The following is a 110,468-nucleotide window of genomic DNA, read 5'->3' on the forward strand; positions in this document are numbered from 1 at the left end:
GCTTTACAAGGGCAATTGCACACAGCTGCAACCGTCTTTGAGTTACACATTGATGTACATTAGCTACCGGCGAGCGGGCAGGGGAGGCGCTGCAACGTGGGATCGTCCACACTCTTTCGCTGTGAGGTGGTGACGATCTTTCAGTGTAGTCAAGGCTCAGCATGCCGGGGTTTTGCAGTGGGCCGGTAACCACTGAGAGGAAATTCACACTTCGAGCCAAGCGCGCTGGTTCGATACGGTTGTGTAAAATTGCCCAAGAGCAAACATTGTGGCTGGGAACGCATCCTATGACCGGTGTGTGTTGGGGGGGGGGAACAAGCACCTCCTGAAGAAAGTCTACTACGGCATTCTCGAGCATAGCACCTCCTCCATTAGTAATGGAAAGGGAGCACAACCCAAAAAGTCGGGCCGGCCTCACCTTCGTGCCTTTCCCTCTGACTGAGTGGGGGATTATTTTGTGTGTGTCGCGGGGTGGGGGGGAGGGGGAGGGATGGCATGCTGACGCTCCACAGCCAAGCCACGCCCCCGATCCCGCCCTGCCTTTTGTAAAGCCCTTCGCTCCCGGGTTTCGCCGGCTCTCTTCTTCGCGGGCGCGCGCGGACCCATTCTCGAGGGAGCCTCGCGTTGACCCTTTGGAGCGCGTGGAGGACCTCGCGGGGCGCGCTGAGGAGGGAAGCGGCTGAGGAGGCTGCGGGAGCGTCAAATCGCTCACTTGGAGCCCCTGGCTTCCGAGTCCGTCGAGGAGGCTGCTGCTGCAGTCCGATAGGCTCGCTCTGTCTGCCCCCCACCCCACCCCTGAGCCCACGGCGGCCCCCCTCGACCATCGGCAAGGCGGCGCTTGCTCCCGAACGAAGCAACTCTGGCTTTGGGAGGACCTGCGCTGTGTGTCCCACACACATATGCGGGCGAGGGCTCGGGTCTCGCAGCCGTAGCCACGGCGGGCATGAAATGTGCGCTTCTCGGGCTGGCCAAATCTCCCAGCAAGAAATGCTCCGGTGAATGGCCGAGGAACGATCGAGAGGACGAGGACGAACCTGTCTCAGGCGTCCGGAGCCCCAGCCGCTGCTTGCACAGTATGCTACGGAAGGTAAGCCTTTCCCCCCCACCTTCCCTGCGCTTAGCGCCTGGAGAGGCGCCGGTAGCCGGGCGGATTTCTCTCGGACCGCGTTATCCCATCGCGTCCCCAACCCCCTCTTACATCCACATTTGGTGGAGGGGGCTGTTCTTCCACCTCGTCCTTCCCAACCAAGGCAAAGAAGCAACCGCGGGAAGGGAAAGCGCGTTTCTTGGACGGCGCCTTTGGAAAAGGCTATATCAGAAGCCCCAAAGAAGGCGCGATCGCCATCCTATCCCCATTTGAAACGGAGCCTTTTCGTCAGTCTCGTAGGATTTTGTTGGATGCATATTGGATGACTGCACAACCAGGTTGCCCCACAACGAAAGCAACAAGCCGCTTTTTTTTCTCGTGGGAGCAGACAACTCTAACCAACAGCGTCATCTTCCACCTATCCCCGGTCTTCTTGCTTTCTTTTCCTATCAGGCATCAAAAATAGCGTTTTCCAGCTGAGGTTGGCATAACCAGGTGCTGCCTGGTCGGCTGGCTATGTTAGTGGGTTTAATTTGTGTTTACCAGAACCTCCTCCTCTCCTACTGGGTCTCCCCTCTTATCACTTCTCCCCTTTGTCACTGGTCACTGCTCTCCTGGAAATTTTGTCCGGACCTGCCTGCCCACCCCCTTTCTAAATGGTCCTCAACTAGGGAACTTCATTTTGTTTGCTTTTTCAAAAGCTAGGAAGTGTTTGTTTTGTTTTAAGGTGTTCACTGATGGAATAGGGAAAAGCGGTGTTTCTTTTCTTTCTTAAGGGGTTCACTAATGGAATGATGAAATTGAAAGTGGCAGGTTTTCCTTTCAAGCCTAGATGTATAGAAGGATAGTAAAACGATTCCTTCCTTCCTTTCCTACCCACCCACCAATGGATGCATCCCACGGGAAGGTGTTGAATATGAGAGAAACAGTGGATGCAACTCATAGAAAACGTCTCAGTTGAAACTACATGTCTTGAAAGACTTGTCCACAGAAAAGAAAGCAGCTGGGACATTCTTTCCTAGGCATTGGTAAAGAAGTAGGGAAATTCAACACAGATAGTGTGCCAGGCCATCACTGGCCAGAACGGAGGAAGAGGCTGAAATCTGAATAATTTTTTTAAAAGTAGACTTCATTTCCAGCTGAAATATACAGAGGAGTCAAGCAGCTTAAGGCTGCAATGCAGAAATACCTTACATCTTATCTAATATGGACTGGTAGATGTTAGAAAGCACAGCACAGATCTGAGTCTCTCTCTTAGCCCCTATTTTTAGTATTTACAACTTGTAAGAAATGGAATTGTCTGGGTTTAGCTGTTAGAATGTACTTCTTTCTAGATAATTGTCCATCTAGGGATTTAGTGGCTGCTTCAGCAATCAGCCTTCAAATGGCTTCTCACTCTGGGCAAAGATTTAATGTCGATATTACAAACTGCTCTGATTTTGTTTTTTTGTTTCTTTTTTTTTAAAGAATATTTGGATATAAATGTAGCTCCTTTCAGTATTTATGGGGAAGGCAAATTACAAGAAGTCATTACTAGCAGTAACTTTCCAGAACAGTTTCTCTCGCTTCAGTTCAGGATAATGCAAGATTTTATTGAGGTGAACAGCACTAATTTTGTATGCCTGCTGTGATCTATGGACTGTGTAGCTACTGTTGTGATTAAAACCCCAGCTTTAGTACATCCAGTCTAAACTCTCCCTGTGTATGTGAGATATCAGTGGCTATTTAAACAGCAGGAGTTATCTTAGGCTGTCTAGGATAGATTCATATGTGGAAATTTTCCAATATTTCCAATAAGTGCTGTAGAGTCAACTTTGAGCATGTGCAACTGCTGTTTAAAAGCCATAGCCTTGTATTTATGTATTTATTCATATGTCTTCAAAGAAAAAAAAAGAAAGTCTAGTTGCCTCTTGAAAAAGAACCTTCGGGATTTATTCACATGAAACACACGCGCACAAACTTTTGTACAATTTTTCAATTGACATTTCCTGATCTCATAGGAAGAATCTGTAATACAATATTACAGGTCAGGATTCCAGTTTTTAGGCTGCTTCCACACCTCTCGCTGTAAATGCCCAACAGCTATCCAGCATTCTGTGGCTAATATATATGGCCTGTTCTTAGTGGATTATTTGGGGATTCACCCTATTATTTCTTAGTAGCAATGTTTTATACAATTTCCTGGGTATTGCCATTTTTTTTGCAAAATGATTGTATTAAAATTGTTTCAGCTATTCAAAGCTGTTTGCATATAAATGAGGCAAAATATGGCTTTGCTGTAATGCTGAGGTCTTCCCTGTGGAGCTGACACATTCAAGAAAAAGAGGCAGACGTTTTTGTTCCGTGATGTTTAGATATCTTGAGATAAAAGCTGTGCTGTTTTTCTATGCAGCTGTATATGCATTTTTAAATAATGAACATGTGAAAGACCCCACAACTGTTTAGGTTTCCAAAATCAGTTTGACAATCTGAATCTATTAATTTCAATGGTGGCTTATATTCTGGTTGTTGCATGGATAAGATATTGAATTTTATTTTTCTTCATCTTGAAACTTGAAGAAAGGTACTCGGGATAATACCAAACAAACATGTTCTTTAAATTATGCTTGAATCTATGTAGGGTTTTTTTGACAGCAATTCAGAAGTTATTTGCAATTCTATGTTTTTCCTCTCTTTTTTCAGTGTAGCCTGTAGCCCTACTATGCCCTGGAAGTTTTCCATCCAAATATTAATAAGGTCCAACACTACTTAGCTTCCAAACCCAGATAATCATAATTACTCCCATAATTGAACATTGTCCCCTGTCCTTGTTCTTTTCTAGCTCTACCATGGTTTAGAGAACCACACAGATTTCATATGCAACAATTCACAAAATTATCAAAAACAACATGTGAATAGGCCTTCTTATTCAGGTTGAAGTCTTGAAAGATTCAACCTTAATGTTCTGAAGTGATAATGTGCAGTATTTTTTCAAAGGAAGAAATGTGGGATGAGACCTATTAATATGCCATAAAAATCATGAAAGTTAGAAATAAATTTTAGCTACAGAGTAGTGCATAAAAAAGCTGATATGTTAGTATTTGTTGAGAAAATTGATATAGAGAAATACTCTCAAACATTTTATAATCATAGCATCAATTGTATGTATGTACTCTATTTATGTTCTATATTGCCGTTTGTTGGAAAAAACAAATCTGTAGAAGTTATTTTTCATAGGCATAGCATCAAGCTATTGTTAAAACAGTCTACAATTCAGTTTAAGGTTACAGCTAAGACATAAAGCCTAATAACATGAAAAGCCTACAACACTTACATCAATAATTATAACCAATATCTAAATAATTCAATTTGCATAAAGAATTTATACTTACACTGGCAAAGGCACATAGAAAAGAAATAGTGCATTTAAATCCCTTTTGAGATGCAATTCTATTTATTTTTAAAGGAATATATAAATAAAGGTTTCAGAGAAACCTACTCTCAAGTAAGTATATACATCAGGGCTGTCAAGCTTGTGGCCCGCGGGCTGGATGCATCATACACTGGCCATGCCCACACCCGATTTAGTGAAGAGGAGAAAAGTTCCAATATGTCATGTGACGCCGCTATGACGACATGAGCTTGACACCCCTGATATACATGGTTCAAGACTTCTAACTATAATTTATAGTTAGTTATAGTTATATAGATCTAGGAACATCTGCTGCAGCAGTTAGAGCTGAATTGGGAATTCATACAATTCATGCACTATCCAAAATTAGAGCATATAACTACTGGATAAAGTCAATGAAATGGAGACTGATAGACTCTCCATGTTATGTCTACTAGAGCAATTAAAATCACAATCACAAATCTCCTGGATCACCAAACTAACAAATTTTGTAAGAAGCTGCAGCCTTCCTGTCTCTTGCATAAATAGGAGAACAATTTAAAAAGCTGCCCAAAGAATTAAGGATATAGAAACACAAAATGACATAGCTATCCTTAATAAGGTGGGTAACTTGAAATAGCTCAGCAAATACAAACATACTTTTCAAATAGACAGTTATTTGAAGTTACAACTGCCAGAACATCTAAGGGAGATATTTATGTGAGCGAGATTCGAATAGCTTGACACAATGGTCAGATATGGGAGATTCCATTCTATACCCTACAATGAACTGTATTTGTGGAGCGGCAGAGGTAGAAGACCTGGTTCACATTCTGTTTGATTGTTGCCTGTACAAGAGAGTGAGAAACAGGTAAAAGTAAAGGTAAAGGTTCCCCTTGCACATGTGTGATAGTTGTTCCCGACTCTCCGGGGCGGTGCTCATCTCCGTTTCAAAGCTGTCAGAAGATGTCTCCGTGGTCATGTGGCTGGCATGACTAAACGCTGAAGGCGCATGGAACGCTGTTACCTTCCCACCAAAGGTGGTCCCTATTTTTCTACTTGCATTTTTACATGCTTTCGAACTGCTAGGTTGGGATAAGAAGCTGGGACAAGTAATGGGAGCTCACTCGGTTACACGGCTAGCAATTCGAACCACTGAACTGCTGACCTTTCTGATCGGCAAGCTCAGCATCTTAGCCACTGAGCCACCACATCCCAGAGAGACAGGTACCTTGGTCTATACACCAAATGAATGACCCATTGGGATCCCCATATCAAAACAAACTACCTTATGTGTGGCCAGAATCTGAAAATAACATTTAACACAGCACAGTACTTAAGCAAAATGGTTCAGTTGAGATCTGCATATGTGGGATTGATTGGGGTAGATTGCAGGGGTGATACCGAAATATAATTTTATCATATTTTATCTATATCTGAAATTATAGACTATATTTTATTCCAATTTAATTTTAAATTGTATTTTATCCAATTCCATTTTAAATTGCTTTTATCAAATTTTAGTAATAATTTGTTTCTGGAACTTTGCACTTTGATATGGCCCAAGGGCTAATCAATAAAGACTCATTGTCATACAAATTTTGTGGCATCTTAAAAGACGAATATTTATTGTTGAAGATTCTTGGGGATTGTAATAACTTTTAATGTGTAGAATTACAGGATAAATGACAACTGTAGCTGCTGCTGATATAAATATATAGATCCTATGTAGGATATGCCTAAAGTCAGGTCCTATAGATTTTTTAAAATAAAATTACATTTAATGTTTGAATTGGTTGCCATTTTCTCTTCAGAACCAGATCTTAAGTTGCCTTTGAGGAATCCACTGTAACTTCTATTTAGATATACCTTGCAATTCTGATGTTATATTAGCACTTCTAGGAAGTGTGGCAGGTATCAATCCTTATTTTCATGCTAAATAATTTAATTCACAAGGAAATACTTGGAATGTGTACTGTATACTGTAAATCAATTGAAAGGATTATTTTATTATTTGTTAAACAATTTTTTAAAATTTAGATATTATTTGCAAAAAAGGCTGCTTGGCATTATGATCAGATAATTATGTTTAATGTGTAGGCATGCGTTAAATAAATGTAAGGGTTATAATTTTAGGATTTCAGGTTAGCTAACAAGAAACCTGTTATCAAAAATGGGGAATGCCAACTACTTGTAATTGGGACAACTGGGTTATTATTAAGACAAAATGGGTTCCTAGAAATAGTCTTGAGGAATTTTAGGGTGCTGTCATTATACAGCAATTTTGCCTGCATCTTTTATTTGTTGAATAGCTATGAATTATTTCACTACTATAATACCAGAGACAGGAAGATATTTTATTTGACTAAATGACTTATTGTTCATTCTAAATAGATGCATTTTGTGGTTTTAAATGGAGGAAAACAAGGCATTTAATTTTTAATTAACAATGTTTACATAGAGTTAAAAAGAGCTGTTATGATAAGTAGTAAAATAGTAGGAAGACTGATATATATTTTTTCACAAAGACATAAACAGAGACTTGACAGAAACATTAGCATAGACATATTCCAACTGGGTTGTTTCATGGTTTTTGAAATTCAGTAGTCTTCTCTTCTCTTAATAGATACTGATGGAGTTTAAGAGCATTGCTCATTTTGCAGTTGTCTTCTCATGTGGGTATTCATTGTATAAATAAAATAACATGATTAAGGGTATTTACACTAATAATCTATTAAAGCATACTTCTAACTTAAACCGTAAATGGGAATTCATTATGGGAATTATATCCATTAATAATCCCTTAATGGACCCCATTTATTTATTAATGAGAATTAAATTGTTAATTTAATTAATAAAATAATTAACCAAAGTTTAATCACTTTATATAATTTGGAATAATTATATTGCTTACTGTTTATTAAATTTTGGAACCAAGAGGATATAATACATAATATTTCATCCCTTTTACCAATGCTGCACAAATGTTAATCTATGCTTGATTTATATATATATGAATGCAGTTAAAATTCTCAAGGAACAGATAATTTGTAGAAAACCCAATTCAACAATACTTTTAAAAAAATATTGTAGCTGTGTGTCTTAAGCTCTGCCATTTCACAGTTTTGATTGCATGATACTAGCTGTCATTTTCACCTTTTTGACTTCCTTCCTTGTGAATGTCACTCGCTGCATTCCTCCTTTTAAAAAGAAGAATGTTCTCGCATTTAAGGTACATTTTTTATAGGATTAAGTGATAACAATTGCACTTGATATTTGGATTCCTATGTTTGCCAGTGTTGAAATTCCTCTTCTAGATACAGCCCCTTTTTGTCAAACTTCTACAATTACAATAAAGATAACTAGAGTAAATATTCCCTTGGTTTAACCTAACAGCACCATTTTTATGTTCTAAGTCCAAGTTATTTATTTGTTGGCCATGCCACAGTATAAACTTGGCTGTAGTGTTTGATAAGAAAATGTTATATTTGGCAAGAATCCGTTGCTGTAATATGTAGGAAACTAGACAAATCATTTTCAGGAAAATGAAATGACAGGTTTGGTTAATGGAAAATATATACTGATATTTTAAATTGCTATAAAAAGCTGGCTTTCCTGAGAAAAACAAAATGGATCCCTACAACACCGATACTAAAAAGCAGAGCATATAAGGCCAGATAAATATAGAAAAAAGTTTAGATTCAAATAAACTTTCTATATTTTTAAAAGTAATAGTTTGAGACAATAACATGTTAATAGAGTCAATAAAGGACCTCAGATTAGAATGATGTCTGAGTAATTTTACCAGAATCTTTAATTAACCGTACAAAAAATACTCAGGTTTTTAAGCATAACATTTAAAGCAAAATCTTTCTAAACTTTCATTGGATCTTGAATGAGGGAGATGTAGAACAATAGATATACATGGTTGAAATTTATATGGTTTAATAATTCTCAATGAATGGGCCAGGACAAGTAATTCTCTTACAGATAACCTATTTTACTGTCACCGAAAGGATACTATGAAATAGCTACCTACATGCTGTCATACTGAAGGTCCTAATTATAAAAATAACAATTTCTGTGAGCAGCGTTATAATCCATCTATATCTTCGCTGGGTCCCTCATTGCATATATGAATGGGTACTCCAATTTGTCTTCCATACATTTTCTTTCAAAAATTCATGTTCCTTTTATTGCTTTACTGACTATATTTTTAGGCTATTTGGAGGCCCAGGTGCTGCATTCTGATATGAATTCTTATGTAGGTCACTGCTAGAGTAGCATGCAAATAGGAAAGAAAACTGGAGTTTATTTATTTATTAGATTTTTATCGCACCTTCATTATTTTTGTATGTAATTTTGTATGTATTAGATATGGCAAACATATCTAATACTCTTTCCTCTTCCTATTTCCCGCACTAAAACCCTGTGAGATGGGTTGGTCTGAGAGAGGGTGATTGACCCAAGGCCCATAAACACTATGAAATTTATTAACAGAGATAAGCAAGGAATTAGTATGTGTGTGTCAAAAATACCATAATAGCAGTTGCAACTTTATAAACTATTTCCCCATTTAAGTGCAATTATATACATTGTGTACGTAATGCCCAGGGGTGGGATTCAAAAATTTTAGCAACCGATTCTCTGCCCGGTTGCTGGGTGGGCATGGCCACCCAGCGGGAGGCAATTTTACCCTTCCCAAGCTCTGGAGGCTTTCCTCGAGCCTCCAGGAGAGCGAAAATGGCCTCCCCCGGGCTCTGGAGACCTTCCGGAGGATGGAAACAAGCCTGTTTCCGGACTTCTGGAACTTCTGGGAGGCCCGTTTTTCACCCTCCCAGAGCCTCTGTGCAGGCACTGCACTTACTGGCATCCAAAATGGGCGACGTGGAGACTCCTGGGAGGGTCATGGTGGGCTGGGCCAGCCAGTCCTTGCAACCACCAGTTCTGCGAACCAGATGTAAAATTAGCATCCAGTTCGCCTGAACCAGTCCGAACTGGCTGAATCCCACCCCGGGTAATGCCCATAAAAAGGGGCAGGACCTTGATTTCATGGGTACAGCCATTTTTGTTTTTGTAAAATCCCCCTGAGGCACTACTGGGATAAAGATTGAATTCCTTGATGTAATCAGATTGTACAGTACAGTTGATTAGACAGGTGCTTACTAAGGGCATCTTGAGAGAGTCAAGACCAAGAGTTCCTATTCCCTCTTGATACTGGTTGGCAGAAAAGAATTTATTTCATTTTTAAGAGACTATAATAAATGTGGATGAATACAAAAGGTATAATTTGAACATGTGCATGTTTAAAAATGGAAAGTAGGGCTAAGAACCTAGCATGCATGGCAGTAATCAGACTTTGCAATGTCAGTGCTATTGTTTTTGGGTTTTTTTAAAAAATGTGGCTTCTTCTATTTTTATGAGGTTGACCTTTTAGTTCACTTATAGATAAATATATGTAGAATGCTGCAGAGTACATTTTGTGGTGTGCTTATGAATAGCTAATGTGCTTTAGAAAACTGCTACCACCATTGTCTCATGCATAAAAGAGCTGCCACAATCTGGAATAACAGAGGAATTGAGATTGAACCCCATAAAAATATTGAAACAATACTTCTCCTTTATCTTTATATAATAAGGGTAGAACAGTGCCTTATAGTTACACAAGAATCTAGTTAACTAACAGTCAATAATAAATTTGCAATAGGTAAGAGTTAACAGGTGCTGGACTTGTACCACTTGTGGGAACGTAATGATTCCAGGCTGTTTCCTTTCTTGACTCCGCACCCAGGTTCTGCGTCTCCTCCTATAGTTGCTAGCCTATAATTTTTATTTTTCATTGTGAAAAAATAGAGCAAAATGTAAATAATAATAATAATAATAATAATAGTAGTAGTAGTAGTAGTAGTAGTAGTAGTAGTAGTAGTAATACACAGATACCTGTGATTAGATACTCTGCAGGAATAATTGACTGGACCCGGATGGAGTTAGACAATTTGGACAGAAAAACAAGGAAGCTTTTGACAATGAATCATGCCTTGCACCCTAAAAGTGATGTTGACCGATTATATTTACCAAGAGCAGAGGGTGGTCGAGGACTCCTACAAGTAAAGCAGACTGTGGAAGAAGAAAAACGCAGCTTGAATGATTACATCCAGAAAAGTGAAGAACCAATGATTAAGGAAGTAAATAAAGGAGGCTTTTTAAAGACAACTAAAACAGAAGCAGAATATAAGAAAGAAGTAATTGAGCAGCGAGCTGAAAATTGGAAAAGCAAAGCTCTGCATGGCCAATACTTGAAAAGTATTGCAGGCAAAGCTGACCAGAAACTAACTTGGAACTGGTTAAGATCAGGTGTACTGAAAAAAGAATCAGAAAGCTTTATTTTGGCAGCTCAAGAACAAGCCCTAGCCACAAACTGCATGAAGGCAAAAATTCAACATGTTACCACCAACAGCAAATGCCGCCTCTGCAATGAGAAAGATGAGACAGTCAACCACCCGATCAGTGGATGCAGCAAAATTTCACAAACTGACTACCTACAACACCATGACCATGTTGCTAAGATCATTCACTGGAAATTGTGCCAGAAGTTTGGATCTGAGTACAGCAAAAACCACTGGGAACATCAGGTTGAGAAAGTTTTAGAGAATGAGAAACTCAAGATCTTGTGGGACTTTAGGATTCAGACTGACAGGCACTTGGTCCACAACACACCTGACATAACAATAGTTGAAAAGAAAAAAGTATGGTTCATTGACATTGCAATACCTGGTGATGCACGGATTGAAGATAAGCAGCAAGAAAAAGCACAAAGTACCGGGACTTGCAAATTGAAGTTGAGCGACTGTGGAAAAAGAAATCATGTGTTCTCCCGATTGTAATTGGAGCCCTTGGAGCAATACCCAAAGGGCTACCCCACTATTTAGAAATTCTAAATTTGCCGGACTTGAACATTTTGACTCTACAAAAAACCACCTTACTCGGAACATCTTACATCCTCCGACGATACCTTTACAGTTCCTAGGTCCTTGGTTAGAACTCGAGCTGCTGAGCTATTAACCAGCCTCAAAGGCTGTGAATCTCACTAAAGATATAATAATAATAATAATAATAATAATAATAATAATAATAATAATATAAATAAATAAATAAAAATAAAAATAAAAAGCGAAAAATCTGGACCAGGGAAGAAAACACCTCTATTATGAAAGCTTACTATCAGTCTGAGCCAGCAAAACATGGATTTCAAAAAAGAATGTATCAGATTTGGAAAATGAACCATACGGACTGTGACACCAGTGAACAAAGGTTAATGGACCAACGACGTGTAATCCTAAACCACAAATATTTCACTACAGAAGAATTAGTAGCAATAGAAGAGAAAGCAATTAATGGTCTGAGTACAACAACAAAGAAGAGTAACATCAAGAATGATTTCCAGACTCAAAAGCAAATTGAGGAAGAAAGGGAAGAAGAGGATACTGAAATGGATGAAGATAAAGAACAAGGAAGCACTAAAGAACAAACACCAACAGATAGTGCTCAATTAGCTGGAAAAATAAAGCACCAAATGGAAGATGATGAAAGAACACGTTTGCCAAAGCTGAACCAAGTGAACCGGAAAGAATTGAGAAATGTACTAAAAAAGGTTAATGAGGCTGTGCAAACTATTCGAACCACTACATTAGCCGAAACTAACCAACTGATGTATGCAGCAGCTGTCATAACCACCAAAGAACTGGGGTTGAAAATACAAAAGAACCAAAGAGGCAAGAAGGGGAAGCCTAAGTGGAAAATTCGGTTAGAATTGAAGATCAAAAAAGTACGTGGAGATTTGAGCAACTTGAAGAACCTAAGGCAAGGTCAGCTAAAGAACAAGCAGGTCAAAAGCAGCCTGGAAGCAAGATACGATTTAAGGAATAAGGAGATTGCAGTAGTAATTGAAGAGCTGAAGCAGAGGGTTGTTGCCATCGCTGAAAAGATTAAAAGGTATGAAAACCGAGTAACTCAGTTCAAGGAAAACTCACAGTTCAGAGCAAATCAGCACCAGTTTTATAAGAATTTAGAAAATGGAAACGGAGTAACAACAAATGAAAAGCCTGATAAAGAGAAAGCTCTGAAATTCTGGAAGAATTTGTGGGAAAACAACAAGAAGCACAACAGAAATGCAAAATGGATCAAACAGGTTGAGGACTCTATTAAAGTGCATAAAATGGAAGACGTGAAAATAACAAAAGCAATGGTGCAGAGACAGTCAAGAAAAGTGAAGAACTGGAGTGCCTGGACCGGATGAGCTGCATGGCTTCTGGTTAAAGGCACTTACAAGTCTGCACAAAAGATTGGCAACCCAGATGAACCAGATCCTAAAAACACCTGAAAATGATGGATGGATAACAACTGGAAGGACATTTTTGATCCAAAAAGATAAAGAAAAAGGAAAGGACCCTGGAAACTATAGGCCAATCACCTGCTTGCCAACAACATACAAGCTTCTTACTGGTATCATTGCAAACCAAATCTATGGATACCTGGAAAGAAATAACTTGCTTCCTGTAGAACAGAAAGGATGCTGCAAAAACTCAAGAGGAACAAAAGATCAATTGCTGATCGACAAGCTAATCCTAAAGAACTCAAAGAAAAGACGAACCAACCTGTTCATGGCTTGGATAGACTATAAGAAAGCATTTGATTCAGTTCCCCATAGCTGGATCAAGAAATGCCTGGAAATCTTAGGCATCAGCAGCAACATACAAAAATTCATGGAATCTTCAATGAACCTCTGGAAAACAAAACTTATGGCTAATGAAGAAGAACTGGGTGAAGTTGAAATTAAACGAGGCATTTTCCAGGGCGATTCCCTTTCACCCCTACTTTTTATACTCTCAATGCTACCACTGACAATCATTTTGAAGAAGATGAACTGTGGATATGAACTTGTAAAGAAAGGACTGAAAATCTCGCACTTGATGTACATGGATGATTTGAAGCTGTTTGGTAAAACAAAAGCTGAACTGAATTTATTAATTGAAAACACAAAAGAATTCAGCCAAGACATTGGTATGCAGTTTGGAATTGACAAATGTGCAACAATAGCAACCAAAGCAGGCAAGATCATAAAAGAGGATGGAATAGAACTAGAGAATGAAGAAATGATAAAGGCAGTAAAAGCAGAAGAAGGCTACAAGTACTTGGGGATTTTAGAAGCCTCTGACTTAATGCATAATAAAGTCAAGGAATTAACTTCAGCCAAGTACATTCGGCGAATTCGTAAGATATTAATGTCCAAATTGAGTGGAGGAAACATCATAAAAGCCATAAATACCTGGGCTATACCTGTGATTAGATACTCTGCAGGAATAATTGACTGGACCCAGATGGAGTTAGACAATTTGGACAGAAAAACAAGGAAGCTTATGACAATGAATCATGCCTTGCACCCTAAAAGTGATGTTGACCGATTATATTTACCAAGAGCAGAGGGTGGTCGAGGACTCCTACAAGTAAAGCAGACTGTGGAAGAAGAAAAATGCAGCTTGAATGATTACATCCAGAAAATTGAAGAACCAATGATTAAGGAAGTAAATAAAGGAGGCCTTTTAAAGACAACTAAAACAAAAGCAGAATATAAGAAAGAAGTAATTGAGCAGCGAGCTGAAAATTGGAAACACAAAGCTCTGCATGGCCAATACTTGAAAAGTATTGCAGGCAAAGCTGACCAGAAACTAACTTGGAACTGGTTAAGATCAGGAGTACTGAAAAAAGAAACTGAAAGCTTTATTTTGGCAGCTCAAGAACAAGCCCTAGCCACAAACTGTATGAAGGCAAAAATTCAACATGTTACCACCAACAGCAAATGCCGCCTCTGCAATGAGAAAGATGAGACAGTCGACCACCTGATCAGTGGGTGCAGCAAAATTTCACAAACTGACTACCTACAACGCCATGACCGTGTTGCTAAAATCATTCAGTGGAAATTGTGTCAGAAGTTTGGATTTGAGTACAGCAAAAACCACTGGGAACATCAGGTTGAGAAAGTTTTAGAGAATGAGAAACTCAAGATCTTGTGGGACTTTAGGATTCAGACTGACAGGCACTTGGTCCACAACACACCTGACATAACAATAGTTGAAAAGAAAAAAGTATGGTTCATTGACATTGCAATACCTGGTGATGCACGAATTGAAGATAAGCAGCAAGAAAAAATCACAAAGTACCGGGACTTACAAATTGAAGTTGAGCGACTGTGGAAAAAGAAATCGTGTGTTGTCCCGATTGTAATTGGAGCCCTCGGAGCAATACCCAAAGGGCTACCCCGCTATTTAGAAATCTGCCGGACTTGAACATTTTGACTCTACAAAAAACCACCTTACTCGGAACAGCTTACATCCTCCGACAATACCTTAACAGTTCCTAGGTCCTTGGTTAGGACTCGAGCTGCTGAGCTATTAACCAGCCTCAAAGGCTGTGAATCTCACTAAAGATTAACCAATAAATAATAATAATAATAATAATAATAATAATAATAATAATAATATCTTATATTGCAGTAACCTTTCAAAAATAAACACTCGATCTCAACAGTAAAAACTCTTTGAAATGTTTACTACTATGATATATTAGTATGATTTCTGAATATTCTTTCATTACTTCTTAATGTATTGCTTTTAAATTACATTCTGACAAACCACCATGCAAACAAGATTAAATAGTAGAGAATTCAATAACATTTTTCATAAATATTCACCTAATTTTCCTTATTCTGACTAATGTAAAATAAAACTGCATATCAAACTGAGGTAATTTCTATGTTTCTGTGTACCATTCATTAAGTATTGTTGAATGTGGTAATCATAGAAAAACTTCGGTATGATGTAGTGTAGCAGTCCACAGCAATGAGAAGCTCTGTTTTTCACAGTTATTCCCACAGAGAAATTTTATTACTTCATAAATACATTTGGGGGCCTAAGGCTGAAAATTGATATGTTGTATTAGACAGGGCTAATCTGGAATCTCAGCAAGCACATGGATTCCGCTGCTCAAAAGAAAATTCAACTTGTTTTCTGCTGATAAATTGTTTGAGTTTGAAATGCAGCATTACTAAATATCCCAGCTGAGAACGTAGCTTAAAATATGACATTGTATTGGAATAAAAATGATGTGCCATAGGGACCATGTTTATAATTTGACATATATGGACTAACTCATTACTTTTATCCATATATGTCAAATTATAAACATGGTCCCTATGGCACATCATTTTTATTCTAATAAAATGTTACATTTTAGGTTACATTCTCATACTTTCCTCCCCAGTAAATATAAACATTATGCTGTCTAATAGTTAAAAATTAGATTTGATGTTATAAACATGATCATAAGATTGGAAAATAAGAAGAAAATAAGAATATGATTTTTCCTTACACTGGTGTTATGCAACTTTGTGCAACTAGATTTTTACACTTAATGGAAAGTTTTCTACCTTTTATCATCCCCTACAGGTTTTGCAGTCTCCCAAATTCTGCTCTATCCTCTGGAACAGATTTGAACTGCCTTCCATCCTATATCATACTCCTGTGATGGAAGGCGATGTGGTGAAATTGACGTCAGCTTTTGTTTTAATCTATAATCTTTAGAGTCACAATCTTGATACACAATCTCGAATAATCTAAAAGAAGTAAACTACAATTGAACAAAGTTTACATTTGATTGTGAAAAGTATAGAACTACAGTTACACTGAAAAGTCAAAAAGGAAAAGACATTCTAAAGTAGGGTGGTGGAAACTACATTATTTATTTCTTTTTTAATAGTAATTTCAATAAATATTATATTTATTGATTGAGAATTCTAGAACTTCCCTAGTTAACTTTCAGGAAGCACTCGCCGAAAATTAGAAATGTGTTGAAAGACATTTAATGTGCATTTGTTAACTTTTGGCTACAAGTAGGCTGCATGCAGTTTGCCAAATTACTGATGAGGTTGAAGAACATTATGATCAACATGAATAATAGAAATAGAACTAATTTAAAATCTGAATTGCATAAAGTAAATGACAAAATTCTTATCTGGATTGGGTTCAGGCTTCAATGGCCAGCAAATGCCAAAGGGAAGCACTTTATGCTATTAATGTCATTAAGTGTAATGCTTTTTTTCATGGCTCCTTTATAATTAAAAAAAGTTCTCTAAACAACTTTCTAATGAGAACAGCTGCTCTTCTTCAAGATTGCTTCTTCAAGATCGCTCCCTGCTATCTTGGATATACAGCATATATAAACATAGCCAAATTGATCATCTGAAAAAAGATGCAATTACTTTAAATATTAAAAAGGAGGGTTTTTGTATCCTCCCCATATATGCCAAAGTATTTCTTTTGAAGGATTTATCACCTTCTAATACATGGAAAGAATTTTTCTTGCATTGCTTTCTTGCATTCTTCAAGGCATGGAATATACTTCCTTAAGTTTAATTTTAATCAAAGTCTTTAATCTTAGGGTTCTATTTTTAATTGTGTACTTAATTAGAAATGTGGGGCATGAAGTGAATTTTCATAGGGAACTAGTTCTATGTAAAACTGAATAAATCACACTGAATTTAAAAAGTCATAACAGATGCAGGAGATTCAGCTATAGTCGGTAGCTAAGGCATTTCAGATCCAAATCAACTTAAATCTGTTTAAATCTGTTATTCTAACACTTGAAAGAGAGGTGTTTCCTGACCATTCCAAAGAACCTCTTTTGAAGAATTTGAGCAGTCTTGCTTGTCAGCAGGATCTTTAACGGGGCCTCTTCTTGAGGTTTTAGAATTTAGCCAAGTTCATAAAAGAATAACTACTCTTCACTCAGGTTAATACCAACAGTTTAAATGGTGCCTTATAAGCAGCTGATAATCGCTGCAGGTGCCTTTCATTACAGAACAGGCATCAACATCCCATCCTTGTTTCTCCTCTGTTGTCATCATCATCATCATCATCATCATCATCATCATCATCATCATCATCATCTAAGTTGTGTTCAGTAACATTGTCCATGATTTGTAAACTTGATTTAGAATTATCCTATACATGTATTTATTTTTAACTCTTTGGCTGAAACAAACTGTTTATTGTAGTGCAAACATTTTCTCCAACAGCTTAGCTTTGTGTGTGTTTTTGTATTTATTGGTTATGATTTAGATATTTTTAGAATTAGATATGATTTAGAAAGTTAGATTTTTGACTTGTGAAAAATATATCAAATGCATAGAACAGGCAGAAGATATTGACATACCTGATAAATATTGTCTCAGCATAGCCTGATAATAATTGTAAACTTATTGCTTGCTCTAAAAGTAAATGTAGATATTATACTTTATTAACCAAATACATAATTTAATACTTATTTTAAGCACATGGTAATTTATTTATCACAACATATTGTGGATGTAAGCCATACCATCAGAGCCAGGCAATGTTAATGAATTATCTTTAACCGTTTTTCATTTCTAAACCGTATGGTTCAATTGCTAGGGCAAAGATAAATTATTATTAGAAGTCAACATATCTGTTATTATTTGTGTTAATGTATAAACATAAGCATGATACCTAAGGATTTCTTGATGACTAAATAAATAGTTTAACATGTTGACATATTATAGTATTTTATCTCTGTATTGTAGTACATTGTTATCCTGGATCACCTGTTTCTTCATCCCGTGTTCTACATTATGAAGGTGAGGCTCAAGTGGAGTTGTAGATCAATATATAGAAATCATTGGTCATATTATATAAATCTTATAAATAAAATAATAAACATATTTTGAATTTGAGGAAGATTGACTGGCATAAATTTTATTTATGCATTGTTAACACATATACAATAAATATTCAGTGAAATATCTTTAATGAAACTTATAATGAATTAATCTAAGAACTGTTTGAGGAAAGAGGTTTAAAAAGGCCCCAAGAAAAAATTGTCATGACAAGATCCAAAGTCATGAGGATCTAAGGATAACTGGCACATATCTCATTAATTTGCAAAATTAATACCCAAATTTGTGTTGAGTTTATTAAATTTTTGAAATCTGTACTCTATGCTCTGTGCCTCTGGTAATTTTTACCACCAGAAAGACATAAAGCAGGATGTTCTTTTCTATTACTTATCCCAGGTATTTTTCATATAGCCCTTGGAGTTATAAACACTATAGGGATCATAACTGATTCAAACATTTATTTTATTTATTCAATTTATTGACTGCTCATCTTACCACAAAGTAACCCTCACAAGCTTATTCACAAGATGATATTCATAACATTCTTATGAATAATGAACATCCTGAAAAAATTTCCATTCATGGAAAAACTGATTGGTAAAACTACAACATTGCTTAAAATAGTTCTAAAAACTGACTGAAGAACATTAATTCCCCTCTGTAACATTCTAATTAAATGTTAAAGATGTACCGTATATTATGGCCTAGGTATAATCTGTTAAATCTTCAGTTGAGTAAACAAAATAATTTATTTTTATTTATTAAATGTTTATGCTTATAATGGTACTATATCCATGTCATGTCAAAGCAGATGGCAGGACTTGGTAAGGAAGAATTGAAAGATGATTATGGCTGAAAATTCTTGGTGCTCTGTGAGCCTGATTGATTGATTGCAGATGTTTCATTATCCAACTAGGTAATATCAGGTAATGAAACATTTGCAAGCAAACCATCAAGTTCAGAGGGCATCAAGAACTCCACAGATGAACCTTGAGCATCTGTAATAAAAAGTAAACTTACCACAACTTTGCAGATGTGAAAGAGATTTTCTAAGGCCGCAAGGTTTAGGTCTCCAGTTTCATTTAAAGCAGCCTACCAAATCTGGTATCTTCCCAATACATTACAATTACATTACGATTACAACTTTCAGTCTCCACTTAACTGGGAGATTCTGGGATATATACAGTACTTCCAGCTCCCTGAGAAATCACCAGGTTTGGAGAGACTGTTTTAGCCTAGCAAGGGCTGCATATTAGAGAAACCAAGCTGCTCTTGTGAATTAGACAATCATTACATTTCATGCATTCTGTCAACACTTTAGATTGTCAAGTGCAAGAAATCCAGTAGTCTCTTTTTTGTTCAATGTTTTAATATATTTCACAATATTCAATATATTTTGTTCATATTATAGAGTGGTTCTCAGTTCCTTGGAAACATCATTTTCTTCCAGCTGCTATTGTAGAAACTGTTTTTTTAGCACTCCCACTTACATATTTTTTTCAGATGCTTGATTTTTTCTTTGCTAAAAACCTGATACCCTTTTTAAACATCCTGTGATGAAAATTTGTTCTTAGGTTCAGAACATCTACCCTGAATTGCCCATAGATGATTTTTATGTATTCTACAAGAGCTCAACTTAAAAAAAACCCTTGCAATTAATTTAGCTTGATGCAGATTACTGAGAATTGAGGAGGATTTTCTTTCTGTGCTGCAAGTCTAGCATTTCTGATTATAAAAAGAGCCCATTTTCTCTTTGCCGTGTACAAAATATATGCCTTTACATATTATATACCTAATCATGCTTGATATTAGGGAAGCTTTGCTTGTGTCTTACCAATATAAGTTACCTTTTCCAACTCAATGATTCTCTGAATCCACACATGTGTTACATTTGGCCTCTGACAGTTTTGATGTAAATTTATATTAAGTGAAACAATTGAAAAATAGCCTCTTCTAATAGCAACTTACATTTAGTTAAATGTTAATGAGCCAGTATGGGCTTACATTTAGGTTTTGGACTAGGACAAGTCCATGAACAAGGAGGCCTGAGGTTCAAATTTGACCTCGGCCATAGAGATATGGTGGGTAATTCTGAGATAGTGTTCTCTCAGCCCAACCTTTGTCAAGGGATTATTGTAATGGAGGAGTGGGGAAATGGGAGAGCAGTGGAATTGGCTGCTCTGAGCTCTGGGAAGAGAAGTGGGTACAGAATTAAATTCAACTTAATTTTTTTTGGCCAATTAGTCTTTTCCATTTCTTACATTATATGTGTCTGCTTTTTCATTATCTAGTTTAAATTTCATAAAGAATGGTTGCCATGGAATAACGTTTGATAGGATTTTTATACTTCAGTTTTTTTAATTTAACCCAGAATACATTATTGCTTTAAGATGGCTAAAATTAAGCTACCATTTATAGAAGGTGGTTTATTTTGAGACAATAATTTGCTGTAGTCTGCTTCAAAGCCTCTGCTGTTGTTTTATTAGGATAAAATGATGAAAGTTCCCTCATAGTCTTTTTATGATATGCAAATAGCACATTTTTTAGAAATAATAACACTCCATAACAGATTAACAGTTTAACTGTGATCAAATACTATTATGAAGTATTCTTATTTATGTCCTGCCTTTTATCCAGAAGATATAAAAGCAGAGTGCATAGTTATTCCTCTCTAGTTTATAATCAAAATAACAAGCCTGGGAGATGATTGTGTGTCTATCAATGGTATCTCATAAATGAAAATATATGTATACATTTTTATCCAAAGATTTCAATAAGGCTGTGTCTCATTATAATCATTCATACTCTATGTTTCTTTGTTAGTAACTTGCAGGTAACATCAGCTCTTGAGTTTGTTAAATAATTGGTGTCATAAATTTTTCTGTGAGATAAAAATCTCCCTCCCCCGCTCAGTAATTTCTTTTTTCTAGCTTAAATAAATAAATCCTTTTTTTAAAAAAAACAGGGAAGTAGATGATTCAAAGCTATTTGTTGATGGTGATTACATTTCAGCATGACATGGTACATTCCATATGGTCCCCAACCTTTGTGGCTTGGTGGCCTGGCTTGTGGGGAGGAAACTGGGCCATGCAAGTGGTGGGCTGGCACACGTGTGCAGCCCAACATGAATGATGAGCTGGGGTGCACATACATAGCTCAACTTGCATGAGTGGTGGGTCAGTGTGCATGTGCATGAGTGCCCACCAGCCCACCACTTGTGTAGGTTGCGTTGAGCGTGCGCCAACCAGCCACTTGTGCAACCCAGTTCTGAATAGGACACGGTCCAGTAGTGGGCCGTGGCCTGAGAGTTGGGGATGCCCAGTCTAACATCCTAGTTTATACTATAACATCATACATTGATGTTAAAATAAATCTGCAAAAATAAGACACTCTAGACAATACTACAATCTAGACACTCAGATCAACTCCTGTAAACGCCTATAAACCCTGGCAAGACTGAATAGCTGTGGGTGCATAGAATTTCAAGATCTAGCACTTTAACTTAGTTTTAGATGGGGTTGCACTACCTCAGATAGACCTGAATGTTTTCCTGCTTAAAGAGCTGGTGGCAGTTGGTGGCAATTGTGGCTAGGAGAGACTTTGCACAACTTTGGTTGGTGCGCCACTTCCTACCTTTCCTGGATCAAAAGTCCCTGTGCTCAGTCATTCAAGCCCTGGTCATCTCATGTAAGGACTACTGCAATGTGCTCTATATGAGGCTATCCTTGGAGAGTATTTGGAAGCTTCAACTGGTGCAGAGTGCAGCGGCCTGTACTTGGGGTCCCTAGAATGACCAATGTTACACCTCTGCTTCATGAGCTGTGCTGACTGCTGGTCTGCTTCTGGGTGCAATTCAAGATTTTGATTATTACCTTTAAAGCCCTGTATGGCATGGGTTCAAGTTACTTGAGGAATTATCTCACTTCACTGGGACTGTCCCGCCCCACTCATGGCAGAGAAGGCATGCTCCAGGCCTGTCGGTCAAGGATTTTCAGCTGGTGGCATCCAGAAGATACACCTTCTCTGCCTTAGCTCCTGCCCTCTGGAACATCTTACCCCCCTCAGAAAAGAGTGGCTCTTACCCTTCTGCCCTTTTACAGGGGCTGAGGATCTGATTCTGCCAGATGGCTTGAGGCTCTAATAGGAAGGCATCACAGTAAAGGAGATTGAAGCAATGCCACCTTCACCCCCACGCATCCTGTTCCCTTCCCATCTTTAACTATAATTATATCTTGAATGGGATTTCCATTTTTATTCTTTTAAAGATATTTATTTGTTAGGATTTTAATATTTTAATGCTGTATGCCGCCCAGAGTCATTTAGTTACAAGATGGATGGCATATAAAATAAAATAATAAAATAAATACTCAAAAACTGTCATAATGCCACCAGCCCAGTGGTGGGTGGGTTCCTCGGTTCGGCCCGATTCTGCTGAGCGGGTAACGGTGACGATATGACGTCACCGAACCAGCTCTGCCACCCCCACCCCCACGTTATTCTTACCTTTTATTTGACCCCACCTCCAATCTATTGCTGCCCCCTGAGTCCCAGCTGATGGCTAGAGGGGAAAAAAAACTGTTTAAACTCTTGCCCTGGGGCTTCAAAGGGCCCCCCTACAGCTGATCAGTGTTAAAAGAAAACAAATGAGTAGACCGGTGCCTGCAAAAATACATGAGTAGATCAGTGCCTGCAAAAATACATAAGTAGATCAGTGCCTGCAAAAATAAATAAGTAGATCAGTGCCTGCAAAAATAAATGGGTAGACCAGTGCCTGCAAAAATAAATGGGTAGATCTGTACAGCCTGGTAGACCAGTACCTCTGCTAAATCCTAAATAATTGTCACATGACCATCAAGCCACGCCCACAAAATAAGCCATGCCCACAAAATAAGCCACACCCAAGAACCGGTAGTAAAAAAATTTAGAACCCACCCCTGCACCAGCCATTAGATTTTATTTATTTAATACATTTATATTGTCACCAATCTCATACAGTACATGTGGTGGATGAGCAGGAAATAAAGATGACTTTTTTAAAATAAACCCAATGCACCTCTACTTTTGTATCATTTTCATTCTTGTATTCAACAAGTTGAAGCAGACTCAAATCTATTTCACCTGCTTATAAGCATGTTGATTTGTAATTCATCAGCTGTATTAACTGATTTAGAAGTAAACAGCTACATTTAATTTCTATGTTTTAGTAAAACATATGAATTCTCTTTATTAGTATTGGTTTATTAATTCTTGTTAAGCCTTTTGAAGGTAAGGAAAATAAAACAAAATATTGTTATTCACATAGATTTTTTGCATCATTTATAAATTATATAAAAAGTATAATTCTTCCATTATTTATTTCCTCAAATTATAAAGTTCTTTTTAGTATATTTCCAACTTCTATCAGCAGTAGACAATTTGGTTTAAATGTTATCTCAATACCTCAAGATTGGCTTTCTGAGGAATTCTAAATTTAAACTTCATGTTGACTAATAGTTTCTTTTATATATAGTTTCCATCTTTTCCAGCAAGCCGGGTTGGCTTAAGAAGAAATTTTTAAATTCTTTTAATCAGTCTGTGATTTCTTAACTTTCGGGCCAAAATTTATATATATTTTTAACTGTTTTTTAATATTTGTATTCTATGTTTTATCTTGGCTGTACACCGCCCTGAGTCCTCAGGGAGAAGGGCGGTATATAAATTGGAAATTAAATTAAATTAAATTAAATTTTACACTGAATTTTACACAGGACATTATTAAATTATACAAATCAATATAGATATTAAGACATGATTTCTAAATTTTTAGAAAAACTTTAAGTCTACATTTATCTGGGAGTAAGCCCTCCTAGTTGGATATACAATCAAACTAACAATATCTTGTTATTTAGTGCTTCAATGCACATTATGTAATTTAAATAGTATATTTTGTGAAGTCTTTTCTATAGTTAAATACAAACTAAATACTTACAAGAACTGATTCAGATTATCTTTCTAAATGCAGTGACCAATATGTTGATTATGACTCTTTAGTTTTTTCAGCTTCAATCCATTGATTTATAAAATTCTGAATGGACTCATTTTGAATGAAAAGCCTATGATTGAAAATATCTTAGTTCCAATTCGATAATTAGAACAATTAGTGATTACTATTTTATTAGTACTTCCATTTTTAGTTGGCAATCAGCCAGCTTTTGTAGTCAGCCAGAGCTTCAAATATAAGACTGCAAAGCTATAAACTGACAGCATTATATATAAAGTTTTCTAGAGACAACTGAATTAAATGAGAAAGTGAGAAAACAATTTTTGTTCACAGTAAAAACATTTTTGAATGTCTCACTGTAGGATCAGACACCACCTGCCTACTACATATGGTGAAAGGCTAGATGAGAAAAGCATACCAGCTGGTGAATCATTCTTAATCTTATCACGTGCAGAGTTGGTGGTTAATAATACTCAGGGATTACTCAAAGAAGAAGTCAGTAGCTATGCAAGGTTTATATATTTATGGCATAGATGGACTTCACTAATTTCTCTTCAGTTTTGTGGGTGGATTATGCCATCTAAAGATCAGTAAACTTACCCTTACCCACCTAACATGTTCTGTCCTGCTTTACTAAACTCAAGTAAAATGATACTTAGCCATTGCAATATATTTCTTTCTGCCACCAATAATATGTATAACAGTTCAAATGTTGACTGACATATGTTAATAATAGCATTTTATATTGGTGCTTTGGCAGTACATTGGCTCTCTGCTGGGTTTCATGTTTAATTCAAACTCTTGGTTTTAATTTACAAAGCCTTTCAAACCTTGGCAATGAAGTAACTGCACGACTGTCTTGTTCAGCCAGATTCAACTGGAACAGTTTGCTTATTCTGAGAGAAAATGATTTAAATTCCCCACTTTTGTGAAATGAGGATGGATGAAGGAAATGTTTCCATGTAGAGGCCCTTACATTATAGAACAGCCTTGCACGGGAAATGAGACATCCCCCCCATCTTTGTCTAAATTTTTAAAAATTAATTTGTTTCATAATGTCTTCAGAAGATGGAATGGTGTAGTTTATTGTTATTATTATATTTAAAATTCTAAATGTTTAATTTTACATTATGGATTCCCATATGTTATTGTATAATGAGTTGCCAAATTGATATTATTAACCCAGAGTCTGTGCATAGTAAGTATCATACACTTAATAAACTTTATATGGTAGAGCATTGTATTACACAATTATAAGTTCCCATACTACATAGTACAGAATACGTTAGCTATTGATGAAAATTTTTCACGAGTATTATATGTGAGGCAGGATGAGGCATCTGCTTTAAACAGAAGATGCTGAGGGAACGCTAAATAATCAGAGTTGGGTGTGTAACATTTGACCAGTTCTTCTCACCATGGGGCAGTTGTCAGTTTAAATAATCCTGGAAAAATTAAACATATATACAGCTTCACAGTGCTTTACAGCCCTCTCTAAGCGGTTTACAGAGTCAGCATATTGCCCCCACCTCGGAAAGGTAGAAGGCTAAGTCAACCATGAGCTGGTGAGAACTGAACTGCCAAACTGCTGGCAGAATTAGCTTGCAATACAGGTAGTCCTCAACTTACAGCAGTTCATTTAGTATCTGTTCAAATTTACAATGGCACTGGAAAAAATGACTTATGACCGTTTTTCACACTTACAACCTTTGCAGCATCCCCATGGTCACATGATCAACATTCAGATGCTTGGCAAGTGGTTTATATTTATGACATATGGAGTGTCCTGGGGTCATGTGATCAGCTTTTGTGATCTTCTGACAAGGAAAGTTAATGAGGAATCCAGATTCACTTAAAAACCATGTTACTAATTTAACAAATGCAATGATTTACTTAACAATTATGGCAAGAAAAGTCATACAATGGGGCAAACTCACTTAACAAATGTTTCACTTAGCAACATAAATTTTGGGCTCAATTGTCATAACATGACTACCTGTACTGCATTCTAACCACTGCACCACCACGGTTCTTCAATGAAAATATAGCTGCTTTAAGGAGTTGCTTATAGGTATTAGGTGAGCCCCACACTTGAGCAAACTCCAAAGTAATTTTTCCCCCATTTGAATTCAACGTGCTTCATAGCAATACTGCCTAGTAATTCTTCAGATTAATATTTTGTTTTAGAATAGGGAAATATAGCTTTAGCTTCAAGACTGCATTGATTGCTGCCATTCTATAACCATCAAATGTAATTTCCAACTTTTGTCAAGAATAATTATTATTAACTGCATTGAAACCTATTAATTCTGGGTTGTTTCCTACCTTTAGAATCCAATCTCTGGCGTGCCACTCAACCCCCAAGGATGACTCTTTATCCAGAAAAAAACATTCTGCACCATCTTTCTTTTTGAGAAAGTGTGTGGAATGGATATTTGAGTACTTCTGCACAGAAATTATTTAAGCAGGTGTTATGTTGCTCAGAGATAATAGGTAAGTTCTTCATAAGAGAGCTATGCATGACATACTTGGATCTCAAGTTGAGATCCAAGTCTCATTTTTATTTCTCTTGGCAAGGAGGTTATACACAAGTCCTCATTATTGTCAGTAAAAATAAGCAATTTGAATAAAGCTGCAATGATGCAGCCTTTAATTCCAAATCTATGTAAATCAAGTTCTTTGACCTTGCGTTTTTTTTTTTAAAATTTTTTTTTTTTTTTTAAATTTGATTTATATGCCGCCCTTCTCCGGAGACTCAGGGCGGCTTACAGTGCGTTAAGCAATAGCCTTCATACTTTGTATATTTATACAAAGTCAGCTTATTGCCCCCACAATCTGGGTCCTCATTTTACCGACCTTAGAAAGGATGGAAGGCTGAGTCAACCTTGAGCCTTGGAGAGATTCGAACCAGCAGTAAATTGCAGGCAGCTGTGTTAATAACAGGGTGCTTTAAACCACTGTAGTACCAAGGCTCTTTAGCGTTCACACTAAAATCTAATTAAATGAACTTTCTGAGATTCTAATCATTATATCTGATATGAAACATGGAACGATACAAAGTTGGTTTGAAAGGGTTGCTTAGGGAGTGCTTATCAACGCTTTTGCTTCAGTTTGAGAAGAAGTATTAAATGGGATGGTAAAAGTATTAGCTCTGGCTCTTCTACTCTTCAATATTTTTATCCATTACTTGAATGAAAAGTGAAGAAATGCTGATCAAGTCTTCATATATTATTCAAAGTGAGTGAGGTACTAAAAATCTCAAAAGGCAAAAATAACACAGTCTTGATAGTTTAGAAAAATGGGCCAAAAATATCAGTATAAACACCCAAAGTTTATTTGTCAAGAAACAAATTCAATGCATTGAAATAAAATATAAGACATAAAGATTGAATATTGTATTTGTGAAACCTGGAGTATTTTGTAGTTGATTGCAAACTGAATATGACTACTAGTGTTATATAGTTGTGTGTGTGTACATGTGCGTGCACGCAGACAAAACAAATGCAGTGTGAGACTGCATGAAGAGAATTATAATTTCTAAATCATGGGAAGTAATTGTTCCAATTGTTGTTGATTATAATTTACCTTAAACAGAATTTTCTGACAGTTGTCTTTCAAAAGAATTCAAAGTGGCATAGATTCAGAAAGGCAACAAGGATAATAATTAGTTTAGCATTGAGATGACTAGAGGAGGATCAGAGCACTCTCCCTAAGCCAGAAATATAAATATTTGAAAAGATGATAAAAGACAATATTAACTGGAGCATACATAAGATTCCATAAATTAAATCATAGAATCAGCCTGAGCCATCAAATGACAAAACTTTGTGGGAAGGGCTTAATGTTCATGTAAGATTTTGTACTGTATCCCTTATCTTGAAAATGACACAAACACGTTTTCTGCAATTCTATTCATATTCATTGCAGTTTGTTATTTGTTATTGCATGTCCTAAGAACAAAGACCCCTTCATGGATTACTGCCTTGTCGTGGTGAAGGGGCTTGAGTAGCTCAATGAAGCTATGAGCTACGCCATGCAGGGCCATCCAAGATGGAGAGGTCATAGCAGCGAGCTCTGACAAAATGTGACCCACTGGAGAAGGAAATGGCAATCCACTCCAGTATCTTTGCCATGAAAACCCCATGGACAGTATCAAAAGGCAAAAAGATATGATGCTGGAAGATGAGCCCGTCAGGTCGGAAGGTGTCCAATATGCCACTGGGGAAGAGCATAGGGCTAGTAGCGCCAGAAAGAGTGAAGTGACTGGGACAAAGCCGAAAGGACGTTCAGCTGTGGATGTATCTGGTGGTGAAAGGAAAGTCCGATGCTGTAAAGATTTATTCTCCATAGGAACCTGGAATGTAAGATCCATGAATCAAGGCAAGCTGGACGTGGTCAAACGAGATGACAAGATCGACATCTTAGGAATCAGCGAACTAAAATGGACAGGAATGGGTGAATTTAATTCAGATGACCATCAGGTATACTACTGCGGGCAAGAATCCCTTAGAAGAAATGGAGTAGCCTTCATAGTCAATAAAAGAGTGGGAAAAGCAATACTGGTATACAATCTCCAAAATGACAACATGATCTTGAAAGAGGCGGTGGTGAGGCCCCTCCTCAAGAAGCCCGCTCTGGATCTGGCTGTTTTGGCTAACTACTGTCCGGTCTCCAACCTTCCCTTCGTGGCGAAGGTTGTTGAGAGTGGTGCCACGACAGCTTCCTGGGTACCTGGATGAAGCTGTCTATCTGGATCCACTCCAGTCCGGCTTCAGACCTGGGCACAGCACGGAAACGGCATTGGTCGCGTTGGTGGATGATCTCTGGAGGGCTCGGGATAGGGGTTGTTCCTCTATCCTGGTCCTGTTAGATCTCTCAGCGGCTTTTGATACCATCGACCATGGTATCATGCTGCGCCAGTTGGAGCAGTTGGGAGTGGGGGGCACCATTCTGTGGTGGTTCTCCTCCTATCTCTCTGACAGGACGCAGTCGGTGTTGGCAGGGGGGCAGAGGTCGATCCCGAGGCGCCTTGTTTGTGGGGTGCTGCAGGGGTCGGTCCTCTCGCCCCTTCTGTTCAACATTTATGTGAAGCCGCTGGGCGAGATCATCCGTGGCTTTGGGGTGGAGTTCCATCAGTACGCTGACGATACTCAGCTGTACATCTCCACCCCAGGCCATCCCAACGATGCCCTTGAAGTAATGTCCCGGTGACTGGAGGCCGTGCGGATCTGGATGGGGAGTAACAGGCTTCGACTCAACCCTTCCAAGTGGCTGTGGCTTCCGGCATCCCGATATAGCCAGCTGGTGCCATCGCTGGCTATTGGGGGTGAGTTATTGGCCCCCACGGAGAGGGCTCGCAACTTGTGCATCCTCCTGGATGCATGGCTGTCTTTAGAAGAGCATGTGATGGCCGTGGCCAGGGGGGCTTTTCATCAGGTTTGCCTGATTCACCAGTTGCATCCCTTTCTGAATCAGGACTCCTTACGCACAGTCACTCAGGCACTTGTCACTTCCCGCCTGGACTACTGCAATGCTCTCTACATGGGGCTCCCCTTGATGAGCACCCGGAGGCTCCAACTGGTGCAGAATGCGGCCGCGCGGGGGATTATGGGAGCGAGGGGGCGCTCCCATGTGATGCTTCTCCTGCGTGAGCTGCATTGGCTTCCGGTGGTCTTCCGGGTGCGCTTCAAGGTGTTGGTTACCACCTTTAAAGCGCTCCACGGCGTAGGGCCTAGCTATTTGCGGGACCGCCTTCTGCCGCCAATAGCCTCCCACCGGCCAGTACGCTCCCACAGAGAGGGACTCCTCAGGATGCCATCAGCCAGGCAGTGTCTTCTGGCGACCCCCAGAGGGAGGGCCTTCTATGTGGCAGCACCTGCCCTCTGGAACGATTTGCCCCCGGAGATACGCATGATACCAGATCTACGGGCTTTTCGCCGTGCCCTAAAAACTTTTCTTTTCCACCAAGCAGGGCTGGCATAACCCCCCCCCCTTTTGAGATGTTAGATTTTTAATTGTCTATGGGTTTTAGTTGGGATGTTTTAAATTTTGGGCCAAAGTTGTGTAATTCTTTTAAAAATTTTAAATTTTGTATTGGGATGTTTTTTATTTTGGCTGTGCACCGCCCTGAGTCCAGCAGGAGAAGGGCGGTATACAAATTTAATAAAAAATAAAAATAAATAAATAAATAAATGATCTCAGTTCGAATCCAAGGCAAACCATTCAATATCACAGACATCACAGTAGTCCAAGTCCATTCCCCAATCACTGATGCTGAAGAAGATGAAATTGACCGGTTCTATGAAGCCCTACAGCACCTTATAGAATTAACAACAAAAAATGATGTCCTTATCATCATGGGAGATTGAAATGCTAAAGTAGGAAGCCAAAAGATAACCAGAATAACAGGCAAGTTTGGCCTTGGAGTACAAAATGAAGCAGGGCACAGGCTGATAGAATTTTGTCAAGAGAATACGATGGTTATAGCAAACACTCTTTTCCAACAACCCAAGAGATGACTCTACACATGGACATCACCAGACGGTCAACAGAAATCAGATTGACTATGTGCTCTGCAGCCAAAGATGGAGAAGCTCTATATAGTCAGTAAACACAAGACCAGGAGCTGACTGTGGCTCAGATCATGAGCTTCTCGTTGCAAAATTTAGGCTTAAATTGAAGAAAGTAGGGAAAAGCAGTAGGCCACTCAGGTATGAACTAAATCATATTCCTGATGAATATACAGTAGAGGTGACAAATAGATTTCAGGAATTAGATCTGATAGACAGAGTGCCTGAAGAACTATGGACGGAGGTTCGCAACATTGTACAAGAGGTAGCAACTAAAACCATCCCAAAGATAAGAAATGCAAGAAAGCAAAATGGGTGTCTGAGGAAGCTTTGCAAATAGCTGAGGAAAGAAGGGAAGCGAAAGGCAAGGGAGAAAGAGAAAGATACACCCAATTGAATGCAGAATTCCAGAGAATAGCTAGAAGAAATAAGAATGCCTTCTTAAATGAACAGTACAAAGAATAGAAGAAAACAATAGAATAGGAAGGACCAGAGATCTCTTCAAGAAAATTGGAGCTATGAAGGGAATGTTTCATGCAAAGGTGGGCATGATAAAGGACCAAAATGGCAGGGACCTAACAGAGGCAGAAGAGATTAAGAAAAGGTGGCAAAATTACACAGAAGAATTATACAAGAACGAACTTAACATCCCTGATAACCACGATAGGGTGGTCATTGACTTCGAGCCAGACATCCTGGAATGTGAAGTCAAATGGGTCTTAGGAAATCTGAGCAACAACAAAGCTAGTGGAGGTGACAGTATTCCAGCTAGCTATTCAAAATCTTAAAAGACGATGTAGTAAAAGTGCTACACTCAATTTGCCAGCAAATTTGGAAAACTCAACAGTGGCCACAGGATTGGAAAAGAGCATTCATTTCACATGCTAGTAAGGTTATGCTTAAAATCCTACAAGCTAGGCTCCAGCAGTATGTGGATCAAGAACTACCAGAAGTACAGGCAGGATTTCAAAGAGGCAGAGGAATTAGAGATCAAATTGCCAACATACGCTGGATCATGGAGAAAGCTAGGGAGTTCCAGTAAAACATCTACTTCTGCTTCATTGACTATGCTAAAGCCTTTGATTGTGTGGATCACAACAAATTGTGGCAAGTTCTTAAAGAGATGAGAGTACCAGACCATCTTACTTGTCTCTTGAGAAACCTATATGTGGATCAAGAAGCAACAGTGAGAACTGGACAATTGATTGGTTCAAAGTTGGGAAAGGAGTCGGCAAGGCTATATACTGTCGCTCTGCCTATTTAACTTATATGCAGAGCACATCATAAAAAGAGCCTTGGTAGTACAGTGGTCTAAAGCACCCTGTTATTAAGACCAGCTGCCTGCAATTACTGCAGGTTCAAATCTCGCCAGGCTCAAGGTTGACTCAGCCTTCCATCCTTTCTAAGGTAGGTAAATTGTGGGGGCAATAAGCTGACTTTGTATAAATATACAAAAGGATGAAGGCTATTGCTTAGCACATTGTAAGCCGCCCTGAGTCTCCGGAGCAGGGCGGCATATAAATCAAATTAAAAAAAAAAAAAAGGTGGGGCTAGATGAATCAAAAATTGGAATTAAGATTGCCGGGAGAAATATCAACAACCTCAGATATGCATATGATACCACTCTAATGGCAGAAAGTAAAGAGGAATTAAAGAGCCTCTTGATGCAGGTGAAGAAGGAGAGTGCAAAAGTTGGCTTGAAACTCAACATTAAGAAAACTAAGATCATGGCATCCGGCCCTCTCAATTCCTGGCAAATAGATGGGGAAGAAATGGAGGTAGTGACAGACTTTATTTTCCTGGGGTCCAATATCACCACAGATGGGGACTGCAGCCAAGTAATTAAAAGACGCTTGCTACTGGGGAGGAAAGCTATGGCAAATCTAGATAGTATACTAAAAAGCAGAGACATCACCATGTCAACAAAAGTGTGTATGGTCAAGGCTATTGTCAGATATAAATGCCTTATTCTCCAATGTGTAAATAGTGTACAGACAGGGTATCAGGGGTTAACTTATTCTTCACTTCTTAATGTATTCATAATTCACCACTCCCACATATAGCTCCACCCATTGTATATATAAGGAGCTACCTACACCATTTCTCTTGCTTCTATCTGTGAATATTCAGTGAATATAGAATGCCTAATGTAAATAAAAGAATATATAGTTAAATCTTTAACTCTTGTGGATCTTATTGAGTCTGATCCTGAAAATATTGCAACAAACTGGTAGCAGAGGATGGTTAATTGACTCAATAAAAGGCTTTAAAATGTCTAAGAAAGATAGGCCCAACACCAGGGCCTACAGCAAAGAAATGGAAACGGAACAAGAAATAATCAACGAATCCACAAATGCAATTTCGAGAGAATCCGAAGAATACACCACTGAAGACGAAGAAATAATTGATGACCAGGAGGAAATCGAAATAGAAAATAACGAACTCAGGTCAGAGATATTAAAACTATTAAAAAGCCAGAAGAATGATGAAAGCCTCATCGCGGACCTCCAAGATATACTAAAGAACAGCGGAGCAGCGAGAGAGAAAAACATCACCAATGAAAAACCCAAAGATCCAAAAATAGTGAGTAATATGACTGCGGAGAAAATCATTACAAAGAAGAAAAACGATGATCCCGCGCAAAAATTTGAATGGCGGCCATCTTGGTTTCAACCGGCCTCCAAGATGAACGAAGCAGAGCCAATCAGCAAGCTCAATTCAAAATTTCTGGCGCGAAAAATATTATCGGACAACGAAAACGAAAAGGAAGATTCAAACACCTCAGAAGAATCAGAACCAGAAAGCGAGGAAGATCCAACAAAACACCAAATAAAATCAGCGATGAAAACGCTCTTTGCTGCATTTGGGCCAAAACTGAAAATTACTAAAAAGACACCAAAAAAGCGAACGAGCAAGCCAATGTCTCAAGACCTGCCCGCTCCCATCCTGACTACTAGAGCGCTGACGCCGGAACCCAGAGAGCCCTGCCGATACCGCCCCACGCCGCAGACCGAAGCAAGCACCAACGCTTTCAATAGAAGAGGAAGAACAGCCACCGTCGCCAGAACCCCCAAAGTCGAACCAGAGACCGACTCATCTGAAGAAGAGCAGAGCGAGCAAGCCGCAGTGAGGAGAACCTTCCACGACGACGCCGAAGAAGAAATGAGTAACGTGCATGCGCGAAACTACGCTGACGATCCGGGAAGACATGAACAGGAGAGAAGATCATGCAGACTCGTAGCGAGCATCCCCATGCCGTTTTGCAATTTTCTGCATTTACGAGACCACGGACTACCTCAGGTTGTAAGTAATGGACCCAATAATGTCGGAAATTTACCCAGTGACTTCCCAAAACTAAGGGTTGATGGCATTAATTTACAAGAATGGTATCAACAGCTCCAGGTTGTCTTTATGAAGGAAAACTTACTGTTTTTTATCACTAGTCCCCCAAAAAGACCTTGGACACTAAAAATAGATTGTTTACACCATAGAGCTTTTTTCTTAATAATATCTAGTGTGTCTCCTGCAATGTATCACAGCATTAAGCCAAATTTGACTGTTTCAGAAATTATTCAATGCATGTTTAATTTGTTTCACAGTGACAGTGTAGCCACCACCACAAGGATATCTAAAGACTTCTTTTCATCTAGGATAAAACCAGGGGTTTCCATAAGTGAACATTTAATATCTTTGAACAAAATAAGAGCTGAACTGCATTTGAGGGGGGAGGTGATTTCAGACCAAACAATGAAAAGTGTCATTATCAACTCACTTGACCCATCATGGGACAATTTTATGTCACATTTAGACACAATCAATCTAGGGTATTTATCCATAGAAAGTCTATCTAACAAATTGATAACAGAAGATAATTCTAGAAGAAATCGTTCTAACAATCACACAGAACATAAACCATATAGGAAAGTAGCTTTCCAAGAAAAATATAATGGAACATTTAAATGTCATAATTGTGGATCCAGGGAACACAATAGAAGAGATTGCCCAAAATTCTTAAAAGAAAGATATAGATCAGAATACAGAAACAAATACGATTATAGACAGCCTTCCATAGAAAGGCATAGATATAGGAGCCCACCAAATCACAGAGAGAATAGAGGGGGCAGAGACAATTCAAAGGATAGAAAGTCTGGTTCACTGAATGGATTAAATAAACAAGACAACACTAACACACAACAAAGTGAGAACAATAATTGGCTTATTGATTCTGGAGCAACTAATCACACCACTAATAACAAAAGTATATTGTCTTCATTTGCAGAAGATAAATTTGTAATTAAGGTAGCTAACCAAGAAAAGGTTCAAGTATTAGGTAGAGGAAATGTAACCTTGCCTGGTTTAGGAAAAATAGAGGGGGTATTACTAATACCTGAAATACCTCATAACATATTAAGTGCCATAAAACTAAGCAGAGATTCTGACATTAACATTGTCTTTTCAAAAGGAAAGGCAACTTTGGAAAAGAATAAAATAAATGTAGGCACTGTGGTGACTAAAGGAGGACTACCTTACCTAATAACAAAAGAAAAATGGTTACATAACATTGATTCAAATATGGAAGATTGTATTGAAATAGATGATGAGAATGTTAGCAACAGTGACAATGATGAATGTAAAATATCTCATGATCACACAGATGCACACAACGATAAGAAGCCAAAGATAGGTAAACCAATTCATGATGAGTGTGCTCACATATTGCATAGGAAGTTAGGACATGCCAGTTTTCCTGTAGTGCAAAAAATGACTGAACACGCAGAAGGTGTTAAAATAAAGAATTGTGAAAATTATCTGGAATGCTCAGTATGTAAATCTACAAAACTAAAAACTAGTCCCAGGCCAAGAAAATCTACCAGATCAACTAACAAAATTTTTGATTTAGTACACATGGACTTAGTTGGTCCATTAACTCCATCAATCACTTATAGGAAACGTTACTTCCTGACAATAGTGGACGATTATAGCCGCTATGGATTTGTTTACACATTAAAACACAAAGATGAAACATTTCAAAAATTTAAAGAATTTTACAAACGCATAGAAACACAACACAACATCAAAATAAAACAAATTATGACAGACAGAGGATGCGAATTCATGTCTAAAGAATTCTCACAATGGTTAAAAGACAAAGGAATGTTACATTACACATCTAGTCCATTTTCTCCGTTCCAAAACGGGATTGCAGAGAGAAAAAATTCCACATTACAAACCATGATTAGATGCACATTGGAAGATGCTGGCTTAAGCAAACAATTCTGGTCAGAAGCCTTACATTATTCAAATTACACACAAAATAGAACATGGTCCAGCATTATAAATAAGACACCATATGAAGTGATGTATAATAGAAAACCAAAATTAGCACACATGCATATATTTGGAGTCACAGCAGACGTACACATACCTAAACAATTAAGAAGAAAGGGAGAAAATGTGTCCAGGAGACTCAGATTTATGGGATATGAGACTGGCACTAAAGGATACAGATTCATTGATAGTAACAACAAATTTATAGTCTCCAGAACAGCTGTGTTCCATGAACAAGCTAACTGGTCTAAATTACATCTTAATGAGATATTCCCAAATAAACATGAAGATACAAAATCTCATGAGAAAGGGACTATAGAAAAACAAAATATCAACAAATATAAAAACAAAACCAAAACTTGGACAAATAGCCAACTCAAAATAAAGACAGATACACTAACAAAAAAGGAAGCAAGATATTTGCATGATAACGATAGTAAACCCGAGAAAATCATTAGAAACACCAGAAATCAAATGCCAAATAAATACAAGGATTATGTAATGCACATGAATGGTGAACCAACAACACCCAATACATACGAGGAAGTGTTAAAACTTCCTCACGAAGAAAAAGAAAAATGGGAATTAGCAATGAAGAAAGAGATGGAAAGTTTACAAGGACTAAATGTATTTACACCTGCATCTGCACCTAAAGATAAGACAATTATTGGTACCAGATGGATATATAAAATTAAGAATTTAGAGGGAGGAAATACTCTATACAAAGCTAGATTGGTTGCACAGGGTTATGCACAGAAATATCCAGAGGACTATACTGACACGTATTCCCCCACTGTAAGAACAGAGAGTGTCAAAACAGCTCTAGTGGTAGCTTCAGCACTCAATCTAGATGTATTCCAATATGACATACAGACTGCGTACCTACACGCAAAATTAGATAAAGAAATATACGTGAGAGCACCTCATAGTCCATACACAAACAGAAATGAGACTTGGTTGTTAAACAAGAGTTTATACGGGCTAAAACAATCTGGTAAACGGTGGTATGATTGTTTAGTAAAAGTACTTAAGACCATGGACTTCAACGCTACCACTGCTGATAATTGTTTCTTTGTCAAGAGGGGTGATGATTACATTGAATTTGTATTGATTTATGTGGATGACATTTTATACATAGGAAAACATAAAGAAAAAAGAGAAACTTTTGTAACTAAACTAAATGAACATTTCTCATTGAAATCTTTAGGCAAGGTAAACAAATACCTTGGTGTCCAAATTAATAAGACAAAAAGGGGATTCAAACTTACCCAGAGAGATAAGATCATAGATCTTTTAAATAAATGCAACTTAAACAATGCCAAACCTTGTGATACCCCTATGCAAACTGACTTTCTAAGGAATTCTGATGAATCTTCTCCCGAGTTCAAGGACAATACATTCTATAGATCAATCATAGGTTCACTCCTTTACATATCTAATTGGACTAGACCGGACATCGCTTTACCACTCAATTTATTATCTAGGCATGTCAGCAAACCAACAATGTACCACTGGGAAGCTGTTAAAAGAATTTTAAGATATTTAAAAAGTACACTAGACTTTTGTTTAATGTTAGAACCTAATGATATTAAAGAACCAAAGCTTACGTGTTATGCAGATGCAGATTGGGCTGGAGACACCTCATGCAGAAAAAGCACATCCGGTTATGTATTTCTCTTAAATGACTGTCCAGTTTACTGGTACACTGGTAAACAAGAACTAGTGGCTACTTCAACAACAGAAGCGGAATATGTTTGTTTATCCAAGGCCGCAAATAATCTTGTATGGTTTAATGATTTAATTTCAGATGTCTGGAAAAAACCTGCTCTGCCTTTTGTTATGCATGAAGACAATAAAGCAGCCATTGAAATATCTAGATCTGATGCCATTGGACAAAGATCCAGACATATAGATATAAAATTTAAACATGTGAGACAATTATCTCAGGATGGATTTATTAAAGCAGTGCATTGCGACACTTCAGAACAATTAGCTGATATATTAACGAAGCCTTTACCTTCTAAACAGCATAAATACTTAACCTCTAAGTTGTATGTTTTGTACTGTCCTGAATCTGAATGTAACTGGTGTTGTATAACGAATCGGCATTTAGAGGGGGATTTGTCAGATATAAATGCCTTATTCTCCAATGTGTAAATAGTGTACAGACAGGGTATCAGGGGTTAACTTATTCTTCACTTCTTAATGTATTCATAATTCACCACTCCCACATATAGCTCCACCCATTGTATATATAAGGAGCTACCTACACCATTTCTCTTGCTTCTATCTGTGAATATTCAGTGAATATAGAATGCCTAATGTAAATAAAAGAATATATAGTTAAATCTTTAACTCTTGTGGATCTTATTGAGTCTGATCCTGAAAATATTGCAACAGCTATGGTTTTCCCAGTTGCAAAGTATGGCTATGAAAGCTGGACCATAAGAAAGGCTGAGCGCCAAAGAATTGAGGCCTTTGAACTATGGTGCTGGAGAAGACTCCTGCGAGTCCCTTGGACTGCAAGGTGATAAAACCGGTCAGTCCTAGAGGAGATCAACCCTGACTGCTCTTTAGAAGGCCAGATCCTGAAGCTGAAACTCAAATACTTTGGCCATCTATTGAGAAGGAAGGACTCACTGGAGAAGAGCTTAATGCTTGGAAAGATTGAGGGCAAAAGAAGAAAGGGACAACTGAGAATGAGGTGGCTGGATGGAGTCACTGAAACAGTAGGCCTGAGCTTAAATGGACTCCAGAGGATAGTAGAGGACAGGAAGGCCTGGAGGAACGTTGCCCATGGGGTCGCAATGGGCCAGACACAACTTTGCAATTAACAACAACAACAAAGAACAAAGATTTATCATGGTAAAAGATATAACTTTGGACCAGTTGCTATATCTCAGTCCAGTTTTACCAACTAAGCTTACTTAGAACATTGGATCACAGAGTGAGTAAAAAGAACTCTATATTCTCTTTTGAATCCTTGAAAAGAAAGTCTAAAGTAAAATTTAAGTATAAGAATTATTTATGCAAGGATCAGCATAGGATTCAACAGAATTAATTTTGAATAGGAATAGCTAAGTATGTATGATGTGAAATAAACCAGGCATGATTTAGCTTTTTGTAAGAAAGAGAATTAGAGTTAAAATATTAATAACCTGGCATTTATTCATTATTAATGTCCAGTATGATATTAAGATTTTTAATTGTAATTCTTAGCCTCTTATGTAGAAAAAGCAAAATATTTCAACAACATGATACAAATATAAGATATTTTGTACAATTTAAGATACTATATCTTGGATTTATTGAAATATCATTAGTTAAATAATGATCAAGGCTACAGTTGTGGACACTAACTAGAATGCAAAAATATATAGAGTTCCGTGGGATTTCATTCTTATTAAATATATTTAGGGTTGTTTGTAAGAATGTCATTTTCTTCACTCAGTGTTTTACTTTGCATATTAATAATAATAAGTTTATTAAACTTGTAAACTGGATGCCCTCCCCAGATGCATAGAGAGGATCTGGAGCCAGGTGAGAATGAAAAACGGGCCTTTCCCACCTCCCCCCTGCCAGGCCCTCCAGAGGCAGAAACAGCCTGTTTCCCTACTTCTGGTGGGCTGAGAAGGCCCGAAAATCAGCTGGCCGGCGTGTGCATGTGCGCCAGAGCTGAGCTGGCGTGCCCACTGATATGGCTACACGCGCCACCTGTGGCACGCGTGCCATAGTTCCCCATCACGGTCCTAGAGTCTTGCATCCAAGTACCAAACTGGCTCAACTTCGTTTAGTTTCAGACAAATACTGAGACACCTGCTCGGTGCAGAAAGCCAAATTAAAGCATCCTTGACAGGTGGTTGTCCAAGCTCTGCTTGAGCCCATCCAAGGAAGGAAGCCCACTATTTCATGGAGTTGTTAATTTTTATTTAGCATATGATTAGAACGTGGGAAAGAGAATTTAAACATACTATACACACACATGTAACTTTTTACAAAACATCTACCGGGGTATGGCAGTGGCCTCATAAATGGATCTCCAGATTAGTTATTCAGGCAATCACCTCTGGCATTGGTCCATAAAGATCTTCTAAGGAACTAGAGAACTTCATTGAGTAATTGATTTGTACTATTGTACTATTACAGAATTTCCATAATATTTGCATTCTGCTCTGTGCCAAAATCATGGGTGGCTAACTTCAGATAATAAAATCCCATAATAATAATAATAATTCAAAAATCGCATCACATAAATAAGAGAGGCCAATAGATTTTGTCCGGATAGGCAGGTCCTTAGGTAACATCAGGTTGCTAGGTAAAGCTTTGTAAGTAATAATAATTACTTTGGATTGTTCCCAGAAACAAACTGCTGTTAATGCAGTGTTCCCAATATTGGTTTTATGTATACTACTAGAGTAGCTGATATCCCTAATTTCAGATTATTTCATTTTGCACCAACTAAAGTTTCTAATCTCAAAGTGCAGTCTCAAGAATTGTTTTTGATGGAATATCTAAATGCATTCTGCCATCGTGATCTGTTTTAATTTCATAGATTATTTTATTTATTTATTTATTTATTTATTTATTTATTTATTTATTTATTTATTTATTTATTTATTTATATGCCGCCATTCTCCCGAAGGACTCAGGGCGGCTTACAACAACAATCAATAATACAAATCACAAAATGACAAAATAAGTTAAAAAACCCTTAAAAACCATATTTAAAATTATTACAGTTTGTGCAACCCCTAGCAGATCAAGTTATTTGACGGAAGAGCCACGTCTTCAGTTCTCGGCGAAAGGAGAGGAGGTCCGGGGCTATCCTGAGCTCGGTGGGCAAATCATTCCAGAGGGTCAGCGCTCCGACAGAGAATGCTCTCCCCCTGGGGGCCGCCAGTCAACATTGTTTGGCCGACGGCACCCTGAGGAGGCCTGCTCTGTGGGAGCACACGGGATGGTGGGAGGAAGGCAGAAGATGGTCCTGCAAGTACCCTGGGCCTAAGCCATGTAGGGCTTTATAGGTAAGCACCAGCACCTTGAAACGGACCCGGAGAGCAACCGGCAGCCAGTGCAGCTCGCGCAGGAGAGGTGTTGCACGGGAGTAATGAGGGTAGTTACTCCCGTAACTACCTGCATGGCCGCATTCTGGACCAGCTGGAGCCTCCGAATGCATCCCAAGGGCAGCCCCATGTAGAGGGCATTGCAGTAATCCAACCGAGAAGTAACAAGGCGTGGGTGACCGTGGTGAGGGCATCTCGGTCTAGGAAACGGCGCAACTGGTGCACAAGACGTACTTGTGTGAAGCCCCCCTGGTTACGGCCGTCAGATCGTCATCCATGGACAGCCGAGAATCCAGGAGGACGCCCAGGTTGCGAACCCAAGCGGAGGGGGTAAGGGTCTCCCCTCCTATCACTAAAGATGGTACCTCTAGATCCCGAGATGCCGGCATCCAAAGCCACTCAGTCTTGGATGGGTTGAGTCTGAGTCTGTTCCTACCCATCCAAGCCCGCACCGCCTCCAGGCAACGGGACATCACGGAAAGGGCATCCTAGGGTGATCCGGGATGGAGATATAAAGCTGGGTATCATCCGCATATTGGTGATACCTCATCCCAAAACCACGAGTGATCTCACCCAGCGGCTTCATATAGATATTAAAGAGCAGGGAGGAGAGAACCGATCCCTGAGGCACCCCACAAGTGAGGGGCCTCTGGGAGGATCTCTGACCCTCTGCTGATACAAACTGCAAGTGGCCCGAGAGATAGGAGGAGAACCACTGCAGAACAGTGCCTCCTATCCCCAACCTCCCGACTCGCTGCAGTAGGATACCATGGTTGATGGTATCGAAAGCCACTGAGAGGTCAAGAAGGACCAGGATGGAGGAATAACCCCCATCACAGGCCTGCCAGAGATCTTTCACTAAGGCAACCAATGCCATTTCCGTGCTGTGACCGCACCTGAAACCAGATTGGTAAGGATCTAGGTAGTTAGTTTCCTCCAGGAATTGAGAGAATTGCTGTGCCACCATGGACTCGACAACCTTCACTAAAAAGTGGAGGTTGGAGACTGGACGATTAAGGGAGTCAGGGTCCAGGTTGGGCTTCTTGAGGAGAGGGTGAACCACCGCCTCTTTGAGTGCAGCGGGGAAGACCCCCTCCCTCAGCGGAGCATTGACAACAGCCTGGATCCAGTCTCCGGTCACCTCCCTGGCTGCTGAAACAAGCCAGGAGAGACACGGGTCCAATAAACACATGAAGGTTCCCAGCCGACCCATAATCCTGTCCACTTCATCCAACGAAACAGGCTCAAACTCAACCCAGATGTCCCCGCCAAGACAAGCCCCAGTCTCCTCAGTGGATTCTGCCCAGTCAGAGTCCAGCCCGGTCCGGGTCTGAGCGATTTTATCTTGCAGAAACTGTGCAAAATCCTCAGATATTTTTATCTTAGCTAAGCTATTGAGCAGCCACATTACTTTCTTCTATTAATCTCTATTTTTTTCTCTTGCTGAAAAAGTAGGGAATGATCTTATTTCCAAGCTTTAGATGCCATTGAGTCCAGCACAATTCCTGGGGAATATTTGGACAAATGCTGCCTTTCTAACCTGCCCTTAGAAATAATTTGTAGCGCCAAGGACATTCCAGCAACTTCTTTGATTCCATCTCTTCATCTTATCCATTGTTCCTCCCTTTTCCTATTTCCTTCAGCCTTGCAAAGCACAGAAAAAAATATAAGGCCACCATCATATGCCAAAGTATGAACATTTCTGGTTTATGACCATTATCTTCTGAGAACAATCAAGATTTATTTACGGTAGTCCAAAATGAATTCATTGAATCTTGTACAGTTGATTGGAGCTACTCGTCTCCAAATCTATAATTAAAATATGATTCTCATTCTCTCTCTCTCTCTCTTCTCTCTCCCTCCCTCCCTCCCTCCCGATCATAAGAGATAAACACTACATACCTTAAAACATAAGTTAATACAAAAAGCCAAACACTGTAGCCTAATTAAAAGATGGGAGGGCAGGAGTAGGATGAGGGATGGAGGTGGGATCTGTTGTTAATTTATCAACTGCCTCCACTGTGATGCTCCCCCACTTGGAGTCCCAAACTTTTGCTGTTTTGCTGATGAATGTTACCACTGAAAAGATCACTGCTTTTCTTATTTTAATCTTTGTGATAACTGAAGTACCTTTACAATTGTTTATCTTGTCTCTCTTTGTCATCCATGGTCCATTTTTAGTTTTGAGAGCAAGAAAATAATATTCACTGCCACTTTCACTTCTTTCCTATCAGTTGTAAATTCACTGCTTGCTATTATTTTGTCTTAAAACTTAATATTTAACCAGATTTTTCACTTTCAAATGTTACTTTCCTAGTATCTGGTGAACAAAATATTTTCACTAGCATATCTCAAATTGTGAGTGTCGTGATTTCAAATTTTGTTTCCTATCCTCCAAGTGAATCAAAAGTAATTGGGAGACAATATGCATCGTTGTCTTCCTTCTCCTTTCTGAATTAAACTGATTTTCTACATAATAAAAGGCTATGCCAGAAGGAGAGACAAAAAAGAGGAAACAAAAGACATATATACATATCCACATCTACAGTCAGGTCCAGAAATATTGGGACATTGACACAATTCTAACATCTTTGGCTCTATTCACCACCACAATGGAGTTGGAATGAAACAAACACAATGTGCTTTAACTGCAGACTGTCAGCTTTAATTTAAGGGTATGTACATCCAACTCAGGTGAACGGTGTAGGACTTACAGCAGTTTGCATATGTGCCTCCCACTTGTTAAGGGACCAAAAGTAATGGGACAGAATAATAATCATAAATCAAACTTTCCCTTCTTAATACTTGGTTGCAAATCCTTTGCAGTCAATCACAACCTGAAGTCTGGAACGCATAGACATCACCAGACGCTGGGTTTCATCCCTGGTGATGCTCTGCCAGGCCTCTACTGCAACTGTCTTCAGTTCCTGCTTGTTCTTGGGGCATTTTCCCTTCAGTTTTGTCTTCAGCAAGTAAAATGCATGCTCAATGGGATTCAGGTCAGGTGATAGACTTGGCCATTGCATAACATTCCACTTCTGTCCCTTCAAAAACTCTTTGGTTGCTTTTGCAGTATGCTTTGGGTCATTGTCCATCTGCACTGTGAAGCGCTGTCCAATGAGTTCTGCAGCATTTGGCTGAATGTGAGCAGATAATATTGCCTGAAACACTTCAGAATTCATCCTGCTGCTTTTGTCAGCAGTCACATCATCAATAAATACAAGAGAACCAGTTCCATTGGCAGCCATAAATGCCCACGCCATGACACTGCCACCACCATGCTTCACTGATGAGGTGGTATGCTTAGGATCATGAGCAGTTCCTTTCCTTCTCTCTTCCCATCACTCTGGTACAAGTTGATCTTGGTCTCATCTGTCCATAGGATCTTGTTCCAGAACTGTGAAGGCTTTGTTAGATGTTGTTTGGCAAACTCTAATCTGGCCTTCCTGTTTTTGAGGCTCACCAATGGTTTACATCTTGTGGTGAACCCTCTGTATTCACTCTGGTGAAGTTTTCTCTTGATTGTTGACTTTGATACACATACATCTACTTCCTGGAGAGTGTTCTTGATCTGGCCAACTGTTGTGAAGGGTGTTTTCTTCACCAGGGAAAGAATTCTTCGGTCATCCACCACACTTGTTTTCCGTGGTCTCCCGGGTCTTTTGGTGTTGCCGAGCTCACCGGTGCATTCCTTCTTTTTGAGAATGTTCCAAACAGTTGTTTTGGCCACGCCTAATGTTCTTGCTATCTGTCTGATGGGTTTGTTTTGTTTCTTCAGCCTAATGATGGCTTGCTTCACTGATAGTGACAGCTCTTTGGATCTTATCTTGAAAGTTGACAGCAACAGATTCCAAATGCAAATAGCACACTTGAAATGAACTCTGGGCCTTTTATCTGCACATTGTAATTGGGGTAATGAGGGAATATCACACACATGGCCATGGAACAGCTGAGAAGCCAATTGTCCCATTACTTTTGGTCCCTTAACAAGTGGGAGGCACATATACAAACTGCTGTAAGTCCTACACCGTTCACCTGAGTTGGATGTACATACCCTCAAATTAAAGCTGACAGTCTGCAGTTAACGCACATTGTGTTTGTTTCATTCCAACTCCATTGTGGTGGTGTATAGAGCCAAAGATGTTAGAATTGTGTCGATGTCCCAATATTTCTGGACCTGACTGTATATACAATAAAATTTTAACTGCTAGATTACTGCAGAAAATGTGATCTAAATAGAATAAAGTACTTTAAGGTATTTGGGTAAGGAACTATATATTTATTCTGCCGTTCTCTAACCACTTAGCACATTTTAGTATTGTATTCAACATAAATATAATCACACGGTCTTTGATTCAGAGTGGAAAGTGTGATGAAGTGAAATAAAAGTGTTTCCTTTCCAGACTATTAATCATTACACAGCCATTGAGCATATCTAAAGTTTGAAGTGCACAAATTGATGTAACAATATTTTCCTTTTATTCTTGTTATAATTATTAGCTCTCTTGTAAGCAATTATTAAATCCAAAATAAAGGCAAATAAGAGTACAATGGTGATGATATAATAGTTGTTCCAACAGGCAAGTGAAATACTGAGTGGGATAGAGCTTAGAACTCCAAGCAGATTTGTAGACTGTACAGCAACAAGATGTACTTGTCAGGTTCAAATGCATGGTGATATGTCATATGAGTTAAATCATCTTGATCTCAATTATCACACAAATAAAAGTGTTGTTGATTTCAAAGAAGTAATCTTTAATAAAAGTATGTTGTTTCACAAATTATAAAACATGTCAACTATTATTCAGATTAAAGTACAACTACTTGTGCTTTCATTTTCATATTTGTTAATTATTTTAGAATATTTATTGCACAATAAATTCAACTTTCATAAAGTGTCATATAATCTTCCATTCAGCTGTACATGGGAGATCTACTAGTAGTTTTATATGCATCCTCGGATTTTAAATACTGTAGCTTATTTAAAACATTTAAACATGTATTACATTTTAAATATGCATTGAAACCTTGACAAACTATAGCTATTTTAAAAAAAATTAAACAGACAAAAATCACAAATATATTATAAAGCAGCACTGTAAATAAAACTACAGCACACCAGTTTTTTTTTTAATCAAAAACAAATCCCTAGCATCTAAGGTAATCAATTCAATGTAAATGAGCTTCAAAGCAGGATAGAGAATATATGTACTCAAAATTGAACTATGGAGTCCTTGATGTTCTCTGAGCTTTGTTATTTGCTTGTAGACATTTCATTATCTAACTAGGTAATTCACTGGGGAGTAGTCATGTTTAGGAGAAAAGATTTTGCAGTTTAAATGTCTTTAACATGCCTTATCTGCATATGGGTGATTCCTCTTGCCTCTTCTGATTTAGTACTAGCTAAAATTGGAAATACTTGCAAAATGAACATATTCGATTATGAAATAGATGCTGCACAAATCATAGGTACAAATCATAAGCACAGGCATTCTGGATTTACAAGATTAGAAGATCTTGAAGATACCACTGAAACTTCCTGTGCAGAACCACTGTTACAAAAATCTTCGGCATTATCACTGTTACAAACAGCCGCATTCTAATCTGTCAGGTTTAGGATGAAAATATTATCAAGAGTGCTTCTCACAGTTTTTACATGTGGGTTAAAAGGTGATGGGTTAAACAGATACATCTTGTTGCAAGTAGGTTCCAATAATCCAACCTAATCATTATACCTCTATATCGGGTGGGTTCTACTTACCTTTACTACCGGTTCGCAACAGGGCCGCTCGCATGCGTGCTCTTCACATCTGCAGAAGCTTCTGCACACGTGCAGAAGCATTTTGATAATGTCGGGGTCGGTGGGTGGAGCCTCCCGCCAGTTTTACTACCGGTTCTATAGAACCGGTGCGAACCGGGGGCAACCCACCACTTCTCTATATGTACTGTAAGTTTCTGTTGCACTTAATATTTTTCATATTATTTTATGAATTTATATTCTAGCATTTGATGAAAACACTAACCATATAAATATTACTATATAGACACATAGGGCATCAATGAACCAGTGTTCTCTAGCATATCACCTTGACTTCTGACTTTCCTTCAATTGACTTCTATCAGCGAGTGATAGGAGTATTATTATCATTTTAAAAGGCCATACATTCTGGTTCTCTACCTGGTGACTATACAAATTATAATTTTAAAAACAGGCTTCATTTTCCCCTCATTTTCATCAGTCTCTTTTGTTTATGTGTCATATCTGTAAAAGGGCAGGAACTGTCAAACTACTTTTTATGTCATTCCGGGTACCTGTAAGGGTAGTGAACAGGATAGCATGGCATAACCAAAGAAAAAATGCTAGAGCCAGAAGTGAGTGCTCTGTAACTGTGCTTTGAACATAGCACTAAGAATAATCAGTATTCTGTAAATCAAGTCACACAGAATGTAAGCTTGAACGAAGGAAAATGTGAAATTGTCAAAGCAGAAATTAAACATTCTAAATGGAGTGTCTTAGAAACAGATGAACTAGAATTACCAGAATGGCATTTTAACTCGGATGATTACACAAAATACAAAGACCATGCATCCACATGAAATAATGTAGAGGCAATGATAAAGCCATTTCAAAATATGTGTATGGATATAGCATAATAAACAACAGGATTGTATCTATTTGAATTAGTAATGTCCACAATGTTCTAGATATAACATTAAAAATATAGTGCTAATGAGACTAGTAAGTGATTGGTATGCAACAATGGAAAAATGGAGAAACTTGGAGCTGTAGCAAAAGTGGATTGGGTAAACACAGTAAAACAGGAACTACCATTGTGTAGAATATTCTAGGCACTATCGGTCAGATTTCATTAATCTCCAAGTGAAGACCTGAAGCTGAAAATAGACTAAATATTTCTCCAAGAAAAAAACCTCCAAAATATAGTTTCAAATCAGATACAACATACTTAAAGGAAAAGAAGATCTGTCAACATCAGGTAACTGATGAACCCAGTAGTAGTGCTTGCAGTTTTCTCTGATGTCTGTTGGGCTACTTGGTTGAGGTCCTAATGATGGCTTTGAATGGGTGTATGGTTTTAACCTTAGATTGGATTATCCCTATGTAATCTTCCTCCCCATGTTAATTTTGGGACTCATCTTGGTTTTCTAACGAGTTCCAAGAAACAAAGCATGTGAAAAGATACATAGAGTGCTGTTGGAGAAAGATGAAGAGTGTACCCAAGCAAGAACAAGTTCATTGTGGTTATAAAGGCTTTGAAAACATTCTTATTTTTCCATTTTCATTCCTCATTCATATGAGGAATATTCTTGGTATTTGCAGATAATGTCATTCAAGATCCACTCAAGGGTTGAACAGTTCTAGTGCAGGCACCTTGTATGGTTATCTGGAGTGAGTTTGATTCTGCCATTGCCAAGGAAGTGGGCAGGTTTTATAGTTTGTTAGCTTGGCCATCTGCTTATTAGGTGTACATTTTGGATGATTAAGTTACTGGTTAAGCTGGTTGAGAATGAGACTGTGGCAGAGGCGTGCTACCTGAGGAATTCTGGGAGTTGAAGTCCACACAGCTAAAAGTTGCCAAGTTTGAAAACACTGATCTCAAGCCATTTTGGTCTGTCTCAACTGTAGGAGGATACTGACATACAGGCTGAGAAATGCAGACATATGTCTGTTTTTGTTCATTGTAATGTGTTTCCTAAGGCAAAAAAGAAAAGGTAATTAGCTTTCTTCCTTCTCACTTTCAGTTTGATCTGCAAGAAGGATATCATGATTGTTATTACTTTTGTGCAGGAAATCAAAGAGGAAAAAGAGAAAACAAGATGGGAAATTACACTTCTTTCAGCTGTTTCATTATGAAGCTCCGTGAATATACTAGTATATTACTGTTACCCAGTGGTGAAATCCAATTTTTTTTTACTACCGGTTCTGTGGGTGTGGCTTGGTGGGCATGGTGTGGCTTGGTGGGCATGGCTTGGTGGGTGTGACAGGGGAAGGACACTGCAAAATCTCCATTCCCACACCACTCCAGGGGAAGGATACTGCAAAATTCCGATTCCCTCCCCACTCCTGGGGGAAGGATATTGCAAAATCCCCATTCCCACCCCTCTCTGGGGCCAGCCAGAGGTGGTATTTGCCGGTTCTCCAAACTACTCAAAATTTCCGTTACTCGTTCTCCAGAACCTGCTCTCAGAAGCTGCTGGATTTCACTCCTGCTGTTACCTAAGAGCACGAATGCCTTAGAACTGGTTCTGCCCCACTTTGCTATAAGAGTTCTCAACAAAAAATTATAAACTTTAAGCTTCAAAAACATTAGACATCAATTTTGTTTCAAACATTTTGCTTCCTGAAAAACTTTTGGTGATTATGATAGACCCATTCAAACCGAACCCAAATATAATTTCAAAATTAGAGGAATCTTGAAAAATATGCAATTAACTTTTAACAGGTATAATGTATTTATTCACATAAAGTTTCTGACACATTGCATGAGTTCAATAGGGCCAAAAGTGTTTTGATGATTTTTTTTGTCTAAGTGTAAATGCAGAAAATGAGTCTTCAGTGAAATGTTGCAGTTCATGGTCTTGTATATTGTAAGAAGTTTGCTAACCAACTGAATGTAATTTGGTGTTCTGTAGTTGTCAAGAAAATTCTCAATGATATCTTTAAATGTTTTCCAGGTGATTTTCTCTGGCCTCACTAGCAGATCTTTGAATCACTTGTCATTGATGACATATGATCTGCGGACCAACAAAAATGCCTTCCTTAATCTTGGCATCAGCTCTTATTGAAAACATATGTCTCAAATAACGAAAATCTTCACCTTCATTGTTCATCACTTTTACAAAGCTTTTATTAGTCATAGTTTTATGTGAAGGGGAGGCAATATCTTTGTTGAGTCAACAAGTGGTTCATGAGCCTTTTTTTTTTTTTGTCCTGGAACCAAATTCTTTTAGAGTCGCCATTTCTTTTTCATGTAATGCAACTCTTGCATGCTGTCTCATTCTCATATGTAACAACACCATTTGGTATACCTGAGCTTTATTCCAAGCAGCAGAGCCATTATTTTTAGATCTCCAAAGATATTCCAGTTGTACTTGGTGTACTGGATCTGTTCCGTGTTTTCATGTTTCAGGTGTGCCTGCTGCTGCATAACCAACAGGTACTGAAAGGCGTATATTACCATTGTGTAGAAACAAAATATTTTTATAAAATTGTGCATGATAGATTAAATTACAGATTATTTTCATGATTAGTAGCCAAAAATCTATAAGATATACTCACAAGTGCTCAGGAAGCAAGATCTTTGTTGTCCAGTGAAATCAGAATTCATAGATGCATCACTTTTAGGTAACTGAAGCAGCTATAGGTGTTCTAAGATAGCTATTGCTTCACAAATTGTCCCATGATATCAAAAGCCTCTGCAGTTAAAGGTGAATAAATAAACAAATAGTCATAGTTTCAGATGATATATTTTCCTTATGATTAGGAACATACCTTTAGAAATATGTTATTAAGATATAAGATAACTGTTTTCTAAGAAGACTAGATTAATAGCCATACAAAAATTCTAAACAATTTCTTTCAGAGATTTTATTTATTTTCCAAGTTATATACTACTCTATACTACTTTAGCTGCAGAAACTCTTTATCTGATGACCATCCTGTCTTAGGCTGGTCCTTTATGCATGATTCAGAGCTGGGCTTGTGTTTGCCACACCTGTATGTTACATAATTGCATACTGCCTGTCAGTGATTGACATGTATTTAACAGGTGTCTCTCAGTCATTCATGGCAGCCCAACCTATCTGCATTAAACACAAATGTTATCTGTGAACTTTGCAACTTTCATTTTTCTGTTACACTTTTGCAACTGCTATTACCAGCAGTTCTGAGATTCCTTATTACTTAATGAAAAGGCCTGGTACAAATCACAGGATTGTCTGTTATATGAAGTGTTATATCCTGAGATAAAGTTTAGATCAAGAAAATGACTGAGCAACCTTGTGATGTGGATGACATAAAATGCGAGCAAGAGACTCTTATACACCTGGAGGTAAGCAGTTAAGCAGATAGTTCTAACATGTAAAATGTTACGGAGATTGTCAGATCTCACCAGTATAGTAACTTTGAATTATTCGTCTCTGGTGAACAAAACAACGATTTCAATGTTTGTGGCCTGTTTAAAATTTATAAAAGAAAAATATAAAGAAAAATCCAAAAAATGGTAAATGTTATCTGGAAATTGCTGATTTTTAATGAGCAAAAGATTTTGCTGGTAGGCTGAATGAAATTCTAAAGGATTTAAAAGATGTCTTTACTTATGTAGATATACATTCCTTAAGGAAGCAGCTAAATATGTTTTTTTCCTGTTTCTTTTCCATGAATAAGTACTTAAAACATGTCAGCAGCCTGGTCTCCAGGTAGAAGAATGCCATACTGAACTTTGGTGAATTCTTTTTTTAAAATTCTTATTAGCTTTAATTTACTGTAGAATCATTAGCATTTCTACATTTGATCTATTTAATTTTCAAATTCAGTATAGTAGCTGAATTAAACTTACTGCATTCTTCAGATTTTCCATGTTTAAAGATAATTAGTCCAGAATCTATCAGTCCAGAAACTTTGCTAATTAACTTTGAAATCCAAGTCATTTTCCTTCTTTATTGAGCAAAGGGTGACTTGAGTCCAAGAAAGTCCAAGACAGATAAAAAGCATATGTGTTCACATCAAATGCATTTGTTCAAATGTTTAATTTATATATGCACATTTTCCTTATTTCCCAACCAAGGAAATAAGTGAATATAATTTGCACATTTGGCAGCCTGTAGATGAGAAAGAAAGCATATGCTGTGGGAAAATAAGGAAATACTGATATAAATGTTAATTCCAAGATCTTTCAGTGTTTAATTTTCAGGACATTTTTACAACACATGATATATGTATAATGCATGTTGTATAATAAAAGAATAAACTTGGTAGTTGTAACAAACCAGGGAAAGGAAATCCTCTTGTCATATTCAGGGCTAATAGGTAAAAAACCATACTTTGAATAGAATATGCCCTAAATTTTTCTCTCACTTTGAGCCTAGCACTTAAAACGAGGAAAGCATTTAAAATGCAGTGTGCTGCAAAAATAAGATTTCCATCCAGTTTGAGAGATGCTAAGACTACAGTCAAGTTGTAGAGAGAGAATAGATCTCCTTTTAAATGGTATTTTCTTACTCTTCAATCTGGAAGGATGATCTACAAGGGAGATCAGCTTGGGCTACTTGGGCCTGGTACACAACTCTGTAGCCTACAGTTGAGTTATAATGCCCCAAATATCTGACTAAGATTTTACAGTTTGATCATACCAGTGGTGGGTTGCTCCCGGTTTTGTCTGGTTCTATAGAACCGGTAGTAAAACCGGTGGGAGGCTCCGCCCACCCTCCACGACATCATCATGGATGATCGGTGCATGTGCAAAAGCATGAGCGAGTGAAGCAAGCATGTGCATGTGCTCCCGTTGCGAACCGGTAGTAAAGGTAAGTAGAACCCACCCCTGGATCATACCAAGAGCTCATGACCAAAACCATGCTTCTTAGGAGTACATTTACAAAGCATGATTACCCATCTAACATGTGTAGGCTACTCTGCTTAATAACCAGTCCTAATTGTGATGTCTGTTCATATACCGTATTTTTGGGAGTATAAGACCCACCGGACTATAAGACGCACCTTAGTTTTTGGGGAGGAAAATAAGAAAAAAGCTGATTGGTGGGTGGATCAGCCTCCTGGAATACCCCCAATCAGCTGTTACCAGAGGTGAATTTTAGCAATAGGTTCATTGGTTGTGAGCTCTGTGCCTTGTTTTTTTTTCTGCCTCTGAAAGCCTCTGAAACAGAGCTTCAGAAAAAAAGCCTTTTTTTCTGAAGCTCCGTTTGGAGGCTTTTTTTCTGAAGCTTCTTTCAGAGGTTTTTTTTCTAAAGCTCTGTTTGGAGGCTTTTTTTCTGAAGCTTTGTTTCTCAGGCTTTTTTTCTGAAGCTTCTTTCAAAGGCTTCTTTCAGACTCTGAAATCTCCGTTTGCGAGGCTGGGCGGGGCTACATTTGGAGTATAAAACGCACCAGATTTTCACCCTCTTTTGGGGGGAAAAGGTGCATCTTATACTCCGAAAAATATAGAAGCTAAATATAGAATGTTGCAGGTTTAAAGTGATATGGCAGGGATCCTATTAAGTTACTTTGAATAAATTAAATGAATCTGTTGACTTTATACAATTTTGATAATAAATTTGCACCTTCATATAACAGTTTCCTGGGTTGATAAAATATTCATGCCATTAAATGCATAATTAAACACAACACAGGAATGAAATAAAATGTTAAATACGAAAAGTGAACAAAAATTGAACATTTTTATGAGTCAGCTAAGTTTATACCTTGCTTATATAATTAATATTTAATCTGTTCTGTTTTGCTCAAAAAGGAATTGCATTATCAGGTTGCTTATTCAGGAAAAAGACATGCCCTAAATACCCAGAAATATAATTTCTCAACATAAAATGACATTTACTGTAACAGGTAAATTTCAACTAGAATCACATGGGAGGTATTCTTGCAAATATCTTTTCTGTGCCAGTTATGCAATACAAGGTTTAAAGATTTTATTGCTCTATTGTAAATTTCCTGAGTGTAACAGAGATAATTAGCTAGAAAACTAAAACTTGAAATTTGAATTGTCAGCAGTCTGCTAACATGAGAAAAACAGAAGTGGAGATACAAGTATTGTCTGTAACAGTGCTGTAAGTTATTTGCAGAATATGTTTGGAAAACTTTAAAAGTGTGCTCTGCTTTGTATCCCAAATACATGTATTGAAAGTTACCGAATATGCTATATTTTAAATAACTCCCCTCTCTGTATAGTTTAAAGATTTTAGTAGCTTCAATTCTGAATAAGATCTAAAAAAGTTAAAACTGCAGACAAGGACTTTTTTATAAACACCTTGGGTAACTCCAGGTGCTTGCTACATAGCTTGATTGTTTGCTGTCTCCAGAATCTGGTCCTCATTATCTGAATCTGTTCCTCCAACTCAGTCTTTCCCAGAGCTCTAGAGGTGTTTGATCGCCTGCCAGTTCTTCAGGCTGAGTCCATCTGGACTGTTTCTTCAGATCACTTAATACCATTATGTTTTTCAAATCAAGAGAATCTGCATAGAAACATCTGGGACGAATAACATTAATAATTTAATTACTGCACTTTAGGCTAATAGTGAATTAGGTCAGAAAATTTTTTTTTTTATATTTTTGTGCAACCATCCATATTATGGCCATCTATTTGTTATAAAGGCATGTGGCCCTGACAACTCAGGTTGTGCAAGTCTATTTAAACAGCAACAAACAAAAATAAAGAGATAATTGCTGAAATTTGCAAATGTTTTAACTTGACTGAACTTATTTCACTGGAATTAAAGTGATGGTGTGATGATCAGATAATTCAGAAATGAATAACCAAGTGATCGCTAATCAGGATAGTATTGTGTAAGTCAAATAGCAAGTTAGTAAGAACCAGAATTGGTAGTGTTTTCCACCATAAATCGCTAGAAAGGAAAATGTTTTTGTAATTTTTGATGGCTGAAAAATTAACAGAATTTAAGAATTTTAATACTTTGCAAATGAATGAAGAGTTTTTGGCAATGATTGATTTTCAGTTTCTTTGTGCAGAGATTTTTTTTTAAGAGCAAACATTTATTCTGGTCTGTTCAAACTCATTTTACATTCATTTCCAAAAGATTTGTAGCAAATAGCACTACAAAATAAACTTTCAGAGATGAGACTATGTTTCATGGATAATTTATGTTCAGTGTATCTACTGAAGAGAATGTCTTTTGAGTAAATATTTTCAAAACTTATTTAAGAGAATGTTGTATGTTTTTTAAGAACATACAAACTCCTATCTATGCAAAGATAACATATTTTTGGAGATGATTTGAAAACTGTAGATAACAACTGCCCAGTTTTCATTAGTGGCAAAGTAAGGCTTCATGCATTATTGCACCTGTGTTCTGTAGCATCCTTATTTCCTATAAAATAAAAAAAAAGGGATCGTTGATAAGCTGATGGGCCTTTTTGGAGGGATAGACATTTGCTGTTCTTACGGAGCTCTTTTCACTCTTGTCTTCAGCCTCTCACAAAAACTGTGAAGGTAAGATTCCTTCCACAGCAACCCTATACTTTTCTGCTTATCTCTTCCTTTTTGTCAGTTCAGCAATAGCTGGAAAAGTAGCTGCCTGTGGGAAGGTTATGAGAACCTATGTTACCTTTCAGCTTCTATTTGTCATTTCAAAAAGAGTAACATGTTGAGATGCTAGAGAGCCATTGCTGAGGCAGACTCACATGGATTTTTTTTCTTTTTGTTTCCTTAGCAGATATATTTCTTAACTGACAGGAAAATATCAAGGGAACTTATTATTTCCTTATTTAAAAAAAAAGAAATTGAATTCCGTATTGGCACTTTCTGTTTTCTTTGGGATATGTGTATTAAATCATTGAGAGAGCCTAACAGAATTAGCCTGTCTAGTGGTAAAGACGCTCATCTCCCATTCGGAAGGTTGAGAGTTCAATCCTAGGCTGAGACAAATGTTTCTCAAAGAGAAGATATCTGCTGCTGCAAATTCCACATAGGTGTCAAGAAGGGCAACCAGCCTGTAAAGGCTGAGCTCCATTCAGGCACCCCGACTCTACCCTGATTTAAGGGCTTACAGGTTCATTAAAAAAAAGAAAGATCCTAACAGAATTTCAACAAGTAGAGTTAATTGCTCCTCAGAAGATAAATATAATTGTAGCCTACTTGTGTAGTAAATTAATTTAAAATATTATACTATTTCTAATTAAAAGAAGCCTTAAGCAGTTAACACTTAGTAAATTAGTAGTATTAGAAATGATACATGGTAGTGTTTGTGCTGCTGTGAATCTTCTCCTATGTGTGCTACATCTGTGCATGACCTTGGGTGGCCCTGCAGTGACCATGACAAGATATGAAAGTATTAAAGTGATGCCAGAATAATTTACTGTTCAAAGATTCTTGCTACACGTTCCTCTCAGAAAGAAAAGAATTAACATACAGATGAAATCAGGATAACTTTAGGAACTACTTTTCAGCCTCTTCTTGGTTTTTTCCCTGAATACCAGGACTCCATCAATTCACAGAAAATACATTATAGCACATAACTATGATCATTTCACAACAAACCTAAGGCTATAAACAAGCCTTTCAAGATCAGCTACATGGCTTCTTTGGGAGACATCTTCCTCAATTCTAATTTTAACAATGAAAGCCTAGAAAATTCACTAAATATTTTGTAAGGCTTTTTCTGGCACTATATGATATGCAGGAAAAAAAAGGCAAGGAATGGTAGATGTAAAAAAGATGTACTTTTATTATCCTGTCTCTTGTCTTAGTAAGATAGCAATATGAAAGGCATGCATGCAAGAGCCTTTAAAATAGCCATGAGCCTGGATAGCTCTGCTGACAAGGCACTGTAATTTAACACCAGCTGTCTGCAATTAAAGTAAGTTCGAATCTTGCCAGGCTCAAGGTTGACTCAGCCTTCCATCCTTTCTAAGGTAGGTAAAATTGAGGACCCAGTTTGTGGGGGCAATAAGCTGACTTTGTATAAAATATACAAAAGGACGAAGGCTATTGCTTAACGCACTGTAAGCCGCCCTGAGTCTCCGGAGAATGGCGGCATATAAATCAAATTAAAAAAAGAAAAGGTATTCAGTTTTTATTATTTGTTACTTCAAAGTGAGTACTAAAAATTAAAGATTTCTAGTAAAAATGTGGAACTTGGACAACTTCTGCATGTCTAATCAATTCTAGTATTGTAGTATCTACTTTCTATGGAAGATAATTATTACAGGAGAACACTTTGTAGACTGTTGAGTGCTATTTCTGGGCTAAGCCTATTTTCCCATTACCTTTCTGCTGTTATAGCAGTCTTATTGTTTAATACGGGACAGAAATCTCTCTCATCTTCGTGAATACAAAGAAAACAATTATTTGCTACTGAAATTATACCTTCATTAATTGCTCCTTTTTTCGCTCTGACCCACTTTAGAAATGACTAATTCATTTTCATTTAAGCATGTTGAACATAGCCAAACATATATTGTCATACAATTATATAAACAAGATATTTGAGTATCTAACTCATTGAAATATGAAAATTATAAATAAATTTAAGGAGAATATACTGTTTGTCCATTGCTGTAATTCAATTTAATTCAAGAGTCAAGATTCATCTTGAATCTGTAATTCAAGATTTAATTCAATATTAAATCTATAGAATAGATTTTTGGGAGAAATTGTCTCCTTAGAAACATCTGAAGAACAGCTAGGTTTTACAATTGCAGTCCTGTTATGTAGCACAAACAGGAGAGAATAGATATGCAAGGTTCAGCAAGTAAAAGAGATTTAAAAACAGATGATACAATGACTGGGTTTCATGTAACAGAGCCTGGATTCATGTAACATACTATGCCACTAACTAGCATGTTGGATATACCCAGTCCATGTCTCCAATGAATTGTTCAGTTAGGACTAGCATATCTGAGCTGCAAAAGTCTGATCACAGCAAAGAAATATGAAAACTAATCCTGTTGCTGGTATTTATCTGTTATTTTTGATGGCCATTGTGGTAGCCTAGTTCAGTAAATTATGCAAATACAGAAAACGTGATTAAGACAGTGAGTTACAAGTAAACATGTTATGCAAATACAGCTGTAATCTGGCTTTTGGAGTAATAGGTTGTGTGAACCTGCTATTACAGGTTTCATGGCTTAGCATGCTCTCTAAAGCCAGAGTGACTTATTCAATATATTACATTATGCAGCAGTTAAAGGAATTGAGTTCAGGAGGTTCACATGGAATCAAATCAAATATACAGGAATTCAAAGATAGAAACAACATTTTAGTGATGTCATCCATTGGCTGTTGTATTGAGTGTCAGGAATCGTAACAAATGGAAGCCTATATTCAAAATCTTCAGGTTTGTGACAAATAAGGAGAATCTAGGTACTTGGAAAAAAAGAAGGTTCTGAGGCAGTTTCTATGGAAATAACAGAAGAACAGGAGGTGAACCCAAGGAATCTATGTGAAGTTTCTTGTAGTAGCTGACTAAAGTACAGTATGTGAAAATTTTGTAGCATACCAGGACATCTCCAAAACATTTAGGACATAAAATTCCATGAAATCTACAGAAAGGAATGGAGACATTCATTGGTTCTGACCACATGAGATGGGAATGAGAGGCAAAGAGAAATTACCAGAAAAAGCATGATATAACTATGGCCTCAGACCCATCTGTGAAGTATCTGTTAGCTCATTTCATTTGTTCAAAAAAATCAATTATGCTAGGAATTGTTGGAAGTAGTAGAAAACATACTGGATAGATACCATCAAGCAAGATACTGGTTTAAACCTAAAATTATTAAAGCTATAATTTTGTGAAGCACTGGAAAAGATAAAGTTCATCTATAAAGTCTTTGAAAATCAGAGATGAAACAAGAAAGAAATTGCTCATTGCTGATCCACTCTCAGTTTAAAGATTTTATATTTCAACCTCCATTATCTTCACTTATCTGTGACTGATAATAAACGATCTAAGGGATTACAGATTACATATATCTGTTATTCTAAGAAGTCTTTCTTCTCAACCAGTAACTCCTGCTTCTTTCAATTCTCTGGCTCTAAATCTTTAGGTCTCCTTAGGTATCTACATTCTTGGGATATGGGATATCGGTGAGTATGGCTGCCATGACTTCTGATGCTGAAGACAGTAGCCTTGGCATCATTTTCTCTGATAAATAACAGTAGAATTACTTCATTCTGTTTTATTTTTGGAGGAGTTGTCTTAACAATATGAGACATATGCAGAAATTTTGAATTTCTCCTGCAAAAATCAACATCTCTAGATGATAGCGTTAAAATATACAGTTCTGTAAAAATGCTAGGATCCCTGAAACTCCTCATACTTTCAGCTCCTAAAATGATGCATTTCTGTGACATTCTCCCCAAACAACACTAAACACACAGAAACATACCTGATATGATTGGTGAATAGCTTAAATAAACCTTATCCTTAGGGTTTTCAAAGATTATAGTCAGAGGTTCTGAGATCATGTCTGCAATTTCTTTCAGCATTCCTAAAATGTAATTTGTCTGGGTCCAGAGACTTGTATTCATTTAAGGAAGTAATTTGAGGTCTTACAGTAAGTTTATCAGTCCTGAACTGTTAACTTCACATTTTTCCTCAGTTATATTAGGAAATCCTTTTTTTTTCTTTATCCTATGACACTGAAGCCACTGGAAAGACATGAAGTAGCTCTGCCTTTTCTCTATTCTCCATTAGCATTTATTTCTCCACCTTCCTTACCTGTGCAACAAACCTACCATTTTGCTGACTTATTTTTGACATAGTCCTAAATCCACCACTTACTACATTTTGCCTTGCTCAACAGCCTCATCTCTTTCTAAGCTTTAACTTTCTGGGTTTATTCTTAATTATTAGCCCTTCTATTTCTACTGTGTCTTCTTTTTGCTTCTCAGTTTATAAGTGCTATTCATCTACATGGCATTTTAATTTTTTTTATAGAGAGATTATTTGTATATGTTTTGAATGTTCTATTCAAAGTCCAAATTCTGGGACTGACATCTCACAACTGTTCCTTACCTAGTTATCTTGAACTTGAATTTCTTCATCGACATATTGTACCTTCTCGTTTCAGGTAATCTCATTCTGATGAGCTCAGCAAAGTTTTCATATTTGCCAAACAAATATGCCTCTGTTCTTGCGAGGTTCAAAGGGTCCCTTGTATTGGTGAGAGGAGGAGTTCTTAGAATCTTCTTCCTACATGGGTTAGGAATCTACATACAGCTAATCCTCAGTTTATGACCACAATTAATTAATTAATTATATTTCTATACCGCCTTTCTCCCGTAGGACTCAAGGCGGTGTACAGTCAAGAAAAATATAGACACACAAACATCATAAAATTGCTAATTAAAATTAAAACAATGGGGATGGGAACCTCCAATGCTAAGTGAGATAGTTGTTAAATAAATCATGACCAATTTTATGACTTTTTGCCATGGTTGTTAAATGAATCATTGTGGTTGTTAATTGAGGCACATGATCATTAAGTGAATCTGGCTTCCCCGATTGACTTTGTTGTTGGAAACTGTCTGGAAGGTTGCCAATAGCAAACACTTGACTCTGGGATGTTGCAACCATCATAAATCCATGCCAGTTCCCAATTTTGATCATTTAACTGCAGTGGTGCTTCAAGGATTATAAGTGCAAGGATTTTTTTAAAGCACTGTAATGACTTTGAGTGGTTGCGAAATGAATGGTTGTAAGTTGTAGTTTTTGAGGGAATCTATCTCCTTAGCCACTTGTTCTCTTCCAGGATTTTGTTTTCTCTTCTTGTCCTTTGATCCTTTGATCCACAAGGGGGCAGAAATGATGAAAATATTACTTCCACCTACAGTTCTTCCATGCTTTTTAAAATTTAATTTTATTATATTTATATTATATTATTATATTTTTATTAAAGTTTAAAACAAAAGAAAAATTTATAATATTTGAAACTAATATTTAGAATGAAGAGAGAACAAAAAAGAAGGAAATAAGAAAAGAACAAAGCCAAAAAAGTATAAAGAAATGACCTCCAATTTTCTTTTACAGCAAGTATTAGTATAAATGTAAATAACCTTTTACTTTTTCTCCTATTTTAACATCTTTTTAAAATTTAATCCAACTCTTGAAATTTAATCCAACCCCTTAATTATTTTGAAATAACATGCAATTTATATTAGTCATATTCATACTCATATTAATACATAGTATTTTATGTTCTTGACCTTAAAACCTGTTTTATTCATCAATTCTATATTTTTATCAACATTTTTGTGTTTGTTAATCTTAGAATCTCCTGATGTACCAAATTAGCGATATGTGCAACAGGTTTCTTGAGTACAGATCAAAATTCCTTATTATATTACTGTGCAATTTAGCGTAGTACAGGCTTAGAAATAGCCTTAATTTTGATAGGGTAGAATTTGTGGAGAGGAGGTTAGTGAATTGAAAAATTTGATCATCTGGAACTAACTAATGCAGAAAACACAGATTAAGAGTGGAGGAAAGAACATTATCTTAGCTCTATGTCACGCTTCCTGCATGGCAAACAGTCAGGCTTTAGAAAATGAATCTAATTTAGTCTCTGCTAAGTTAAAAAGCAAATAAACAAGTATATCTTTCACTTAATGAGCTTTTGATCTGATTTGACTCTAAATTAGGAGCAGCAATGGCTGGAGTTCAAAGTTTGCCTATTTTTATATTAAATTAAATGGTATGTTTCTCTATGCTGTTGGTCTTTCCTTTGCTTTCTCAGCCACATTACTTATCTTGACTAGATTTGACCATGTGGCCTTGGGCTGACTTTCCAATGAGATGCACCCCCGTCCTGCCACGGTGGTAATTATATAAGAAGGGTTCCTGCGAGGAGATGTTTGTTTGTTAGTGTGCCTCATTTATTGTCCTCTTTATAATGCTGGGAGAATACATAAAGGAAATGAAAACACTAGGTGGTAAATTAGAGATCTGCTTTGTCCCTTACCACCATATAGAAAAGATCTCAGAAATGAGAGATCCTTGGTGCTCTCTGAGCTTGCTTGTTTTCTTGCAAACCTTTCATTACCCTAACTAGATAACATCATCAGTGCTAGTAAGGAGTGCTGTTTGCTGTTAGTTTATATTCTGGTGTCTTGCCTGTTTGTGTGGGTGGGGGCGGTTTTAAAGATTCTTTGGTTGGGCTGTTTACTGATGGCTCTTTGGCAGTTTCTTGATTGGGGTATTGTTTACTTGATTGTTGCTGCCAGAAAAAATTCCAGACTTAGTTGTTACAGGTAGTCCTTGATTTATAACCATTCATTTAGTGACCGTTCATAGTTACAACAGCACTGAGAAAAGTGACTTATGACCAGTTTTCCTATTTACAATTGTTGCAACATCCCCATGGTCATGTGATCAAAATTTGGGCATTTGGCAACCGGCATGTATTTATGACACTGTCTTGGGGTCTTATGATCACCATTTGTATCCTTCCCAGCCAGCTTCTGACAAGCCAAATTAATGGGGGAAGCTAAGTTTGCTTAACAACTGCATGATTCTCTTAAGAACTGTAGTGATTCACTTAACAACTGTGGCAAAAAGATTGTAAAATGAAGCAACTCACTTAATAACTTCCTTGCTTAGCAATAGAAATTTTGGGCTCAAATGTGGTTATAAGTCAAAGACTACCTGTACTACAAAACATTTTAGATTATGAATTCATTGAGTGGAAAAAAGGGTTCATAAGAACATAAAAGTTCTCTGTATCAGGCCATAAATCTCTCCGCCATTTTGTGTACTATAGTGATTTATCAGGTACATCTGGGAAGCTTATAAAAAAGACACATGGTAATATCTCTTCCCTATTTTTCACTAACATTTATTTTTGATTGTACAACTCTTAATAGAGCAATTGTTGTGTATATATCTTCCATGAATTAATCTATCAATCATATGTAATGTTGCTTTAGAATTGTTGCCATTCCTGGATTGATCTCCTGCTGTACCGTTTATCAGCTGAGATAGTTTATTTGCAGCTCAGTTGCAGTGCATCTCAAATTGAGTTGGAGCAGTGATGAAATCTAATTTTTTTTACTGCCAGTTCTATGGGCGTGGCTTGGTGCGCATGGTGTGGCTTGGTAGGTGTGGCAGGGGAAGGATACTGCAAAATCTCCATTCCCATTCCACTCCAGGGGAAGGATACTGCAAAATCCCCATTCTTACCCCACTCTGGGGCCAGCCAGAGGTGGTATTTGCCGGTTCTCCAAACTGCTCAAAATTTCCGCTACCGGTTCTCCAGAACCTGTTAGAACCTGCTGGATTTCACACCTGAGTTGGAGGGAAAGCTCTGAAGAGCTTGTGAATGGACTGGTTTCTTATTGGTGGGAACTGTGGCACTATGCCTCCTACTCCAAGCCAGTTCATCCTTATCTCCTTAGTGGTTTGGTTGTTAGACACAGTTATATCAGAAGAGTTTAAAATGGATCAGGATAGGTTCTTGTCTGTGTGTCCCTCTCCCTTTAAGAGAAATGAATGAAGCATAGATTTTCTTTTAAAAGCAGCAGAGATGGGAGGGGGCACTCTGGCTGATTACATCTTTCTTTATTTTTTAAATTGACAGCTAGAAGAAGTACCAATTGACTCACAATTGGCTTATGATTTTTTCAGTGGTTCAGGATCAATAGCAGTGAAGATGATTGCTTGTGAAGAATTTAGAAATGAGAATCGTGCATCGATTGATGGTTATCACATCTAATAAAAATGAATTCCTTCTTTTCAATGTCCTTCTTTTCAAATATACCCAGTTCCTGTAATCATTCTTCATATGTTTTAGCCTCCAGGCCCCTAATCATCTTTGTTGCTGTTCTCTGCCCTCTTTTTAAGTCACAAGGCCAAAATCTTCGCATGCAAAACTGTACTGAATAAAAGAGTTATAAACTGACCTTTGTGGGAATTTGTAAGCTTCAGAATAAATGATGAGATAACATTGTTTTCCCCCCCCACTTCCTCCAACTGACTTTCTAGTATCTATTACTTCTCATGCATGCATTTTCTCAGGGTGAAGTCCCCATTCACCCTCTAGTTGTCTGGATTTGTTCACTATATTCAACAGGTAAAAGTCTCTTCAGGTGATGCATTGAGAGGAAATGTGTGATGCATGAGTCACAGATAAGTCAACCTCCCTGGATATAGGTGTGGCGATTTGGTGTCCTACTTTTTCAGTTCAATAGGTTGCATCTGTCATCTCAATACATAAACATCATTTCTAGTTTTCCATTACTACCTTGTGTAATGATTGCAGAGAAATAATGACTGTCTGACAGGGATTATTAGATTCAAATTGCCACATTTAAACAGTTTTGGCAAATGTGTACTTATGTATGATTCACTGATACCTGACCAGACTTGCTACAGCAAAATTAGTAGACAAGTGAGTGTATTTTAAACCTTAGAAGGATAGTATATCATCTTACCACTTTTTGCTGTTTTTCCCCAGTGTGCAGTCACTCATTCCTTTAACAACTAAGCTATAACATTCATGAAACACATAGTGTACAAATATAAATTATCCAAATAATGTATTACTACAGAAGCTTATATTAGAAAAGGTAAATGTAGCATTTATAAGTAAGCTTGACTACAAAGGTCTTTTATCTTCTAGAACACTGTCAGTAGACTAGCTAAAATTACCAGGTGATTGTTAAGTGTTTCGAAAGTAAGAATATATTCACACAGCCTTTTTTCCCAACATGAAAACACTCAAGTAATTATTCATGGATGACATGTCCACATGCCATGTGTGTACCTCAAGGTCATATATATATAGTTGAAGTATAGCTTTAGGAGGTTCACTCCTTTACTCAGGGGTGCCAAACTCAAGGCCCGGGGCCCATATCTGGCCTGCGGGGTGCTTAGATCTGGCTGTGGGGCCGCCCTGGAAACAGTGAAGGACTGGCCTGCAGTGCCTCTGCCAGTGAAAATGGAGCTTGGGAGGGCTCCGTGTGGCCCTCGCGTGCTCCGTTTTTGCTGGCAGAGGTTGCAGGAGGCTGTCACAGCCGAAAACAGAGCTCGGGAGCCCATTTTCACTGGCAGAGCACTTGGGCCACCACAGGTGCCACGACATGACTGACATCAAGCTGGCCACGCCCACCCCGGCCATTCGCACCCTAGCCCCCGAAGGTCATACACAACCCTGATGCTGCCCTCAATGAAATCAAGTTTGACATCCCTGCCTTAACTGATACCTTTCATTTTAGTACACTGTATGCGGAAACTGATTAAATACTTAGATATTGAACTTAAATGTTATCCACAACACATCATATAGTTATCATTAAATCTACACCTTGTTTGATTTGAAATTTAACATTCTATAAGTACAAATTTTTAAATAGTTACACTTTACTAATTTCCTATGCCCAGTAAACATGTTTAAGTTATTATTTTAATTTAGATGGAAGTATATTTTTTCAGTATTCGGACCAGGAGCTATTTGCATTGAGAATACATACCAACAGGTTGAAGATATGTGAAATATAGGGTAAAATATTAATAGTAGACTCAACTCGTTGTCCACAAAGAAAAGAGCTGGTTCCTTTGGGAAAGAAGGAAACAAGTATTTAAGTAAGTAAGTAAGTAAGAAACTGCTTATATAGCCATGGTTGAGGCTGGAAGGCTTATCTGACTGTTGATGTAAAAGCAGAAGAACAGGCCTCTAACTCTTCTGTCAATTTTGTTTATTTCTTTATAGATAATTTATTCTGATTTTGTTTAATTTCAGTTGCTGAGGCTATAAAAAGCCTTTTGTTTTCAGTCCTTATCCCTGAATGCTCAAGGAATAGAAGGAATAAAATTCAGCAGGTTCTCTGAATCTTTGGAGCCCCAGTTGCTTGCTTTCTGTTATTCATGGATCATTTCCACTTCTTTCTGCCTACAAGGGTCTCTGCCACACTGGTGTTATATAGGTTATTGTGCATGTTATGAAAATAAATTCATGATGGTTGCATGTTTTTACCCAGTGAATGATGGTATCAAAATCAAGCATGAGTTTGAGAAAAAATTGTGAAACATTAGAAATTAAGGTGTTCCAGAGAAAATATTATTCTATCAGGCGACAAAAATGGATGAGGAGGGAACACCATGACAGAGAACAGAGAGGTATCAAGATAGAAAGTATGTTAAAGTAGATGAATGGAGCTGCCATAAAGTAGATACTTTATGAATGAATACTTCTTTTCTTATCACTTCTTGCCTTGATTTTTTTTTGTTTACTGTATTTCTTACGCCCTTTCTGAACTTTGCATTATTTATGCCATTTATGTAGCTTCACAATATGGTATGATTCTCAGTGGTTAATAAAATATATGTAACTTATAAAAATTCCATGTTGCTTCTCCCAAAATGGAATAGTATGATAAGTATGTTTACACACACATGAACAGCTTATAGTATGTGGGAAATTTCAATGCTGCATCTCATATGCCAACCTAGCATTGAATACAGTGAGAAATTGTGGGTAGTGTTTGAGGTCAAAATAGACCTCAAAATGACACATTTATGTCATATCTTATTTTCCACCTGACTAGTTTTCAGCCTCTACTGATAGGGAAAAATTAGTAAAACCTGGAATCTGGTGCAACTTTTTTTTTTCTTACTTCATCACAACAACAACAAAATATTTCTTCTTTGAAAACTGTCTTGTTCATATTAAAACTAGGAAGGGTTGCATAAGCTTCTGAAATACATTGAAAACAATGCTAATTTAAGCATATACCACATTGATTGATGATGTGCCATTAGTTAATTGTTAATTGTTGATTCTTAACTACTATATTTTCTCCATAAATATACACATACGCACCACTTTTTCTTACTGCCTCATATAACCATGTATTTTTTCTATTATTTCAATTTAACAAATCTCCCATTCCCAAACTAATGAAATAGTTCTGGAGATTATATTCTAGCTGATTAGTTTGATGGTCAGGAATGAAAAGTATCAGTCTTATCTATTTTTTTATATTCTGAGCCTTATCACATAGATCTTAAATAATTTTCTTCTTAATCCTGATTCTTAAGCATCATGATTTTTGAAAAACAACATGCTAGGGAATGCAATAAGACATATCGTAATGGCATCCAATCGCAGTATTAGAGCACCACTACTTGTACCTCTTTAATTAGAGAAGTTACATATCATTAGACATAAAATTGTTTACTTCATTTACCTGAAGTTAGACCTCTGTACATGAAAACATTCAGATATTAAAACATTTGACTTATTTATATTTCTGTTACTGAAGTATAAAATATGGATGCACCAGAAGCTATTAGTTTGTTATGCACAATCTGTTTTGTAGAATATTAATGTATTTAGCCCTGTATATAACTAGAGATATTTTATGCCACTGAACTCAACAGTTTGGAATGTATATACAGTAATTGAATAGAAGATGGCATTACCAGTTCTGTTATAAAATATCTGAATGTTGGTAATTCTTCAGATCCAGCAATAGATATTTTTGTTCTTTCTCTAAAACTATGGTTTGTCCTCTACTACAAAATAGAATGCAGAATTATTTCACTAATCACCAAGTGTGTGTAGATAAAGAATTATAGATGAATCTCTGCAGTTTTAAATGGTAAAGCTCTGGAATTAATTTTCAGATATTCTTCTGAAATCATAGCTATGTAGGAAGCCGCATTTTATGCTAAGGGAAACTGATCTTACCACCTACTCTATTACATAATGGTTTTCCTTTAACCGGTATTAATTCTGAACTCAATGCTCTGAGATTGACATGATCGGCTAAATTATAATCTTTAATTCTGCAGAGTATGGATGTAATATAATTATGTTAAATGTATTTCAGAATAATTGACAGCTCATATAGGAGATGGCAGAGAGCTAAGAAAGTGATAATTGATTTTAAAATTTTAGTCTATGGAGACAATTCTTTGCATAGTTGAGTTAAAACATAATTATTCCTGACAACCCAGCTACTACTTATTTTACTCAATAGCCCTATCCCAAGTCTTCTGGTGTCCTATATTAGCAAAAATAGAAATGTGCAAAAGCTTATTGTATTTAAATATTGTAACACTTGTGCAAACTGCATTTTAAACATTAAAAAAGAACTTTGATACAATGTTGACTGTTGTAGACATTAAGAGATATAAGGTAGTAATTATTGCATTTTAAATATGTTTAGTACTTGACATTTATATGTTTGAATTAGCAAAGGGTAAAAAGAAAAAAGGTTTAACTGGACTTATCTTTTTAATTTTATTGATGCTTAAGAAACAGGAATAGTTTGGATTAAAATTAGGAAATAAATTGTCAAATGGTTGAGAAATAGAGTGTTAAAGCATTTTTCCTTTGATTTATGAACCTATTTAGATTTATGCAGGCAAAGTGGAAAGGGTGCCAAGTCTATAATTTAATTATAATGTGGATCATGGGCTTTGCATCTCTGAAAATTGTAGCTCATTATGGAAGGTAGCTTCAGTTCATTTAAATACATATATCCCAAAGTAGCCTATCTAATGTTTCCTACTTACTAGTTTAGTGAATATTTACCCCATGAAATCAGCTGTGATGTTGACACTCATTGAATACAGTGAACACAATCATTATATCCATGAAATGAGATTTAGAGAGATGCCTAAAGTGCACCCCTGGGCTTTGGCTATTGGAGAACTATAAGTACTGTGAGGCATACATAAGAATCTTCTCTGATTATTTCTTTCTAAACTAGGATATTTAGTGCATCATTACCATTCAATTAACCCACTTAGATGGCATAATGACAGAAGTGTGATTCCATAATTTTAAAAGGATTTCCATATTTTGAAGAATGCTAGGGGGAAAGGGAAGCAGACAAATGTTCTGCTCACATTTGCAAAGGTCAAGTTTTTGTCAAATAGATGAATCTGAATTACAGAATATTAAAACTAATGGTTGACTAAAATATGGCTGGCAAACTGAATTAAGAAAATATACTGTGATCAAAAGAACAAGTAACAGCTGCCTGCTCTGTACTAGCCTCCATATGTCTAGATCAGGGGTGTCACATCAGGATTGTGTTTGACTCAGAGGGCCAGGAGAGTCATGACCACGGTGGGTGTGGCTGGGGGGGTGTCCATGGTCTGATGGGCATAATACGGGACTCAGCCTCTCCAAGCTCCATTTTCACTGGCAGAGGGATGCAGGCGGCCTTTGTGACAGAAAACAGGGCGGGGGGGAGGCTCATGTGGCCCCCTCGACCTCCATTTTTGCTAGCAGAGGCACTGTGGGCCAGTCTTTTGCTGTTTCTAGGCCTGTTTCCTTTGCTGTTTCCAGGCCTGTTCCGCAGATCTAAGCAGATCTAAGCACCCCACGGGCCGGATCCAGCCTGCGGGCCTTGAGTTTGACACTCCTGGTCTAGATGGACAAATATAGGATTCCTTGTATTTATATGCAAGGACATATTGTATTGGTTTTAAATATTTTAATGTGTTACATTAGTTTGTACTAATTATTTCTGGGTTTTTTTGTCTGTTGTACACTATCGTGAGTCACATAATTTGAGTTGAATTCATAAAGAAAATTTGGCCTCACTGTTCATAATCTAGGATCTTAACCCTTAAATTGTACCATCTGTCTTGTTTTCTCTTATTTTTCCTTTGGTATTGGAAAACTAATTTTAGCCATCACATAATTAAATTTTAGTGTGTGCAAATGGAAATAATTACAAACGATATTGCTTATCCATTTGGTGAGTTGATGGTGGCGAGGTGGCCTTGGTGAGTTGGCTGCGGTGAGTTGTCTCATTTCGCTCCCTAGACTCTCCCAGGATATATCCCTTAGAGTGAGAGTAGTAAGGGTTCAGTCTGGCATCTATTGTGTGTAAATAAATAAAGAACTGAACTCTAGCTGAATTCTTCTATCTCATAGTTGGGCTTTGCTTGACATTAGCACCTTAATAAAAATGTAGAACCCAGGGTTCAAAACTATCAATAGTTAATATAATTCGATTCTTTATTCTTTTGTCCATATATGCATAAGAAAAGTATCTATAAACCATAGACTGGTAAAGAAAATCAAGGAAGCTAAACTTTACTTTTTATGCATGGTTAAGAAAGTATATTTCAAATTGCAATTAACTTTTGGTAACATTTTAGCATTAGAAGAGATAATGTCACATTTGTAACTAATACCTGAACCCAGATTTTCACAAAATACCTCACATAATCTCAATTACTTGAACAAGTGCCTGTTGTGTATTCATATCAGCTGAACCCAGGAGAAGAAGCATGTGCATGAACAGATGGAACGCTTCAATTTGGATGATTATGAAAAACTGATAGAAATATGGAGTGTTCCTCAAAAGTATATTCATGAAAGACAGCATGTCCTATGTCACATAGCTTTCCCTCCCCCCCATTAATTGGCACTGAGGGGTCCTACAATTTATTGCTACTTACATGCTAAGCCAAATAACATTGAAGTAGAAGTTACTTATCTTGGAAAGCAATAGTGTGATGAAGGCAATTCATAGTGTACTAGAAAATGAAAAAGCATGATCAGTTTCTGTGTTTTCCTGTATCTTGGCTATTACTTGCCATTCAAAGCTGAACAAATAATGTCTGAGAAAAAGAGAAATGCAGATAAATATGCACAATGAGAGAGATAGAAATTATCTGGGATACAACACCTTATAATTAGAGGCCTAACATCTTTTGACAATTTCAATAGAGAGAAGAATGTGTCATGTAAACCCTGACTAAAACTCAAAATTGTATGTTGGGCTGCTCCAGTCTGAATGTCAGTCCTATAAAGTTAAAAGCTCATTGTATGAAAAAAAAGATGAAGTTTCAGTAATTTTTTAAAAAAAGAAACCAAAATGCAAGTGACACTGTTCGACTATATAAATCACTCATGTAGTCATTTCCCTTTAAACCTGCTAGGGGGGATTTCTTAGCGCTGTCCTGGTAGTGCAGTGGTTAGAATGCAGTACTGCAAGCAAACTCTGTCCGCTGCCAAGAGTCCGATCCTGACTCAGCCTTCCATCCTTCTGAGGTCAGTAAAATGAGGACCCAGATTTTTAGGGGTAATATGCAAATAATGTCGACATTGTAAACCAGCCAGAGTTCTGTAAAGCACTACAGGATGGTATATAAATCTAAGTGCTATTGCTATTAGCAACTCAAGAAGAAATGCTTCTTGGTAATTTATACTCCTTCTACAATGATTTATCTACTTATCTACCTCTGTATCTATTTAAGATATCTGCTACCTATTCACCAGACTCTAGGTAGCTACAGATGTGGAAAAAAGATATTATGGAAATAATTTCCTATATTTTATAGCAGGTCCCCAAACCCCGGGCCACAGCCCACTACTGGGCCTTGAGCTATTCAGAACTGGACCATGGAAGTGGTGGGCCCGTGTGCGCACATCCCACTTGCACGAGCATAATCATAGACTGGTAAGAAAGTAAAGGAAGCTAAGAAAGAGAGAGAGAGAGAGAGAGAGAGAGAGCTTGTCTACCACTTGTGCGGAACCATCCCCTCTCTCCCCTCCTCGGCTGGTCCACAAAACCAGAAAGGTTGGAGAACTTTGTTTTACAGTATCAGGAGACATTTGAAAGGCAACTTGGAATTTTTCTTTGCACCTTTGAAAATACCTTTGAAAAATTTATCTTGTTTAGATGTTCCATGTTTCATTACAATGCTATTTAAAACCATGCCTATTCCTAAAACCTGAATTGAGAAATAAAAGTTCAAACCTGAGATTTTGAAGACTTCAAAAGGCATTCAAATTGAATACTTCTTTTTCAGAATACAGTTAAGGCACCATGGTACAAACCAACGGAATGGTACCTTAAAGATGAAAGCCATTTGGGTGACTTTCGGCAGTCACTCAACCTTAGCTAAGTATTAGGCATGTTTGTTACCTAGAGTTATTTATAAATTGTAATAGATAGGATAAGGAGGGAGGGAGAGAGGAAGGAGGGAAGGAATGAAGGAAGGAAGGAAGGAAGGAAGGAAGGAAGGAAGGAAGGAAGAAGACTCTGCAGAGCCCACAGATTTTGAAGAAAGGATGAGGACAAAGCAAATGCAGTCTGATAATGCCCAATAAAAAACCTTCCAAGTTAAAGAACAGTAATACAAAAAGACTGGCAATTGTGAGAAAATCAAACAAGACGTCTATTGGTCTATTTTTACCAGGTGGACAAAATGCAATAAATAAGATGAAAGTGACTTAAACTGGTTATCTTGAGCTCCTGAATAACCATTGTTCTATTAATGTATCAAAGGCATCCATTAATTGAATTACACTAGAAATAATCACTAGATTTGAGAAAAGGTACCAAATGAATGTTGAAAGTATCTGCTTTTTTCAGCTTTAGAAGTTTGAGATTCAATAATTATGTAATTAACTGTTTATTTAACCTACGAGATTCACTGCGAAAGATGTAGCAATGAACTCCATTTTTATGACCCTATAATGATTACGTTAATTTATTAAAGGTCTGGCAAAACCTACAACAGTTTTTTAATACAGTGAATATAGTTTTTACCAGAAAGGAAGATTTATTTTTTGTTTTTAATGGGAAATTATCCATAACTTTGTGTCACCCAGTGACTAGCAACCTATTTCCACAATGCCATAAAACTGTTGACTGCCTAGACTAGTTCCTGCAGTTTTCTTGACAAGATTACATAGAATCCTAGGGCTGGAAGAGATCTTGGAGATCTAATCCAACTCCTTGATCAAGGCAGGTGACCCAGATAAATGGCTATCAAATCTTTTCTTGAAGACCTGGATGGTGTATGGAGTACCCACAACTCCAGGAGGAAAGCTTTCCATTGATTAATAGTTCTGTCACAATTTTTTTCCTTAGTTCCAGGTTGAATCTGCCTTTAACAAGCTTCCTCCCATTGCTTCTTGTCCTGCCTCAGATGTTTTGGAGAATAAGTTGACCTCTTCGTTGTGACAACTACTCAAATATTGGAAGCAACTATCCTGTCACCCCAATCTTTCTCTTCGTTAAACATATGTGGTTTTCTAAACAGTTCATTGTAAGTTTAGCTTTCAGACCCTTTATCATTTTTGTTGCTGTTCTCTGTACTGTTTTCAGGATCTCAACATCTTTTTTGTATCATGGCAACCAGAACTGGATGCAGTTTTCCAGGTGTGGTTCACTAGTGTAATATAAACTGGTACTATCAATTCTTGTGATCTTGATGCTATCCTTCTGTTAATGCAGCCTAGGACTGCATTGGCTTTTTTGGCAACTGCAGCACAGGCCATTGCCAGCTTATATTTAAGTGGTAGTCCACTAGTTGCTACTGTTGAACTGGGTATCACCTGTTCTATATCTATGCATTTATTTCTTTTGACCTAAGTGCAGTATTTTATTTTTCTCACTTGTTGGATAGGGCCCTATGTGCAAGTCTGCCAAGATCCTTCTGAACCTTGAGTCTTCCGAAGTGTTATCAATTTCCCCCTGATTTGTCTGCAATTTTGATGCAGTCCCCTTCTATTCTCCATCTAGATAATTTACGAAGATGTTGAAGAACACTTGGTCCAAAACAGACCCTTGAGGTGCCCCACTGCATGCTTCCCTCCATGTAGATGCTGAGCGAGAGTCACTGGGCTAAGGGGCACTTAGTTGGCTTCCTGCCTAAAGCGGGACTAGAATTCACAGTCTCCTGGTTTCTACATTGGTGCCTTAACCACTACACCAAACCACAATATGGCCTTAAATCCAACTGATTTCTCGGGGATTGGCTTCTTAGGAAATATACATTATATATTCTTTGCCCTGAATTTCCTGCTGAACAACTGCATAACATGAAGTTTTGGTATTATGAAAGAAAAAGCCAGTATCTCAACATTTTTTCAAAAAAGATATTTTTATACATCTATATCATGTTTCCATTAGCACTTCATTCCCTACATTAGAAATGCTTCAGCCTTTTTTTTATTAGAGAGGGTGTGAATTTCTTGATTACTTTAGGTTGCATCCTTACTGTTGAGGGTAGTAATGTGAATGCTGATGATATCATGAGCTATTTAGGTATCTCTTAGGAGACTCCCAAGTCATGGATTAGCCAGAAGGAACTGAAAGCATAGGAAAGCTACTTTATTCTTGAAGTATAACAGAAATAGTTCTTGGTCCACAGGGTGAATACTTGCCAAGTGGAAGGTGATTGCTTTTTACAGACTTCTGTAAAAGTTATTGTTCCTACCTTAAAAGTTCTGTCTGTTATTCTGGAATAAAGAGCAGGTCCCATAGTTCATGAGTGGAGAGCCTTCAACCATAAGACCATATGTAGCCTTCAGTTTAATTTCAGGGATCTTTCAGACAATATCAAACTTAGTGAGCAGTCTTGATCTTAATGAACTCAATGAGTAGTTGGCACCCTGTTGCTGGGGCTAACTTAAGGATGAATAAACATGAACAATGTGTGTTGGCCTACATACAGTATTTAGTCTCTCCTAATTCAGGCTCCAAATGGGGTAACTGAAGGCTTAGTAAACGAGATTTTTCAGACCTAATAAGAGGAAATCTTAAAATGCTGGGTTACTATTGGCAGAAGACGAGCCTGCAACAAAACTACCACGAAGTGAGAGAAAGGGTATTATCATTCGGGAAAAGAGGCAGGCGCAACGGCTAAAATCAGAAACCGGGGAGCAAATCCGTTTACTGAACGTGCTCGTTCATCCAGGGCGTGGAGGTGGGAGATGGATTGACGGAGTGGCTCCACTCTCAACGGTGACAGGCACTGTTACCTTCCCATTTTCCCCAGTTTTGCAACATCTCCCTTCAATTTTTTTTTTAAAAAACTTTTCAACATGGTTACAAAGCGCGCAGAAGCCAGCGGAGGTGTCTTCTTCTCCTTCTCGACGTCGGTGAAGTAATCGAGTTTCCGTTTCAGCAGAAGAGGAGCTCTGCCGGCTCCTCGTTCCTCCTGGCATCTTCGATAAGAAGAGGGACGTTTCCTGTTATGTGCTCGGGACCTTGGCGTTCAAGTCTGCGACGCCAAGCCCCTTTCCTGGCGGTAATTGCTCCGGAAAAGGCGAGCGGTGCGGTGGGGGGGGGGGGCGGGGAGAGGAAAGCGAGCGGCAACGTTTCTGTGGAGCCAAAGGGGGGCGTAACAGGGAGCCGGGCCCCGGCCGCGGCGGCTGCTTCGCTATTCCGGCCGAGCAGCCTTTGGGCAACCGGAGCTGGCTCTGGTCCCTCGCGCGGACGCTTCCTCTGGCCGGCGGCTTTTCAGGAAGGCGCCGAAGACTTGCGAAGGTGCAAGGCGTTCCTGGCGGGCCGGAGAGCCGCTGGGGGGAGTCTCCCGTTGGTGAGCACCTCTCCAGCCGCTCTCTTTCCTGCCCGCCCAAGAGGCGGGGATAGGCGGGCAGAAGGAGCCGAGCCGGGCTAGTTTGCCACTGAGGGCGAAGGCTCTGGGTCGGAAGGATTCGTCTGCGCGGGGAAAGAAAGCGGCGGCGACCATGCCTGGCAGCGATACCGCCCTAGCTGTGGACAGGACTTACTCCGACCCGGAGCGGCACCCTCGCTTCAAGTCCCGGGTAACTGCGCTTCCCCTCCGCTGCCTAGTCTGTCCCAGCTCCTGTTCCCTTCGAGGCTGCCGGGTGAACAACTCCCCACATTCCTCCTCCTGCCTTTAATTCGGGACAACCTCGCCCGCCGGGGCTGCCTCAATCCTGATATCGAGCGCGCTTCCTTCTGACCTGCCTGCCTTCTGCTCTGCTCTGTGGCCTCCGGGTTGCTGGGGTTGCCGTCGGTCAGCGTCCAAAAGAGGCTCCGGTCAGCATGTGGGGGTGCTTCTGGGGTGCTTAGCGAGTCGGGTTTCTGCTCGCCTTCACGGGCGAGCGGCTGCGCGGGATCCTGGGCCATCAGCATTGCGCCGCTGTTGTTGCCTCCTAGCTCTGTGCATTTCGGACGTTACAGGCACTCACTTTGCCGGCCCGGTGTAAAAACAGCTAAAAATAAATTGGAGAACCTCAGGAGACCTTATTTCCTCGCCTTTAAGGTTTCGATTTCAGCGCTCTGCATGTGCTGAAGTGGCCAAAGTATCCTGAAAATTAACTCCCTGAGTTTCACTCTCTCCTCGCCCCTTTAGTCTCTTATGTCTGGCTAGGAATCTGCATTCTGCAGGCATTTTGTAATGGGCTTTAATCAGAGGGGAATGATTTGTGGTCCTTAACGCCTTCAGAAATTGTAAGCTACTTGAATTGTAATGGGGAGAGAGAGAATTTATAAAATAAATGTAGAGTAATTGTATTAATTGACTTCATTTTAATTATTTAATTATTTATTTTAATTATTTTTTGTGTCCGGTGACAAGCGCATTTTCAGTAGCCTCACTTTTCTTTGAAAAACATAAGGTCCGGTATGGCTTTCCACTGAAAACAGTTGTCCATCCCTGCTTTAGCTGACAGTGTATGACAATTTCAAACACTGAAATATCTGACCTGGTACTCATGGAATGCAGGGCCAGAATGGATGTGATCTGTGTGATTGAAATGTGCCAGCTTAATTCAGATTTGACCAGACCAGGGGCATCTTGGGTGGGGTTAGGGGTTAAACTTCTCCAATGCCATTTTTGAGAGCTTATTTGTTTTTGCAAACACGAACCTCTCTGGGAATATTTTAGAATAAGAAAATGGAATGAAGAGATTAAATCTGCCTTTCCTAATGATGACATCATAATAAATACTGGAAAATGTTCCCAGGACTTATTGAAAGTAAAGATGAGGAATCCAGCGATGCCATTCCTACTACACAGTCACTGACAGTGATTTTTGCAGCCACATGCTGTTTCTCAGAGATTATGTGCAGTGATTTTTCCATAAATATCGTGAGACAGCAGTGAAATAAACATTCCTAAAACCAGTAGTAAAAAGCAAGCTGCTGCTCTCCAAATATGTTAGCCTGTAAGCATTTCCCTACTGCTCAGTTGAAATGCTATCGACCTATCCTTGAATTAGCAAAAAATCAAATGGGCATGAAATTTGCTTTCCACAGTACCAATCCTTTCCTGCTTCTGTTTCATGTCAGTGCAGTCGTCTGACTTCCCTTCAGGGTGTAGGTTGACATAGAGTAACAGATTTGATTCAGTCTGAAGTTGTCCTTGGACAGTGATGGAATAAGAGGAAAGATGGTACTTCAACACCATAACAGCTCAGGACAACTTAAAGCTGTCATACCCATGGGCTGGCCGTAAGATGAAAGAAACTTCATAGAGATATGGCAGAAATGTTGTAAAATTACTGAAATATCCACTCCTTAGAAGTATCCACTGAAAACAGCTGTCCATCCCTGCCTTCAGCTGACAGTGTATGACCATTTCAAACACTGAAATATCTGGCTGGTACTCCAAGAATGCAGGACCAGCCAGAATCCTGCTTATCATCTGCATGCTAATTAAAACCATATTGTTTGAGCTTGCTTGAGTGCTTTGGCTTTGAGTTGCTTCTGGGCCTTATTATATCACATGTTTTACTTGATCTTGGTTCTCTGTATTGTATGCTTTAATTTATTGTTAATTTATTGTTATATGTTAGAATTGGGATGAGATTTAAGTAGTGGAAATAAATTAAAAACAAATAGCTAATGTAAACATTACATGGAAGAAGTAGGAAGTATAATGGGCTTAGAGAACAACCATGGGAGACCAGAGGAAGAACCAAAGCCTACACAATGGTCTGATAAGAGAAATCTGAGTCCAAAGGAAGGATGAGGGACGAGAAAGTATTTCAAAAAGTGAAATCAGGGAAGAGGGGGAAGTGCTTTCAGACTTGCAAGATTCTGTTACTGTAACTTTACAATAAAAGTAGTATTAGTACTCATGGTTCTGACTTCCTATCTGGACTATCTTGAAGGGCTGACACAATCAAATTTTTGTTCTGCTGCCAAGTGCCTATATTTCATGTTCCCTATCCCTGCAGATTTGCTTTAATGGGTCCCAATCCCTCTGATGCGGTTTGGGGCATGCAGATCCCCAAAGTGAGAATCCTCTTGTGTGAATAAAAGGGAACTCTTGCTTATTGATGGATATTACACAGAAATTTAAAGAGAATATAGAATATCTGTTCTTCAGTAAGCATTGCTTTATTAATTAATTGATTATATACTATCAATTTTTAATGACCAGATAGATTTTTTTAAAAGGAAAAATCTGTCACATTTCTTCCAACAGGCCGCTCATTGCCAATGTAACTGAGTCTTACTGCTGTTTGTCTTCTCCTCTCCTCTCCTCTCCTCTCCTCTCCTCTCCTCTCCTCTCCTTCTCTTCCATCTTTCAAGCACAAGAGCTACATTTTCGCATAATGTGCAAAGTATGGTAATTTGAGGCTGGTCATTTGTGCCTCAAGAATTCTGGAGTGATCTGTTCAATTATCCATTTCTTTGTTTTCTTGGCTGACCACCATATTCTTAGGAGTCTTCTCCAACAATAAAGTTCCAGAGTGTCAATACTCTTTCTAGTCTGGTTCTCCAAACTCCATTTTTCATTTCTGTAGAAGGTCACAGGGAAAACTGTTGCTTCATGATTCTGATCTTTCTAGATGTGACAGATCACTACTTCTGAATATCTGTTTCCAAAACTTACTTTGTTGTTCTACAAAAATAAAAGGAATAAAATCATACAATATTATCTATTTTTTCTTGTATAGTTTAAATAAATAATAGTTTAAATACTAATGTGAAATAACCCTAAATTGGAGAAATTTGAGATTTGGAGAAAAGCTTGGACTAAGATTATATTAGCTAGCATTTGCTTCACTCCTAACTGCAAATGGAGCAAAGGCTTGATTCCTCAGTAGGTAAAACTATGTTTAATAAAAAGAAAATAATAACTTGTTTATTTACATAAATATTTTGCCTGATCTATGACTTTTTCTGAAATGAGGCTACTGCTTCAAAATAGATGAATTGCACAGCTTGAAACAATGCTTGGATTACTTATCTGTGTTGGGAAAGGTTAAGAATCTTCCTTTTCTGAAATGTTAGTATCTCCCTTTGGGCCTTCCATTTCATTCATATACACTTATGGATAAGCAAATATTTCCTTACAATTAAATATTTAAAATAAACTCATTTGCATGCCTTTGATATTGGCACATTACCTTAGTAGAATCTCTACTCCCTGTGTACAATTAAATTATTCTGTAATGAAATTAATATTTTTTTTAACTTTACCTAGGAAATATATAGATTATGTTGGTGGGAAGTGTTTAATATGTCTACTACTTTCATAGTTCCTGAGATTCTGTCCAAGGATATTATCTATAGTGGAGAGGGAAGGTATTGCTTTAAAAAACTGGATAAAATGAGTTATTCTTCTTGCCAGCTTCATATTTATGAGAAGCCCTATCATACTATTTCTTAATTTATGTAAATGGAATTTCTGTGTAACAAGATCTTGGCACAGAGAATATTGTGTTCATGCTTTTTTGAAATGAAGAGATGACAGTCCTAATCTTACTTTCCAGAGTAAAAGCTATTTTTGTTTAGAAGGAAGGGTTATGGAAATTAATAGGCAAGACACACAAGAAACCTGCTAACACAGATATGTGATCCAAAGAATTAGAAATCAAACATCTTCCAGGTGGAGTAATGGAAGAATCCAAATGTTATTAACATTATCACCAGATTGATAGATGAATATATAGTTTCAACCTACCCATAACCTCTGTTGTCAAAATACATATTGCAGCTGTTCCTATTGCTTGAAAAGATATCTCTTTTTAAGAGACAGCCAAGAAAGTTACATTAGGTATTGTTGATATAATTTATAAGAACTATTTATTATCTGTCTATTATGTTACACAATATTCCAGTTCTTCATTTTAAAACTAAGATTCTGTTTTGCCTTCTTTTGGTGTGCACTTGTTGAATCATTCATGGTGCCAATGAACTAAATTTTAAAATATTCACTTCATCAGTGCTTTAAAATTATTTTTTTCTAATTAATATAATAAAATATTAATTGTAGGACATAGATTAAATAAGAACCTTTTACATTACTACATAAGGACTGTTAATAGATGCCAATAAAACATATGTAGGACTTCAGTGTAAGAGGGTTGATAATTTAAATAATTTACTAAGAGTTCTAGTTAATGTTTTTATTTTTCTCCATAGCTTTAAAAATTACTAGAACTTTATTAGAGAAGTTATAATATTTTGCATTTTATAGCCTTATAGGTTTTTTTCCTCTACCTAAAATCTAAGATGTCCCCTCTAAGATGCAGTTTTAAAATCCTGACATTACTTGTCCCTTTTATGTCTTTCAAAAACCGAAACAGATCATATGAAATCTATTTGCTCTTTAAAATTTCAAAATCTTTTTTAAAAAGTTTCAATATTACAAATATATCTGGACCCTTAGTCCATTTATAAATTTTTAAGATTAAAATCTTAATTACCTTTTTGCTGTTAATCACATTCTTTAGGTTCTCAAGCTTATAATTATATTTTCTTTTGTTCAGATTTGAAGATTAACTCTCCCAATAAAGGCTTTTCAAACTTCTTATTCAGAACATCTCTAATAACTTTAAAGTGGTTAATAGGCAATTTTCAAAGGTGATTAAAAAGTGAGATTTGCGAATTTAGTGCCCTTTAAATGGCTCCACTGTGTTTGTGAGCAATTCCATAGTCTCCCAGCACCCAAACCCCTACGCCTAAACCCCTTGAAAATAGCTGTCTAGCACAAGGAAGAGCTGACCAGAGTACATTTGCTCTTTTGTTTATCTGGAGAGGTTCCTAGGTCCTGGTCTATTTTCTGGTTTCTTGGTATTTTCCATGGTTGTCAGCTCTAAGAAGCTTCAGTTCACCATATCTTCTTTTGGAAGACCTTATAAAAATCACATTTTCTATTCATCCATCCATCCATCCATTTTCTTTTTTCTGTAATTTCACTTCTTTCCTGTCTTTCATCCTTGCTTTTTTTTAAGATTCCTTCCTAACACTACTTATTTATTTATTTATTTATTTATTTATTTATTTATTTATTTATTTATTATATTTATATACTGCCCTTCTCCCGAAGGACTCAGGGCGGTGAACAGCCAAGATCAAATACATAAATATAAAAGTTAAAAACAATTTAAAACTTAATATACACATATCATATGATATATGAATAATCATATACATATAATCATCTGTCCCACATTCAGAATCGTACATCCCCAAGTATCCTTTATTAACTCAACCAATATTTCATCACATATTATTAAACCAAATATTTTTGGCTGTTCTTAGATATTTTTTCTATTCTCAACTCCTTTGTATGATTCTTTTGACAGTTTGTAGATAGGTACTATTGGAAAACGTAGAAAGACTCATAGCTGGCAGACATTTCTGAAGTATGCAGGAAACGAAGGGACTCTATTTTGCACTCTTGTCATAGTTGCTGTCTCTATGCAAAATGTTCAGATGTGATGCCAGCTGGCATGATGCCTGTATACTCTGGAGGTTATTGGATTTAATCCTTGGAGTAGACTTTGATTTATTTCTCAGTACTAATGTTTACACAAAAGTCATCCTGGCATATTTAGATATCCAGTTTCAGGATTATAGCACAAAAGTAACCAAGTGGTGCCAGTTCATGAACTGATTGATTAAGCTGTGCATCAATATTGGAGCATCTTCATTTCTACATGAAGCTTTCCAGTCCAACTTTTTTGCTTTGCTAGCTATCCTGATGGATGAGGACATGTCCAGAAACCCTTACCCCAAGCAGCCACCCTGAGCCTCAGAGCAGCTGCGTAAAGCAAATCCAGAAGAGAAAAAGAAGGTGATGTGGTAAAAATAGTGGCATATCAGAAAACTCGCCAGGATTGCTTTAGCCTCTGGCATATAATTATCATCAGAATATCCTTAGGCGACTGTGCCTGTTGACCAAATAGGGGCAACCCAGCTTCTGTTTTAGATAAAACATTTGTGGTTCTAATAATGTGTTAATTGTTCTTTCCTCAGCTGCTATCCTATCCTGGGATTCATGTGGTGGGTAAAACATAGTTTTCTTCCCAGAATTGTCTTATCACAAAGCATTTTGGCATTTTCTCACCATATGTCCCAAAGTATGACCTGGAAAGTTTCTTTTTTGCCATGTCCTCATGCCATTGCCTTGATTTCATCTTTTTTAAAAATTTATTTATATGCCGCCCTTCTCCGGAGACTCAGGGCGGCTTACAATGCGTTAAGCAATAGCCTTCATACTTTTGTATATTTTTATACAAAGTCAGCTTATTGCCCCCACAATCTGGGTCCTCATTTTACCTACCTTAGAAAGGATGGAAGGCTGAATCAACCTTGAGCCTGGTGAGATTTGAACTTGCAGTAATTGCAGGCAGCTGGTGTTAATAACAGTGCTTTAGTCTGCTGCGCCACCAGGGCTCTTGAACCCATAGCTGAGACAGTAAAGTCATTCTTAGTTGTTTCAGCATTAAAATAGGATTTTCCCCTTTAAAAGGCAAAAAAAAAAAAAAAAGCAGCACAGTTTTTGCTTGTGTGTGTGTGTGTGTGTGTGTGTGTGTGAAAAGGGATGCAGTTCACTTAACATCCAGTTGATGTTGTAGTCAAGTAATCCCTGAGAAAAGAGATCTTGACACTACCACCCATTTTAGGCTAATGTGGGTATACCCTGTCATTTTGATTTGTAGTCATTCACTTTTACAGCAGGGGTCTCCAACCTTGGCAAATTTAAAACTTGTGGACTTCAACTCCCAGATTTCTGGGAGGAATTCTGGAAGTTGAAGTCCACAAGTCTTAAGGTTGCCAAGGTTAGAGACCCCTGCTTTATAGGACCATTCTTTTTGAGCAGCAGGAGAATCCAGATCGTTCAAACATGGCTTCCCCCCATCCCCCCATCCCATACCAGACAAGTCTTGAAAGCAGAGCCTTCAGAGATCTGGATCAGCCTGCACAGCAGCTGACTATTGGTGATAGTAGAAGGGGGTGACCTGCACAGTGAAGTGAGAAGTAGAGCTGATTTTTCTGATGCTTCAGAGTACAGATATTTGCAAACTTTTCTGCTCGTGCTTGAACTGTTTTGAAAGGTGGGTTTAGTTGTATTCCAGAATAGTGCTAAACGGTATCAGTTGCCAGCCTCTCTTTAAACTCACTTGTGCAAAAGGCTTGTGCAATATCCGAGGGAATTTCCTGGGACTAAATTCACCAGTCTAACCATCTGTAAAATTGTGACTCCTCAGCTGTTTCTATCCTTATCTCACCAGAGTGATTGGTGGATATTTCATTCCACTTAGTGATGTTTGGTGGGAAGGAAAGAAAGCCAAGGGAATCCATCCCCGTACCTGTATATTATAATCCATGACAGCATGATTTTGGGGTAACTTCCTTTAACCTGGTTTATTAATGAAATTCCAGACTTCATTCACACAGGCTAAATAAAAATAAAGCACAGTATGACTTAGTGCAATATGTGAATCCAATTTTGATTGATGATTCTGCTTTTGGAAGGTATTATGGAAACGGTTGTCCTGAGCTACTGCATTTAAGTACATGCTTATTGTGGTTTTGTCACAATCTTTAAAAGGGAAAGAACCAGCACTGGTTCCCGGCATCCCAGCAACTGGGCCGCACAAACAAAGCCCTATCTGTGGGATGCAGGCAGCACACAATACCATGCCCTCTCCGGTCCGCAGAAAAAAACTTTCTCCACAGAACTGGTCCCTGGTGCTCAAAAGGTTGGGGGCCCTCTGACTTATTCAGTGAGAAATTTATTCTAGCATAGATTTGTTCTGTCCTGCAATAGAAAAAACTGGGTTTAATTTTGTTTCATCACTCTTTTACTTTACTTTCATTGCCTTTTTTACTCTTACTTTAGTCAATTCTTTCCTGACTTAAAGTATCTGCTGAGCACAAAGCTCTTTTAAGAGTTCTCAGTTCAATGTATTATTATTAGATTATTAGATTAGTCAAATCCTTATTTGTAAGAAGGATTAAGCCATGTTTTTATAATTTAATTAAGTTCTTGTGTGGAAAGGGAAGGGTTGTTTCAATTTCTCACAGTGATCAAGAAAAAACTTCAGTTGTTGAAAATAAAAAGTTAGTTAGATATGAAAATAGGGGCCAAGCCAGAGCTGGCATTGCTGAGTACTTGTAAATAATGTAATATTTTTTTAAAAAAATTATATGGCGCTATACTGTTTTGCTGCATGCTTGTCCCTTTCTTTCTTAGTTGTCTATAAAAGCTACTATTTATATACAAATTGACTGCATTAGATATTTTGCATAGTACAGGGAGTTTCCCACTTTCTCAAGAAGAGTTTCTGTTTTACTATAACTTCTCACTCAGTATCGTTGATGGTCTCAGGAGAAAAGCACTTGTTCAAAAAATAAAACTGGTTTGTTTTATATGTATATATGTATCTACTTTTTGGCGAAAATAAAATGGAAAATTCTATTTTACAACTATAATCTGCAAATACACAGAACAATTTGCTTTAGTATAACCATAAATGGAATATCCAATTAAACTTCATTTTTTATTCAAAGCATTTTCAAATGATGAGCCTTTTGGTTTTCAGACCTTTTGGAACTGAGTTTACAATGTATATACCACATTTATTCTTTTGGAATTGAACCTCAAGACTGCTGTGAATCTGGATTTGTTTACAAAGCCATAGACAATGAAGTAAGCAGCACTTGCCAATGCTGGCTTATATATCATGGAGAACTGTTAGCTAATCTTTGCTTTTTTTGCTGGCCAATAATTGCTTACCGTCTTAATCTTACCTCAACACATACTTTTCCTCTTTTCACAAAAATAAGAATAAAATTAGATTTCCAGACTTATCATGAGGTCATACCACGGAAACCATCAAGGGTCATAATGCTGCTATGCTTTCATTTCTGCTTTTAAACGAGTTCATCAATTACTACTTTATTTATTAGATTTTTATTCCATCTCTATTAATTCAAATTAGGGAACATTACATGACACTCCATCTTTCTCCTCTTTTCCCCCCACAACAACCCTATGAAGTGGGTTGGCCTGAGAGCGTGTGACTGGCTTAATATCACTTAGCTTGTTTTTGTGCTTAATGTGGGACTAGAACTCAGAATCTCACAAAGCATAGTTTCATACTGCCACTTTACAAATACAAATACTGAGATCAAAAATTGAAATTCATGGCCCTGTCCCAAGTTTTGGCAAGTTCTCTAGCTATGGGTTATTTGATCTCTTCCTAATAATATCTGCTCATCCCATCATGTCCAGCAGAAGTATGTTGCATGTTCTATCTGTTAAAGAGATACATCTGGTGAGACCCAGAAGATGGGCCTTTTTTGTTATGGTGCCCACCCTGTAGAACATCCTTCCCCCTGAGATAAAACTAGCTCATCCTTGTCAGCCTCCTGCAGCCTCAAAATATGGCTGTATCAACAGGCTTGGGGATCTCAAGGAAACTAGAGAACTGGTGCAATGGCTACACATTGGTTCTATTGAAGATGATCTCTTTTAGTTTTTCTTAACAATATTGATTTCTTAAGCATGGAATACTTAATTGTCTGTTATAATGATTGTTTTTTTTTATTGTACACTACCAGAGTCATATTTGTGTGATGAGCAGTTATAAAAATATGAGGAATAAATAAAGTAAATAAAAAGTCTCTCCAGACATACATAAAAAGGAGAGAAAGGACAAAAGAACAGCTTGCTACTATGCACAGTTCTTTCTATTTATTTATTTATTTGATTTATCAACAAGTATAAGGAAACAAGTATCAGTATAGACATAGACATGGACACATGAAAAATGGCACAAATAAATGGATATAAATAACTAAAACATAGCCATAAACACATAAAATGAGTATATATAAATGGGGACAGTAGGACAGAGAGGGTAGGCACACTGGTGCGCTTATGCATGCCTCCTTAGGGACCGCTTAAGAAACGTGTAAGCTCCATGGTAGACAATTTAAGGTAAAAGGTATGGGGTTAGATAAACTAATAACAGGATCAGGTAGAGTGTTCCAGACATTTAATACTCTATTGCTGAAGTCGTATTTTCTGCAATCAATATTAGAGCGGATTACATTTAGTTTGAATCTATTGATAGCCCTTGTGTTATGGGGTTGAAGTTAAAGTAGTCATTAACAGGTAGGACATTATGGTAGATAATCTTGTGTACTAAGCTTAGGTCGGAACGTAGATGGCATAGTTCAAGGTTATCCAGGCCTAAAATTTCAAGCCTGGTGGTATAAGGAATTTTATTGCGAGCAGAGGAGTTGAGTACTTTTCTTGTAAAATATCTCTGGACCCTCTCTAATGTATTAATGTCCGAAATACAGTGTGGGTTCCAGGTGATGCAGCAAAGGGAGATTGGTCTATAATTTCAACAAGGCCAGGGTCACCTTTTTTGAAGATAGGTATGACTGTTGCTAATGACCATAGGTCAGGCAAGGAGCTCATTCTAAAATATACTTCATAGATGGTGCTTAGTGGTTCAGCTATGGCGGAGGAGAGCTTTTTTAAAAGTAGGCACATATTCCATCAGGACCAATAGATAGCTTGTTCCATGCTGAGGCAAACAGAAAAAGTGATAGAATAACAATAGCACTTAGACTTATATACCACTCTACAGTGCTTTACAGCACTCACTGAGCGGTTTACAGAGTCAGTATATTGCTCCCAATAAACTGGGTCCTCATTTTACCAACCTCAAAAGGATAGAAGGCTGGGTCAACCTTGAGCTGGTCAGGATCGAACTCTTGGCAGTGAGCAGTCAGCCTGCAATACTGCATTCTAACCACTGTGCTACCATGGCTCCATGACAGAAACCTGTCAATTCAAACCTTGCCCACTTTACACTTTATTTACAAACTGTAAAGCCATCATTCCTGCTAGAATAACTGCCACAGTGGATGAACTTCAATAGTCCATACAATTGGGAAATTGTCTGCCCTAGACTTCCTCTTGCCTCACAGTTGAGCCATAAGTGAATCTGCTCAGTTATTGTAGAGGGAGATGGCTCACATGATGCAGTGGAATAGAAATGATCTGGAATAATTCCCATTTATATCAAACAAATTATGAAGGGAATAGAGAAACTCTTAACACACCTGGACAAAATATTTGTTTTCCTCTGAGATTTGTAAATTAAGATGTATTTCCCACATCACAGCATTATCATTTAAAACCTACTCCCTGAAATTAGACTGTCCCCAATCCTTGTTAGAAAAACCTAAAGGGCTGGTTTTGTTCCTGGACATGTGGGTTAGCAGGTTAGTCTGAGTCCATGGGATTTTGTGATTTTTGTTGTTACATGGATGTAGCATGTGGTAGCCGTTTGGAGAGAGAGAAGGATGTTTTGTATTTATTTTTTAGTATATTGTGGTTTGTTGTTTGAAATATTTTGAAAAGTTTTTATTGCATTGCTAGCCACCCAGAGTCACTCTAGTGAGATGGGTAGGGTCACATTAAAAAAATGAAGTATTAAATAATATAATATCTATTCCAGTGCGACTAAACAAATTTTTGGATCTTTCAAAATGTAAATTGTAATACGTACAATGTCTTCGGACTCTGAAAGGCCCAAATAAAATTTTAGACATTTCCTATTTTACTTAGTGATTTTTTTTTTTACAGTGTTCATGAGAGTAATGAATAGTAGACTGTCTTTCAAGATAAATATACAGTTTTATTTGTATAAGCCAGGTATATTTGTCAGGCCATTTTAAGCTAATAAAATGGTAATAAATGACTTTTGAATCTCCAATATCTGAACAAGTTGAATATTACATCAGCTATGGCACATACTTTTCAAGTCTGAGGTTAATTTTTAAACTGCTGAGCCATGCTACATTCATAGGCCTGACAGTATTTAAGAAACCATAATATAATTTTGCAAATTTCTGATGACCCAGTGTTTAATATGTATATAAAAATGGTAATATTACTCAAAATATTATGGCTGGTTGTAAAACTATTATAATTTACTAGTTTTAAATTGTCCTGTTATATTATTTGAAACTACAGCTTTTTTTCAAATATGATTTATGGTTTCCATGTGTTTCAAAGCCAATTAGTTTAAATTCCTTTGGTAGGTAGACTATAGTTAGACAACCTTGGGTTAGTACAACATTGAGACCAAGTCTTTGAAATTGCCCTTTGAATTCCAAAGATTGTACTTGAAAGTTAGTTATAATGGCTAATACCTTGTCCTTCTGTTATACTACTACTGTACAGGGTGGATAAAAATTGATGATTAAAAAAAATATCAGTTTTTTTTATTTAAATTGGATTTTTTTATTTAAATTGGATTTTTTAAAAATTTAAATCAGATTTTTTAATCAAATTTATTTTAATAAAATGCTTTTGGAGTAAAAATCTATCTAAAGATAGTTTTCTATTTAAGATACATTAATAACTTAGTTTATTCTGCATGAAATGGAGTTTAGTTATGTAGGATGAGGCTGTATATTCTGCAATATTTACATTTTTGGTAAACTTGTTCAATGAATCCAAGTGCTGCAAGTTAAATAGGAAACCTTCATTTTGTTTGCAGATAATAAAATAAAAGATTCTAACTACCAGCAAGAATGAGTCCTTACAATTAAAGAACACCTGTCATTTCAGATCCATCATGGCAGTGCCTGTTAGCAGGCATGCACTCACCTTCTGTCCGCCATGTCCCTCACCGTGTTGTGTCACTGCTGCATCACCAGCTGTCCGATTAAAGTGAATGGGACTGTTGGTGAGTCAACATCAGGTCAGAGGAGGGGCCATTGCAGGACAGAGATGACAGTTGCTCTTTAAAAATCATAATTTAAATCGTGATTTAAATCAATTTGATTTAAATCAAATCCACCCTGCTACGATATTTGTGTCAGGAGAACTGAAGTGCTTCTGGATTGAGAGAATTAGCTGGTGATATCACTGTTGCCCAGGCTTTTTTCATGTCTTATTGAGCTACCCCCCAAAGTGGTAGCCATCTATCTTCCCATGATCACGAACTTTCGAACTGCTGGGTCAGCAGAAGCTGGAGCTAGTGATGGGAGTTCACCCTGCCACATGGCAGCAATTGGGTCTTGAACATGAGCCTGCTGGTCATCAGCCCAATATCCTAACCACATGAGCCACCATGCTCCATGTCCTCCAGTTGAAATAAAAAAACAATTAATGCAACAAAAATTGTATATATTAATCTATGAAATATAATGTTCTGTATTTGGATCTGCATACATTGATATATTCACCATGCTAACTTCCACAGTAGTCTCATTCTCCAAATCAGAATTTGCATAACTTTTAATTTTTTTCTGTGACTATTCAGAAGGTCAGTAGTCAGGTGATTTAAAATAATTTTAGTATATACAGTTGCCCCTTTTCTAATAAAAACAGACTGATTTGATGGCAGCTTTGAGAGATTGGATTTGGCATTGGAATAAGGTATTATAGCTAGTGGTTACACTTTAAATTTTTCATTGCTTTCACAAATAGAATATGTAAACAATTCAAATTAAAATAGAAGATCAAGAGAAACATACTTTGACAGCTGAAGATGCAAAAAAATTTTTATCCACATATGATCTACATCTGTCTATGAAAGGAGCATTCTGGACGCTTTTGCTGAAAAATTACTCGGAATACAATCCAGTGATAGAGGAGTTGTGATTTTTTTTTTTTTACACGGAACAGATTACAATAAATTGTACCGTGTTTCCCCGTAAATAAGACCCTGTCTTATATTTTTTTGAACCCTGAAATAAGCACTTGGTCTTATTGCCATGCACTCAAAAGCCCGATTGGGCTTATTATCAGGGAATGTCTTATTTTGGGGGAAACAGGGTAACTAGGAGTAGATTTGGACTATAGGTATGGTACACATGAATTTTAGTGTAAGAATCCCTGAGCAGAGAATTATCTTCTTGCCTTAATGTTAACATGGTTACATGGTGTAAAAAAGTACATACTGCAAGTTATGCTTGAAGTATTTAGAAGGCCAATAATATGTGTTTAAAACAATGTTCATTTGTCTTATAAGTGGTCAACTTTGAAACTTCCTAAGACTCCCTAAAGCAGTGGTTCTCAACCTTCCTAATGCCGCGACCCTTTAATACAGTTCCTCATGTTGTGGTGAACCCCAACCATAAAATTATTCCTAAGACATTCCTAAGACATTGAAAATATGTGTTTTCCGATGGTCTTAGGCGACCCCTGTGAAAGGGTCATTCGACCCCCAAAGGGGTCGCGACCCACAGGTTAAAAACCACTGCCCTAAAGGGTTTGACTGTGGTACAAGTTACAGGTGCCACTGCTACTTGCTCTCATCAAAAGTTTAGTATATCCCCATTTTTCTTTTTTGTTTTCCTGTTAAGCAGTCTTTAAAGTTAGCAAAACCTTGTTCAGTTAGTCCTGTAGTTTTGGTGGAAAGGTAGCTTCGAGTTCCTTAAAATTCATATTTTCTATTTTTCTTCGGAATAAATGCAAGAAATAGGAAGAATAGATCCCTATTATGGTCCCATAAGAGCTTCATGAAGGTTAAAAACCATAAGAAATGGATTGAATTATGAAAAATTCTGGTGGAAGACAATACTAACAGCTCACTTTGTCATTACAATAATATAAAACTGCCTTATCTTATCTTTGCAATAATTTATTAAAAGTTTAATTTTGGTAAAAGAAATTGTGCTTAATTCAAAACTGTTGTTACCGATTTCTTCAATTAATTAGGTACTGGTCTTTAAACTTTGGCAGAAGGGATAAATGATAGATGTGGAAAAGAAGGCTGCTTGATTAGAGATGAAATAATTATAATTTTGGTGGTGTTTCAGCTGAGAGGAATTTTATACCTGTTCTGTTAAATAATTATTTAATTATATTAGATTGCCATATGGAAAAGTGATGTTAGGTAAATCATTTAAATATTAATAGCTTAGTTTGGCTTTCATAAATCAGTATTCATTTATAGCAGCTGGTTTGTACATTTAGCAAAGGTGGTGATAAACTTATTTATTAGGGATGGGCAAAGCCTTAAAAAAGATATCTTGTAATCTGGGGAAACATACATGTATAGTACATTTATTTTCAAATTGTTAAAATACTTTGTTGTTTCTAAAGCTTATCCTATAGTCTGGGAAGATGCAGGCAGAAAGACACTGGTCCACTGAAGAAAAATGTGATGTGTACATCGTACAACCATAACTATAGATGCAGGCACCTCTGCCTTGTAAATAACATGGCTGCTTTAATGATTGGTAGAGATGTACAGGGCTTGTGTGCATTTCCACACATAGTAAATCACCTTTAAAAAAAATCTTTGTAGAGCTCTAGCATTTATTGCTTAACATTGACTGTGCTGAATGCTCATATTTATTGCACAACAAACCACCCAATTTATTGTAGTAGCGGTAGCATTTTATTGATTAGTCATGCTAAGAACCTATTTCAGAGGGGTTGGGAGAGAGAGTTAAAAAAACTTTGGCAAACATAAAATAAACTTCCAGCACTAGGAGCCTATAAGAGTATGGAAGAAGTTTTACTTGTAGGGTATGACTTTTGAATTTGGGAGACAGAAGTCAATGCTAGCAAATGATTATTTTCCTTTTTATCTAAAGAAATAATATTTATATATCCTATTGTGAAAGAGGCCATAAAATGGAGTTGTGGCAATTGCTTTCAAATAGAAACAACTTTATCATTCATCAATGTTATCCATATTCAGTATTATACCACTCAAATTGGAATTTTAAAAACATTTTTGTAGAATTAAGACCATATTCTGAATCTTTCATTTTAAATAAATACGATCATGCTGTTTGTAACTTCAGAAATACCATTATAATTTGCAAGCTATAATAAATCAGTTTGATCCCATGTCATATTTAATTATTATGATCTTGATTTTTCAGCAAACTATGCCTAAATTCTATTTTTATTAAATAAAAAATATCATCAAATTCTATAGAGTAACATTTAAGCTTAAAAATATTATAACGATCAAGTTTTTCCAGAAGGGTAAACCAAAAGCTGAAAGGATGTTTCCTTGGAATTTGGAAACCTGCAGGCTCTTTAATAATTATGTGACAATTAGTTTACAGTTAAGCTACTGTGCATTCCTCAGACACAATTTTTCTTTACTGGAATGAGAATATATTTTGCAACAGCAGTTTATGATGTGAGACTAATTTTAGTTTCTATGATACATTTAATAATCTGGAAAAGTGACAATGCTTGCAGATCTCCATTTTCATGAATTAGAAACAGGGAAGAAAAATAAGCCAAATCTCTCAGGAAAGCTAAGCAGCTTCTGTGCCCTTTTAGAATAAATCTGTGCTGTTTTCCCTGTGCTATTTATTAACATATTGTACTGTTTTTATTATTTTTCTTTCATTAATGTTTTTGAAAACTTTGGTTTATTATGCAAACTAGAAGTAACATGGATTGGCATAATTGCTATTGAAGCAAGGGGTATGGCTTGAAGACACTAATTTCTAGCAAAGGCTTGAACAGATTGTTCCAGGTGGAATACAGCATTGAATATTTTAAAACAATCAAAGAATTGTTGCTTTAGCATGGAAAGAGAAGAAAAATTATTGTCCTGTTGCTAATAGCTTTCATCTGCGTCATCTGTGTGTGGAGCAGTTTGTAAAGGGAGCATTTGATGCCATCAGACATGTTGAATTTAAGTTCCCACAGTTCTTAGCCATTGATCATGCTGAAGTTCCAAAACAATTAAAAAGTGTCAGAGAAGAATATGCTAATTTGGAGATGAAGAACAAATTATCCATAGTATCAAGTCTGACAAGGTGAAGCAAAACGTAAGGGTGTGATTGGTCCAGAGTGGTGTCTTATTTAATGGAAAAGTTGAAATTTTGTGACCTTCAACCATTTCTTTGAAATGTTGGTTATGGTAGAACTTTGGATTGAGAAGTTAGTGGTTTTTTTTTTCATGATTAATATGAATATTTGGTCAATTTTTGTCAACACAGCTGTGAAAATATGGTTCTTTTTATAAGAGAAAGAAACCATACTTTCATATGGTATTGTACTAGTGACTTACTATTATCACAATTGAGGTATATTTAACAAACTATTTGTCTTTCTCTTGTATTGCAATCATGACACTATCTGTTTGATTTAACAGTTAATGCTTTGATAATATTTTTCTGCCACATTCTCATATATTGCTTTTATCGTACCTCTAGTCTGTGAATAAATAACCAAAAAAATAATGCAGAACTAGTGAACACTTTTATTCACCAGTTTTAATCACTACCTTTCCCCATCTCCTTGAAGTAAGAAAGTGGTTACCTGCAGCAAATTAGCTTCAATTATTCCTCCTCCCCTTCCCAATCCACTAGTTGCACAGTCAGAGTTGGCCTCCTAGTGCCAACTTATGTCCTGGTATGTTCCAATATATTTATTTTATATTATTTTAACCTGGGAGATGTTCCAATAGGGTGTGAGAGAAAAGGCAAACCTGCCAACTTAGAGAAGAATCCTAAAGTCAAATTCATACCATTCCTCTGCAGTTCCTTGATTGATAGTGGTTTTTCTTGCCAGTTGGTGATATTCCAAAATAGGATGACAGAAAATCAGAAGAAAAAGTAAAACACCTCGTCCACAACAAATGGAACATTCACAAATTAGGGCAACAACATTTGGCAGTGACTCAAGATAAAAAGCAGAAGTAGGATAAGAATTGGCATGGGCATAGCCATTTTTTTTGCTGGCATTGTTTGGTGCTCACTCAAGGATGGTAGAGAAGGTCCTATAATTGATTGATTTGAGTCTGGTAGAGTATAAAGAGTCATCTGTTCCTTACAACAATCCCATGAAATCATTTTGTCATACTAACAAACTAAGAACAAGCATCCAGCGTGTTCAGCGAATCAGGAAGCTTTCTAAAGAGTCTTTAGAATTGTGTCTATAAAATTTCTACTAAAAAGTTTTTAAGTTCTTTTATTGCATCACCGGATGTTGGATCTAAAAACATCATTGTTACATAGGAACAAGGAAGTACATATTGTTCTTCAGTAGGAAGTTGTACATAGAGAGATATATGCATCACAATTATCAGCCAATGTAAAACAAAACAGATTTAATCTATCTCTATCTACATTACTCTGAAATTATTGAAGTATCTCAAAGTATTTTATACACACGCACACACACACACACACACACACACATTTTGTTCATTGATTAAAATGTTTCAGATACATATTTCATGACATTGTTGCAGGAAACTTGAAAATCTTTCTGTTAAATTTATTTAGCGTAATTTATTTTATTATTTTATTATTTATTTATTTATTGGTTCGATTTATATGCTGCCCTTCTCCGGAGACTCAGGACAGCTTATGCACCCATTTCATTATTTTCCTTCATTTATAATTTCTGGAGTGTGATATTCTTTAAAAAAGGCAATGTAGATGAACAAAAGACAATATGTTAAGGTTGCTCCAAAACAGTAAAACTATTTTATTTAATCATACCTTAGAATGATAGATTGCATAACAGTAATAAAATGAGCATATTTCCAATCAATAAAAAGATGTTCAAAATACATTAATGTCGCAGTAGTGCCCTGCTAGCTTGTTATTACATGACTGTAGATTATCTGGTACGCAAAGGAATAGCTATTTAAAGAAAGACAGTCATGAAATTGAAATAGCTCTTTAGCAGCCTATTTCTATCTGATACCTTCAATATAGTTGGTAGTGAGTTGTCCCTTTAAGAAATCTCAACATATGATCAAAATTGAGGATTATGAGAGCTGCAGTCCACAAACCTCTGAAGGGAACAATTGTAATAGAATAGAATAGAACAGAATAGAATTTTATTGGCCAAGTGTGATTGGACACACAAGGAATTTGTCTTGGTGCATATGCTCTCAGTGTACGTAAAAGATAAGATATGTTCATCAAGAATCATAAGGTACAACACTTAATGATAGTCATAGGGTACAAATAAGCAATCAAATCACGTTAGGAAACAGTCAATATAAATCGTAAGGATACAAAGCAACAAAGTTACAGTCATACAGTCATTAGTGGAAGGAGATGGGTAATAGGAATGATGCGAAGATTAATAGTTGTGCAGACTTAGTAAATACTTTGACAGTGTTGAGGGAATTATTTGTTTAGCAGAGTGATGGCATTTGGGAAAAAACTGTTGTTGTGTGTAGTTGTTCTGGTGTGCAGTGCTCTATAGCGTCATTTTGAGGTTAGGAGTTGAAACAGTTTATGTCCAGGATGTGAGGGGTCTGTAAATACTTTCACAGCCCTATTTTTGACTCGTGCAGTATACAGGTCCTCAATGGAAGGCAGGTTGGTAGCAATTGTTTTTTCTGCAGTTCTAATTATCCTCTGAAATCTGTGTTTCTAGTTGGGTTGCAGAATCAAACCAGACAGTTAAAAAGGTGCAGACTCAATAATTCCTCTGTAGAACTGAATCAGTGGCTCTTTGAGCAGTTTGAGCTTTCTTGGTTGGTGCAGAAAGAACATTCTTTGTTGTGTTTTTTTGATGACGTTTTTGATGTTAGCCTTTTGATTTTAACCTAGAAACTTGAAGGACTCTACTGTTGATACTGTGTTGTCTGGTATTGTAAGAGATGGTAATATAAGAGGGTTTCTCCTAAAATCTACCATCATTTCTACGGTTTTGAGTGTGCTTAGTTCAAGATTGTTCTGATTCCACCACAAGGCTAGTTGTTCAACCTCCCGTCTGTATGCAGATTCATTATTGTCTCGAATGAGACCAATCACTGTTGTATCATCTGCAAACTTCAGTAGTTTAACAGATGGATTGTTAGAGATGCAGTCAGCAGCTCCTTGGGCAGTTTGAACTTTCTGAGTTGGTGCAGAAAGAACATTCTTTGTTGTCCTTTTTTGATGACGTTTTTGATGTTAGGTGTCCATTTTTGATCATGCGATATGGTAGAACCGAGAAATTTGAAAGTCTCTACTGTTGATACTGTGTTGTCTAGTATTGTGAGAGGTGGAAGTATGGAAAGATTTCTCCTAAAGTCTATCACCATTTCTACGGTTTTGAGTGTGTTCAGTTCCAGATTGATCCAGTCGCACCACAAGGCTAGTTGGACAACATCCCGTCTGTATGTGGATTTATCATTGTCTCGAATGAGACCAATCACTGTTGTGTCATCTGCGAACTTCAGTAGTTTAACATCTGGATTGTTAGAGATGCAGTCATTGATATATAGCGAGAGGAGAAGTGGAGAGAGCACACAGCCTTGGGGGGGGGGCACTGTGCTAATTGTACAGGTATCTGATGTGATTCTGCTTAGCTTCATCTGCTGCTTCCTGTTTGTTAGGAAGCTTATGATCCACTTACAAGTGTGTTCAGGTACCTCTAGCTGGTTTAGCTTAGTTAGAAGTGTGTCTGGAATGATGGTATTGAATGCTGAACTAAAGTCTACAAAGAGGACCCTTGCATAGGTCTTTGGAGATTCAGAATGTTGTAGGATGTAGTGCAGAGCCATATTAACAGCATCATCTGTTGATCTATTTGCTCGGTATAATGCAGAAAAGGCTTTTATTTTTACCAGGCTTCTATGGATTTCCACAGAGGTAAAAAGAAGCTATCTATATACTAACATATCTTGCTCATGAATAGTGGTAGGACTATGTAGCATTTTCAATTTAAAAGTAAAAAGCATTTGCAGGGGTTTGAGGGCAATTTCATTGCCAGGGTAGATGCCACAGAGAAGGCATACTTCCAGACCCTGATAGGTGGCATTCTTTAATTGATGGAACCTGGAATGTGCCAAACCTGCCAGATCAAACTGATCATGCAAATACTATGGGAGACAATATGATAGATTTAACACATTCATTTTCATAACATTTCTGCATTCGAAATCTTAATCAATTCAATAGTCATTATTTTTGAGGAAGTGAAGTTCTGTGTGGGATGTTTTGCAAGTGATCTCTTAGTACCCTAGTGAATACCTCATGAAACTGCATGTGGAAATCTCAGTCAATTGGAAAGATTAACATTTGTTGGCTTCCTGTGACATTAATTAGGCATTTTGCGTCATAGCAAAAACTTTTGAGAAACAGAATAATGGGGTTATCTAAAGTCAGAACTAGGAGTATTTTTTTAAAAATGAAGTTGATTCTCAATTTGTGTACAGATAATAATATTGGTAATAAGTTTATAAACTGAGCACTATGTACAAATGGCATGATACAGTTTTAGTTAATGATAAAACAGTGTTGGGTGAGTGAAATATCATGTTAATACCTTCAAGAATGAAGTGGAAATTCTCCATGTAGAAAAAGTATTGCAATCCAATTATAGCTGAGTATTGGTATTATAGCTGAGCATGGCATCATTTCTTGCCTGGAACACTCATTTTTTAAAAAACTAGTTGTTAAATGTATTACAGGAAGCAGTTGTTAAAATTCACTTCTGCCCACTAGATTGGTAGATAAAGTCATCTGCTTATATCCTTCTCCAAACTGCTCTACTGCAACATAGCATCATGCCATAATGTAGTTTGTTTGATTTTGAGAGAAAGAAAGACACAAGATGCTGTATTATTGGAAGTGGGAAAACTATTAAGCAAGATACACAACCATCCCAAACCATGCCAATTTACCATAGGCTATATTTGAGTCCTATGGATACCTTTTTTTAAAAGATTAGTTTGATGTTCTTCTCTATATAGAGATAATTAAAGAAGCAGCACCATCTGCTGGCAGCTGAATTACCATGTAGCAGATTTCAGTTAATATAAAGCTTTTTCATTTCACTGGAACTTCATTCACATGGCCTATCAGATTAAACAACTGTTTTAATTGGTTTATATAGGTAAGTACGGCTGAAGCTGAAACATTGGCTGCACAATCTCTTCTGATCATTTTCCACAGATTTATCATTCTCATTGTACCCTATTCCTCTCTATCCTTAAGGTCCCAGAAAATCTCACAGCCATTTGTTTAAAAAAACAACAACACACACCTGGATCTACTCCGAATGTGAGACAGAGAGAAATCTGTAGCTCAGATATTGCCATTTAGAGGTAGTTAATTCTACTTGGTTTCTATTTCTTCTGTTGTCCTCCTATTTTGGACAATGTTGCTTAGCATGTGCATTCAGTGTGTATATGTGTACACTAAGGGAATCGTATATGGTAGAAACTTGAAGTAGTCAGAAAAGCAAACAAGGGGGAGACATCCCTAAAGGAAATCTGTGAAATGGCAGGTAAATTGAAAACCCATTGGTCTGGATCCAAACTTATGCTGAGATTATGAAACTGGACGAATTAGCCCATTGCTCTTTGTTTTACGGTTTGATCATGAAACTATCCATTGTCTCTAAATTTCTGTTTATAAATAAAACAAAATAATATGTGAATTGTATCCAGTGATGTTTATATGATACTTTTACTGTTTACGGAAACTTTCATAAAAGCAACACAGAACTACATTTTATGTTTGCTTTTCTCACTATGCTAATATTGGATGCAATTGTAGTCTTCCAGCTGGTTCCCATTTAAGTTATCAGTGATAGGTGATGAGTTAGATCACAATATGACTCTCACTAGGTTGGAGTTGCATATTTAATATATAGCTTCCTGAAATACTAAGGCTGACATTTTAAGTCTTATTGTTTCAAAAACAGTTTTTTAATGATATGAACATATATTGGTGTCAAGTATATACTAAGAGAGTTGCTTCTATGCTTAATTCATCTCTGCCATGGATGTAAATTTCTCTTTCATAAAAATCAAGGAGTTGGACTAACATCTTGTTACTGGTACATTAATAAGAAGTCTGTAGCTATCCTAATGGCAACTGCCATGCAACAGCTCCTCTAACACTCTAGCAGTGAGAACACAAATATCCTGCAATTGGAAGAATCTCAAAGGCATATACGAGCTCAGAAATGTCAGATAGGTAGAACAATAATAGCACCTATGGTATTTTGTCAAGCAGCAGAAAGAACATCATGACCATAACCAACATAATGTTTAAAGATATTTCTCAAATGCCTTATTTATTTTTTAAATAGCAAAAATATTAGCTAGAGACTGTGCTGATGAGCCTATTAGACCCAATCTGGAGCTGTTTCTTATTCTATCTAATTAGTTCACAGTTGAATGGGGACACAAATTGTATGTGTTGCTTTCCTTTCCAGTTCTCTAAAGATGCATCTCATTACAGCAGGCATTACCATTGAAAAAGATTGTGCTTATTTTTGTTGAGCTCCAGCATATTAAAATGAGACACTGCAGCCCAGGATATTCAGTATAAGCATCATGTTTGCTGTGCACGTACTGTAGTGTTTATTTTAGGGAAATTGTTTTGCTGCAATCAGTAAATATAAAATAATACATTGTGGTTATCACGTTTGTTTTAAAATTTAGTGAACTTTATTTCGATATTAGATCTTAACAGCAGAGAATGTAGAATAAAATTTAAGATTTATGGTAGAGGGTTGTAGTCTTTGTGCTGATGCCCCTTTAATTAATGCATATATTCGGCACATTTTAGTTATTTCCATTTTGTGACATATTCCTTTATTCTCTTGTATACTCAAAATTTATCTTTGGAGAATTCTTTTTATTTAAGTACTAGAAATGCTAGGGAGGATGCTAATAATAAAGAAGTGACTAATTTGTATATTGTCTTTATGTATTAAGGAATTTAGGATCAAAATAATGGCATTTGAAGCATGTCATTCTTTTTTATTTTGTTTCACTGTGCAGCTACACATGTAATTATTTTTTATAATTGGGAGTACCCTATGGAGAGAAAGTTTTAAACTATTTTTGCTGATTCCATTTTTTAAGAAGAAACGGAAATTAAGAGGATGCAAGTTACTATCTAAGAAAGATTATTTTTATGTCATATGATACCACTAAGCAGCTACTAGGTAACCATTGGAGAAGAGGAAATAGTTGAATCTTGATTAAGTGAATTGAGTTTAATCTCAATGAAATAATGTTCTCCATTGTGGGTGGAGACAGCAGCCAGGATAGGTGTGCTCGTCTGTTCAGGTTGATAGACTCAGCCTGTCAAAGTTGCTAAGTCCCGCCCTTGTTGTAATGTTTTACCCTGAATGTAATAAACTGGCACTTGTCTTCATTCCACATTTAAAAGAACAGCATTAATCAGACGCATAATGTCAAACATGCTTGAACATTTGCCCTCCTAATAAAAATTCTGGCTTGCAACTGGTTTTAGTATATTATGCTAAACAGCCAAACAAGTTAGAATAAATGTAAGTTTATGACTCTTAAGAGTAAATGTATCTTTAGTATTTCTTTTGAACAGTATGTTCAATAGATTGTAATATAATGTCTTTTTTTTTTTTTTTTTGCAAATCAGTTTCATTTTGTTTCAGGAGTTCAGGACTATTTCATAGTTTCTTAGTTATTTCTGATTGGACATTTCTAAAGCAAATTATGATATTAAACAGATCATTCAAACCAGGGCGGGTTTTAAAACCCGTTGCTACTGGTCTGCTCATGGGTGTGTGCACGCTTTCAACACTTCTTGTGTAAAACGTATATGTATGTGTTTTATCTTTTTAATTTATTTACATACCGTACTTGTTTTTTTTAAAAATTACCTTTTTAAAACTCAGGCAAATAATGAGATGGTTCATTATTCGTGGTTTTATTCTATAAGTCAGGGATCCCCAACTCCTGGGCCATGGACTCTTACCGGGCCGTGGCATATTCAGAATTGGGTTGTGCAAGTGGCTGACTGGAGCATGTGAGGGCAGCTCAACTTGCGTGAGCAGTGAGCCGGCAGGCACTTGCATATGGCCCAGTTCTCCTCTAACACCCTCCCCCCCAGCCAGGCTGCTAGCAGTCCCCAACCTTGGTGGCTTGGCAGCTGAGCTGTGAGGGAGATGGGAACTGGGTTGCGTGAATGGTGAGCCAGTGCATGCGCATATGTAGCTCAACTTGCACAAACGGCAGGCTGGCATGAACACCACTCATATGGCCTTCTTCTGAATAGGCCATGGCCTGGTAATGGGCAGTGGTCTGGGGGTTGGGGACCCTTGCTGTAAGTTGTTCTCCAAACATAAGTAATTTGATTTCATGTTTGTTTCATCCAACAAAAATGTACTTTGTTTGCTTCCTCAGATGGCTTTTGTATTGATATGAGCACATCATAGGGAACCTGGAAGTCCCTTTGTAGAAAAGAGAGATTTCATGTTACTCAAATCGCAAGATAATCAGAGTATGCTCTGCATATGATTATGCATAATATTTATAAATATTTTTACACCATGAAAATAATATTGTAGCCAGATCTGAAGCTTATGCAACTTGCCCTTGGTACAACTGTTGATTATATTTTGTATAAACATAAATCATTTAGCACATAATATTACTCTAAGTTTACACTAACTCAAGATGTTTCCATTTCTTTAGGAGATGAGTCATACATAAGATGTTTCTCAGTTTTGTCTATCAGTCATTTTATGATAAAAAGCTTAGAAGAGTATGCATACAATCAAATTTAAATCAAGGCTATTTTTTGCACTAAGTTGTTCTATTACTCTAGTATGTATCTATGATTCTTCATATTTTTCTGAATTTTATGACAGTATATCATACTGTTGGGTTTATCATTGCAATATAACACATATAATGGTTGAATTCACACATTGTGTTAACACATTGTTTCGTTAACCAAGTGTTATGCAATAGTTTACAGCTGGCTGAAGTGGCACAACACCCAAATCATAAAATAGTTCAGCCTTCCCAAACTGATGCTTTCCAGATGTTCAGAATCCCCAACATACAAGGTTATTGATGATGCAGGATGGAAGTCTGCAAGGCTTGTCTTGGACTGTATAACATGGCTGTCTGTCTGAAGAGAGTCCAAACCAAACATTTAAGGAACGTTTTCCAGGTTTTCCAGTGTGCTACAAAAATAGTGTTCCAGTAGGAATTGGGTGTTGATAAACTTGGATCCAGACTGGCTAAATCTATTCTATAATCCAGTTGTATTGGTACATCTAATTCTTGCAATTTCAAAGCCACCTGGAAAAAATAAATTATACCGTAAAATAGCCTAGATGAGTGACTACTTCCAACTAAGGCTTTAATTTTACTGTCCATTAAGAAACCTTTAATGTTTTGTTTATTCTTTTTGTAAGCAGTAGAATGTAAGTAAAATAAAATAGAAAATCAAAGCAAAGCAAATACAGAGCCTGCTAGATGGTTGTATTGATAGACACATGATTTGCACTTTCCCAATGATTATGTTTTATGGCTTTAATTTAGTTTTTATGAGGTTATTTTATTATTATCTGTATTTTATTGTTTTCTGTGGTTTTAATTATCTGAACTGCGTAGAGTCCTGAATCTTAATCTCTGATTAGACCACTAAGAATGGAATACTGCCAAACTAGTAATTTCATTTGGTACATATGTGTCATATGTCTCTAAATCCATGTTATGGGGAAATGTATGCATTAGAATTCTAATGCTATTTTTTTTAAAAAAAGAAATGCTGCTTTGGGAACAGAGAATGACATAGTTACCTTGTGCCATTTAGAAATGTTTGTATTGATTTTGGAACTTAGGGGAGATATTGTAGAACGTGGCTGGGACAGAAAAAGCAAAGTACCCTTCAGGCACCATTTAACTCTAAGATGTAGTTTGAAGCTGCTTCTTTCTAAATTAAACAAATCAAAGTACCACTAAACTCAGCATTGGTCCTATAACATAATGTGTACTCATGTTCAATATACAGTTAATCCTTCTATTCCAACTCCTTAACAGAAAAAAATTAATTCCCCACTGGTCAGTAATTTACATCGTTGAGTCAGATTTTACTTTTGCTAACTTGCTTACAATTTTAACTTGTTCTTAGCAATAATTCATGTTTTCCAATGACATTCCAATATTTTTCCTCCTTATCCGTTGATTGTATCTATTGTCTTATCTTCTTCAACTTCCTTCAAACTTCCCAAGTACAGCTATTATTTAAGTCTGTCATTTGCTCGCATCACATCTGAGTTTTGATTACTGATCGTTGCCTAAGAGAGCAATCAACCTCTGGAGTGGGTTGATTAATAACCATCTCCAAGACCATAATTCAACAATTTCTGTCTTTTTCATTATTTTTCAAGGTTTAATTTTCTTAGTCATCCCTTACTTTTGTGAAGATCTTTACTTTTACTATTCTGATCTTTGTTATCATTGAAATATCTGTGGAGATTCTCAGTCATCCAGGTCATGGTTGTCCCAAAGGTAGTTGCCGCTTTAAAAAGTACCTTTGGGACATTGAAATATCCTTAACATTCATAATATTATCTAAGCATTTCCCTTACTTTTCCAATGCAGTGTCTACTTTTATCTCTTCACCCCAAGAAACAGTTTATCTACTACCTTCACTCCAATTGACTGGCACTATTATTTTCTTCCAAATATTTAACGTGAATTTCAGTTTTAATGAGTTCTTCAAAGTGTTTGAGGACTCCACTGGAAAATTATTCAGTATTTTGGCATGTTAGTCTTAATATGTTAGCAGCCTGATATGATATACAAGAAGGTCTTTCTGTACCCAATGACGCAAAAAGAAATATTTTATACTGTTGTGCTGTTTAATCTACCTTGTGATCATGTAGACATCTACCTTTTTAGGAGCCTATATGTTCAGCTGACATTTTTTTCTTGTTCTGTGGTTTTATACTTTTTTTGCAATATGTTAAACTAAACTTTGCTTGCATGAGGAAATAGGGCAATAATTCAATATCCTGTTTTCAAAATGATAGACAGACAGACAGACAGACAGATCTCTACCAGTCTCTATATCATGTGATATTTTATTATTAGACGCACAGTTGACAAAGAGTTGTTAGCACTTAATAGCTGACTAGCGACTACATACATTCAAAATTTACCACAGAGATAATTTTAAATCAAAATCTACTAAAATTGTTTTATTCTTGTCATTCCAATATGCTAAGACATATGCACAAACATAATACAATCAAAAAAGAAATTGTACATTTAAGGACATTACTGCACTTAGACACATTTCTGCTTTTCAGATTCAGTGCAATTTGATATGCTAACATATAGAAGAGCTTGTTCTGGCTTTGCTAAATGTATTTCAGCTACTTTTTTACTGTGAAATTGGAAAATGATAATCATTTGTAATGGGCTGGTAGATCCTGGAGATACCAAGAAAGAAACAGATCAAATAGCTGAACTAAAATAGCCACTAATTTAGAACTAAGTAAAACAACAACAACAATTGACTCCTGATTGGTTGAGTCAATAAAAATATTTTTGTTTTGTTTAGAGACTCAAGAAACTGACCAGAGAAGTAATTATATATAGTTTGAAAAAAAATTAACTGTTTTTAACTGTTTTACAATTTAAAAAAAAATACTGCCTATAAATTACCCAGAGTCATTGTTTGGGATGGATGGCTATAGAAATTGAATACATAAATAAAAATAAACAATTTGTGTAACAAACAAAACAACCCATGGAACTTTTATCTGCAGAACAGTTATATTATTTTAACTTCTGAATGAAAGTGAATACATTTAGGAATGTAACATAGATTAGGTTTAAAATTATTTATTATTGTGAAGTAAAATCATATAACTTTGTATTATTTATTACTTCTGTTTTATTATTTATTGTGTTTAACCTTATGGAAAGAACAGAACACTGTTTTTTCAGTGTATTTCTGCAGCAATTTTTTTTATTTCCCATGACAATTACGATAATAAATTCTGATAACTTTCTGAATAGTTTCTGATTACAATAACTTAAAACTGTATATATAATACTTCACACACACAAAAATCCTTATTGTTTTTTATATTTAATATTTTCTTAGGTGGAAAGACATGATGTGAATACACTCAGTTTGCCACTTAATATTCGCCGTGGAGGTTCAGACACTAATCTGAATTTTGATGTACCTGATGGTATATTTGAATTTCACAAAGTAAAACTCAGTGCAGATAGTCTGAAACAAAAAATTCTGAAAGTTACTGAGCAAATAAAAATAGAACAAACAGCTCGAGATGGGAATGTGGCCGAGTACTTGAAGCTGGTGAACACTGCAGACAAACAACAAGCTGGACGAATTAAACAAGTCTTTGAAAAAAAGAATCAGAAGTCTGCCCATTCCATAGCCCAGCTGCAAAAAAAATTGGAACAATATCACAGAAAGCTAAAAGAAATAGAACAGAACAGTTCCTCCAAAAGCACCAGAGATACTTCCAAAGACAGCCTAAAGGAAATCCAACACTCTTTAAAAGATGCACATGGAAAAGCTCGTGCTACCAGCCAGGCCAATGAAAGCTGCAAAACAGGGGTTCCAGGAGTTTCGTTGACACCTCCAGTGTTTGTTTTCAACAAATCCAGGGAGTTTGCAAATCTGATTCGGAATAAGTTTGGTAGTGCTGACAACATTGCTCACTTGAAGAGTAGCTTAGATGACTTCAGACCAGAAACTACTTCTAGGGCTTATGGTGGTAGTGCCACCATAGTAGCCAAGCCAAAATACACCAGTGATGATGAATGCTCAAGTGGAACATCGGGATCCATAGATAGTAATGGAAACCAATCTTTTGGTCAAGGTGGGGCAAATACTTTGGACAACCATGGAAAACTTTCCATATTCTTGGAAGAACTGAGGGAAATAAAGGAAGCACAATCCCAATTATCAGAAGATATTCAGAATTTAAAAGTACAGTTCAAAAGAGATTATGGCTTTATTTCTCAGACCGTGCAAGAGGAAAGATTCAGGTATACAATTATATGTTATTATATTAAAATTGTACACTGCTGCTCTATCGGTGGTTGGCTGCCATTATGCTTCTGGTTTCAGTTCAAGATATTGGTGATGATCTATGAAGTCCTTCATGTCATGGGACCAGGTTATTTGAAGGACTGCCTTCCCTGCTTACATCTACCCATCCCATTAGAACTGGTAGGCGAGATATGCTTCAGGTCCCAATCTGTTAGAGAATGTTATCTGGCAGGAGCCAGGAAGAGAGCCTTTACTGTCATGGAGCACACTCACCCTTTGGCATATCATCCCCCTGGGAGATCATATTGTCTCGACTCCGCTGGCTTTTTGTAAAGCTTAAAGATGTGACATTGCCTCCAGGCCGGTGATTATAGATGTGCCCTAAAGCCTATACAGTGGTTGTTTTGAGTGTTTACTGTTTTATATATCTTGGCTGTGGATTGTGTCATACGGTTTTATATGGTTTTCTTTTAAGATTGTATTTTGTTCTTTTGTAGTGTTTTAAATTGTTTTAAGACACCCAGAGTCATGCATTTGAGATGGGTGACTACATAAATTAAAACAATCAACAATTTGATTTTTTAAAAAGTCTAAAATATCTAGTTTCTATATAAGGCAACTTATACTCACTTCATGAAAAGGCTGGTTATTATGATTTTTAAAAAGCCTACAAATGATATTTTAAGTTATACATAGATGAACTACACCAAAAGTAACTTTAATAAATCTTTTTGTTGTTGAAATTCGTATGAAGATATGAGCACTTAGAAGACCAGCTAAATGATTTAACAGACCTCCATCAACATGAAACAGCCTATTTGAAACAAGAACTGGCCAGTATTGAAGAAAAAGTAGCATATCAGGCTTATGAGCGGTCACGTGATGTTCAGGTATCAACTTTTTTAAATTAAATAATATTGTTTTCTATGTGTAAAGAATATTAGTGCAAAGAGCTCTTCCGTACATTGCCATCCAGAAAATTAATTTTCAGGAAGTTAAAAAAAGTTAATTGTAAAGAAAAATAAATTGGTTGTTAAACGTTTAAAGATTAATTACTCTGAAAAAATATTTGTAAACACAAGTCCTTAACAAATTAAGCTGGGAAGAGTATGTAAAATGTCAGATGCCTTGTTCTTATAATTAAAGAACGATGTTTTTTCTCTTAAGTATGATAATTTCCTTTAAAATTTAGTGTGAGTTAAAAAGTTGACTCAACTTTTCATGATCAATATATTCAGAGAAAGTAAAAATGAAAAGCCATCACTTTTTATATCTTCAAAGGGAATAGAAATGTTTGAACTTTTATTATTGTCAAGGTATATTTTAAATCATTTACACAAAATGAGGGTAATCTTTAACATTTATATCTATGTCTCCAATGGTATAATGGAGCTGGGAATTCTGAAGGTCATTTTCCAGTAGAATACAGTAGGCTGAATTACTTCTTGAACTGATCAGATAGGAATGGAAATCTATTTTGTATATAAGTTCCTTAACATTTTGTTCCACTGTGTTTCCTTCCTGTTTTCTTCCAATAGGAAGCTTTGGAATCTTGCCAGACACGGGTTGCTAAATTGGAGCTCCACCAGCAAGAACAGCAAGCGTTACAATCGGAAACGGTTAATGCCAAAGTCCTACTAGGAAAAAGCATAAACGTAGTCTTGGCCTTCATGACTGTTATTCTTGTATGTGTCTCCACCATAGCAAAGTTTATAGCTCCTATGATGAAAAGCCGTTTCCATATTATTTGCACGTTTTTTGCAGTAATTTTTCTTGCAATTTTATGCAAAAATTGGGATTACATTATCTGTGCCATAGAACAGATAATTATATCAAGATGAAAACACAAGTATGGACACTTTCCTTTTAAAAAAAATATTTTGGACATCTAAACAGGCTATCAAATCTTGTAATCTAAGCAGACAGATTAGGTGAAGACTATTTTTCCCACCTGGGCATAAGCTTGTAAGACTGAAAATTCCTGCCAATGCTTTCATCTTAGCAATCATAGCATAAGGAATGACGTGAATCTGATGTGAAGTGGATGATGTGTATACATCTTTTTGCCTTAATCCAACCAACTTTTCTGCATCCCAGTTTTCAGCCAAATTCTGAATTAAAGATACTAATTAGATAAGTTTCAAATGGAAAAAAATAGAAGAAATAATAATTAATTACATTTTATTAAATGGAAATTTACAATGTCCTATCCTTATCTAAAGCATTTTCCTTGTAGTATATTTCTAAATAGTAAATTAAGATATCTGTGTCTTAGAAAATGCTAGACAAATTTCCCAGGTTACCTGATGATCAACATTCCTGTAGTGGGAATTGTGCTGATGTGAATTATCTTCTGTTATTTGTATCCCTTTTTATCCAATCGACATACAGTATACAGGTATTAACTATTTAGAATTTATTTTGCCTTTCAAATTAGTTAATCCACTATGATTTTGCTTCATGATCTTAAAGATGATATCTCTACTACAAATGAAATCAAGCACTTGGTTCTTCTGTCAATCCAAAAATGGATTTCTTTATTTTACAGGAAAATTTTTGTAGCCTACCAAACACCTCATTTATCAAAAATGCAAAAGATAAGAAAAACTGTTCATCCTCTTACAGACATTGGAGGAGATAGAATCATTCTCAATGGAGCACAAATATACACATTAGTATCAAGGAACAAACAAAACTAGTGTAACAAGACATCTTGTTCGGTAGTTTCAAAACATAGGACCAGGAAGAGTAAATTGAGGCCAAACCATTCAACCACTGTCTGTTAGCCTTACCAGGCTGACTTGATAGGAAATTTAACCAGATACACTAATTATTTTATTGTAAAGCCACATTAACAGAATCTAGCAAATTATCCTGCTGTCACTTTTAAAGTCCAAGAACTTAAAACAGATCCCTTTGCTCTTCCCACTATACTACTGTGGGCGATACTCTCTCTTATCTGATCATTCCCTAGGCAGCATCTTTTCACCTGGTCTCTCAAGGTCTTTCCCATGTACCATTACATTGTTTCTCTCTTCCCTACTCTTCCATGCCCTAATAATCTGGAGTAGCTCTTTTATCACAAATAAAGAACACACCGCTCTAAGATAGTTGGATGCTTGGATACCCTCCCTATATGCATCACCATTGCTTCTGAGATGGTAATGGCATCTGCCTATACAATTGGTAAATGTCTCTTCATCCACTTCTGTTAGAATCAGCAAAGTGCATATAAGGTAAGCAGCTGGCCTTCTAACTAGAAATGGTTGTGATGGTGCTTTCCCCAGGAAAAGAAAGAATCAATGACTAAAGCAGTGAGTTCCCCTTCTACCTCAAACTGTGAGACCTCTTAGGTCTCATTTTTTATGTCTAGTTATTATCTTTCCCTTCTCTTTTCCACCCTCCCTTTAGCTTCCTTATTCAGCTATCTGTCATTCTCTACGATACTGAGCAATACTGCTTTCGTACCAATCTGCATAACATTGGTGCAGTATTCTCAAATTACTGTGTTTCAGCCTACAGTAACACCGTAATCACTGTGAAGTTTGTATTGAATCAAGACTTCATCTAAGAATACTCTTGTATAATCATCTTGAATAGAATTGGCTGCGAAGTGAAAAGATGGGAGATAGACTAGTGTGATTATGTTCTTTGTTTTAAGGCATGTGTTTTATTTTTAGCACTTTCTTGTAAATTGACTTGGTTGAGACCTTAAGACATGCACTGTAAGCCTTTTGCACATTTTCTGTTGAGTTGTGTTTCTACTGTGTTTCATGACTATAATGGTATGGATGCTCTAATGATAACAGCGTTGCCCAGTATGGTTTTTCATCTTTTGAAAATTTGGATGTGTTGTTTCAAAATGCTATGAGCATAAGCACAGCTCTCTTTAAAGCATCCACATCTTTTTTTTAGGCGTCACATAAACTTGAAAAATAGGCAAAGCTGTTTTAACAAGTCAAAAACATGTGACTACTTTAAAGAAATGCTGCAAAAATGAAGCAACCTCCATGTTTAAGTATGTGCAATGGTATTGTACAATATGTAAATAGTAATAATGCTTGCACTATAAAAACGGTTTATAAATGATATGTGCAATTTTATTTTTTAAAGTAGAACTGGACTTAACAGTAAAAATGATAGCCCTTCACTGTATCAGGCAATGCCAATGTTAAGTTGATCATACTGAATCCTGTAAACAATTACTAGTAATCTGGTAAATACAAGAGGCATTGTTTTAAAGCTATCTGCATTTAACTAATTAGTCCTATGAAATTCTGATCAACCTCATAATTGGCATAAAACCTTACAATCTGTTCTTAATATAATGCTTTCTTTCCCTTCAGTGATTCTTACTAGATGAATACTTTGCATAGAAAATTAAAGAATTCAGATTACTTTAAAAGGGGGGAAAATAAAGAAGATCCATATCCTATTTTTCCATGTCTCAAATTAGTAAAATTCTTTTTAAAAAATTAAGATTCTAGTTTTTTATCACATTTGATTATTTTTCTCTTACTATATATTAGGAGCTCATAATTCCTATTAAAAATTTATGTTTGAACAAATTTTAATCTAGTAATTGAAACAGATCATGTGCAATTATATAATTTATTCTATAGTTATGTGCAAATCATAGAATATTAGGTTGGATGGGCCTTGGAGATCATCTACTCTAACTCTATACCAAAGCTGAGAGTTGGCTTTATTTTTTTCAGCTCATATTAATGAAGTTATTTCTGAATTCCTCCCTGTCCGAGACATCACCATTCTCTCTCATAAAAATTCATAAGATTGCTCCAAATTCTAAACCGACAACTTAACTCCATGTTCAGAAATATTTGTATTCTTCTATTTACAAAAAGCAATTTGCTCTTTTAAAACTTTGAAACTATTTTTC

At 37.0% G+C, this 110,468-nt stretch overlaps 1 protein-coding gene across 3 annotated transcripts; it reads left to right on the forward strand.

Moving 5' to 3' along the window:
* The first annotated feature begins 527 nt into the window (after positions 1-527).
* On the forward strand, positions 528-110,005 carry TMCC3 (transmembrane and coiled-coil domain family 3). Of its 3 annotated transcripts, none has more exons than XM_034403090.2 (4): positions 528-1,087; positions 104,648-105,564; positions 106,323-106,458; positions 107,107-110,005. In XM_034403090.2, the coding sequence occupies exons 1-4, from the start codon at positions 944-946 to the stop codon at positions 107,407-107,409; spliced, it is 1,500 nt and encodes a 499-aa protein (XP_034258981.1). In that variant the 5' UTR covers positions 528-943; the 3' UTR covers positions 107,410-110,005. The 3 variants fall into 3 exon arrangements, with proteins under 3 accessions (XP_034258981.1, XP_034258983.1, XP_034258982.1); XM_034403092.3 differs by lacking the exon at positions 528-1,087 and adding an exon at positions 74,444-74,861 and having other exon boundaries at positions 107,107-108,175; XM_034403091.3 differs by lacking the exon at positions 528-1,087 and adding an exon at positions 74,720-75,381.
* The last annotated feature ends 463 nt before the right edge of the window (positions 110,006-110,468 follow it).

This window comes from Pantherophis guttatus, chromosome 7 (genome assembly GCF_059756535.1).
Source record: "Pantherophis guttatus breed Tessera chromosome 7, ASM5975653v1, whole genome shotgun sequence".
Lineage (NCBI taxonomy): Eukaryota > Metazoa > Chordata > Lepidosauria > Squamata > Colubridae > Pantherophis > Pantherophis guttatus.

Bases quoted from the DNA above. Each gene is read 5' to 3' on its own strand.
- TMCC3 (XM_034403090.2), top strand. From the start codon at position 944: ATGAAATGTGCGCTTCTCGGGCTGGCCAAATCTCCCAGCAAGAAATGC. The intron at 1,088-104,647 runs GTAAGCCTTTCC...ATATTTTCTTAG, and splicing joins TGCACAGTATGCTACGGAAG to GTGGAAAGACATGATGTGAA. The intron at 106,459-107,106 runs GTATCAACTTTT...TTCTTCCAATAG, and splicing joins AGCGGTCACGTGATGTTCAG to GAAGCTTTGGAATCTTGCCA.